The sequence below is a fragment of the Anguilla anguilla genome, chromosome 8 (assembly GCF_013347855.1).
Source record: "Anguilla anguilla isolate fAngAng1 chromosome 8, fAngAng1.pri, whole genome shotgun sequence".
NCBI lineage: Eukaryota > Metazoa > Chordata > Actinopteri > Anguilliformes > Anguillidae > Anguilla > Anguilla anguilla.
This window is the reverse complement of record NC_049208.1, coordinates 13,086,394-13,213,571: the sequence shown is the minus strand read 5'-3', so window position 1 is coordinate 13,213,571 and position 127,178 is coordinate 13,086,394. Positions and strand designations below refer to the sequence as shown.

Below are 127,178 nucleotides of genomic sequence, written 5' to 3'. Positions count from 1 at the left end.
TTGGGTTAGGGTTACAGCTAGGGTTAGGGTTACGGCTGGGGTTAGTGTTCGGGTTACCGCTAGGATTGGAGTTAGGTGAGGCCTAGGGTTAGATTTTTGGTTTCAGCTAGGGTTAGGGTTAGGGTTAACGCTAGGGTTAGGGTTATGCTTGCCGCTAGGTTTAGGGTTAGGGTTACCACTATGGTTAGTGTTACGGCTAGGGTTTGGGTTAGGGTTTGGGTTTCGGCTTGGGTTAGGCTTAGGGTTACGGCTAGGGTTAAGATTGCCAATAGTGTTAGGGTTAGCGTTACTCCTGGGATTGTGGTTACTGTTACTCCTAGGTTTAGGGTTAGGGTTACCGCTAGGGTTAGGGTTAGGATTTTCCGCTTCGGTTAAGGTTATGGTTACCGCTTGGGTATAGGGTTAGGGTTACCGCTACCTTTAGGTTTAGGTTTAGGGTTAGGGTTATGGTTTTTACTAGGGTTAGGGTTACGTTTAGGGTTACTGCTTGGATTAGGGTTAGGGTTACCTCTAGGATTTGGGTTACTGTTACTGCTAGTTTTAGGGTTAGGGTTACCACTAGGGTTAGGATTAGGGTTCCAGCTAGGTTTTGGGTTAGGGTTATTGTTATGGTTAGGGTTACCGCTTGGGTTAGGGTTACGGTTACCGCTATGGTTTGGGTTAGGGTTATGGCTAAGTTTAGTTTTAGGGTTACCGCTAGGGTTAGGGTTTATGGTGAAGGCCAGGGTTAGGGTTAGACTTAACACTAGGCTTAGGGTTAGGGTTACGGCTACGGTTAGGTTTAGGGTTACCGCTAGGGTTAGGGTTAGGGTTTCCGCTTGGATTTGGGTTACTGTTACTGCTAGGTTTAGGGTTAGGGTTACCACTTGGGTTAGGGTTGGGGTTACCTCTAGGGTTTGGGTTTCCGCTAGGATTAGTGTTAAGGTTGCCACTAGGGTTAGGGTTTCCACTACTTTTGGAGTTAGGGTTACCGTTAGGGTTAGCGTTAGCGTTACCGCTAGGGTTAGGGTTTCCTCTAGGCTTAGGGTTACCATTTGGGTTTGCGTTACGGTTACCGCTAGGTTTAGGGTTAAGGTTACCGCTAGGGTTATGGTTAGGGTTACCTCTAGGCTTTGGGTTACCATTTGGGTTTGGTTTAGTGTTACTGTTAGGGTTAGGGTTTGGGTTACCGCTAGGGTTAGGGTTAGGGTTACTGCTAGTGTTAGGGTTTGAATTACAGCTACAGTTAGGGTTACCATTAGGGTTAGGCTTAGGGTTACCGCTAGGGTTAGAGTTAGGCTAGAGGACAATAAGCCCAACACTGAAGTGTCAAGCAGGCACAGGTACTGGTAAAACAATCTCTATTTTTGTTTGACAACACCACAGGAACGATCATGTATATGAGGGAGTGGGTGGCGGGAGCACTTAGGCACGTCCCGCGTGTGGATCGAACCACCAACCCTTCATCTTCCAGACAACTGCTCTGGCAGGGGGGAGAGAAAAAAAATTTTTTCGGAGGGATAGTAAGTACTTAGTATAGGGGGGCGGGGAGTCCATAGGTTAAGTGTAGGCTGAATCTAGTAGTTGTGTTAAGGTTAGAACAAGAGACTGGGTGGAATTGCTCCTTGTTAAACTCTATTATTTTATTCAGGTACTCTACCAGGCCTGATGATGATATTCCTCTTACAAGAATAATTATCTCTTATAAGTATCAATATTAATATCATATCACAAAACCATGTGAGTGTTCGTATTATTCAACAGGCATGCAAGTAATTATAGAAATACAAAACATAAAAATCTAATATGTACACTGTCCTTTAACTCTTGTAGTTATACCCTTAATTATTTTATTCAATGCATAAACCATGACCAGGATATTGCCTGCAGTACCATTTGGACACTAGGTCAAGACTCTAACTGGTGAGAATTATGACTCTATTATTTTCTTCAGGTACTCTACTAGGCCAGATGGGGATGTACCTCTTTATCCTGGGAAGAAGGGAAAGCTTACAAGAATACTTATTATCTAATAAATATCCATATTAATGCAATATCACAAAACCAGGTGAGTACTCACACTATTAATCAGGCATGCAAGTAATTATAAAATACAACACACCTAGTATATTCACTGTCTTATAATTCTTGTAGTTATACCCTTAATTCTTTTATTCAATTCATAAACCATGACCAGAATATTGCCTGTAGTACCCCTTGGAAGCTAGGTCGGTTGGTTTAGGGCTTTGCCTTTGTTCTGCAGCTTTTGTCAGCGATCTCCAAAAACTGTTGGTGAGTGGAAAATCAAGGCTACAATCGTGTAGTGTGAACTCTGCATAAGTTGCCCATGGAAGAAAGAAAATGTGTCTGAGCCGTATTTGGCCTTTGGTTGTGACCTGCTTTGGCAGATACAGTTGTTGGTGATAAGCTTCTCCCTCTGACTCCATTTGCTTCTCTCTTCTTGTTCTCTTCACTCCTCTCCAACTGTCCTGTAACTTATTTTCAAGACTCACCATTCCAGTGTGATAAACCTGAAGAGTGAATATTTATAACAGGATGTATACCACCAGTGACTTGTTCGGATGTAGAAGGACACTTTCATTAAGGGGCAAGATGAAATCTGGAGGGCGGTATGAAGTCAGGCAAAATCTGTACTCTGGAAAAGGAGTATAATGAGCTGGCTCTACAGTGTGAAAGGGGTAGAATGAGCCAGCCTGGTTCCAGCTCTAAGGTGGAAAAGGGTTATGAAAGTGCAGTGACAAATATTCTTGGCTTTTGTCTTCACTGTTCAAAGCCTGGCATCCTGGGAAATTGAAATCCCATGACCTTATTTCCTCTTCCTTCCTCTAATAGCTCAACAGGCTGTTTGTTCTCACAAAACTGGATTAAAGTGCATGTTTACAATCTAATCAACACCTTGCCCACCTGCCACGCTGGTGACAACAAATTGAAAGCAATAAGATCTAAACCTGGAGTAGTACCAAGAGACAGCTTTGTTCTGCTTGGCTTGTGATGTTCCTGAAAGCCTGATGCCTTCGCAATCAGACAGAACAATCAAAAATACCTGCAGGGTAAAAATCAATAAAATCAAGGAAGTCATTGCCAGAGCTTTGTTTTTTTTTTTCTTTTTTTTTTTTGAAGTGCAGGGGCAGCTGCTTCCAGTGTCCTGCATTAGCTGGAGAGAGCCCTGACAAGCATGCATTCTTTTAGACAACAGTAAATCTGTTGAGCTGCATAGTCATTAGGTCAGAAGAATACACTTCATGCGCTGCAGCGGTAGGGAGAATGCAGGCATCTGATTGGCCAGAAGAGGTCGTATTATCATGAAGAGATGCCAATCACCACCCATGGGCTACCAGTCAGTTAAAACTGGCGCATTAATGTCACTATTACAGCATCATATTTAAAACTTAATTTATACTGTAGTTTACAATGTAATCATTTGATAGGTTCTTTGAGCCAAAGCAACTTCCAAAAGTGCAGTTATACAAATAAAAATGAAATGAGCATGGTTATCAAATATCAGCAGAATGAAAAATGTGGAAAAATACAAATAGTGGGGAAAAAAGCAAAAATCCTAAATTCATTTTTAAATTCAAATGCATGGGCACTAATGCTTATTTAACAACCAATGTGAAACTACTGCATAAAAATGTGTTTGAAGATATTTATTTAGAAGTCTAAATTTAGTCTACACTAACAGCAAAAAAAAAAAAAAAAAACTATAGCCTTATGTCCAAAAAGTTAAATGCATTACTTCTAAATACAATTTTTTTTATTTAGATAAATATGAAATCATGTTAATTAAACTACCATGGTGAAATAAAAACGTTTTTGAATCCATATATTTGGTTATGATGAAAAATATGTTGCCATGAGGAACTATCAGAATATGAAAGTCTACAGTCTTCCTGAAAGTGAAAAAAACTGTCATCTTTTCATTCAGGTGTTGAGAAAACATATTTATTCAGCAACCACAATAAAAAAAAAAGGCAAACCTGTTTTTACATCTATGGTTACACATCTGTTTCAGTGAAAAAATGTCATAATTCATAGTGCAAAATGTTAAAAAAAGCAAACATTCTAAATATTTCATTTTCTTCATTCAGTGGATGAAAAATTGTATTATTCATTAACTACAGCGTAATAAATAAATGGAAATGTGTTTAAAGACATTTAAAGAATCAGGAAACTGAAATCTAGTAGTAATGTAGTAATTAACAATAGTCCAAGCCCTTGACAATAAACAACACAGTGCTGCTCTTTTTGTTGACCTTTCAAAGGCCTTTGATGCATTTGACCATGGTTGCATCAAAGGCCTTCATCTTAATTGATAGATTAAGGGACATTGGTTTTGGGTCTGCTGCAGTGGATTGGTTTTCAAATTATATTTCCAATAGAACCCAAACGTTATCTGTTGAGGGCCTAAAGTCCTCTTTTCTGTGAGCAACCAAGGAGTTATTCAAGGCTCCATCCTGGGTCCTGTGTTATTTTCTATGTATATTAATAATCTTTTTCATGTTTTAGTCAACTCACAATGTAATATCCACTTATATGCTGATGACACACTTCATGCCCCCACCCTTGCCCAAGCCTCAAATAAGTCAAACCGTTTTTAATTATATTCAGTCTGCACCTTTCGATCTGGAGCTGGTCCTTAATGCAGGCAAAACTAAATGTCTTGTGCTTTCGAAGTCTCATTCTCAGTCCTTAGATGCATTGAAAATCACCACTCAAGATAGCAAGTGCACCTTGCTAAAAATACCATGGGATCTGGTTTGATGATAGGTTTAGTTTTAAATTGCATATAGATAAACTAATTAAGACACTGAGAATAATGTGGAGCTTCTATTTCAGGAATAAATCTGGTTTTAGTTATAAAATCAAGAGTGAACTCATTTTAGATATACTTTATATGCATGCTTTCTCCTCTACTTTGCATGACCTTGGATACGGTTTACCATAGTGCTTTGCACTTCATTTCTGCGCCAAAATCCTTAACCCATCATTGTCCCAACTAAGCTAGCAAACTGAAGTTAACAAATACAACAGCTATTAACAATTAACAACAGTTTAAGAATTACATATTCAAGTTATGCAATTGAAATTAAGTTTCTGTGGGCACTAATTCTGCCAGTAAATTAGACTATTCCCTTTCTTTTTCAAATAGTAGTGGCTAAATTGGAGGCAGTTTTGCTGCAGTCCACATCAAAAAGTCACAACCACACACTGAGAGAAATCTCTTGAAATGTACGTCTTGAAAATGTTTTGAAAAAATACTGAGGACACAACCTCACTGTCCTAAATGGTGGTTAAGGCCATGATAGCGTATTAAAAAAAGAGGGATTTGAATCACGTTCGTTGTCTTGTGAATTTTTAAGTGAAACCGTCACCACACGCAGCTTATTCTGAAAAGCCCATGATCGGCAAAATGCCATAAATCATTACGATAAAAAACGGACCTGTAATCGTAAAGCAAAAGCGGCCCATTTGAAGCTCTACACTGACGCTGTGTGGCGAGGAATGGGAATAGCACATCCACTGAAATAACTGGAATACCAGCAGGTGGTAAATGACGAACTGCGATAACGTCAGTTGCTGTGGAACAAAGACCTCCACCGCCACCCTTATTTCTGAGATGTCTCCTTAAAAATGTATTTTACATTGTCAAAAAAAAAAACTTCATGAAAGAGCTCCATTTTCCCTAGATCAGAATATTACTTTGATCAAGCATAAAATCGTATATATCCCCAAGATAGCCTAAATAAATAAAATAAATTGCTGAAGATATATTCTATATTCCTTAGCTCAAGTCTCTGAATCTAATCTTCAAAGTCAGATATTCAAATGCGCGAAAATAGGTTAATTTCCCACTGAAGTATTTTACCAGTCCTTTTGTATCACCCAAGGGTGTCAAATTAAGGGGTCGTCCACATGGCTATAGCTGTTGAGCATGCAATGGATTTGCAAGGCTCTCTGGATTCCAAGCAATGGACACAGTTTCACAAACTTCTAGACAACACACACACCATCAGCTGATGAGGTGTAAGGTCTTCTGAGGGAGGTGTTTGGAACAGAGCCACATGCACACTCACATACACACAAACACACAATGTCTGCCCACAGTAATGATTTTATTTTTTTAACGTTTTTGTTTATTTTAAACTATTTACTCTGTTATTTATCCAACCTTATTTGTCTGCTGTGTTTGTTGTTGCACCACTTTCTCTACTACTGCCGTTTACCCAAATTTTTATCTTGATTTTAGTTTTGTCCTTAGGTCTTGAATGTTTTTTTTTTAATCCTTCAATCACCCTGTTTTTTCTGTCTTTTTATGTACAGCACATTGAGTTGCACCTGCTGTCAGCAATGTGCTTTATAAACAAAGTTTGATTGATTGATTGATTGATTAATTGATACACACAGACACACACTCAGCAGGCACACCAATTACCTGTTGTGAGAAATTCCCTTCTTGGAGAGCTGGTGTGTATGCAAAGCATTTTTTTCACAAGTACCCTGGCTCCAAGAACTTATTAGCTCTATATATAAACAATGTTTTACTTATAGATTTGGCCACAGTTAATCCTTTCATATAGGGACACAGAAACTGTTTTCAGTCATTATTAATGCACTTGCCAATAAATCTGGCTCAAATGTCAGATCAGGCAAAATACTGTTTAAAGTTAATAAAATAAAATAGGGGTAGAAATTGAAATGAAATCCAGAAACAGATGACCCTGCTAGCTGACCAGATATGCTGTACTACTAATTACAGTTTAGAATGAGAATTAATTTTGTGCTTGAAATGAGTAGTGCGAGTTTTATGGTTTGTCAATCTACTGTGTACTGAGTCATATTACATATATGCTATTACATGTATAATATAGTTTCTGAGTCACCTTGCACCTGAGTATTACATACAATCAACTTCTGGTTTCCCACTCACTCATCAGGCTTGTTTGTAGATTTAAATTCTATCCCTTCAAAACGCCATGCATAAAACTACAACCACCATCATGCTGCTCTTCACTGCTGACACTTTACCCTGAGGATGCACCCAATCAGTGTCAGGGTCTCCCTCGGCAAAAAGACAGGACTCCCCCTGGTAAAGTGCCAACTAAATTTAATAAATTAATTTACATTTTCTTCCATTTTAAAGATATACAATTCACATTCTTTTAATCAAAGTTTTTTTTGTTTGTTTTTTTTAAGTGTAATTTCAGTTTCGCATATTTACACATGTACACCTGTGGGGGGCATTGTTTAAAGCAGGGTGAAGGGAGGGCCACAGAGAGGAAGGGGCAGCGAGTTTGGGTGTGGGATGGGGCCAGCCAGGGAGTGATCCCCGGAGGAGAAGCGGGCACTTCGCTCAAGGGGAGCTGGGCGGGGGTGCGGGGCTGGATTTGCCCGTCTTGCGCTCGTAGTTCACAAGTCTCTGCCCGACCAGGTACCTGGAACGAGAGAGGGAGAAAGTGAGGACGGAGAAAGTGAGAGGGGAAGAGGAAATAGAAAGAAATTAAAGATGAAGGGAGGGAGGGAGGAAGGGACAGAGGTAGTGAGGTAGGAAGGGGAAGAGAGAGAGAGGGAGAGAGAGAGGGGGAGGACTGACTTGTCGTTCTTGATGTGCTCGTAGAGGCGCTTGAACTGTCGGAGCTGGAAGGAGAGGATTCCCATGAGCACCACCACCATCAGGAGGAAGGGGTAGATCCGCCGCTGCACCAGGTTCTGCATCTCCATGGTAACGCCTGCAGAACGACAGCGCTGCGATGAGACTTCATTTCATCCCCTCTATCTGCACATGCGTGTGCACACACGCAGGCACACACGGGCATGCACACACAAACACACACACGCAGACAGACTCGCATACACAGACAGACAGACAGACAGACAGACACACAGACACGCACAGGCACACACAGACACGCACAGCATGCATGAAAGCACATGGAGACACACACATGCACAGGGACATGGAGCTGACGGGGGGGGTAGAGACGCACCCATGAGGGGCACGATGCCTGCGGCGATGACATAGGGCACGCAGAGGGACAGCAGCAGCACGGCCATCACCGGGGCCGCCAGCTTGCGGATTATGAAATGCAGGTCGATGTTGCGGATCCCGTTGGCGTACACCTGAAAGACAGGGCGGGGGGGGGGGGGGGGGGGAGGTGCACGTGTTCAGGAGCGAGAAAAATATCCAAATATTTAACAAGCAGGAAACTATTCAGAATAATCAAAGAGCCACAATTCACAGTCAAAGTGATGGCAGCTGCCATGACATTCTCCACACAGACAGAGTCAGGAGAAAGAGGCGGGAGGGTCTTTGTATTGTAAAAGGTATGTGTGACCATATTCCACAGAAACACAGCTAAAGAGCAGATCCTTTAGGAAGGGAGGGGTCACACCTGCTCAATGACGGTCTTCAGCCACCACTGAGGGCCCATGAGGGTGATGGCAGCGATTATTTTGGCGTGGAGAACTCCCAGAGCCCAGTCCTGTGTGGCAGAGACATGAGAAAACTCTTCAGTTTGTGAGGATGTGTGCACAACAGACTGTTCCTAGATCAGCCAGATTACTAAGCATGTAGGAGGTGTGCACACAACAGACTGTTCCTAGATCCGCTAGTTCACTAAGCACATGGGATGTGTGCGCACAACAGTTTTTAAATCAGCTGTTTTGCTTCTTGAATGATCTTGCATTCCATTGCATCAGATCAGAGGAGTGTGCATGGAGACACTAATTTCAGGTGAAAACTGCATTCCTATCGTGGCTTGAATGCGAGTCCCATGAGTAAGTTTGAGCGTTGATGGCACGTACACACCTGCCAGGGGTAAAAGAGGGGTGTCTGGTCCAGGGGGACCCGCAGAGGAGCCACTATGACCAGGTCAAAGAGCAGGCCCAGAAGGAGCGGGATCAGACCGGCCAGCATCACCGCCACGATCAGCGTCTTCACGATCTAAAAACATCAGCGCAACGCACGGCGATCAGCCTAAAGATCTGAAAACTCCCTCATGCGCTCTAATGCCTCCACAGTCAACTTTCAGCCCTGCAGTGTAGACTAATGGCCATTTAACAGCACAACATCATTATCAGGGTTAAAGATATCAGCAGCAATGGGACCTGCATGTTGGGAAATGCATACAGAAACCTGAAGTCGGTGTTAACTCGTGGAGGTTGCTTGCACAGAGGCTAAGGCCACAGTGCAGAAGGTAAATGCAGGACACGCACACAGGCCTACATGCCAAACGTTTGCAGGACTGAAGATTACTGAAAATGAGCTTTACAACAGAAGAATAGTTTACAGAATAAATATGTAAAAGACCTTTTTATTTTTTGTTTCCTGTCAGAGGATTATGGCCAAATGAACGGCTTCTTTCAGCGGAGAGTTGGGCAGCTCAGGTTAGCACACCGTGACATGAGTTAGGATTCTACATAATCTGGATTTACAGCAGATTACACCCACCCACAATAACAGGAAATTCCCCGGAACAGGGACAGGAACCTGCAAAACACATGCTAATGATATTACAACTAACACTGCTGCTACTACAAGTAGTAGTAATAGCAGTAGTAGTAGTAACAGTTGTAATGTCAACTGCGACTACAGCAACTACAATTATCATTATTTTCATTTTGTTGTTATACTTCATTTGCTTCTCAAGTTTATCATCTTGAATGCACCTGTTCTAATGCCATATTGTGACTGCATGTCATGTGACCACATGCTTTGTTCTAATGCCATATTGTGACTGCTGGTCATGTGACCACATGCTTTGTTCTAATGCCATATTGTGAGTACTGGTCATGTGACCACATGCTTTGTTCTAATGCCATATATGGACTGCTGGTCATGTGACCACATGCTTTGTTCTGCCATATAGTGACTGCAGGTCATGTGGCAACGTGCTTTGTTCTAATGCCCTATAGTGACTGCAGGTCACGTGACCAGGTGCTTTACCATGAGCGTCCACTCCTGGACCTTGAGCAGGATGACCCGGCGGCCCTGCGGCATCCAGGCCAGCAGCACGGTGATGGCGCGGATGGACAGCCAGCACATGTACAGCCCACACGCCGCTGTGTACAGCTCGTGGATCTTAGCGCTGCCCGTCCAGAAGGACATCAGCCAGCGGCCAGAGAACACTGCGGGGGTGGAGGAGGAGGGGAGAGGAGTCAGCGCAGGCCGGCGTCGAACACGGGCGCGATGCGGGGCATGGTCTCACGGCACTTACCCGGCAAGGTCAGGCACACCAGGCTGGCCACCAGCAGGGTCACGCACATGAACACTATCAGCAGCATGATCTAGCAGAAAAACAGAAGAAGAAAATACGTCTGAGCAACTCACTCAACATGAATGAGAGGGGCAGGTGATTTATGGGGAGGGTAATCCCTTAAAATCATCAAGATGTATCCACAACATCTAAAACAGAGAAACGCCCAACCCTGGGTATCTACCGTCTTGTACGTCTTCACTCCAACCCTAACAAAGCACACCTCATTCAACAGCGAGAAGTCTCAAGCTGCTAATTAATACAATCAGGTGAGTCAAATTAAGGTCTAAATGAAAAGCTACAGCAGATCTCCAGGAACAGGGCTGAGCAGCCCTGATCTAAAGCAATCTGAATCGATTTCATTAAATGTAGCCAGCTACGGTGAGCCAGCGAGGACAGGCGAGGACACGCACCCGTGTGCCACTCACCCGAAAAGGGAACCTCATTGGCCGGTGGTAGGGCTGGAAGCCCACTGGCCCGCCTTGCTGCAGGATGGCCTGATGGGCAGCGTGAAGCCCCTCCCCCGCCACAGGGAGGGCGTTGTTGTTGTTGCGGGCCTGGGCGTTGTTATTGGCTGCCTGATTGCCATTGTTGTCCCCCTCCTCCTGGTCTCCCAGAAGGTAGGAGTGCAGATCTCTGGGGGGGTAAACAGATCTCGTCAGGGTGCTGGTGAGTGAGGATCACTGCAAAAGGACTCAAAGCAGCCTCAGAACCCAAATAATTCATAACCCAATAATTACTTTTTTTAATCAGTAGTATTATTAATGATGCTCTTACACATAACGACTAGCAGAACTGCTCACATTTAGGATTGTATGCCTTTATCATATAACCCAGAAGCAGCAATCGGTCTTAGGAATCACCTCCCAAAAAACGATTAATACTGTCTACAGGGACTTATAATACGTGCAGTGGAGACAGAGGCGAATCCGCCATTTTTGGCAGCTACTCACAGCAGGTAGCCAGCAGACACGGTCCAGGCCCGCACCAGGCCCTTCAGCCACTGGCGTGTGTGCCCCTGCTCCAGGAGGGCCGGCAGCACCACCTGCAGCAGCAGCAGCTCCAGGGACAGCTCGCTCACTGGAGCGTCGCTAGGAGGGACCCAGAACACAGCAGCAGCCAATGAGCACGGAGCTCCAACTGTGCACAGCCAATCACCAGCCTACAGCTGGTCCCACCCCCCCCCTTTTCTTTAACCACTCTCAGATGAACAGCACACAGCTAAAAGAAGGCAGAAGTGCTTTCACACAAGAACAACCAATTACCACCCACCAGGTCATTACAACCTTAGAGGGGAAAGAAAGAAAAAAACAAAAACCTTCACCCATTTAGATATGGCTGCCTTATAAAAGCAGCCGTGTGTGAGTCATCTCTCATTACATGACACGCACAATGCTCTGCACTCTCCTGTCTGTAGACTAGCTGAACAAAGTGAAAGGGAAGAGGAGCGCACCTGTACAGCATGACGTTGTAAGGAAGGAAGCTGGGCAAAATCAGCTTGATTATTCTAATGGGAAGCCACAGCATCAGAAGCACAATAGACCCAAAAACCACCTGCAACACAAAAGAATAAGAGTCACCAGCTTGTGGTCCTCAGCAGTAGTAGTTCCATGGCATTAAGACAAGCAGCAGGAGAGGAGAGGAAGACATACCACTGACAAAATGAATCGTCTCAAGTGTCTGTATATTGGCAGGTGGATCATTTCCTGGACTGGATTAAAATCGGGATCGTTCAGGTTTCTTAGAAACCACAGCACTCCGGGTCTGAGGACCTATGGAAGCAATAAAACAGGTCCAGGTCACTGTCATTCAGATCCTCAATCGAGACGTGTTCTGAAATGACAATAATCCTTCTTCCTTTTTCCGTGATGAAAGAAACAGCCCCTGTTCAATCTGGTCCCTGTTCAATCTGACCACAGATGGATTTAAAATGATTATATGTCGTTTCTTACACAGCTTTTTACCTTCAATTTCAATCGCCTAAATCACTGAGTCGGGTACGATCAGTCGCTTAAAGTTTCAGAAAGATTTGATGTATTAACGCAGCCTAGGTAGGATGAACCAGGTGAGGTATTTTAGGGGAAGCTGAATGCAGGAACAGTGACCTACCTCCCGAAGCAGGAGTATAAAGGAAGCGAAGTAGAAGACATAGACCATTCCCACGAGCCAGTGCAGGAACATGGTAGTGCCCGGCGCCGACTGGAAGCTAAGCTCTCTGTCTTTCAGAGAGGCGTCGAACATCTCCTACACGCAGAAACACAGAACCACGCATGTCAGGGTAAAGAGCATTGGGGCTTTTTTATAGGAGAGTGGACAGTCTGCCTTCCATATGCATTTCTCACCATATTCAGCAGATGGGGGGGAAGCCAAAAGAGTTACAGGGTTACAGACAAGAGATACAGAAACTGCTAATGTAGGGAAATTCAACCCCCACCCACAGTATCTCCAAGGCTAATTTCTGGTTTTCATCAAAGCTTGTTGAAATCTCTATGTATGCTAATGTTAGGTCTTCATCAAATCTGTGCTCAATTAACTTTGTCTGAAATGGATATAGATAGAATTTAACGCTGGTCTGGACTGGTCTAGGCATCCGATGTAAATTCTCCATAAAGACGAGAGTAGTTGGTATGAGCTTGACCAATCACAGCTCAGTTTACTCACCAGGGAGCATATGTCAAGCCACCAGCCACAGATGAGGGGGAAGACTCCTATCTCTACGACAACCAGTAAGGAAACCTGACCAACAAAACAGAAAACAGAATTTTTTATACTGTGCAAAACTGCGTAGCATAAACACATTACTGCAATCTACAGTGGTGAAAAATCAAACTGCAGATTATCACTTATTTAGCACAAAAAAAATCCTAAACAGATCATGACTGAGAAGTAATAATAGTAATAACACAAAGCTTCTGTACTGGATACACATTAGACTACTGGTGAAATGCCATACCCGCACAAATTAGATATAGTCCCTGGTAAAACTAGAAATACCGCCTCGTGGTTGTATGCCTCCGCCAACCGGTAGCCAGTTTGCATATAAAATGTCATCACTTCATCATTTTATCCTATTAGACATTTGTGTGAAACTTTGTCTTAATTAGGGTATGAATTCTTGAGTTATGGTCAAAAACGTGTTGTGAGGTCACAGTGACCTTTGACCACCAAAATCTAGTCAGTTCATCCTTGAGTCCAAGTGGACGTTTGTGCCAAATTTGAAGAAATTCCCTCAAGGCGTCTCTGAGATATCGCGTTCACAAGAATCGGGACGGATGGACGGACAACCCGAAAACATAATGCCTCCAGCCAGGGCTGTGCCATCTCGGAGGCAAAAAAAAATATATATATATAAATATATATATTTATAAGGCCTGGTAAAGGATGGACCTCAATTGTTAAATGAAAAGCATTACCTTCACAACAATGTAGCAGACTCCTAATAACCGGCGGGACCTCTGGAACCTCAGCAATGCGGCCAAGCCCTGAGTATCTTCATTAAGGAACAGAGTGTTAAATAGCCACAGCATTGCAGGCTGTAGCGGATGTAGTGGCAATGGGTCATCAACAGTTCACCAGTTCTCAAGGGGGTGGGAGTGCGTAATGATATCGGTTATTTAAATCAACAACCGATGGGTTCTGAAAGCCGCCACAGGTGCCCTTCACTGTTCACAGATGCACATTTGCTTACATTACAGCGCTGAAGGCCTTAATGGTGACCTACAGAGAAAATAACACCTCTTCTTTCCACCGCTCATGTTTAAATTAAATGCTTAAACCAGATGGAAGCGGTCATCCATTACAGTGAATGAACTGATAATGGCACATAGCACAGCCGTCCAGGCAATGAAGTCAGACACACTGCATTTATACCGCTGAATGAGATGTGCTGAAATCCCATTAGCATATTTGTGCCTGTTCTGATGTGCCATTCGACTACATCACTGTCATCTGTGAACCATTCTGTCCTGGCAACAGCTTCTCAAGGCTTTTAAGGTATGCAGAGACTCCGAAAAACCTCTTATTTAATAACAACTCTTCTAACACAGTATGCAACCAGCTCTGGAATATCACATTTTAGTGGTACGCTCACTTTAGAGGTGAACTGCACAGGCCTGGAACATGTCTCAACATAAGAACTAGGCCACCGAGATAATGCAGCGCGGAAGGATACGTGACACAAGATGAGTGTGAGGGCTAAGAGGATGTAGCCCACAATGGTCGTGATCAGGCCCTCAAAATGTGAGGCTAGGACCTAGACAGAACAAAATGATTAGTTGCCATTGTTATAATTATTAGTTAATTAAATTCATTGCATTCGATTTCACACGGACATAATAGTATGTATATCAAAAATAATGTGTGGTCAATACTTACATATTCTTCAAAGCCAAGGCCCACTACAGAGAAGTGTCCAATATGATAGGGACAGAAAGCTGTTCAAAAACAAAGTATATTCCAATTGACATTTTTAAATAAAGCAAGTACGTATATTTATAAGGCACTAATTCTATTCTTTCATAAAATCATTCAGTTTCACTTCACAAATATAACTTCTTATATAAATATATTAAGTTAACTATGGTACAAAGAACAGGCAAGGACAATGGTGTGGCCAACCAATGACTTTCTTCTGGTTTAATCTTGTCATAGAATCGTGCTGTTTGATGAGAAATATAACCAATGCGTACCGAACACCAGAATAAAGAGTGTATTCAGCGAGACCACCCAGAACACGTGCTCCTGCAACAGAAGAGGAACAGGTCACTTCTGTATTACACGGAAATTTAACTTCTTTATTTGCACAGATCTGCAGCTGGTTTGCTTGTTTTTACTTTAACTATCACCAAGCAAGGTCCACAAAACTTAAATCTGACTGTGAAGAGAACCTAGTGAAAGATTTACACACCAGGAACACCAAGGAGCCATCGAGTCCAAGCATCTGTGAAAAACAAAAAGAAAGATTTCTTTTCACCATGGATTTAAAAAAAATGCATGGACCTTGTAAATGAACAAACTCTATTCCTTGTGCACATGATCATCAGTAAGACTCACTGATATCCTACATCCATTAAGAGCCAGAGTGAACAGGCCTGTAGGTGCTTGTTATACGACATTATCAAGGTTTTATGAAACACCCTGAATTCTAAACAGAAGAGAGGTAGAAGAAGAAAAAGAAGTAGAATAATGACCCTCTCCCAGGTGAGCTCCTCTGCAGCGCGATCCCATTCCAGTGCATTCCAGTTCATGTCATCTGCAGAGACACACACACACACCAGCTCACTCCTGCTCCTGCTGACTGGCCTAATCCACTGGCCATACATAAAACACTATCAGTGTTCAACTGGTACCGACCCCATTAGATCCACCTACTGATCAGACAGGACAAAGTCAGCCATCCTTGTGATCAAAGGTTCTGAAGCCTTTTTCAACAAGACTCCTGAGCAAGCATGTATGTATGCATACATGCATGTGTGCTTGCACGTCTGTGCATGTATTGCATCTGTGCGTGCGTGTGTGTTTGTGCGGCACATCACACGCAGCTCTCTCTCCAGGCTGCCGCTACCTTGACCACCATTGTTCTCCTCCGCAGCGTCTTCGGCGGCGGCATCTTCCTCTTCCTCGTTGTCCGCCTCCACGTCGTCGGCGGGGTCCGGTGGGAGGTCGGGGGCCTCGGCCGCCGCGTTCTCCGCCGGGGGGTCGGCGGGAGGCGGGGCCGGCTGCTGCTCCCCGTCCCCGACCCCAGCACCGGGGACCTGCCGCAGAGGCAAAGTCACGGTCACTGCCTTACTTCTGGAACCTTCTCTCTGCATCTCTTTACTGCACATCTGCGCACAGAAGCGCCTAAACCTGAATTTGTTCAGTTTTAACTACCTCGTTGGGCTGGCCAGCGGCGTTGGCGGGCTGCTGCGGGTTCTGCTCCAGCCACAGGGGGGCGCCGCCGTGGACGATCTGCTCCCGCAGCCACACCAGGCTGATGAAAGCGCACAGGGTGCAGGTGACCACGAAACAGCCCTGCAGGCAGTCCGCCAGCAGGTTCTCTCTGGAACAAAGGAATGGACGACCCCCTGTCAGACCACTAGTGCCCTTCACACCCATTTACACCATCCTGTCACACTTAGGCCAAAAACATCCCATTACACCATGTGAGGGTGTGATCCAAACTGTCAGGTGTGTGTTAACTGTGCTGACTAAAGAAGCCCATTACATTCAGCAGAAATATAAATGTGCTGTGTTAAGGACAAAAGCAGACAGTGCTACAGAAAAGCAGTCTCTCATGAGGCGACATAGCTCAGGAGGTAAGACCGATTGTCTGGCAGTCGGAGGGTTGCCGGTTCAAACCCCGCCCTGGGCATGTCGAAGTGTCCTTGAGCAAGACCCCTAACCCCTAACTGCTCTGGCGAATGAGAGGCATCAATTGTAATGCGCTTTGGATAAAAGCGCTATATAAATGCAGTCCATTTACCATTTACCATTTCATCCTTAGAGATGTGGACAGGTCTAGAATAACAGATTAGTCCGCAGAAGGAGCACATGCTTCGGTATTTTTAATATCTGCAGTGGATGAATTGATTTGTCATTCAATCAATACTTTATCTCTGATCTTTGCAGCCATGCCATGAAGCGGTAATCCAGCTAACAAATTTAGAATACTTTGCATTAAAATGTTTATGTAATTTAGCACGCTAACATAAATTTGATTTATGATTTAATGACATTTTCACGGGCTTTTCTCGTTTCTTTCCACTTATTAACGAGTTGTGTGATGAAATGCAGACAGCCATTACGTTAGATTATCAAACGGAGGAAAATTTACAGCAATGCTGTCATTTCAGCCTTTCATTACACCCATTTCCTCTCATCTTGTCGTGAAAAACTATTATTTCTGTTTTAACCCTTCCGTGTTTATTACCATGCCATTATGTTTTTACTACTTTCTGAAGCCTGAAATGCATACCAGTCAGGATTTTACCAGAAAATTCTGTATTTTATTCCACGGACTACTGATGCTTCCTGTGTATCAACGCAAGGCATCAGCAATCGATTTAAATGTGTACCATTAACCTGCCAGAGTACCACGTGACCTATTAACCCTATATGAATAATTAAAGCACATCTGAGAACTAATGTTACTTAACATCCCTGTTCCAGAGGGATCGTGTAGAGCACTGGCCTTGTAATGACTTGGATCTAAAGTGCTGGGAGTATCAGGGAGTGGGAGTGAGTGGGTGGGTGTGTGTGTGTGTGTGTGTGTGTGTGTGTGTGAGTCAGGAACACTTACGTAGACAGCATGTCCAGTGGCAGAGTTAGGAGAGAGCTCACGGAGCCAGTAAACAGACACTTATAGATGCGACCTGTCAGATACAAACAGTGAATACATTAACAAATCAAAATCTACAAAATGGGTGGAGCCATCACGTAATATCAATAACCTACAGATCTGAAGCAACAACTACAATAAACTGTCAATCACTTTCTTCTTGCGATCAATCAAAATGTTATTTACACAAAAAACCCCACTGAATAGCCTGGAACAGTCCGATAGCATATGATGCCACCGCCCCAAATTTGGCACTGTTAAACCTCACGGTCTGGTAGCTATGGCCTGTGCGAGTGTACCGAGCTGGGCTGTACTCACAGGCAGTGAGAGGAACCACTCCCAGCCAGGCGAAGGCCACCAGCGTGTAGTGAAACCAGTATCGGATGGCCGTGCCGATGCTGGTCACCAGCCCTGCGAAAATGTCCTGGACCGGGAGCCGCGAAGGCATGTCTGGAGAGTAGACTGGCGGGGAAAGGAAATGAAAACACAGGAAGTGACTTCATATGAAAGGGCAGACAACTTCCACACACCAGCGCAAGCTGGCATCTTCAGAAACAAAGCCAAGAAACAGCCATGAGCAGCTAACTGTCCCATTACATTTGCTCCCCTTAAAAAAAAATGTGGGGACTATGCATACAAAGAGCTGCAATTCCTACACGGGTCACTCGATATGGATGTAAATGCCCTGAAGTTAAAGCTGACAATCTGCACTTTAACCTTGTTTAATTTCAAATTCAATGTGCTGGAGTAAAGGGCCAAAACAACAGAGTTGTGTCACTGTCCCAATATTTTTGCATCTAACTGTATGAAATCTTCAGAAATGTCCGTCTCATGTTCTTTATCCCTGCATGTCCATTAAAAAAAACTAGTTCCAATGCAAGACTGCTACAAGGCTTTGGGATTATGTAACAAACCATTTAAATGTCACAAAGATCCATTAATCTGCCACTGCAGAGAGACTGACACACGTGAGGGTACGACTCCTACACTACTGATCACATGGTAAATACAGGCACCTTTCTTATTTAAAAGAAAGGTAACTATTTGTGATTGTCAATTACTTGTGGAAAGAGCTGAGACAACTGTCTAAAAACAGTCAAGCCTACAGCTGTACATTTACATTGTATCGCCTTTTCACCTTGACAATCAATCGGAGTATAACAAGCTGAACTGCACAGTGCCTATAGTACTGCATGTTCTTGTTCCTCCTGTGAATCACAATGAGATAATGGACCTATCCATGAGATGCCCTGGAGAGCATTTCAGGTACTGTTGGATACATTAGCACTAAAAATGTGACTGTTGCAATTACGCACTCTCGCTCAACTGTCCTGAAAACCAATTTCAGATAACGTTACTTCACCATTACACAGCATTACAGTGCATTATCCCACAATAGTTTTAGCCTATATCTATAACTTTGTGACAACAGAAATCCAGCTATAGCCAGCTATTACCAACTAGATATCATCAATACATAAGCTGTCCAGCCAGCTAACTTACATGGGAATCCTTTAATATTAAAAACAAAAGCAATCTCCGATCTCTTCCCTGACAAGACAGCAGCCGTGGCATGTTTCACTGACTAATGGTAATACCTGCCAGAGGAACAATTCCCTGACTAAGAAACAATGCTTGCAAAAGTATAAAAGCCCTGATGTGGTTCCATTCAAGCCTGTAATAACCATGTCTCAAACACAGATGTAGAACAAGCATGTCCAGAATGCCTTCTAGAACGCTCTTTAAGGACTCTGGGGCTAATCCATAAAGTGCCCAAAGAAATTTACCATGAGGAAACAAACATAGAAGTAATGTAACTGGACATCGCATAGGGGCTTTATACAGCAGGTTTTTGAAGGGGGGGGGGGGGGGTGGAATCCATAAACAATGCAGCCAGTGTATGAATTCAAACATTCACGTGGGCCATACTGCAGAGGCATAGTGACAAAATGCATGCAGCTTACAGAGCATCAACGCATAATGACCTGGAGTTACTTACTTGGCGTGAACGCAAACCTGTGCTTGCATAATTCACAGTATTCTTTCCTACTGTGCTTCAGCCACTGAACCAAGCTGTAAAAACACAAAGAAGTAGAAAGTTCAGTGTATTTTGACACGCAGAGATGGACAAAAAAATTAATGAATTAAAGATCCTGTTTCACTGCCACACAGTGCACTTACACTCACAGTTATCATGCAAGGAGATGTGAACATGTAGAAATATAAACAAGTAGTCATTTTAAAGACCTGCTCTTTAAAGTGGCTAATTTTTTATATTTCTATAAACAATAGAAATTTTTCCTCTCCCCGACTTATTATGAGCACTAAAAGGCTGCCGTTTTAACACCTGTTCAGTGTTACCACCTGGGTTTATTGTGGGAAAAAGTACACCCCGGCATGACACATGTACAGAGGCCAATCAGAATCCTCCTGTGGGGAACATGAGCTTATCCAACTGTCCTGTTCCCCTGCTCTTTTAGTCTCAATGCGCACACTCCATTTCTCTCTACCCATTTGCCTTTCATTAATTTTTTAAAAGGCACAATAAATCAAGTGAAAAATTTACAGGACGGAGACAAAAAAACATGACAGAAGATCACTTTACATCATCCACCCCCACTGCTATGCCACCTAACAAGACAACACACATTATCTAAACTATTCCAAACACCCAATCATTGAGACTCTTTAAGGAATGACCCAATCACATGTGGCCAATCAGAAGATGGGAACATATGATAGCACGGCCTGTCCTGTTTCTGGTGGATATGGTACTTGCAGAAATGGAGTGATATACACTGGCAGGTATCATGCTACGCGCATGGGAACGTACCATTCTTGGTGGATGAATTTTATACTGCCAGTGCAGACACAGGGGTGATAGAGGGGCTTATCCGGAGTTCCCTCTGAACGACACACTCTGCATATGTCCGCTAGAAGAGATAAGGACGTGAATTAGCCACCAACAGCACAAAACAAAAAGAACACCAGCAAGAACAAGCTGGACATCTCATAGCTGTCTTCACCACAATTAACATGCGTGTTTGTGTGTGTGTTGAGGGGGGAAGGGGTCGAATGTATTCTGACTGGTCAATGAATGTTCACCTGGTAGGCATTCTCTTTTCCATGTGCAATAGTCCCCCCACTCACCCACTCAAAAAATCGTATGCTATGTTTTAGTTCGAACGTGTGATAAGCAACAGACACTGGGTAAGCAAACAAAATAACTGCCTTTTGCAATACAACAGTAGGGCTGCAAGTTACACATACGGATATCTGGTTAACTTCACCTAGAACTATTGCGATAGACCCAACTAACATAACAACCAGTCTTTGACTACATTAACTTGTAGCCAAGTTAGCCTATCTAACCTAACGTTCGACACCAACTGCGGAGACTGCTAGAATCGGTCCTCGTCCTCCTCCACAACATATTTACAACATCCTTAGCGGGCACCGTAGTAGACAAATTAGCTAGCGCAAGCTAACGTTACAGAGTTGGCGTTATATAGCGATCAACGGTAGCATGATCTTACATTAAGTTACGTTAGTTAACGTTAGTTAGTTACAGACAACTATGAGACAGACAACATTGAGGAACGTGAACGCAAATTAACCAGCGTTAGCTACATAGTTGAATATGCAACAACAAGGTGATTTATGTCAACAACAGACAGACATGGGTTGGCAACTAGCTACCAAACTAAGCGATTGCACTGCAAACTTGAATGCATCCTAAATTGCAATCACATCCAGCTAGTAGCAAGCTGCCGTTAGCTCTGCGAACTCCTCCCCGTGCATGAGCTAGCTAGGAAGCTACATGTGTACCGTGCGTAATTTAAGATCCGTGCCTGGGCCCTTTTTCTGTTGACCAAACATTAGTTAGCTAGCGAACGACCAATACTTCCTTCTGAACAAAATGCAGATTTTGTTACTGTACCTTCCTCTGCGGTGTCCATCTTGAATGGTGACGCACTGTCGTAGCTAGTTAGCTACAATAAACATCAATGCACCGTCTCTGGAAAGAGGCTTAGCTACTGTTAGCTAGCTCACTAGGCGTAAAGAAACATTAGCTAAATCGTGCTAACCCGTTAAATACCCTATTGTTTAGCATGCACTGGCTGTCGCGTCAACGTTTGGACTACTTTCTAGGCGATTACCCCGAGGTGTGAGTATATTATCTAGCTAATTAGCTACTCAAGTTGAAACATATTTCCTTAGTTAACCAACCAGCCACCAAACCCCGACCATATCGGCTTGCTATAAAACTGGACGATAGCTGCAGAGGTGAGGTGGTGTGCCACTGTGCCAGCCCAATAGGAATCAAACTTCCGGTGACGTTTCCAAAACGAGTTTCAAAATAAAAGTTCCATATGCTCGTAAATATGCCGGTCTTTTTCTTGAGCGTTTGTTTTAACCACAGATTAAGTACCAAGCTATTTTGATTTACATGTACTTGTACATTAATTAAAAGATTTTGGTTGCCTTTCGGTGAATTAACTGTAATACTTTCGGTTTTGGATAAACATGCCATTCTCACCCAAAATGCAAGGCTTACGCTGCATAGATAAAATATATTTTTGTAAATCCTAGAACCATTTCTGGGTGTAGATTCTTACTCAGTTGGTTATTCATTTATAGTCAGAGTGGAATTTATGTTCATAAAGCTTAAAAAACCAAAAAAAAAAAAAATTCATACGAAGGCACAGTGCGTATTCAAGACTAAAAGATTCGCTTGTTTCACAACGGCGCCGTGGCTTAGTTGGTTAAAGCGCCTGTCTAGTAAACAGGAGATCCTGGGTTCGAATCCCAGCGGTGCCTTTTATCTACTGTGTGGTGCTTTTATCGCTATGCTTTTACCACTGAAGTCACAGCACTAACGGCAATGCTGAAACTTGACAAGCCTTCTACAACACGGACACTGAAGATCTAAAATAATGCATTTAACACACGTTAATAGGATGCAATAATATGGCTTTGCGTGTAATTTAAGTGGAATGCCGAAAAACCATGAAATTCAATTTATCGTGAAATGAACCATTTTTGGAACTTATTGTTAAGATGGAGTGTCTACGCCCTCAGATGCTACAATGAAAACCCTCCATTTGTACAAGTTCAGGAAATACAGCACATATGGCAAACCAAAATGTTTCTGATTTCTGTGACTGACAAATTCATAGCACATTCAGACCGTTCATCGTACATTAATTGGATAATATTTGTACTAAATAGATGTTTTATTTCGATAGGCTTTGTTAACATCTGAATCATTCAAGTTTGCTGTTCCTTTAACAAAGTTGCTTTCTACCCTACACAATTATGTGGTGTGTGAAATAGTGTCCAGTTGTCTTTTTGGTAAATGTTTTATTGGTTGTATTTTGTCAACATTACTATGGCTAGGAAGAACGAGAAGTAAAACGAAACAAACACAGGTAGCTTGACAGACTAACAGTTTATTAATGAACTCAAACAATTACAGCTCCAGGGGTGCATTTGTGGTAACAAAAAAAAGAATAAATAGCTGCATTTAAGTCTGGACACAAGATGTTCAGGGCACTGAAACTGCTCCCTCGGTCAGACCGCAGATTTTGCCACATCAGTCCTCAGACTCCCCTGGGGTTCTGATGTCATCGATCTTAAGGATCATCTTCACCACCTGGGTGGCGAGGACAATCTGCTGCTTCTTCCCAATCAGCGTCTCGATCACGTGCTGCTGTTTCATATCTGGATTAAACGCATAGGAATGGAGCAGCGGTTAGAGGACTGTACTTCATAAAACCACATGGTCTTCATGACCGTTCTTCCCTTCAGTCGTACAGATACTACCAAAATCCAAAACCACCTGTAGTTATTCATCATCAGTTTTGAAAAAAATATTTTTAGCAATATTTAAAACTATTTTAATTGTGCCTTGCAAACTTTAAAAGCTCCAAGAAAAATGTTTCTAAAGCATAATGGAGAAAAAAAATCACATGAAAATTTCTAGAAAGAAATTAAAAACAAAAGGTGAGGGCTCAATAGATGATTACAGATTTAAAGGGCCAACCAGATTGAAGAGAACCAAACAATGTACACATCTTCACTAATGCATTACGAATGCAACGTAAACAGTGGAGAGCACCTACCGTTTGTGGCCAGATGCAGGCAATCGATCCCCAGAGCAGAGTTGCTCTCGTTCACCTGCTTGGCCCTGACCTCAGTCATGGTCTGAATGGGGTTGAGGCCGCTGTTCTCAGCCAGGGCCATGGGAATGACTTCCAGGGCATCAGCAAAAGCCCGCATGGCATACTGCTCCAGAGAGGGGCACTGCAGAGCAAACAGCCTCCATATCACACCATTCACTGCATAGCTAGTACTGTGGGCAGATGCCTGTAGTGCCAGTGATCCCACTTATTTATGCCACCAATTCAATCAGTTCAATTCTTCATAAAGGTACCACTCCATAGAATCCATAAACCTTTACAGGATTACACAATATTAAAACTGCACAATACACATTTGTTCTGTTTGAGTCTGTAACCTCACTGACCATAAACAGGGCAGTGTAAAATAATGGTCTCAACACCCCCAAAACTCAAAACCTTTCAAGATAAACTCCAAGACATCTGTTTTATTTCAAGGCTTTCAAGAATTATCATGAAGATGTTACAAAAACTGTAAGACTATTAGTTCTCTAACTGCGGCAGACCACAGAAGGAAGACAAACAAAAGATGACAATATGTTTATGAGATTTTTTCGATTATTTTTCTTTCAGTACTGAAAATAAATAATTTTTGGATAACTGAAGTTTTTCTAGGTCAATTTTCCTCATGTAACAGACACAATAGAAGCCAACAAGCACATCACAGGGGCACAGATACCATTGTTAACGGTCAGCGCATGCTGGGAGGACGCCGCCTCCAGTCATTACCTTGTCCGCAGCCTCGTTGACTGCCAGGGCACAGGAGATCTCAGAGGCTCCGCCCCCGTACACAATGCGGTTATCACGGACCAGGTTGCGGATGACGCACACGGCGTCGTGAAGGGCACGCTTTGCCTCCTCGATGATCTGGCAAAGGAAGCAAAGCACTCCCACTTCAAAAGCCTGACTATGTGCTTTAAGGACACACTGAGACTCTTAAACTACTGTATTAGCGACGGGACAACGATACTTCATGAAGCCTACAATGGAGGGAGCTACTACGCACAGACAAGCAAAGAACCGTAACTAGCTGAAGGAAGCAAGCTATTTATACCAGATATTGTAATTTGTGAAGTTGCTACAACAGTGCATTCTGTAAGTGTATGTGCGCATATTCACATTGTAAATGGGGACATCCTTCCCTAACACTTGCATGAGCAGACAAATAAGAGGCCAGGGTTCATACACTTTTTCATCAATGATTTTCAATGACTTTTCCATGACTTCTCCACAACCTTTAACTGAATTTCCATGAACAAAACAAATGACTTTATCTCAGCGGGACGATTAAAAATTATTTATTGTAACACTAAGTAAAATTAGGTCTGCATCTGAAACATATGGTGCCTCTCTAAAACAAATAAACACCAGATAGACACACTTAGATACATTCTCTCATATTTAAATTCGAATAGTTTAACATTTTTGTCAATGTCTCAAACAAGGCTCGAAATTGCTCCCGAAATTTAATCTGTGCGACCTTGAAATATAATTGGGAGCATTTGTGCGAGTGCAAACAATTGTTCTGGTGCGACCTTTTTTTTTCTTTTTCTTTTTCCAGTCGAACATCTCTTTCTCTGTACATTCACTAGTTAGTACACTCAGTATGTGCCTTGTGAGCTGACGGTGACCCTTCTAACCAATCGTGAGCTTGACATTCTTACCTTTAATGGTTAATATTAGCCTTCAATCACTCCCTTTCGCTGCACTCCACTGTCACGCGACACAGAGAGCTAACGCGTTAACTAATGTTACCTGAAGACAAAAGTTTATGTTCAATTTATTAGCGTTATCGAAAGCTGAAAAGTTGAAGCAGACGTTTTGTGTAGCGACCCGGTTGAAACAGCTAATTTCTCCTATGCAGTTTACTGGCGGTTGATTTAATTAGCGGTATTAATGTGACGAGAAGCGCTTTGTCGTTTGAATGCATAACATGCAATTTCTTGAAGAGTCGACACATTTTAGGCGTGACAGTTTAAGTTTAACTTGTAAACCGTACTGTTATATTGTCGTTTTTTATCAATAAAAAATCTATTGCATATATTGTTGGTGCTCCTTACATTTCGGTGGGTGCTCCTAAGTTTTTGAAGTTGGGAGCACCAGTGCTACCAAGTAAAAAAGTTAATTTCGAGCCCTGATATATTATTGAAGCTGCACTCCCCTTGCATATTGTCGGCACAGTAGGGCCTACGTTTACTAACTGCTACATCAGCAGAGGCGTGCCTGTAAACAGACTGAGCAGGACCAAATTAACTTCTCACACCACCAGAATACCGCGAAGGTTACGAGCCAATTTACGTTTTATTGGCCTACTATACATACTATTTTTATGATTGGATTAATTAGTAATTATATTCGATGCAACTTTAGCTATATTTCCATTACTTTTCCAAAACTTTTCAAAAAATATTATTTTACATAACTTTTCCAGGGCCTGGAATTTGCATTTTAAATTTCAATGACTTTTCCAGGTTTTTCATGACCGTACGAACCCTGAGAGGCTCATAAAGCCTCAAAACATCAGAATGTGTATCCCTTTGGCCCCCAAGTGAATGTCCCTACATTTCAAAGTTCTTTTGAAACCGTTACCATTTTGTTCCCTCCTCTGATGAAGATGGTCACGGCCCTGGTGTTCTTGCACTCCTCGATCACCAGCATCCTGTCTTTGGTGGTGCCGAAGCAGATTTCCTTCACCAGGCCAGCATATCCCAGCTTCTCTGCAGTCAGTTCAGAGAACCTGGGGACGATGCGTCCGCCGGTCGCTATGGCAATCAGCTGGAAAGGACAATGATATTATTACCATTGCAAACAATCTGCAAGATTCCCACTCATTTCAACAAGTACTTTTTCAGGCTAACTTTGTGTGACATTGCCATTAATGACCTTTTACATTCAGACTATACCTAGCCATGAATTACACAATTATTTAAAAATGAAAGCAGTTGGATGGTATTAAAAGTATGAATTTCATGAAATCTATAACCTGCAACATGATCCAAGAACTACGGTAAACAAATACAGTTAGCACTTGACTTTACATAATGGGCGCCTCATTCTCATTGGACAACATTCTCAGAATGCATTTTCCACACCTCAATCTCAGGCCCTCCAACCCAACGAACAGCAGGCAGCTCGTTCTGTAGCAGCAAATGGTTTGCCTCATCGTCAAATCCCCACTGACAAATGGCCAGGTTGGCACCAGTGTCCTTGATCTGAGAAAAGTAAAGAATCAAATATTTTTAAAAATTAAAATTACCACCATCTCATACTTAAGAACATGTTCGCTACTGTGTATTACAAAGTTACAACAATTCAATGCATTTTGCAGTTTTAACTGTGGCAAGCAACGCTCCAGATCAGTAGGCATTCGAAGCCAAAACTGGTTTCATCCTTAGTAGGGTAAATTGTTTTTTTTTTTTTTTTCAATCAGATGGGTTTCCTGGGATTACTGCTACATTAACTGCTCCCCATCAGCATGCAACATACCCACAGCTGTCAATGAGAGATGTACCATTCCTCCAGTCAGTGATGCCTTGCTTTGGTAGTGCCACATAGACGGTAAGCAGTTAAATATTCTGACTCAGAGACAGAACGCACATGCTTGAGATGCAGTGCAGAGACACTGGCGTGGCAATAATGAGAAATAATTGCCTATTTTGGATTGAGGATATTAATAAAAAGGGGACCGCTTATTTGCAGATGCACAGCGCCCATAGTACAAACCTGACGGATCATCTCCTGGAACTTGTCCTTCTCGTACTTCTGCAGGGCTTTGTAATCCTCCACTGAGGTCACGTCCAGCTTGTGCTTGGTTTTTGGCTTGGGGGGCTCAAACGGGCAGGTGAGAATGGCCATCTTTGTGTCCTTCAACACCTGTGAGAGAAAGGCGTGGTTAAGCCAACAAACACACCGCACACAACCACCTAGAACTGCTGACCAAAAAGACTATGCATGAAAATATCACCTTAATGCGTTTCTTTTTCAAAGCAGCTTGATAATAACAATGCACTTCCTAGAAAAAGCTGAAACCCTCATGGAAAATTGTTTAGTTGGAAAGATCACAGATATATCAACAGCTCTTTAAACAAGACCAGGTTAAAGCCTAGTATATGGCTGGACCTAAAACACGTGATCCGGCCGACCAATGGTGTAACTTCATCACTCAGTCAGTCAGTCAGTCACTCACAGACATTCGCATTTGTAGGGCTGGCCCTGCTGTTGCAGTCCAGCCAAAAAAGACTGATTTACAAAAGCCAATCAACTGCTTTCTCAGGGTTGGTTTCCTCATAGTTAGATGACAATGACAGCCCAGTCTCACCTTGGGCATCTGGGGGTGGCTGAACTCTTTGTCAACAATCACACCTTTGATGAGCTGGGTGTCCTCCAGCTTCCCACCAACTTTACCCTCCATCTTGATGAGCTCAAAGTCAACGTCTTTCCTCTCCATGTCTGCCACAGTCAAGATGGCATTGACCGCAATCTCCGCCATCTGCCTATGGCAGCGATTGATCCTGGGGAAGAAGAAAAAATAACATTACATTATAAGCATTACAAGTGTCATCTTATCACAAGAAATTCATGAAAATGGGGGAGAACTGATCCTCCTATGCTCAGAAATTTCCAGGAGGAAGGTGAAGAAAGGTTGAGACCTGACAAATAAACCACTCTTTAAATAAACCACCTGTCTCTCATGTTGCTGGCACGATTAGTGGAAAATATAGGCGGACGTGGAAAAGCATGACCCGTGGTGGGAACGCCGGGCAATATGTGCCAGTGTCTCTAAACCACTGGTTTGACTGGGGGAGAGAGAGGGGAAAAGGTGGTAACCAACACAGTAGGCGGTTTCCTAAAGGGGATTAGATCCCAAGAGACTGACTCAAACTTTTTTTCTCACTTCAGCAAGACTCTTAAAGACCAGATTGGCTGACACTGAAATCCAAGAGAAATACAGCATTCAAAAATTAGACCCAAGTTGGGTAGAGTGCAATACAGCTACGACTGGACGAAGCCTTCCATTGGTGCTTTGTCCAATGAACCCTTACACTTTAGATCCCAGCGTTGTCATAGCAGTCTGGATAAGGGGCTCTGTGTTTTGGGGATCCACAGGGAAACTGTCACTGATTCTGTCAAGCTGTTCAACGGCGATCCGGGCAGCCTGATCGTAGCCATCAGCAATGCGGATCGGGTGGATTCCCCGGTCCAGAAGTTGCTCAGCTTGTTCCAAAAGAGCACCAGCAAGGACTGGGAACAAATAAGCCAAGACCAGAAAACATATAAAATCATGACATGGAACTGATATATTGTGGATGGAGAACTTAAAATACGATACCGATTTCTTGTGTGTTTATGTCAACAAGATCTCTCATCTTTGTTAGCTACATTTAATGATATTAGTTAGCTCTCTTACCTACAACCCCAGTAGTTCCATCGCCAATTTCATCATCTTGAGACTTGGAGAGCTCCACCATGAGTTTGGCAATCTGGTGGTCAACATCCATCATGCTAAGTATAGTAGCGCCGTCATTGGTGACTGTGACTTCGCCATCCCTGTCCACCATCATTTTATCAAGCCCTGGACACATCGCAAAAGAATGGAGGTTATACATATTCCAGAAACCACAGCAAACGAGAAGTCAATTCATAAGCTAGATGCTCACCATTTGGGCCCAAAGACGTCCTGAGGGTGTTGGCCACGGCTTTGGCCGCCATAATATGAGACTTAAACAAAGAAAGAAATAAAAATTCAAGTCAAAATCACATGGATTTTTCACGTGGCTAAACCTTACAGCTGGAAGCACAGAATCTTGTCAATACCACTGTAATTCGGTCGTTAAACTAGTTTCCATTTATCAAAGAGGTAACTGAAATTCAAGAACAAATACCTGCAATGTTAGTTAATAACGGGTATCTGGAATAATCAGTGATCACAGGTAGTAAGCAATCTGGTTAACCAATTCTCACATTACATATATCATGATCTCACTCGCTTGTAAATGATCTAACAATCCTCAAAATTAAACTGCGATTACAGCGCGCATGTTAACGTTAGCTAGCTCAAAAACAAGACACCCGTATTTATTTTGAAGCACATGGCATGCAACCGCTGTTACAAGTGAGCCAAATTCAGCTAGCCACGTCAAAAATCGGTTACTTGGCTATCTACGTAGATATCGGTAGGGACATGACTCGGAAAAATAGCTAACTTGCATCAGATTTGTTGAAATCAGTAGTCCGCACCCTAATATATTCAGTTGCGTACCTCTCAATATGAACCATTTGACTGAATTATCTATAATCTGTATTTTCTCTTGTGATTAGACAATCGGTAGATTTAAGGGGTGGGGTTGCACCCGCTATTTTGTCATAAAAAATGCTAATCCTTTGCAAACAAATGAGCAGCCTGTTTTGATTATGTATGATAATACTATGGAAATCACCAATATCTCATTTTGTTAATGCATATTGTGCCAGATAACATTAGCGAGGTATACACGGCCTACACTACAATGTGAGCTAGCATTAGCTAGCCGGCATTAAATTCAAAGGATTTTATACCTTCAGGGCGTCAAGGCCCGACAACCGGGTCTTCGTATCCTGGTCCTTGATAATGATGAATGGTCTCCCATATTCATCGAAGGCGAGGGTCCCCAAAGAGGACATCTTCAATATGAAATCAGGCGTAGAACTGACTGAAAATAACGTTACTCAGCTTTATTTACCAGAAAGCGCTGGGATCCAAGTGCAACCGCTAAGCTAACCTCGTGGATCAGGGCTCCGTGCGTTCTGGAACAGTCTCTAGGACGGCGGGCGACACTAACTACTGCAGAGGGATTGCAGAGCACATTATTCAAACATGATTTAAGAAATAATACTCTTTAAGTATTCTAAACATTTTTAGTTATTCATAATTACTATCACTTCAGACTAGACAGATGTACCATTTACGTAAATTATCCTGCACTAAATCGTACCCTAAAGTATTATTTTAATTTACCGACGAATGGTCCCTTCCACTATCGCGTTGACACCGCGAAATCTCGTAATAAATTGCCGGTATAGGCAATCTTTTATTTATTGAGAGTATTCTGTGCTTTAGGAAGGATGAGCAATAAAACTGAGTTACGATAATTATATGGTATTCTATTAAAACAACAGTGATCTTTCAAGCTACGCTTTCTACGATTTCTGATTATTTAATTTGGCTTGGAGTTGTGCTACAATAGAGATGTGAGTAATTAAGTGGAAATAACACAATTTCACAAAGAAGATGGTCTTTTTTAATGACAAATCTTACAACAATAAAGTGTCCAAATATGAATAAAAATAATAATAATAATAATAATAAATAATAATAAAGACGAAGGGAAACAGAAGATATAAGACAAGAAGACTGCAGAGAGTTTTTGAATAGTGTAAGAAATCTTAAACTGGTTTCTTTCATAATGCTGAAATGCGAATTTTGGCCATTCCGGAAGTTTGACTTCCTGAATTATGCATTTGTGATAGCAGGTCCAGCCTGACTGGAATAACCGTGACATAATGTATAATTCTTCCCACTTGTTACGACATAAGCTATAGTCGTGACAAAAAGGGAGACAACACAACAAGGTACACTTTTAAACAAAGGAATTATTTATTAAGACGAAAACAATGATACATGTATGAGTGAAATGTAGGGTATTTGTATTAAATGTGTGTGGATGCGCGTGTGCAAATATGGGATGTGAATGTACCACGCAAAACCTGTGAAGAAAAGAGGGTGAAGGGGAAAAACCCGCGGGCCGTCCAACCGCCAGACCTGGTGCAGGATTACCTGGAACAGAGTGAGAAAGAAAGAGAAAAGCGGCCCAGAAAGCACTGGGGCTTCCTTATTATAGGGTTTACCCCCAGGTGCTCTCAATTAGAAAGGGGTGCACCGCACACACTGGCCGACTCCTGTAACTACAATTAGAATAAAATAATATTAGAGACAGTCGTCACACCCCCACCGTTAGAAGGGGCGCTACCATGCGACCCAAAAAAAAATATTTCAAACCATTACCAATACTTTTCACTGTTAAACAATTGAGTATCTAAGAAGGGGCTCGGGAGAGGGCGTCCGCGAGAACATTTTCCCGCCCTTTAACATGTAGAATCTGCAGGGAGTGGCCCTGCAAGAAAAGACACCAGCGCATGAGCCGTTGGTTTGAATTCTGCATGTTAAAGGGCGGGAAAATGTTCTCGAGACAGTCGTCACACACTTCGGCAAAATACATGTCTGCCAGGGTTACTTAGTTTAATTTATCCAGGAATAATATTTGGGAGAATGTCTACACATACCACGAGATAAAGTGTGTCTTCATTAAGGGAAATATTTCAGGACATGGCAAACCCAGTCCAACGTAATTATCACACTTCTAAGCCAATCGGTCCACACATTATCTTGGACTATGTGCAGATGCAGAATTTCCTTGTGTTTTTCACTATTGTGCAGACACTTATTATTATTATTATTATTATTATTATTATTATTATTATTATTATTATTAATAATCTGCTCAACATCGCCACGTGCCCGTTTCTCTATGACAGTTACTGAGGAAACGGCTTGAGCTATCATTGTGGTATTACTGTTTCCAATAGAGGGCAGTAGAAACCTTTGGAATTTAAATTACTCTATATTATTTAACTAATTTTGAGTTATAATGAGCGCAAACACAGCTTAAGAAAACGGAATGTAGGCCCGTTAAATTTAAATGGCTTTTTGGTTTTCAATATTGCCATGTTAAATTATGTTTATTGCCATGTCAAGGAAATGGGAATATGGATTTAAAAATGATAAATTACTTGCTCGAAAGGTTACAAAATAATAATAATAACGTCTGCATAAATATTGAAGTCTCAAAAGTGTATTAAATTAAACTTGGAGTTACACTCAAATACACAGAAATGAGGTGGTGTTGAAAAGTAAACCTAGTTTATGCCTAGCTGGCAACAATATTTATAGACTGAATATTTGCATACCAAAACAACTAAATGTCTTGCAGACACATTTGAATCCTTGCCAGTTTGCTTTAGCTCATTCTTGGAGTAAATGATGCAAGAAATTGCTTGAAATGAATCATACTTGAATAGCATTTGATGTCTGAAACACAAGTGAACTAGAACTCTCAGGCAGGTATATGCTTTGCGTCCAGATTTGGCTTTTAATCTTTCACCAAATAGCTGAAAACACCTTTACATTGCACGATTCATTTCACTTTGATAATGCTGTCATTTATTTCACTCAGAACTTGTCTCTCCTGTGCTGTCTTCCCACAGTTTACATTCACGAGCTTAATGAACTCATCAGTGGTTTACAGAAAACTGTTTTGAAACGGTTCATATTTTCCACGGTGTCTTCCAGATTGTACATGGTTTTGTTTGAACTTCTTATTTCTAACAATCTAAAATATAGTATAAAATGCCATTCATAATGTAAAAGTTAAAGGCATATGTGGTTTTACACTGGAGAACAACCAATATTTTTCTTTTCATTGAGTACTGTGTGATACATGGGTGCCCAGCACAGTAGGTAGTATTCTTTTCTAATAAATGGTTCTGACATTTACTACAATAGCTGCCACTGAACCATGCCTCTTCCCCTCTTTATTTTTGTATATGATAAACCACAAGTTTTCCTGGATCTATTTATTGATTTTTCTTTTTTTTTTTACACAGTGCATCCAGACCAAAGAGTGTTTTATATCATTCAATATCAGTGGTGATATAAACCTGGGAATTCACAGGGACTGTAAACATGTTTGACGTTGGCCTCATATCCATCTTCTATATCTTCCATTAATCCTTTTTTATAAATTTCATCAGGGGTTTTGCAATTAACATTAAGTTTTTTAAACAGTGTATCTCTCACATTGATACTCTAAAGGTCCATCTTTTTATGCTAAACCAGTTTTACCTTATGATAACCTTATCCGCTATCCAAACTGAATAAAAGTTACTGAATAATATCAGATGCGTCTTTTAAATTTGAATCATGTAGATGTATTTTTTAAAGTATTGTTAAATTAATTAAAGCGGTTTTGTGCTCAAATGACTTGAAATGAATCAAAGAACTACAATTTCAGTAAAGACATAATATATTTAAAAAACAAACCTTTTTTTGAGGTTTATGAACTTGAGGTGTACATTTGATGTTACACATCCTGTTATTAACTTGTAGCTCACGGTAACAGTATATCCTGTTCAAACAAATCCTGTATTGTATCAAGATAATAAAGTTAGCTGAGCTTTTCTATGGCTTTACTATTATTCATTGACATGTCTGCAAGAGTGCTGACAGTGGGGGCCCTACATTTTGTTCTAGACCCTGTGCTTATAGCTGTTATTCTCAGGGCTCAAATTGCTGCCTGTAAGTGGCTGGATCTGTCAGTGTCAGAAGAACAGAAATGGATTCAGCCTGACTCACTCAACACTAGGCATGGAAAAAATGGCTATGGCCCATCAAGACATAATAACTTCATTGCAGCTTGGAAATTACTAAGCTGAAACACCACCCCTTACAGAAATGGAACATACTACACTATATTATAAATACGCGGAAAATATAATGATACATAGCCTATATTCAACAGCGGTAGTAAGTATTATATAGGAAGGTGTCTCTTTGCACTGGTGAGAAATCATTACTTTCTAATGACTCAATGATCACAACCACCATTATTAATGTGTGTCACCAACTGTATCTTGCAAACCTATTTCTAGTTTGTATACATCCAGGAGAACATCAACAATGACACCAGAAAAGCGATGGTCTAAAATGACCACTAAAATCTCTAGTGAATTGTCATTTACCTGGAACAGTGTGCCATTTTATGTGGTGGAAATGAAGGCCGGATTGAGAGGGACTCTTCTGCACAATTGAGTTATAACACCAGAGTTTCATTGCAGTTCTGCACAAGTACAACTTTCCTGGTGATATTAATAGCATAAAACCATGGCCAAAAAGAACAGACACCCTCACACTTCAGAGGAAACATCTCAAGTCCTTTGACAGAAGTCTTTTATTACTCTGACTCAACAGAAAATAACAGGTCAATGAGAAGGGCCGACACTATTGATTTTTTTTGTTGAGAAAATTGTATGAGACTGTCAATATGTCATAATACAAATCAGAGGCTGTAACTGGTAGTGATGTAGAAACATGGTATTGACCTAAACCCCCTAAGATCAGGAGACTTTAAACCCCACTGCATTGCAGAGATCTCAGTCCCAGACCCATAATTTTATCAGAGCAAACATTCAGCACTTTCACAATTGCAGTACGTTTTTAATCGCTGGAAATCTGTGTGCATTAACACATTAAAAATGAGATCTTTTTTCCTAATTAATTACTGTTGTACTTGTAAATTCAGCCTGAAATTCAGTGGGAGAAAAGGGAAAAAAAACTGCAAAAATAGCCAAGATTAAAAAAAGGAAAGGTGTTAAACTAAGTGGCATAGCTGAAGCTAAAGATACAGATATGGAACTGGAGCCATAGAAATGTTGTGGCTGCAGCATAATAAAAAAGAACATAAAGATCATTGAAATGGTCAATTAGTATTTGTCACATGTCAAATGATTACATGTCAAATTATTATTTTCTTCTTAATTCTCCACTTTAGGTATTAAATAATCTTTTGGATTTCAATCACCAATGATTTTAAGATAGATCAAACTTTGAACTCTAAAAACAGGTTCACACTCCCCAAATCTTTAAATAGGAAATATCTACTTCAACATGACAAAACAGCTGGATTTTTTAAATCCATTTATAGGACTCCTCTACATACAACTGAAAGCACTTGAAATATTGTTTAACCATTGCATTGGGAAGTCAGTATAACTGACTACTTAATGTCAGTCATTACCAGAAAATACAAGGCACTCAGAGATAAGAGGAATTAAAATCAGTCTCTTTTGGATACTGACATAAATGTGGCATGAAAAAAGTCGAAATTTACTATGGCTTCCCATTTGGATGTTTTATTGTCCCTTCTGAAAATCTGGTTGGGTGTATAATAGCAATAAGCCATGATGATACACTGTGGTAATAGGTTTGGTTCAGCCAAATCAGTTAGTTTAATGTTGCAGCGGAAATATAATCAATGATAAATTGGGAAAGGGAGACCTGCACTAACGAGGGTCTGCAATCATGCAGTGCGCCTTCATTTAGGCTACATGTGGTATAAACACACCTGACAAAGGCACAAAGTGCTCACGCATAGCATTCTCAGAGGGAATGATGACACAGAACTGTGATCAAATACAGTTAGTCATCTTATGACCTCGTCTCTCTGAAACAAGACAAAGTGGAGAAACCTGCCTGCATCCAAACTTGAATGTTCTATTGGTCCATACCAACTATAAGAAAATCTGAAATTCTGTCAGCTCTCAGAAACCCTATATAGCCATTTTCTCTGAAATTTCTCAGCTTCCTTCTCTGAAACAGGCTAACTGGCCGAGACAATGCACAACAAACACAAGAGCTGCAGGAACTGATCTTTTGTCGCATCCATATTCCCTGTTTTTTCTCATGACCTTGTACCCTGCACCATAGACTGTCACTGCATTAGGGCTAAATGTATAATCTTAGCATTCAACAGCACACAAGTGGGCATCTTGTTAAACAGTGCTATTTGTCATCACCAGACATTATTGACAAAAGCTTACCACAATAGCAAGAGCAATGACAGAAACAACTAAACAATAGTTTATCAGTAAGCCCGCTGTCTTTCTCTCGCCCGGCGATCCGCACAACCAGATTATTAAAGCCTTGTTCCCATGAAGCTCTAAAACCTTTAACTTCATATTTCTAAACAGCATGGCAGTCTCCATAATTTCACTGTGATAAGTGATAAGAAACCCCAATTTTTTTTAGCAGGATGCTGTTTGCCAGACACAAAGAAAGATGCACAATGAAATATTCAGTGTTAAATCTACTCTCATAGAGTGCATTTGATCCCTCTTAGACTCACATGAAGAGTTAAATGAGCACTGAGAAGGACCAGCTGACAGACCCTCATATTTCAGTTTGATTATTTTATTTATAACAGTCCAGAGGCTGCTCCCTGCTAATTCATTTCCAGGAAGCATAGCCCTAGCACAATATTACTTGTACAGAAATGTAACAGATCTTTAATTATATCAGTGAAAATCTAAAATAAACTAAAATTCAATATAAATGTGAATGAGTGCATAGTAGATTGCAGCAACCATTTCTATTTTAGTACATGAGCTTTGCAGTAGGCCTACTTTGCTGACATGCTTGAGGTCAAATAGCATGTGAACCTTGCATACATTCGACGCTGCACAATACAGGGAGGAATTTGCATTCATGAAGAAACTGAGAGCGCCTTATGTTATAAAGTGGATTTCAGATTTGCTCATTAGAACAAACTCTATTTGGGTAACATTGAACCCTATTTAAAAAATAAAGGGAAATATCTTGGAGGAAAGTTAGGATTATTTGCCTGGTTCCAGCTCTACAATAGGAAAGGGGTATAATGCGCCAGCCTGGTTCCAGCTCTACAGTGGGAAAGGGGTATAATGAGCCAGCCTGGTTCCAGCTCTATAGTGGGAAAGTGGTATAATGAACCAGGCTGGTTCCAGCTCTACAGTGAGAAAGGGCTATATTGCACCAGCCTGGTTCCAGCTCTACTGTTGGAAAGAGGTATAATGAGCCAACCTGGTTCCAGCTGTACAGTAAGGAAAGGGGTATAATCAGCTAGCCTGTTTCCAGCTGTACAGTGAGGAAAGGGGTATAATGAGCTAGCCCGGTTCTAGCGGTAGAGTGGTAAAGGGGTATAATGAGCTAGCCTGGTTCTAGCGGTAGAGTGGGAAAGGGGTATAATGAGCTAGCCTGGTTCTAGCGGTAGAGTGGTAAAGGGGTATAATGAGCTAGCCTGTTTCTAGAGGTAGAGTGGGAAAGGGGTATAATGAGCTAGCCTGGTTCTAGCGATAGAGTGGGAAAGGGGTATAATGAGCTAGCCTGGTTCTAGTGGTAGAGTGGTAAAGGGGTATAATGAGCTAGCCTGTTTCTAGAGGTAGAGTGGGAAAGGGGTATAATGAGCTAGCCTGTTTCTAGCGGTAGAGTGGGAAAGGGGTATAATGAGCTAGCCTGGTTCTAGCAGTAGACTGGGAAAGGGATATGTTTACCCTGACTGGTTCTAGCTCTACAGTGTAAACATGTGGCCAGACACTCAAGGGAAACACTGCTCTCTAATCCCACACGCCATAACTTCACCAGACAATGCTTGAAATCCAAGGAAGAAAATATTAAGGGCCTCCAAGCCCTGTACCTTACTTTCCCATAAATTAAATCCTGTAGCATGTATATTTTTTGACCAACTGTAGAGTGAATGCATTTTACAATTTACACTGATGTCTTGTAAGCCTGCTGGCTGTGCAACACATGATTCCTATCCTCATAGAGCCTACTTAGAATACTTCTTTTGGTAGTTGAACAGAAAAAAAAATCTTCCTTTTCAAAACTACTTTCAAAACTTCAAAACATTTCAAAGCATTTTGTGTATTAAGGTCTTCTGGGCCAAGGCTAACAACCAGATTCTTTAGAGAGAAACGCACACATCTCTCAGAGATGCAAACTTTGGGTATTTGGATGAGATTTTGCCAGGTTCAGTGCAGAAACGTATATAGTACAGCTTCGGTCACTGTTGGGCTGGTGGTTATTACTTCTCTAGTCCCCAGAATGAATGGAAAGATCCCTGCAAATCAATCACAGCAAGGGCTGAAGACTGGACATGCCTTTGTCTTAGTATTTTATTATTATTATAATAATAATTATTATTATTATTGTTGTTGTTGTTTTTTTGTTAATGCCAAAGCTCCTGATTTACATTCACCAGAAGATACAGCAGCGACTTTACTTCCTGCTAGAGGCAATTGAAATTGTTGCCATGGGGATAAGGCTTCTTCTCTTCAGAGGAGCTGTGGTGAAGATACAAGGCAATAAGAGAAAATTGAAAAAAGAAAAGGAAAGAAAACCATACTTGCACAGAGGATATCATTTAGGCACACAAAGGAATCCTTCGGGATGAGACGTTAGAATTGTGCACATTATTTAGAATCCATTAAGTCTAATCAAGTGTTTGACCAAGAGGTACACAGTGTCATGACCTGCACCACATTAGAAAATGTTAATCAATACGTGGATATGGGATGTTTTAACAGGGATTGAGTAAATTCAAGGGGAAAAAGGACAAGCTACAGTAAATATAATTTTCCAAAAGTTTGACAGCAAACACCACACAACTACAGAAATGAACATAATCTAGGATCAGCTCCTGGCATGGAATTTACGGTATTTACAGTAAGTCAACATTGAATCCTGCCATTAACTCAAAAGAGCACTCTTGGGACATTTAAAAGTTATTTTTGAAAACCTATTTCTAAACTGTTTTGTGGCGATTATTAGACAGTTTATCTCCCATTTACCTCTTCCTCACTAACTGCTCACTATATACCTTTTGAAAAGAACCCATGCTTAGTTTGATAGGCAGCAAGGAGTTTACGAACTGGTGGTGTGTATAGGCCCTTAAAATGAAGGGAGATGTAGAAAGGCCTCAGTGAGAGTAACGGGTGAGCTCAGAGAAAGAGGGCTCTGTGTTTCAGGCGGGATAGAGGCTGCAGTGTACCTGCGCCAGCAAAGCAGGGGTGATGCTCTGCCAGCAGGACCCACGCCACCATAGATAGTTTGCTCGAGGACATCTGCCTCTGCAGGTGCATCAGCGGGTACAGGCTCCAGATGCTTCCCCCCTCCCCCCACCCCCCGCCCTTCGCCCCAGCTTCCTCTTTCCTCTCTCTCCTCTTCCTCCTGAGCCTGCCAAGTTCCCTAGCACAAGCCTGTGGCTGCTGAATCTGGAGGCATGGTCCAGGCACACCTCTGGGATCTGTGGCTTTTTATAAATAAAGAGGAAGAACGTTCCAGACAAAGTGATTAACAAAATAAGGTTGTGCTTCCTTTCCTCTTTCAGCTGTTAATGTCAATGAATCATTTCTGGCCCAACAATTAAATTAAATGCATAAATATTGTGTATGTGATAAAGCCTATTTGATGCCCGTGGGGCTCTACTTTAGTCCAACTTCTTACCACCTCTCATGTACATATAGGCTCTCACAAACAAATATTACTTTAACATTACCACAAAAGTGAACATAAGGGATTATAATACAATATCACTGCATGGCAGTGTGAAATCTTATTAAATCATTGGTGAGTATGTTTGGTTCCAGGGTTGGACTGAATTCTGGTGACATCATATGCTATATCCAATTTGAGAACATAATTCTTTGTAACATATTAAGTAAACCTTTGAAATGTGGTTTTAGAGCTTTTCTTATTTGGAATAAAATTCATTGAAATACTTTATTTGTGGCTAATTTTGACTTTGAACAATAAATTGACTTTATAAGGATTTCATCATGTTGCCTTTAAATGAATTGTCTATAACATTTTGCTCAGTGCTGGGTTTTAAAGAGTGAGAACAATTCATCTGAGACAGATTAGAGAGGCATTGACACATTTGTGGTTTCTTGTCCTCTTTGTAATATTCTGTAATTAATGTGACATTTTGGAGAAGGGAAGCTGACAATCCTTACTTTGATGGACATCCTCTTTTGCCCTTACTGTCCTTGTGAAGCCAGCCATCTTTTCAAAGTGACAAAAATATCTCCTGCTTGAGCAGTACTATAGCAAAGCAATACTATCCATCTTGGATTGGATGTAATTTGCTATCTAAAATGCAATCAATCTCCATTGAGTGTCAACAAAACTAAAAACTATTGACAATTCTGTCCTGGAAAAAACAAGGAGGAAGCAGAAGAAAATGGAGTGAGACTTGTCACTGGAACAGTTAGTGTGCTCCTATTGGTAGTTTGGGTTACAGTAGTTCTATCGGACAGCCAGCAATTGGATATTTTGGAAATGAACTGAAACCCAGAGTAAGGGAAAGCTGATATGGTGAATGGAAACTACATTATAGTTTGCTTGATGGCAGAAAGTCTGGTATTTGGAAATGGGCTCTTGTGTGGAGTCTGTAAACACCAGTGTTTGTGCAATGTATGCTACCTGTCCAGGGCCTAACATGATCCCATAAGTGTTGTGTGGTTGCCTGGGGAGGCATCAGGGAGACAGCGGCAAATTGTTTGGGGACAAGGGACCAGCTGCTACAGAAACTCATTTTTTGGCAATCTTCTGAACTTTAGGGTTTCCGATCTCATTGCAGGCCATTTACCTTCTGTCTAATTTCGTGAGGTTATGTGCTGACAGACTGCGCAGGATCATTTAATATCTCACATCTTTAAATGTCAATGGATTTTAAAGGGTAGGTGGTAGGCAGGATCTGGGCCTGTGGGATGAGCCTGAAAATAGGAAGTGAAGACAGCTGCTATAATGTGCTGCAACTCTTCAAGCAGCAATACAGAAACAGTTTACAAAATTCTTCAGTACAAAACGTTTCTATAAGATTAACCAGTAATAGCTGATGAAGGTAATAACACTGTAATGCAGACTGTTTACCAAATAATGAACAAAACCTTTTTTTTTTTTTAATTTTTCCCTAATTAATTTAATTCTTCAAGTTCATTTAAAATGTTAATTTTTTAAAATATGATAATACATTTAACAGACTGATAACTGTTTCATTTTTCCACGGTATGTTCCGTTTCAGAACTACAAGCATTTGGCCTCATTTTAAAATGCAGGACTGAAATGAGGCAAAATGCATTTCCTGGGTGAGTGAAAGGTGTGCTTCTGGTAGACCGTAATGGCCTCATCTCCAGCTTTTTCACATTTGTCCACCTCAACCCAAATAAATCCTGGCACAGGCTAGAGATTGATGAGACAGGCAAAGTAAAGTCAGTAGTAAAAACTAATATTAGATACACGCTCCACACTAAGTGTGCTAATGCAGTTTATTATGTGTTGTTTGTAATAGATGTAATCTGCATATATTCAGGATTTGTATTCTGATTCTTGATTAGCATATTTAACTTCTATCAGGGCTTTAGTGGTATTACATAAATATATCCCTGCTGCTTTGGGAATGTTGTTTTACATTGTTGCTCCAGATAAGAGCATCTGCTAATTTATTGCAATGTAGTGTGTTCAGAAACATTCTGAGAAACAGAACATTGGCAACAGTAGATGACATGACCCCCTGGGGCCAGAATGAACGTGCGATTTGTTGGGGGTCTTTAGCTTAACAAGCAATGGGTATTTCTTGCTGCGTGGGTCTGACAGCAAGAACTCTAGTTAATAACCGTGAAGCAGAATCAATCCTCATCACATGTAATGTTGCATAGGGTCCATTTAATCCTTCAAACCCAAATCATAGCTTTCAGAAAAATAAGCATGCCACCATCAAGGGAAATGTACACAGCAAAGTTATCCTTTTATGGGGCGTGTGGCAATGCAGTTGGTATTTAAACAGCGCACGAGTCAAAGGGATCAGGTAACACGCGTGTGTTCAGTGCACTCGGGGAAGACCTGAGAGACCGACGTTGAGTCTATAATCCAGACTGACCTTCGCCTTCCTTCAGCGACGAATCAAGAAAAATGAACTCCAACTTCAGGGTTGGCATTACATTTACAATCTACAGGTGTTGGCGCTGGAGGCTGGGCAGATTTAATTAGTATGGGGATAAGCTCCCAACGCTGGAACAATTACAGAAAAATGTAGCTTAGCAGAAACGAATCGCATACGAAAACACAGATGAAGTGGAGAGAGTCCCTGGAGCACAATCGCATCCATTCGACATACACGGAAGCTGGAATGCTGTCATGAAAGTTTATGAGATGTTGCATCAGGACCTTGCCTCTGTATATCCATACATTGCACTCTTTATTGTGATTTAGGGTGAATTAGAAGACAATCATTTTACATTTAACAATATTTTAGTGGTCTCAGTCAAGATTGGCAGATGCACCCTCTATTGTGGGATGCCCACTGGACGTTGACAGGAGAACTAGAATGAAAAACCCAAATTTGGCCTTAACCCTGACTCTCAAATATATGGAAAGGTTCACACACGTGAGATCACCAAAAATTAATTGGAAAAGCTTGCATTGAAAAATTAAAACTTGCATTTAACAGTGAAATTAATGACAGAAGTTGGTTGAATCAAAGTTTAACTTCTCAGTACAAGGTTTGAGTTCTATCTAAAGAATAGGCAATTAATAAGGTAAAAACTGGACACCATAATAGAAGCGTAATTCCTGAAGGAACCATGTTGAGTTCATTAATGTGTCATTTATAAATCAATGTCCATCTATATTTGTACAATTTATCATAAAATAAAATGCTCAATTCCTGCTTGACATTATGCACAAAAGAAGCATTATATTTTTTAAAACAAAATTATCTGCCAATGGAATCATTCCATGCCAAAATAAATTGAGAAATTAGGTTCTAGCAGGATTAGAGATTGCAATTTGATCAACATACCAAAAAAGATACAAATACAAACAACGAAAAGCAATTATACTATATTCCTCACCGTTTTTATTAGTAAAATATATTGAGAGTTAAGAAATGAAGCAATTTCAGTCTCACCTGGCTCTCACCCGAGGGAAACAGACAGCATTTGCATTATGCAATACGATCAATAGCATTTAGCAATGCCAGCAATGAACGTGAACACCGATGTTACGGTATTAATGACTAGTCTAAAGTGCATTGTCTCCTGTCCCTTCTTCTGAAGAAAAGATTTATCAGGCTCTGTTCATCCAATTACTATTCAAACCCAACTAAAAGCAAAATCAATACATGTCCCCGTGCAGAGACCCTGGCTGAAAAGTGCAGACAAGCTTTCTGGATTGTTCTTTCCCCTTCTCCCTTGGGCTGCTGAAAGTGTCTGAGATATACCCCAAACTACTTACCACCCCTCTACAGCCACTTATTTCACCTTGCCTGTATCTGACAGGGGCGCATTTAATTCACTCCTTGCTTCTCAGTGCAGAACAGGGTAGCAATGTTATGGATGTTGCGCTGTGTTCTTTCCGAGTGCAGCCAAACGCGTGGAAAAGAAATTGAGCGCTTTGTTCTTTGCTTTGAGTAATACATTTATCCAAGTGCTAACGTGCACAAACAGAAGGACACACACACACACTCATATCTGCAGGACTTAAAAATAATGCAAACACAAGAGCACACACAAAGACACTCACCCACATATTCAAAAGCATACAATCACAAGATCACACACATATTCAAAAGAATGCAAATGTCTGAGCACACACAGACATGCACACACGCATCCAAAATAATGCAAACACTACTGCACATGCAAACACACACACACACACACGCACACACACACACACACAAATCACAAATGTCAATTAAGAGTTACAGCTTCCCTAGGTATTATTTAAAAGAGTAAATGTTCTGTAAAAAATCCACTAATGAGTTCTGGGAACTTTTCTGGTCTGCTATGAGGTATTGATCCCCAGAATTCAATGACAGTTTCCTAAATTAAATACACTACTATGCATGAAATACAATATAAAAACCCTATGAAAATCTAGGCTGGAATACACTAACAGCGGGGATAACATCTTAAAGAGTTATGCTTAAAAGACATGAATCCCAAGGTCACTGCCTAAGGACACAGGAAACTTCACTGCTTGCAGCTTTAACATTCTCATCAAAATTACAATGTGCAGCGATAACCCTCCTGGAACTTAATCTACTTCGACAAATGAGTTCAATTGGTCTCCATTTGGAAAGATAAGAAGCAAATGAGGGAAAAAAAATTAAACATTCCCCAAAATGATGAGCCTTCCAAATTATTATCAGGACATACTCTGAATAGGACTTTAAATTATTGTTTTAGGATTTACAATAGCTTGCTCATTTTATTTTCTCTGGAAAAAAGATGCCTGAATACATGGGTCCTGAACAAAATGGGCCATTTAGTTATAGCCAAAGCTGGGTGTTTGACTAGGAAAATATTAGCTCAAGTCACAAAGTAGTCGTGGCAAAGTTGAAAGTCACAGAAAAAAGAAAAGAGGCAGAAATCACCGTGTTTTAAAAGCATTCGTTTATTTTAAATTAACCAATAAATCTCATGCTCAACAGTGGGAAATGATAGAAATAACATGCACAAATGTAGCAAAAGCAGTGCTTGACGTTTAACAAAATCAGCAGGCAGCTGCCACTAGTAACAAATACAAGTAAAATGCTTTGATAGGTCGATGCATTTAATCACAACCAGCCCACTATGGAATGAAAAGGCATGCTTTTTTTTCCAACAGAACCGTAAATAGGGGCCATAAAATATCTGATTGCAACAACTGATTGTAGGCTACGTTTAAGTTCATAGTTATCATCCAAAACTGCCAAGAAATCACAGAAAAGCACGCAAGTGTCATGGAATCCATGACGCTTGCGACTTTGTGGCAAACACACAATATCTGCTGTTAATTCAACTCAAACGAGCCCAATAGGGACCATATACACTCGATATGAGACGATTTAACATCAATATTTGAATATGCACCCATAGAAAATTATAGTTGAGCTTGTAATTCACTTGCCAGTAAGCAGCCTAATACACAACAAATTGTTCAGTGCAAATCAACGCACATTTTACTGCATACACATACACAATGCAAAGCATCTGTAGATAGGACTATGTGAAAAGATATGCTTTAAACCAGAAGTGTTAAGTCTATACTGTGTGTGACGCCATACTCAAATGAGTGGCTTAAAAAAAAGTAATATATTCAGTGGTGACCACTGTAGGACACCACAGGTTGTTTTCATTATTTAAGGAATATTGCTACTTTGACACTACAATTCCACTTCTTATTCAAGAAAAAATTATTGAGAACAAGGAGCGCTTATTAGGGTGGCATTCCCACCATGGTCACCGGACCTGAACCCAATCGAACATCTGTGGGAGCACTTGAAGAGGGAAAAGGCCAAACATCAAGTAACATCAACAGAACATCAATGAGAAGTGTTGGGAAAGTGCTAGAGTGAAATGGAAGATGAGGTGCTGCATAAGCCAGTGGAATCAATGCAAAACTGAGTCAAAGTAGTAATCAAGGCAAAAGGTGGTCACAGCAAGTACTAACAATTTTTTACTTGCAATAAATACCTACATTTTCAAACTTATATTAATAAAAACAATTAACTCTTGAATAAGAGGTATAAACATAGTATCACATTTATATTACCCTTGATAAATAATGAAAACAAACTATCCTTAATAGTGTCCTCAGACTTTTGGTCCACACTGTATCTCAGTGTATTTTTAACAAATAATCTAGCAATATATAAACTTGGCATTGATTTGCACAGGACAGAGACACACCTATACGTGTTGCATTTATCTTGATAAAACATGTTATTTCAATATATTGTTTATTCCAAGCGTCTCAATGGTTGGTAGAGACACTACTGTGTGATGCAGCGGGGAGTACCATATTGACCAAGACTCTTCTTTCTCCTCCATCCAGACATTTCCAATCCACCCAATGGGGTGCTTGACCACCCACAGCGGTCCACATGGTCAGTACTGCAGACCGTGGGCAAGGTAGCGTCATCGAGATCAGGAGCTTTTACTGAACGCACTACCCATCAGCTTCTGAGCTCTGCTTTTGGTAATAATAAATAAATAATACAAATCTCTATGACAGACAATGAAGGGGCCTCCATTAAGAAACCGAATCAGGCTTTCAGCACTCTAATATACCCTTGGATTAAAAGGTCAGGCAGAGCTATTACAATAAGATGACAATCACGCTTTACATTAAGGGCAACTTCACAAGGCCTGACAGCTATTCTGACACTCTGTATAATACCACACTGGATAATAAATGGATGGGGAAAGTGCAGCTGTTCATCACCAAAACAAGCTTTCACAGTAAGTCAGGCGTCTTTCGAAATAAGATTTGAGGGCACTTACCAAAGAAAGGGTCGCAGGCAAATCAATCAGAACTCAGGATTTTGAGGGACAAGAACAAAGGGTAAACAAGGGTAGGTAAAGGTAAACCCGGACATATTTCTCATACTTCCAAATCAGAGTCACTAGAGATTAATTGAAAAACCAATTAGGAGAGCATCTGAAGTATCTCAGCACATTCATGGCCAAATTCCAACAATATTTTTTCTTTAACCCTGAGAAATTAATTTAATCAAATCCTAGGTGATTTTTTTTCCAATTCTCACGTAATAATAGAGGTTTGATAGATGTGCAAGAGTTTTTTTTTCTTTCCCCACAATGTAACACTCACTCAAATTACTAATAGTTTAGAACAAAGCGGACTGTGGTTGGACTAATTCTGGGCATCAGTGTACAAAACAATAACCTTCTGCATTGTAAGAGAACTGTAATCGTAAAAAAAAAAACGTTTCAAGAGCATTCATGATCTCATAGCAGACTGCCCAAGACCAAAGAGCTTTAATTTACTATTGCAAGTGAATGACAGTTTAATATATGTGAGGTCTTTGAGAATGGCATTGTGATAAGACAGAAGTCATGAATAATTTCCTGTTGCAGAGAATCATGGTTGCACTGCAACCCTGCCAACAGTGTCAAAGAAAAGTTCTCAAACAGAAATCTTTAAAATAGCAGCAACCTGGCTTCAAACACTTGAGGATATTTAATGTTTGAAGCACCTGGCCATTTCAGTAAACTATAATAAACATATACATGATATCTGCATAATTCACAATTAATGATAAACCATAACATTTTCAGTGCTAATTTAACTTAACATTTAAACAAGTCCCAGGGTGATCAAACGTACTGTTACCAGAATGGATTTCACACTAAATGTTTCACCAAGAAGGTTGTGGGTTTGAATCTCGGCTTGGGGCCTTTCTGTGTGGAGTTTGCATGTTCTCCCCGTGTCTGTGAAGGTTTCCTCTGGGCACTCCGGTTTCCTTCCACAGAACAAAAACATGCAGGTAGGCCAATTGGAGATTCTAAATTGCCCACAGGTATGAATGTGTGAGTGAATGGTGTGTGTGCCCTCCGATAGATTGGCAGCCTGTCCAGGGTGTTTTCCTGCCTCCCGCCCAATGCACGCTGGGATAGGCTCCAGCCCCACCTGAAACCCTGCTCAGGATAAGCGGGTATAGATAATGGATGGATGGATGTTTCACCATATACAATATTACTATCAACAGGCACCAAAAAACGTCATAATTCCCAGAATGCAATTTTTGGCAGAAACAGTGAATGAGGTTCACACTTAATGGCGGTATAGCTAATGCAAATGATTCTTTATTAGTGTGCTACTTTATTATTGTTAAATTTATCCACTATTCACACCCTTTTCACGCAATCTTTGAAATACTCAGTGTACGGATCAAAAGGCAATCTCAGAATTTAGGCACAGATGTTGCATTTCTAATAGCCTATCCTGTTAAAGATTGCTGCAATCATTAAGTCACCATTTAAAACAGTGCAGTGCACAATGAAAATGACCAAGAACACCTTTCTCTCAAATAACTGGCTCCACTTAGAGACTTTCCAATGCAATAATTCAAATGAAAGTATCCATGTGAACATTTGAGCACCTTTTGTGGGCAGAATGATTAACCGTGACATGCGGTTAACTGAAAGGTCACTTCCATAATAAGGCTGTGCGATTGGTGCATCACCATTACAATTAATTTTGAAGACTTATTACATTTCCACCCACAACCACCATCACCTCCACCCACCTAAATTCCACAAACACCTCATGTCAAATTCTGCTTCCTTTCATTCAATTTCAGGCATCCATTATTCAACATAGATGGTTATTATTTTATAAATGCATATCATGACTTTCACTGACAGGTTCCCGGTAACCAATTAAACTTAGAATAGAATTATGCCATTAAAGTTTGTCGGTGGCACATGCCGAATCTTATCATTGCAATAAACTGCTAATGTTCATAGTGCCATCTGAAAGTACGCATTTACAGATTTTAAATCTGTTTCAATCATGGTATGCTTTTCTTCAATTAGAAAAACTTTCAAGAGGGAGCATGAGATTGAGGTATGAATGTGTACATAGTAGCTAGTTCCACATTGGGCACAAAGTTGGGCAGCATTACATTCTTGTCAACTAAGGATCCAAAACTTCTTCTCTTTTCTTCCAGAAAGCAAAGATTTCTCACCAAAATCATGTTTTTCATACTTACAATTTAATATTTATTTTCTAAGAAACAAACACTTTGTTTAAATACACAATCAAACTACATTATTACAAAATATGTTAAAAGCAATTAAGGTTTATATATAATCAATGTCATTTATAAATGCTTCTCATTAATTTGTTGGATGAGCCAAAACAAAAGGTTAATTAGTTATAATGTAAACTAAATCACTTCCAAAGTGTGTTAAGAAAAAAGTCACTTAAACTTTTGTCAAGCATCTCCACAGAAAGGAGTATTGACAGTGATCTGCATGTTATCTCATCAAATCTGACAACAACATGTTTGTTCCCCCCCCAAAGTATTAAAAAAAACACGTGCTGCTTATCAATTATTTTTTCTTAGCACTAAGGTATGGTTGATCTTTGCACATCGAGACAGAAGTCCACTGTTACCAGCCAACATAGAACATGCATTTGTTCTGAGGTTGAAACACTGCCAAAGATCTAGGCCCAGATTCAATCAACTGTGACCTCAAATCATTGTGTCCTCATCTTTACTTGCAACTAAGGTGTTATTTTTAAATGTCCATATTTATATTGTTAAACTACCGAACTCACAGCAGCTGTAATAGTAAAAAATAAAACATTTTATTTCAAATTACAAACAAACATTCAAGTTTATTATTCCAATTTAAAGACAAAAAGCGCATGGAGGGTTAGACTGAATTTGGGCCTTTTGCTGCACTGTGCTAACCCAAACAATAATAAACTACAAAGGCATATGGTTGACCATGGATTCGCTGCACACTTTCACAATGATATTTTGACAATTTCCAACAAAGGCATTTAGAAAACATGAATACATATTTCCAGAGGCCCATCCACACCTCAGCTGTCTAACTCCGGATGGGCAGCCCTGGACAGCAGGCACGCATATCAGTCCACACTCTGCTGGTCAGAAGAATGGTGGCAGACAGACAGACAGATCTGCCAGAAGAAATGGCAGTCTCGTCAAAATGCTTCCTTTCAGCAGATGTGATCTTCGTAGCCATTCCCCTACTGCCATAACAAGCCCTAATCATACCTCCAGCCCTACCGAACTCAATGGAGTCCAAGCTGCGTGTAGGGTTCCGGTAACTCTGATAACTCTCACCCTGCATGATGTTTAATTGGGATGTCACATCCTTGAACAGGGTTACTCATGCCTTCATTATGCTTGCTGGGACCAATTAGAAGGACAACACATTCTTGCACAGGTTAGGCATATCCCTTGTTTTTTGAAGGACAATTTATTTTCATTCAGATCTTTTCTCTCTCTGTTTACCCTCAGAACCCAGCAAAGGCCCAATGCCTTTGGGATGAAGTGACCATGCAGACATGAGGCAACAGGCAGCATATTCAGTGAAGTCATGCAGTCATCCAGTACCCTCTCTCTCCACAGGGTTTCTGACTGATAGAGTGTTTACTTGCTCTTTATTTTCAACAAAAACATATTTTTCAAAAAGTCACCCCTCCTACCCCCAACAGGCCTTCACTGCAGCATTTTCAGAGCTGAGAAGAGTCACTGAAATTGTGTTTTCTCCCAGACACCTGAAAAACCACTGATGTCCTTTGGCTGGCTTGGAGCTTTTCTGTTTGAGGGCTAGTAGTGAAGTAACCACAATGAGGTCCATAGAAAAAGGCGAAAATGTCAATGCAAATCACTGAGTGAAAAAGCTCCTTGACTCAGCACAGAGGGTGACGTCATCAGGATGGACAGCCTACCACCGGAAGCCCAACGCTAATCATCATAGGTGTTCAGGTCTGTGAAGTAGGCGTTAGCGTAAGTCTTCGTGGCCAGGCGGGGACTGAAGTACTTATTCCGCTCCTCTAAAATCAAGTTGTTTTTATTGAAAATCTGTAAATAAAATGGAAACACCTAATCAGTGTCACTGGTCCTGCAGAAAGGGGGGTTTACTGCCAGGATAATGGCTTGCATGACACGTGTCAGTCCAGTCGGGCAGTCAGAGATCATGCATTTTGAAATAAATTTTTAAAATTTGTATAATTTTCTTTTTTGTTTGGAAGAATGCTCGCTGCCTAAAGGTCTCCAAAATTGATTTTTTTGAACAGAGAAAACCATTTTTGCTGCTAAATGTAAATGTAATGTAACTAATAAAACACAGGTGGAATATTAGTGACATTTTCATTTATGCAATACAGTGATAATGGGAATGAGCACAGTTCAGTTATTTTGCCCGATTAGTTGATGGTTATAGGACCCAGAAATGCATCAGTTTGATAAAGCAAATCAAGAAAAAGAAAGAGGACATCGTACAGAAAATCAGGTTGGCGACAACCAAAAATGAAGAAAGAAATGTATGATCACACAGTGAGTCAGGGCTGATCCAATGACATGAAATGGGATGCATTCTGCAAATAGAACTCTAAGCAGACCTGCAGCCAATCAGAAGCTCTCGGGGAGGGGGGGACGGAATACGGAAGAGGTCAGACAGGGGTCAGTAGTTAGTAGTAGAAAATCTCCCGGCCACTGGACGTCCCAATTTTAGAGGCCAAAGGAGGGCGCATGCTGTGGTCATCCGGGGGCAACAGAACGGACACATCAGGCTGTGAAGAGGAAGAGGAATGGAGGAGAATGACCCACTGAGTGAGTTTGCTGCTTTTATTTTACAGTGTCTGCAGTGTGTCTACTGTGTCCACAAGTTTGTGTACAGAGTAGGCGTAGTTGTGAGCGGATGTACGAGAGAAGGGAGAAAACCAGAGAGATACGTTTGAGCGTGTGTGTGTGCACGCATGTGTGTGTGAGTGTATGTGAGCATGTGAGTGCATGTAGGAGCTGTCCATGTCAGGACTAATTAGGGAATCATATGTAGGCCAGGATCAGTATTTTCACCTTCATGAAATAGTATAGCAGGGCTGCTGGATGAAATTTCAGGTGGTTCACTACTGCTATACCCTGGAACCACTAGTACCAGACATGAATTTTCTCAGTGTAATTTATATAGGCAGTTACATAAAATGAAGGCTATTTAGTTTAAGTGCCCTGGTAAAGGTAGTATACCACGTAAACAAACATGATAATGTGATAGTGGATCCATTTGTTAATTTGGACAGAGGAAGAGAACTTTGAGAAGCCCCAAAAACCAGGTTCCTAACCCAGTCAGAGAACAGGGAACTGCCCACAAAACAATACATCCAACCGAAAGGAGTCTTGCCACTGTTGCTAGCTGCTGGTATAAATGAGCTTTAACAGTGAATTGCATTGCATGCTGGCATAAACACAACTGGTATTAATTTTAGCCAAATAATGAATTAAAAAACAAAAACAAATGTAGTTGCAAACTGTACCCACGTAATGAATGGGCACAGTTTAAATTAATTTAGCACTGAAATGAATAAAGTTGTTAAATGCGACTTATAAAAATCAAGATTGAATACCTCTCAGCTGTGGATTGTACACACCATTTTTTATCCATTTAGCCACCATTTATCATACAGTGCAATAATTCCTCATGCAAGCAACTGCCTAAAGACTAAGACCTCAAATCATTCAATGCAACAGTTTGTCACCCAACATATCATAATAATTCATAACTGAGTAATGTTGGACGTAATATAGTTAAAAGTTGTATTCTGTATCAGAGCATTCTTTGACTGCAGTTTTTGTTTAAACGGCATATAAATTATATAAAAATGTAGTCTGCAAAAGTAAGACACGTACTGCATTATAATTTCTGCATCATCAGAAATATTTTTTACAGGGCAAGTGAGTTGATTGGTGTGATCTCGACAGGCCAGGTCTCGACAAGACATTTGTTCACTTTATAACTGAAACTTTAAAGTTTCACCACAATATTAATCAGATTTAGAACATATACACGATACCTTTTTGGCAAGGGGGTGTTCCCAAATTTCTCATCACTTCATCTTCACTTTCATATTAATCTCTACAAGTTTTTTGGCTACTCATCCATTCAACTGGTGGTATATTAAAAAAATATACTTTCTTCACTTAGCAATCAAATAAATTGCCTGGAATTTCATTACGAAAAGTCTAAATAATGGGTGGGGGTAGAAAAAATGAAAAATGTATCTGCTAAGCTGAGGATGAGTATCCCCACAGGCACTGTCATATCTGTACAGAAATGTTTCTCATCCACAATGTGATGAGCCACAAAGATAGCGAGCAAAGTTGGTCAGAAGCACTTACTTTATGTATTTGACTAGAGCAGCAGTGTAGGACACTGCTTACATCAACACAATGACATAATGTAAGAGAGTGGGTCGACACAAAACCCCATAGTCATCTCCCATCGGTCTCTAGCGCAGACATTCATCAGGAACGCCGCTAAATCCTGACAACAACTGACCTTTCGTGTGATTGATTTTTTTTTAAAAATTTTAAGAGCACCCCTTTCCCTCCTGAGGAACTGACCTTCATGGCCTCCACAGAGTCATACTTATCCAGCTTGTTGATGTGGTTGGTGACACTGGTGTTGAGCGGGGTGGCAGTCACGGGGTGGATGACCGTTGCATCGTGGGATTGCTGCTGATAGCGCTGGCAGTAGGTGTAGACCAGCAGGGTGGACAGACAGCCCAGGATGCTGCTACTCAGACCCACGGCCAGCATGTGGAACCAGTTAAAATCAGCTGCACAGGGCACACAAATACAACACATTTTAATTCAGCTAAAACAGTTTACATTCAGAGAGTCCAGAGAGGATGAAATGGGATCCATTTCTCCATCAGAGTTGATTTAACACTGACCATTTTGCATTCAAACTCCTTAAGACCTTCTGTAGATAAACAACTCAGGGCCCGTGAATGTATGCAGATATATGCAGTATATTGCTTTCTGTTTCTGGTCAAGAGGCATAAGGTTGGCTTTGAATGGCTTCATAAAGTGGTAATACCACATATATAAAGGTGTTGTGTATAGTTCATATGGGTCTTATTAAGTTAGGTTTAGCAGGATTCCATTTGTTTTTGTTCTAATTTTGCATTCAATGAACATGCATTCAGAAGCTAGATTAATTTCATATGATAATGCATAATCCCATAGGACACCATACATATTCATTTAATTAGCATTTCCACATTACATTAATAAAAGAAAAGTTGAACCAAACTATAATTTATCTAAATTGCATTGCGTCAATACATCAAATTGAAAACCACGTCTCATGTGGTAAGTTTAAAAATAAAATACATTTTTAAAAAAACTGACAAGGAACTTCCAAGTGAGGCTTTGAAAAATGAGTTTCTTAGCTCTCATAATGCTCGTCAATTGTAAGGCCACACGCACTGCACCAGAAGTGACAGTTAAATGGAATGAGAACCAGGAAAGATTCCAGTGCAGAATGTTTATGTGTTTATGTTAATGTGAAACAGAGCTGTGAAATGTTTCACTGCGAGCTTGTTACAAATGAAATTGAGCCAAATAAAACTTGCTTTGTTTTTTCACTTTTATTTTTTAATGTTCACTGATGGACATCTTTCTCACAGCTCCTAGTCAGTTAGAATTTTGCAAAAACTTTTGCAGACCTTTCCATCAACAAACAGTATCACGCCAATCCAAAATATAAAGTTGGACCTAAGGGTTTTTGTGAATGTACATGCGTCAAATTTATTGACATCTCTGAGCCAATGTATCCATCAAAAGGCAGCAAGTATCGTGGTATAAAAAATAAAGAAAACCTGGGGAGATTTGTTCAGCCAAATCAAGCATTTCAAGCTAGCATTGCCACTGGCATCTAATTACATGGAGTTTGCTTGATAAATAATCAGAAAACTCCTACCCTGGGTGTCATGTTGTTGGTTGTTAATATTATTACCTGGACAATTTCATATTAACTTCAAGTTCCTAATCGATGAATAGTTTAAATGACTGAATGGTTAATAACCATTCAGATAATTTTTCAGTTCTCTTGTGTGTCCTCTGCAGAAAAGAAGTAAATAATAACAAAATACATATTTTCCCATTTTCCTGTAAATGATACAGCTGATGGGGGCTCAAACACAGCTGAATAGAACAGGGAGACAAGAGGAATTTTACCTTCACATCGTCTCTTTTCCAGACTGGACTGTGCAATGGATTCTGGGAAGGGAGAAAAAAACAGAAAAAGACCTGGTCATTATCATTACTATGATAAGTCAAAACATAAAGTCAATTAAACAGATTAACAACCACTGAACTTCAGTGCATTGCTGTGCACCATAGCCCATTAACAAGCAAGAAGTGACATCTTTTTCATGAAGGTACAATTACAGACAGAATGGTGCTAGTAGTGCTGAGCATGGCTATTTACGTGGCCTAGAGATGATAAGCAGATTAATCTCAATTAAAATCTCAATTCGTTCCATTACAATTATGAATCAATTCTTGCCCACACTGTCCAGTGCTAATGGTAGCTTTCCAGATTATCTGCCTGATATTATCATATTCACACTGCACAGAACGAGAGTTCCACATGGTGGCTAGAGTGGTAGTGAATGCTAATCAGCATTAAAATGCACCTGATACATACACACATACACACACACACAGTCTGTGCAGTCGTGGTGACTGACCTGGGATCAGGTTGGAGTCGTAGGTGCAGGCCCGGGTCTCTGTGCTGTTCCCTGTGCACTGGCTGCCAGTGGGGAAGAGGATGTTGCAGTGGCGAACACGGACCTGCACGCCAGTGGGCTCACACTGGGACCAGCGTGACCATGGCGACCAGCTCTCTGCCAAGGAAACGCAGGGACGCAGCCTCAGCCAAACACGTGTGTACACAGACATGTGTGTGTTATGTGCATGTGTGCATGTGCACATGCGTGTGTGGATTTATGTGCATGGATGCAAGTGCATATGTGTGTGTGTGTGTGTTTCTGCGTGTGTATATGTTTGTGTGTATACTGTGTGTCGGTGTGTATCTGTGAGTGTATGTTTCTGTGTGAATGCAGTGTGTCTGTGTGAGTACGTTTGTGTGTATGCAGTGTGTCTTTGTGTGTGTACGTTTGTGTGTATGCAGTGTGAATGTGTGTGTGTGTACCTGGACAGGGCTGGGTGTTGCACAGGGCTTCCTCAGTGTGCAGACCCAGGCAGATGTCTCCACCGTAGGCAGCAGGGGGGCTGCTGCAGGTCCGTGTGCGCGTGTAGTGTCCCCCTCCACACGGCAGGGAGCACCTAGACCAGGGAGACCAGCACGACCAGCCACCATCCACTACGAGAGCGAGGGGGAGAGAGAGAGAGAGAGAGAGAGACAGTGAGAGAGAGAGAGAGAGAGAGAGAGAGAGAGAGAGTGAGAGAGAGGCACCTAGTTAATGGCAGTGAGTATCTATCTATATGTGAGGGTCTACATATTTATGAGAGATGTTATTGAGGTCACGGTCGAGAATGGTTTTAGCTGGTGGAAATGAATCTCAGATTCCAATTATGAACTGAGCTCAACAAGAGTCCTTGATGCGTGTGCAATTTTCTGAAATGACGACACTCGAGCTTCATCAACAGCACTCCACAACAAAATCCAGGAAGTGCCATGCAATCAACCGCAGACCCACATCGCATCACCGCTGTGTGATGTCACAATGGTGCACAGAGTTTGTGGAGGGGACGTCTCACCTGGGCAGGGATTGATGTTGCACTCCTGGTACTCCAGAGCCGGCCCCAGGCAGGGAATACCCCCGTATCTGGCCTCGGGGCTGCTGCAGACGCGTTTTCGGTTCCGAATGCCACGCCCGCAGTCCCGGCTGCACTGGGCCCAGGAGCCCCAGGGTGACCACCCGCCGTTGACCATGGGGGACGTGATCCGGCTGGACCGCAGGAGGTCTCCTGCAGGCAGAGGCATGGATGGGGTCAGAGAATCAGGCACAGGAGGAGGAGTCTGCTTCTCCAGCACATACAGCATTCTGCAGCTGCTCTTACTAAGAGGTTATTCTGTGCTAAGTGCCCATGCACCAGATGGCAGTAAGAAAGAAAACACAAAGCAGAAGTTTAGAAAATGAATCTGAATGATGTGCAGCACCATCCACTATGTCTGGAGTGCCGCTTCTACACGCCATTTTAAAAAACTCAGTGTACTTTGAGGGGAAATAAGAAAAAAAAAATATTCCAAAGAAAGATATAATATATGTATTCTAAATGAAAGGGCAGTCCTTTGCATTGTAATTGTATCCACAGCTCCTGGAGATGCGCTGGTCTTACACAGCAAGGCATATTACACGCCGAGTTAGCGGATGGCAGCCCACAGCAGGTACGTATTGATTTAACACGCTTCTGCACCTTTCTCCGGCCCGACTCCTCAGCGGGGATGCAGCCCACCTTGTGAGAGAGCCCTGTGCGAAGGACGCTGGGAGCACCGCTGAATTATTCATTACAGGTCAGGCGGTGACATCATCGCCTTCACCGGCGAGCGCCCCGCCCTCCCCAGTGCGCTCATTGCCCGGGAGACAGCAGGGCGACTTCTCAATCTGCTCACACCTGGACGAGCCGCGCGGGTCACCTGGGGTGAGGGCTGCCGTCAAGGCCTACAATAAATCTGAATCCCCCCGACCGCCCCTGGAGGGACCAGAGCGAGCATGAGCACGCAACTCAAGCAGGCCGCTGATGCTTTCACTCTGCGATAAAAACAGACTACTGAAACTTTTACTCTGAGCCGAAACCCACTGCTATAACTCATGAGCTAAAAAGGACTGCCAACATCTTCATTCCCAGTTAAAATGGACTACTGACACTTTCAATCAGAACAAAACTAACTATTGATGTCCTCGCTCTGTCAATAGTCTGCTTTAGCTCAGTATCAGGACATCAGTTGTTAGTTTTACATCAGACTGAAAGTGTCAATAGTTTGTTTTAGTTCATTTTAAAAACTACTGATGCCTTCGCAGACTAATGACACTCATTTCAGAGCTAAACAAACCACAGATGCAGAGATAAAGTAGATGAATGCAGATGTCTTACTCTCAGCTATAAAAAAGGCTACTGACATCTTCAGGGTGGACATGAGAGGATGGATAAAACATACTGCTGATATACTGACTTAATATCTATGTGAGAATGGTATGTCTTTATCCACTGTGATCTATATTACTTGCAAGGCATCACACCTACATGTTCTATATGTATGAAGATGTCATTTAAACTCAGAACATGAGTGGGCAGGTGAAACAGAGCATGCAGCCGATCTGTTAAGAGAGGCCAATATTAAAAGGCAAATAAAAAATAAACATGTTTTCCATATGAAAATCTCATTTCACAGCTTGGACAAATAATGATCACCACCACAGCATGTCCTGTCTCAGTTGTTCCAAAACCCAGATCAGTAACGGGGAGCTAAGCCAAAGGACCTTGTGCACAAAACCGTAAAATGAATTAATGGCACTTGTAGATCAGGCAGCATGATTTACAGTCTCCAGTACGATTCCCAGAGCAGTCAAATATCCTGCCTGAAAGCCCCAAGGAAGCCATTTCAATTGATTAGCCAAATGTCAATTAAAACTCTGTAATGCTCCCTCACTGGTGGCTCTGAGGATTTGAGGTCTGTTGTTTAGTGCCTAGCCAATACCAAGCCAAAATGAAAGGGGTATAATTGCGAAGACAGGGTGTGTGTGTGTGTGTGTGCACCCAAGGTTGGTCAAGAAAATGATGAGTAATGTTGTGCCTGTGATCCTGGGTTTGACAGCTTTTACTGAAGAACAGAGAGCAGAAGTACATTAGTCTGGTTTTCTCCCAGCCCGGGAAAGAACCAACAGCGCTTGCGGGTCTGGGCCCAACAATTTCACAATTTTAATAACTACAACTTCCATTTTTTCATCCAAAATTCAACCCTAATTAAGAAAAGGTTTATCACATTGCTGCCTCACAGGTTTGGACAATGGCCCCATTTCCATTGAGGACGAGACCAGAAACAAACAAAAGAGAAGGGCCTACTGGCTGGATACAGTGCTGTGAAACAGTGTTTTCCCTTTCCTGATTTCCTCTATTACTGCATATTTGTCACACCGAATGGTTTCAGATCTTTAGACAAATTGTAATATGAGACAAAGGGAAACCAAGTAAACAAGACATTTAAACAATAATTTCATTTATTTAATTATAATTTTAAAAAAAAATTAAAGTAATGAAAACACCTGTATCACCCATTTAAAAATGAATTGCCCATTTAGTAACTCAAACAAACAAACTTAATCTATCATTAAATTCAGCTGATTGAGCATGATCAGGCTTTATTGCAGCCAGCCCAACAGAATCTAAATCTCACTCACATTGAACCTTACCATCAGTTTGCATTTCCCTTTGCCCCATATTATATTTAGTCTAAAAACCTGAAACCATTCAGTGTGACAAATATGCAATAATAGAGGAAATGAGGAAGAGGGCATATACTTTTTCACAGCACTGTATATCAGTCAGGGTGCTGTGGAGAAACTGCAGTCTACCATCAGTGTGAGGGAAAGAAACTAATAGAGGTTTCAGGACTGTCTTTCTCTAGAGTGCTTTGAGAACCCTTCCTCTGAAGAGAAAAAGGTAATCATGTTCAGCCCAGGAAGAAAAGAGGACTAAAATTACAAGCACCATCATCAGTAATGTCCTTTCAGTCCTTTTTTTGCTGAAGTCGCTCCAGCACACAAACCTAAAGGACAGTGCATGAGCCGTCTGAGCCTTGCGGTAATGACTGCGATGATTTCTGCTCCACACCTTCATAACAGAAGCGCCATTACTGCATTACTGCTGGAAATTTTCACAGTGCAGTGGAAACAGAGGGTAATGGGAAGCCTTGGGAATGGACATGTGCATGCCAGAAAAATGAGGCCATGTCAGCCGAATCATGGGGATGGCACTGTGATCACAGGACCAGGATGACAACATTTCCACAAAAAGTATGCAGGAAGAAAGAAGGCATACATGGCGGTTACTCATAGCAATGGGAATGAGAAAAAGGAATATATGTACAGGCACGTACACACACACACACACACGCACGGACGCATGTACGCACACGAGAAAATGCTCACACAAACGTATACACAAGAACATACACAAATACACACACCTATGGGTTATTCAAAATCAACTATGTCTGCTTGCTACAAGAAATAAAATACAACCTGTGAAGATCAAATTAACTACCTTTATCTCTGATTGGCTGAATTTCCTGAATCAAATTGGATATCCTCCCAAAAATCAACTACCTGTTTGCAATGACTCCTGTCACCCCACCCTCAGGCTGCACTCAAGGCTAACATCCACACAATAAACCATTCAACAAGCAATCACAAGGTGCAGATTCCTGTCTCACCATCCCCGTTTAGTCTTGTCTGTCCTAATATACAAATATGTATATAATGTACAGCAAATGATGTATTGCTTGGAATCTTCTGAATGTTTGCAATGTTGCACTACATTGTATTGCATATTGCTGCATTGTCTTGTAATAAAAATTCGATTTACTATGGCAATTTTGCTTTTGCTTTGTTGTTGCACTGTGAAAAGGCTGTTTAAAGGCAACCATGTCCTTCACCAACAGGAGAATTTGATAAACATATAGGCTCTGGCAAATGGCAGAACAACAATCAAAATACCCCTCAGGGGGAAAAAGAATAATTGCAAGGGTATGGTGACAAATAAGACTGAAATGTAATTTAGGTGCACTGTACAGCAGGCAAGAAAAGGAGACTATTGTACAGAAAAAAGGCACATTCTCTTCACATGCTATGACAAAGTAAGAAGACATACAATCATTTACAGTCTTCAGCAGTGTGCTGTACATTTAAATTTCTACTCCTGCTTTCCAGTTTCCAGCTGACAGACTCCAAATCGATCGAGAGGGCCTTCTGCAAGTCATGCATTTAGGCATTAGTTTTCTCTCACAACGCAGAGCTAATTACTGGAAGATGCCCTTTCTATTGACAGAGAGAATGTCGACAGATGGACAGGCAGATAGACAGAGAGGGATCTCTCTGTCAGGAGAGAGAGAGAGAGAGAGAGAGAGAGAGAGAGAGAGAGAGACTGATTACAAAGCACTCGCTATATCAATTTGTTGTACTGTTTTAAAATTCATATTTTATTAATATTATTCACCCCTTTTGACACTTGAGTTCAGCTCTAATTGTTGTGATTTCTCACCTTTGTAAATATGAATGAATTATATATGTGTGTGTGTGTGTGTGTGTGTGTGCGTGTATTAATGTCTTGCTACAGAGGCACTTAAAAATTTCCTTTGAGAAACTGAGACAGACAGACAATGTGATTGAGAGAATGAAAGCGATGAAAGAAAAAATCACATGGACAGGGAGAGCAGAGGGACAGAGAGAGAAAGAGTATAGAGTTATAGACAGTACAAATAGATTAAGTAGATTGACCGAGAGGCAGATGGATAGTGAGAGAGAATGACATGAAAAGGGAAAGAGAGAGAAACAGATTTTGACAGAAAGAGAGGGAGCACACCATCAGTAGATCACCACATAGTGATAGACAGACATAGAGTGAGAGATTGACAGACAGACAGACAGACAGACAGAGGCACTCACCATCAGTAGAGCATCCTGTGGACCCGTCGTTGGAACAGTAGCGCATCTCAATCCTCTGGCGGCCCACCTCCAGCAGGGAAGGGTCCGGCACACTGGCCTTGCAGGTGTAGCGGAAACGCTGCTCGTAATGGCCGCCGTGGTCAGAGATGTTCACTGGAGCCCAGGGAGTCCAGGGCGTGGTCTTCTTCAGGTCCGGGCAGGGGAAACTGTTACAGGACTGGAACTCCTGTCCAATCAGAAAGCAGGAACAGACATGCTGGCGGTTCTGAGCGAAAACCACGGGTGCCAGAAATGTCATCAGAGTGGCCAAGTCCCCAACCCATTTTAACTCTAAATAAATGAAACCCTGCATGTGCTACTTCTTTTACTTGTATTACCTGGGTCATTGCTATAGTGCTGGTAGCAACTTAGAATCCGACAAAGTTTGTGCTATAAAAGCCACATCTGAATGACTGATTAATGCAATGATGTCAGCTTATCACTGCCTTAGTCTTCAAGGTACATTAGCATGCTGGTACCACTTTCAAAGGGACACTAGTGTAGTCTCATCTGCAGATGGTTTGCTAATTTTCAGAAGGTGAGTTTGAGGTCAAAGGCACATGTGATGCTCTGACTGCAGCCTACTATACTTTACCGAGTTAATGAAATGTGACGATCAAATCTAAAGAGTCAAAAGGAAGCCAAAACCATTGGCTACAATGGGGCGACATAGCTCAGGAGGTAAGACCGATTGTCTGGCAGTCGGAGGGTTGCCGGTTCAAACCCCGCCCTGGGCGTGTCGTAGTGTCCTTGAGCAAGACACCTTACCCCTAACCCCTAACTGCTCTGGCGAATGAGAGGCATCAATTGTAAAGCGCTTTTGATAAAAGCGCTATATAAATGCAGTCCATTTACCATTTACAATTTCAAGACTGACGATTGAAAACCCATCTAATGTTCAGCTATGTCTCTGTCTTTAAGCATGTGTTTAATAGAAACTTCATCGCAGTTTGAGTGTGAAATGTCATAATGGCTTTGGAAACAAAAACCCTTCTCTGTGCAGGAATTTCTAAGCAAAGCAAATCAAAACTGTAAAACATCCTGCAAACTTTGAATAACCCTTCAATCTAGCGGCTTAAAATGATATATTTTCACACACTGATTAATGAAAAAGCAGCAATGTACCATCTGCTTTAGACAGAAGAGCAGGTGGCATTTTTACCACTGAATCTTTGTTTAATGAATCACCTTAACGACATACGGCAATTATGAGTGAGGCAGTTCCCAAGGTCACACAGGTAGTCATGGCAACACTAAAAAAGGCAATGCTAACTAATTTCATGCATTCATACTAATGCGTGAATTGAAAATCACTCAATTGGTGATGCACAGAAAAACAAATTGGATGATGGCTTCTTTTGGGGTCACTAAAATCATTAAAAAATGATGTGTGAGCGGGGGAAAAAAATGTGAAGCTTGCTAAAGTACGTCACTCATTCGTCAAATAGATAGGGACAGAGCACTTTGTGAACCCTTACATTAATCAGAGGCTTGTGGGGCATAGCATAAAGCAAATCACAGTAGAGCATCACCTTCAGAGAAGTTGTGTCATTTTGCAGACTCGTAAAATTTTGTACCATTAAAGGCTTTTGTGAACCCGGGGAACAGCAGAACACAAACCTGGCAGAAAAGGTCACTTATCAAGATTAATACACAGCAAGGACATCAAAAAATGCTACGGCTCTCTACTCCCTCTGTACTTCTGTGTTCCGTTTCTTTGCTCATAAGGAACCAACCTTTCATTATGAATACCAGATGTGGCCTTGGTGAACAAAGAAACCGCACACAATCTAACAAGTATGGTACCAATACGCATATGAGGAGCATATTGGTGAGTATTTAGCTTTAACTAGACCCAGCCTGACAGGCTTGTTCTTACGTGGAAAGATACAACTTCAATCCATGGCGCACAGATAATTGGGGGGGGAGGGGGCACCTCTCCCATTTGACATAGGAAAATAGAAATTGTCATTTTGCTTCGGGTGGTGCTATCAATGTCCCCAGCAAAAAAATCCTGGAGAAAATTGCTGTTTGTTCCACCCCCAAAGCCAAGGTGATTCAGTTCTGCTCACGCAAGAGCCAGGGTAAATACAGGACCGAAAATTTTAAAACTGTCAATTCTCCCCCTCCACCCCCTCCCTGCCCCCCCCAAACCAACATCCTAGCACAATCTCAGTGCAATTAGTCCAACTCTATATCTCTGATCTCAAGTCAATACACAGCAGATGCTGGAAAAACACAGCCTCTTCCCGTGGAAGAAAGAAGCACATTGGGGAGAAACGTTGTCCCAGTGAAAAGAGCTTTCCTTTTTGTTAAATAAACCCTGATTTTATTTACTTCATTTCATCCCAGATTTTATTTAGAATGGCTGCATTCTGACATGTAAGAAACACAAGTATTCTGAGGTCCACACCGAATTCTGCAGTCTCTGTAGCAGATCACACAGTGCATTTTTTAGGATGTCGCTACAGAAAGGTCACAAGAACACGTAACATTTTGCTCTCTGCAAAAATCCAAAACTCAATCCCAGCCCCCAGCCTCCACCCATACAAGCCCCCAACTCAGTTCAATCTTCCATGTGTCCTCTTCCATGTAGCTAAACTCCAGTCGGCCTCTGTGGCCCATCTCAGATAGGTAATGCCACACCCTTCCCCCACCCTCCATGTGCGTTTTGGCACGGAGTTGAGCCCTTACCAGGCCACAGCCGGGACACTCGTTCCCATTCTCACAGGCCCGACGCCGCGACTGCACCCCTCCTCCACAGGGCACCGAACAGCGTTCCCATGGCGACCAGCCTGACCAGTAAACGTGCGGAGGGCAGGGAAGGTGCTCGTTGCAGTACCTGAGAGCAGGACGAAGCAGACAGAAACGTTTCGCCAAGAACAGTGACACAACTTTCTGCTAAATACATGCAGTGTCTAAATGCAATATGGTGACTCACAAAACGATGCAAGTAAATTAATTTAACAGGTCTAAAATTGTATCATCAGCTGTGGCAGGATAATTAATGCTATTTTCAGTGTTAAATCAACTATCCAACAGGGTCCATATTTATTCTTAAGAACACAGTAAAACGACCAGTGTGAATTAATCTAACAGTCTAACAGAGTTAGAGAGTCTGTGTTCAACAGGGACCACATGTACTCTGTAAGATTTAACTCAGCTGAGACTACCACAATATATTTACATTTATAAATGGACGAATGAGTAAAAGGACACAACTGAGATCCAACAATAACAATAACAATTATTATTATAATTATTATAATGCCATTGCTATCACATTCTGCTGTACTTCAATGCACTTTGACTCGATGATGACGGTAAAAAAAGAAATTCTACCAGTACAACTCTGCTGAAAATTCCAGCAACCTTCTAAAATGCCTTTAGAGAGCCTTCAAGGGAGGAGGAACATTGTAAAATGATAACTATGCAGGCACATCATTTGTATCCCTGGAGGGACATCAATCAGCTCTTGCCCTGGGTAGTGTGGAGTACCAAGGAGTTCACACAAATTGTAATGTGAAAAAATTCAGAGACTTGCAAATAATGCATACAATTTGCTCTCAAGCATACCCAGAACTATTTACCAGGACAAATCCATTTTAAAAATGCTGGACCACAGCTTGCAGGAAGATTTGCAACTTTGCCAAAAGGTCAGAGCTTTGGGGAAAAGCAGGAAGGAAAATGCCAGACATTTTAAAAAAGCACAACATCTTCCCCATGTTTGTCAGACCCTGTAGTCACACATTCAGTCCAAGACCAGGTATATGACCTGTAAGAACATTTTTTTTGGCAAAACGTATAAATGATTGGTATTTTAACATATGCAAATGAGTAAAAAAATCACTGCAGAATGCTTGATAATCGATAACATTTTATATTCTCTGCTAGTGGCAAACCATGAAATGAAGGCTAATACTAAGGTATGTATTATCACATATTTAAAGTACATATTTAAAATAATCTCATCTTTCAATGAATACATTATACACTTACCACCTATTCGTTTTTTGAATGTCATGTGAGTCCTGCTGTGAAAGATTTCTGAGAGAAAACAGTCTGCTGAATTTTAACATGGAATAAAGAAATGAATAAGATTCGGGGAGCAGGTCTTTTCGTCCTGGTGCTGAACGAGTCCTGGACCTGCGAAGAGCACCAGCCACCTTTTCACAGGTATTTCACACTGCAGGGAAAGCTGTGTCTTATTAAAGAGCAAAGGGGTGTGAAAGCACCAGGCACCTCTTCTAATTGGGTGGTCAAGACAGAGAGAGAGAGACAAAGATTACCCTCCATCTGACCACACTCATCTCCCTGAGAAAGTTTCCACTGCACACAGCAGGGCTGCCCAGGCCTGTTCCTAGAGATCTACCATCCTGTTGGTTTTCATTTCAGCCATAATTTGGCAACCCTGATCCAACTAATTAGCAGCTGAACAAGATCTGTAGCTGTTGAATCAGGTGTTCTTTCTTAGGGTTGGGGTGAAAGCCCACAGGTAGATCTCCAGGAACAGGGTTGAGCAGCCCTGGCATACAGTGTCATAATTCATTACCTTCCTTACTAAAAGTTATTGGTAGTATCATATCTGTAGTATTTCTATTATGGCTACTATGACTACTACTCCTACTATAAGATGCTCTTTTACAGAGCAATTTACTACTACTGCTGCTATTACAACAACAATTACTACTACAGCTACATGGACAGCAATGGCTACAACTAAAACTTCTGTTGCTTCTGATATTACTACTGTTACCACCATTTCTACCACTGTTGCTACTGATACTACTCAGACCACATTACATCAGACAATGGATGCTGCCTATGTGGTACCTATGAGTCATTGGCTTCATTGTAATCTTGCTCAAAACTGAACCCTCCCATACCCTGGGTGATGCAATCGCCAATTGCGTGTCTCTCCCTATGGAGCTACCATCCTCAGTTAGCACTAGCATGGTCTGGATACGACATGACACCGTGGGGCTCATCCTTGCGCTGAATTAGCCACCCAGCAGCGCGGTACGATATATGTTAAAAGACGACAAAGTCAATTAAATAAATTCCCAGTGCCTTCTCACAGAGCTGACGAAAAGTGTCCCTTAAAGCAACGCTCTTAACCGATCGTCCTTTCTGCATATTGTCTGGCCTTCAGCAGAACTCAAACAGAGCCAAGGGCCCTTCCAATGTACGGCCTCACAAAGCATATCAGCAAGCCTCAAGCAGCTGCATTAATTACACCACAAAACACCCAAATCTTACAAAAAATAAATAAAAACAAAAAAGAAAAATCATTATGAACATAATGTGCTTCACAGAACTGAAAATGTATTATCAGGATATTACAGGTCGCTCCCCATTGTCAGTTTTGTGGGTTAAAATGAGGATTAAATATGGGACTGACATTGCAAAAACAGTTGCGTGCAATCAAGTGACCATATTAATATGCACTATGACTCCCTGGAGGCTCTGGGAACATTCCTCTTAAGTTATAGAGCTAACACACTGGTGTTAAGCGCATTGAACTTTGAGTAAGCTTGTCCAAACATTTATTACCCTTTGGCTGTACAACCAGTGATGATTTCTCCCCTCTTTTTGTTTTTAAACAAAGGTACATTTGTTGGAATTTTACAAATTCAAAGGTATCTTAGAAACCAGCAGGACCATGTGGGTTGCTAGGACACATTCATCATTAAAGCTGCTATTTTTATTTTTTATTTTCTTTTTGCGCTTCCCAGCTAAACTCTTAATTGGGCATCCGACACTTTATGTGAGGGAAAGAGGCGATTTCCACAGGCATTTTCACCCCGCCGAACGCTCATTAGCAGGAGGCAGGGAGACGTCTGAAAGGAGGGCTTGTGTTGGGACCCCGGCGGCACCGCACCTCTCCTCGCGGCTCTGGCCCACGCACACTCGTCCCCCGTGGAGAGGGGCGGGGCTGCTGCAGGCGCGCTGGCGGACCTGGAAGCCGATGCCGCAGCTCGTGCTGCAGGGCGCCCAGGGCGACCACAGAGTCCAGGCGCCATTTCTGCGGGGAACACAGAGAGCAGCAGTCGCCACAAACGCGGTGTGATCGCCCGGGCCAGCCAGGGACACAGGATTGAGGTCAGCTAAAATGGTGTCTGTGACCAGCTGTTGTACCCACAACATGCACATTTTACTTTACGAGACAGTGTATACAGTGATAGACGTCAGAAAAGATACAAAAATGTACCAAAACACAATCAAAACTAAACATAATTGTGTGATGCAATGCTGAAAATTGTCAAATGAATAAAAGTAAAGGGCAAAGTAAAGAGGTAAAGAAGTGAAGAAGATCAGCGAACCTCAGATTAGTGCTGAGATAGAGAGTTTCCCGCAGGAAGTGATGCGAGTCAGAGTTAGGTGATGCGTTTCCTGCTGACTTGGCAGGAAGTGATGTGGGTGTGGGTGCACTTCCTCTGGGGAATAATCATGGCAGCATGCAGTACCTGGAGCAGTTGGTGACTTCGACGCTCAAACCCGTGCAGGTCCGACCGCCGCACTGCGGACTGGGGCTGTCGCAGGACCGGGTTCTGCACAGGCAGGACCCAGCCACGCCCTCGTCGCTATGACTACAGGACCGCCACCCAGACCACAGCCCGAACCTTCCATCCACGGTCACATTCTTCCTCTGAGATAAAAGGGGGAAATGGGGTACACCGTCAGGAAAACATGGAAGGGCACTGGCCACATGACACAAAATACAGCTTGCATATTAACATAGTATAATACATGTGAAGGAGCCAATTGTAGACCGATAATATTATGTGACATTAGTCAAGAGGCCCCTAACAGTAGACAAATTACACTGAGGCCTCTAACCCAAGCAGAGGTGCCCTAACAATGAAGTTCACAAATGACTAATAACAGAACTATCTATTCACCCATTAACTCGGTTAAAGGTCGTGGGGGGGTGCTGGAGCCTATCCCTATTGGGTGAGGGGGAGGAATACACCCTGGACAGGGCACACACACCATTCACATCCAAATAACAGGGAAAGGTTGACATACAAAATATGAGAGAGCGAAAGAGAGACAGCTTCCCATCCAGTAAATAAATACAATGGTATCAGAAAGTTGACAGACTTCTCCTACTGTAGAATTCAAATTCAGTTTAAAAGCCAAAAATGTGTACGGTAAATTCAGTTAATCCCCATTATGGCTCCCTCACAACGCCAGGTAAAGGTGAGGAAGAAACTTTCTGAAAGCGCATTCAGACTGTCACTAAGATTAGGCCACAGTTGTGAGAACATCTGAAGCCTGCTTAGGAACAGAAATGGTTTCTTAACTTCTTAACAGCTTCTTTCCTTTCCTAAATTCTAAACCCAATGTTCAAAACATTCTCCATGAAAATATTTCCGAAATAACATTTACCTTCGCAAACCCCCGGGCTGGAGACAGGCCACATGGTCTGTTTCTGTTGCCAGCATTCATCTATTCAATTTAATTTTATTTGTATAGTGCATTTTACTGAGACACTGTCACAAAGACGCTTTACAGTGAGAATACAAAAGAAAATTGCACAAAAAACCAAGAAAAAAAAAAAAAAAAAAAAAAACTGCCCAGCGGGAAGAAAAACACTGAAATGGTGGCCAGAATAAAACAGCCATGGGAAGAAATCCTGAGAGGAGCCTGACTATAGAGGGGGAGCCTGGTTGTAGGGAAGCGGTCTGAACCTGAGACAATGTCATCAAAAAGACAAATCCTCTCAGTCGTTCTGCAGAGTTCTTATACTCCCATGAAATTTGAGGGCTTTTGAGAATAAGCTTTTCCTATTATGTGTAGATTTGCCTGCAATCACATAAGCAGTCTATAAATATCCAACACAATCCATCACAAGATACCCCATCCACCAAAGGCTCCTGGAGACCCACACAGCCTCATACACTTATGACACCCCATCTGTTTACAGATGGATTGAAAATTGGATTTTGAAATTTTTTTTGGTAAAAAAAAAAAAAAAGAGCTTAATGTCATTATACCACCATTGCCCTCAGCACTCATAATAATGGCATCATAAGAATCAAGACATCTTTAGTCATACTCATGAGAATTCCACGAGACAACTTGCAGCACAGGTGCTCCTGAGGACAGCACAGCCTCCTAGTTTAATTAAAGCAATCAAAGGAAGCTCACTGGCTCATGGGTAAGTGCAGCAGAGCAGTGTAAATGCTTCCGGTGGAGACCTGGGGTGCAGTAGGCAAACCTGAGACACGGGTGCAGCTGGCACATCAGTGGCTCGAGAAGCACAGCTGGCGATTCCAGAAAGAAAACCGGTAAAATGTTGGCACCCTGACCATTTAATTTATTCAAATTATTTGTCTAGAATACACGGAACCCTTTGGGAAAACACAAGGTCATCAATTAAGATGAAGATCGAGTGCCAGCCCATGCCAATCTCGTACCAGGCACACAAGTGACAAAGCAACACCCCAGATCGTAAGGGGGGGGGGGGGGGGTTATCTTAAAACTTGAATTCAGCCATACGGTTCAGCTCACAGGGAATATAAATCACACAGCTAGTGGCCCGGTTAGCCAGGCAGCTGCCAGGACAGAGGAGACAGATGTAAGGTGGTTTTCCTGGGCAGGTGAACTGCTTAAGCACTGAGCAGCACAAAACCCCCAGGAATATGTCAGATCAGCAGGGTGCCCCCCCCCATCTTACACTACTATTCCCCCATGGCACCATCTCATTATCACTGAGGAACTGATTCAAGCAACTGTTACATGCTTTCACCATATACGTATCCATGGAAAATATTGCTGAAGAATGAAAAACTAAAAAATGAATAAATAAAAATTGCACTTATAATAAAAAAAATTCTGTGTGTTGTTATTTACGGTAAAGTCGAAAAGGCATGCACACACTGCTTCTTGTGACTCATCAAACTTTTCATCTGATCTTTTAAAGGCAACCTGTGAACATAATTTTTTACCCTGAGTTAAAAACATTTTTTTCATAATTATCACATTTTTTACGTGCGCAAAATTTTGTGCACAGGAAAATGGCCTTTTCAGCAGCGTAGCTGCATTTTAAGAATGTGATATAAATGGACTGTGACACAGCTACAAATACAAAATGTCATTTCTAGTAGAAAAGGTAGTGAGTCATCACGCTGTGCCGAAACTAATCACTGCTACACGGTGACATTTCAAAGATGTGGTCTGACCGAATACCCAAATGATCTTTTTTAAATGCTCACCCTCGCTACAATAAAAGGGCACGGTCTACCCGACCTCATTCTCCAGAATAAGAGTTTGTTTTTTTTCTCCCTTCGGTGAGGCTAGAGTCATTTTGGGTAAAGTGAGTTCACTGCACCTAACCAGAGGACTCAGTTGCACTCAGTCATGTTTTATCCATGATTTTGGGGAATTTGTGATGACCCCAGAGCCTTTTAGTCAATATTAAATCCACATAATGCTTGAACAACTTCAAATGCTTTGTTTTCAACTGCTGAACATAACCGGCGTCATTCAGGTAAAAGCACATTTGTATAATTATTCTACTTTTGGCTTTAGTTTCTTTGCTGTGCGCACACAGTCCTGATAATAAATACCGCCCAATGCTGCTATTCTGTGGCACTGCTACAAGATGTGGAAAAGATTTAAGATTAGCTTCGGTTCAGAGTTATTAAAACAAATGGTAATATCCTCAATATGGAAACCTACAAAGGCGTAGGAAAAAGCATATTTGATTTTACATTTGTAATGAAGCATTAAATTAAACACCAAGTTATTGTTTAAAAGGAATCCAAAATAATTACAATTCAATTAAAATATAAAATTATATAAATTTCAATATGTATCAAGGATTTGTTTTTAGCTTGGAGCTCTTCATATTCATTCAAGACACTTTGCCCTTGGAACAGTTGATTTACAGATAGTGGATACTTAAAATTGTGACTGTTTGGAAACGGTTTGTGACTATTGACATTATCATCCCATTAATTAATCATGGACAAAACACTATCAATACATATTAATGTTATTAACCTTGCCTAACTGTGGTACAGAATTACTGATGGAATCTCCCCTACTGGAGGTGACAAAGGAGATGGTGACATCACAATAGCCAATCCCTGACAAGATGGGAGGCTGAGGTGCATGCCGGGTAACTTACAGGACACTCCGTGATGCTCTGCTCCCATTGGCTAATGCTATGATTCTCATCCAAGGTGGTGCACCTCTTCTGTCCCAGATCCCAACCGCAATAGGGATCTCTGGCCTCCACACATGCCCTGTATGGGGAGAAAGGAGGGGTATTAGGAGGGGATAATCACAAATGTCTCTGGGTAATACTTCAGATCACACCCTGGAAGAGGAAGCAGCTAATGAAGAGATCACACGTATGCTTTATTGTGCCCCTTTGAGTTTCAGTAAAATCTGTTATTTAACAAAACAGAAATCCACTTTATTTTACACTCTTGAAAATAGCTGTGCCATTGCCAATTACTGCAAAAAAGACAACATATAGTGTATGCCATTTACTGTGACTAAAAGAATCTGGACACCACTTGGTCTGGGGCTGTTTTTCATGGATTGGGCTAGGCCCATTAGTTACAGTGAAGGCAAGTCTCAATGCTACTGCATATAATCACATTCTATACGATTCTGTGCTTCCCCAATAGTATGGGGAAGGCCCTTTCCTGCGAGGTTCATATAGAAATGGTTTTGTGGAGATTGGTGTGGATGAACTTGATTGGCCTGCACAAAGCCCTGACCCCAACCCCATCCAACACTTTTGGGATCAATTGGAAAGCCAACAGCGAGCCAGGCCTAACCACCCCATCCAGTGCCCGACCTCACTAATGCTCCTCTGGCTGAATGGAAGCAAATCCCTGCAGCAATGCTCCAACATCTAGTATAAAACCCTCCCAGAAGAGTGGAGGTTGTTACAAAAGGGTGGAACCAACTCATATTAGTGCCTATAATTTTGGATGAGATGTTAGATGTCAGGTGTCCACATATTTTTGGCCATGTAGTGTAGCTGACAACTATAGTGTAGTTTCAGAACTCATTACTTCACACTATCATTGGGAATACAGTCACATAGTATACAGACTAACAAGATGGGGAGCTACTGCAATCATTCCGTCCTCTCCACTACCTAATGCTCTACTTGGTAACAGCAGATTCAGGAGGGTGTCATTGTATTTATACAATGTGTGAAGTTAAAATGTTTCAGATTAAGCAGTAGGAAAACAATTCTAATTTTAAAAATACAGAGCTAAGTGTCTGGTGGATCGGAAATGTTGGTACTATAGCAACTACAGCAACACAGCGAATTCAGCATATTAATTAAAAATGCACAAATTATATATGTGCTCTGTAAATATGCTAAGGCTGCAACTGAGTTAGTGTGGTAGAGGATTATAACCAGACTCTTCCACTATTAAAAAATATGGCTGGGATCCAACAACCTTCCAGTTGTGGAAGGGCTGAAATGGAGTCCTCTTCACATGCTGCCACTTGTTCATTGGCAACAAATATGTGTTGAAAGGGGACCTGGGGCATATTTGTGGCAAATAAAGCACAGGAAAAGCCTCGGATTTGAGGAAACAAGCATTTATAAATCTGCCTTATGAGCCCCCATTGCCTTGGTATGCGCTTGATATCATCAAACAGAACACATTCTCTGGGGTACATTTTCATATAGTTACCGCCTTTTCCCAGAAAACTTGCCTCAGCTCTAATGATATAGATGGCGCACAGCGAGTCGTGATCACTGCAGACTATGCTGTACCGACTGCTTTCAAAAAAGTGTCCTATGTGGCCTCTGAGTTTGCCTTTGTCACCCACGTCCTTTTAATTCCAGATATCTAACAGCACGGAGTTTAGATGGTTATTTCCCAACTGCATCCTTTTGCATTTCAATGCCAGCCAAGAGCTTTTTTTTTTCTTTTCCTCCACAGAGAAGCTAAAGCAGCAGCCTGATTGCCTTTTTATTCAGGGCTTGCAGGAGACTGTTAATAAACTTTGCATTGTTTAAACAGAGAGGCTTTCGCAGTGTGTGAGCAAAGCCATGGGATCAGAGGGGGAAAAAAAAACAAACAAATCTGATGACAAAAAAGCCATTTCGTTCTGAGAGGCAAAGTGTGCAAGTGCCATTCCTCATTTCCTTTCCATCTGCAATTAATTTCGCTCCTGCTTTAGCACTTTATTTCGGGGGTGGAAAAAAAAGAAGTGACTCTTACCAGCAAATAGGTGCTAGATAGGTGGATCACTTTCATTCATCAGTCAGTAATAAGATATCCCACAAATGACTGTTTAACCCCATGCCACAGTGGGAGAGAGAACAGCACATGGTCTCTGATGAATATGTTTGTCATGGCAACAAAGCTTCCCAGTTAGAAATGCAATGTCATCTGCTTGCATAAGGCCGGGATGTGCGAGAGTGCAGGTCCACTAAGAGTGCATAAGTGTATGGGAAAAGCTGTCTTTCATGAATAGCTAGTATAGTGCATATCATGAGCACATGGTCTGGTTTCTGCTGATCATGCACTCAACAGCATGTAGGAGTGGGCACGATAGAATCCAGAGGGGTTTCGGTTCTCATCGCTTGAACAAGAGCCTTAAAACTATCCAGTTGTGTTGCAAAAATGTTGGATTGAAGCTACAGTATGCAGGGGTAGGTTGCCATGGACACTGCAGTTAGGCTGTGCACTCACTCTCTCGTCTTGTGGAAGCCGCAGCGCTTCAGCTGGACCCTGATCACCTGATCCTGGACCCCCACAAACAGAACGCTGCGTTTGGGCTGGATCAGGAGGCTTCTGATTGGCTGAGACTTCCTCGGGGGGAAGAGCTCGATCTCGTCCAGCACACAGCTGCTAAGAGACCGGTTCAGCGGAGCCAGGACCTTCCTAATGGTTCCGTGATCTGTGAGGAAGAAGGGGGGCATAGAGGAGAGGAGACGCTTATGCACGCTTAACAATGCTCCTCTGTTGACCTCTCTCTAAACCGACCCTTTCTCTAATTTCCTCCCTGCTGTAACAAAATGGGTGGGATGAGGGGGGCATTAACCCAGCACAAGATACATCTGTAGAACGTGGCGTAAAGTAATTTGTCGTTTTGATCTGCCTGCCGTACCTGTTGCCAGGTAGATGACGTGGAAGACCTTGTCTCTACCCTGCACCACGTCCACCACCATGTGAGAGAAGCGCACGCTGTCCTCCAGGTAGCGCGGCGTGGGCGTGGCCGGCTGCACCACCTCGTGCATCAGGAGGAACTTCTGGGCATCCTGCAGGTTCCTCTCAGTCAGATTGATGTAGGAGCCGTAATCTATGGTGCCACACTAGAGGAGATCGGATTTATAAATGAGCTGTAATCTATGGTACCACGCTAGAGAAGAGCAGATTTATAAACGAGCTGTAATCTATGGTACCACGCTAGAGGAGAACAGATTTATACAGGAGCAGTAATCTAGGGTGCCATGCTAGTGGAGGATAGATTTCTAAATGAGCTGTAATCTATGGTGCCACATCAGAGGAGAACGGATTTATACAGGAGCTGTAATCTATGGTGCCACATTAGAGAAGAGCAGATTCATACATGAGCTGTTATCTATGGTGCCACAGTAGAGGAGAACGTATTCATACAGGAGCTGTAATCTATGGTGCCACACCAGAGGAGAACGGATTTATACAGGAGCTGTAATCTATGGTGCCACATTAGAGAAGAGCAGATTCATACATGAGCTGTTATCTATGGTGCCACAGTAGAGGAGAACAAATTCATACAGGAGCTGTAATCTATGGTGCCACACCAGAGGAGAACGGATTTATATAGGAGCTGTAATCTATGGTGCCACATTAGAGAAGAGCAGATTTATACATGAGCTGTATTCTATGGTGCCTTGCTTAAGAAGAAAATTTACATTACATATTGGTCGTAATCTATGGTGGCAAACTGGACAATAAGAAATGCAGGTGTAGTGTCACACTAGAGGACAGTAGACTAACATATGAGCCATGGTCTAAGGCGTGTCACAGGAGGACTGTAGATATACATAAGAGCTTTGCTCTATGGTGTCACACTGGATGAGACCAGTGACAGCAAGGATTCCCACATCACCATGCCACCAACTGAAGGACTTTTCAACTTCGTCCAAGGTCCCATTTGCAGAAATTCTCACAGAAACTGCACAGTAAACTGTATCACAAACATTTCTTGATCACTGTTATGTTAGATCTCTTGTATAACTTCACGCTCATTCTGGTAATGCTCACGATACAGAGAGCACCTCTTTCAGAGGCACTGTATTAAAATAAAACTAAATTACACAACTAATTAAATAAAGAGCAGAACTGCTATTCCATAATAAAAAATAATTAATTCATAAATGGTTAAGATATTAAATGTAAATCCATTCTCCTGAATCCCCAGCCTTACTGTGCGCCAGTGGCCTACTGTACTGGGGCTGACTGCTTACCTGGAAGTCGGGGTTGGGGTTGGGGTAGGGCAGCCAGGCCGAACGGGAGTTCTCCTGGTACCTGAAGGGCCCCCGGAACACCTGGTTGATGGCGCTCAGGTTGAACACACAGACAGCTGAAGCCGCAACACTGTTCCTGAAGGAGAAGGACCAGGAGAGACAACAGTAGGAGGACATACAGTGATTCCCTGTGACATCAATGGCTCGCTTATAATCGTGCACTACATGTAAAATCACATCTGACTCCATAGAGGAGTGTGCAAAACAGATGTGGTTTCACCATCCATTGTTAAGTGGTCCTGCACCCCCTAAATGGTCTTCAAATATATGCTGAATGCTGACATTGAGTTTTACACCTTAGGAAGAGGTTTCAAGGTTCTCCCCCCCTCTCAATGCTCCCTAAAATGACGAGTCTGTGACTAAGGAATTTGACAGTGCAATTTAACATCGTAAAAAGTTAAGGCGGGCAACAGATGTGCCGAATCTAAAGTTTACAGCCAAGGATAATTTATAGCCCCTGTTCCCGCTTAGGCTGTACCCATGGCTCCAGTTACTGTCCTTCACAGAAGCTCTAGAGCACTGATCTTCATTCCTAGCCCTGGCTGGCCCATTCAGACCAAAGAAACCAGGTAAGGTGAGTTCACTGTCATCAACTGCTTTAACTGATCAATTAAGTGCTGAGTCACAACAAAAACCAGCAGACCCTGTAACCCCCCAGGACCAGGATTGAAGATCACTGCTCTAGAGAGTAGCTTCTTGCTTGGGGCAGGAACCACACAGCCAGCAGCCTCCCTCAGTCAAGCAGTGACAGGCCTAGTCCCTGCAATGGCACACAGGAGGCACAGGGGGGCGCTCTCACACATTGGTGGTGAAGATGGTGTAGAGCAGCTCCTGCCGGGGCAGGAGGAAGGTGCCCTGCAGCTCGCTGTAGTAGAAGGGAACGTCGCCCGGGCGGGAGCAGTTGAGCCGCGCCTTCATGAAGGTGGTCCAGGTGTCCTCCAGCAGGAAGCGGCCCCCGACGTCGTTCTTGCACACGCGGGCCACGCGCGAGAACACCGTCCGCCCGCAGTCCTGCTCCACCGCGTTCTCCCGGAACAGGAAGTAGGTGAAGTTGCCGATGTCGTAGGAGGACACGAAGTTCGGCTCTGCCGGGGAACGAGAACAAGAGAGCGGGACGGCAAACTGCTTTTAAGGATTATTTAATTCGTTAGAGCGATGCATTCTTGAAAATTTTATTTCAAGACCTATAAAATAGATCTATTTGTCTATTCTTCAGAACATAAATACAATCAATAAAAGAACCTGAACATATGTAACTGAACATATGTATGTCACAATGAAGCAATGCAGTGAAATTTAACAAGCAATGTAACACTAGAATTCCCATTTCCAGTATTTAGAATGATGTAAGTTCTAGAAAAAATAGATGTTCATAAAAAACAAAAACTATTTGATGGAAAATGAAGGCTTTGTTTTTTCTGATGACGAAGTGACCTTTAAAGTAGGCTGTGTCTCTTCAGTGCCACAGTATGAATTAAAGAATAACTTGTGTCAAAACTGTGGCAGAACCAATTCAGGAAGATTGCAAGGAACACTTTGGTGGAGTGACGTTTTTTATTCCAGTAGTATAGATGGAAATATAAATATATGAATATAAATATACATGATGCCAATCACCCAGGATAAGAGCATCTACTAAGAATGTAAAATTAAGCAATAAAGATTTGCACATATATGTTACCTTCCAAAGACTCCTAAGACTACACGCTTATATGGAGGGGTATTTTACTTAAATAATTAATGTACCGTTATAAAGGGCACCAGCACTAGCCTTTCCAGAATTTTATCCTTCAACCTTCTGGTCACCAGCCTTGACCATGATCCACTGCCCTGTCTGCTGCCCAACTCAAAATCTGCAGTGCAGTCTGGTATGGGATAAGAGAGTAATGGTCTGGCTAACGCTAGGCTAGCTTTTGTCCTTGAGCCAGAAGGGATCAAAGGACTTTTTTTTTCTCTGTTGAACAAAAGTTTTGAAAGACGTAGTTTTGAAATAAAAAACCATGGCTTAAGAGCGAACATTGAATCTTTTCACACAGCGCCTTTCAAAAGCTGCCCCCTTCCAGCTATAACGACACCTGCATGGTTTAAGAGGCTCAGCTTTCAGTGGCCTGACTGTCATACCCCGACCAAAAAGCCTGGTATCTCAAAGGCCTACTGAGACAGATCTGTGCCAAAATAAAACCCCAGGGTAAGGGTGAGGTTGGACATCACAATCAATCCAATTCCCTCAAATGCATTCAAGTACACTTGGGTGTGCCTAATGAAGAACTCTAACTGTGTAAATAAAAGAAATATCAATTAAAAATCCTTATGGTGTTTTAACTAAAAAATCCAAATTAGTCTCAAGTGGACATTGATTTCAAACTATAACTAACATATTGTATATCCTCAAGCCTAATCTGAATGGTACAGCTTTTCTGCACATTTTTTTAAATGAAGTGCCCTAGGTCCCCTTGCGTTGTCATGCCAGGAAGGTCATTTATACATAGCAACAACATAAATATTAGCTGAGACATGAACTAATGTCAAAATGTGATGCCAATAATAGCCTTAGATGCAGAAATACACCTCAGATTTAGGCAGCCATTTCCCACCAGTACTAACATTACCATATTAATAACCCTCTCTTTGTAGCTCACTATAGAAAAATGTACCCACTGTAATGAAGGCATGCTATTTACTCCCCCCCAATGTGACTCTATCACTCCTGCACTCGCCTCCCCTTGTGGCTGTGTTTGTCCTCAAGACCTCGGTTGAACTTTATTTATTTATTTATTTTCCAAATACACAATTTCTCATTGTGTAAAAAAGTAGCTCCAGTTTTCCAGTGAATGGTTCCAATTAAAACTCACTGTGTGTGTACATATATTTCTTTCTTGGTCCAATAGGCTAAACTAACAACCAGCTGAAAGACTTTGCAGCTATGGCAGCTATGGCAGTGCACACTGGCCTACTACTCCAGGGTCAAAGGTCCTTCTAGGGTCAAAGGTTCCTCTATCGTTTAGGGTGACATAATCACGTGATTTTGGATAATTGGACCATTTTTTTAACAATATGTTCTCTACTCACTTTCTAACCCCAGACCCGATCACCTCTGCTAGCAGTGGTGATCGGGTCTCACACCATCCCACCCCCCACCCAACACCCCACCTCACCATTCAGCCACTTGGAGTTATACTGGGCGGTGCGCAGGGGGGGCAGGCCCCCCAGGCTGCGGTAGATGGCGGGGTCGCGGCCGGAGAAGTCCATGGCGGTGGCGGCGTACAGCTCGCCGCTGGCGGTCAGGAGCACGGTGGAGTTGTGGCGGGGGCTGTAGGGACAGCGGGCCATGCCGCTGATCTGCTCGTGGACCTGCGTCAGGTTGGTCAGCTGGCATAGGAGGTAGAGAAACACACACACGCACACGCACGCATGCACACACGCACAAACACACAGCATTTCATGAGCAACATCCGCCATTTAAGTCTCCTGAAACTTTAAAGCTTCACCTGGTTTGCAGGCAATAAAGTTTGGTTTTGTCTCAGTAGATTCCATTACTTATTTGTTATTGACTGAAAAATGATACAAAAAGTGAGCATATTTAAGTGCAAACTGAATTTGTAATCATTTGGCTGAAGTGAGACATTTTTTTAAGAGGAGGGGGTTGACAGACAGACTTTTGCTTTATTACCCTTTTCCTGGTGTTTTGTGTGCCAACACAGCTTTCAGGCATTTCAGTTGTTTTTTGTTTCTTTTCTAAAGAGACACCACTGGCTTTTAGACAGCATCCCTCTAGACCTGCAAATGGTGTGCTCTCTCTCATTCAGAGCCCATGTGACACAGAGGAGCCTGCAACCCGCCGAGCTCCTTCCTCACATCAATGCTGATTACGAGAACTCGGAGACCTGGGACCAGGGCTCATTCTGCATATCAAACAGGGCTGAAAGCAGGCCTTCTTTATGGGAGAGCTGCAGCTGCGCGTGTGTGACACAGTGGGCGACTTTAATGCTGCGACACCCGGCTCTTTCAGGATCCTCCGCCATTACCCATAATGCCCAAGCACACAGAGCTACATTATTCACTCTGGTTTTTTTTTATTGAGATATTCCCCCCTTCCTGGTTCCTGTCATCAATGGTATGATACTTAGGCTGCCAAAACATTGCCATCATGAGCACAACACACACACACACACACACACACACACACACAGTCACACATACAGACAGACACATACACAGACACACACATACATCTCCCAACCAAGATGCATAACAGTGTAAAATATTTAAGTTCCAATAAATTAAATGCGTGACATCCATGGGAAGTCATGTTCTTGTAGTATCCTCTCTATGTGAATATGTGACCATTGCTTCTGAAAAGACACTAGCCTATAAATGTAAATGCTGAATGAAATGTAATATTTTCAACACAACACTCAATAACTCTGCCAGTCATTCAACCTCATATAAGTCTGTCACCTGTAAGGAAATGTCATATGAGCACTCTTACATCATTAGAAAGGTAGCTAGGGTCATCCCCTCTGATTTGCCTCAACCCCCAGAATTCCCCCTCTTAAATACCACAGCAGTGAGCATGCCCTCTTTAATGGCCAATCTCTGATGTTATTCACAAGTCATTCTGACTGGAAAAATCAGGAGAGAGAAATCACTTTCTCCTGGCATAAACGCAAACTGACTGACACAGCAAAGGGTTCTGTTTTGCATTTTGTTTCAGTAGATGCTGGTGATGGATATCTTTGTGTCGCTAGCCTGCCACAGTGGCCTAAAGTGTCCTCAAATTGTGATTGAAGGGTTTATATTGAAATGTAGGCTGTATATATTTTCGCAACTCCAATTTTGCATTCCTAAGCCTGTCACATGGTTACATCATCCTCCGTCTACACAGAACACTCCTCTGAATCTCAAGCTCAGCTGAATCCAGTGCTGTCAGCTGCCATTTTGTCCAGTTCACCACCAAAGTAACAGCGTTAGGGTGACACCCTTCATGCACAGCCAATGCAGGCAGACGGCACATGCCTGACCAATCAGTGGAGGTTACTGGTAAACCAGGAGGTTGCTGGGATGGCCCCTAATGAGACGAGAGCAGTCCCACAGAACAAAACCCACAATCAACTGCGCACCACCCTCTGTGGGCCTGTTGGTCACAGCCAGTAATGCTGGATCTATATTCAGCGTTCAAATGACTAGAACAGCAAGAACTTTAATACTGCTGGTGAAACTTGAGTACATTCATTTTACTGCTGGTGAAGTAAATTCAGTCCCATTACCGTGCGATTTGTGCAAATAGGAGTGAATGCGTTAGTTCCACAGGTGAACAACCTGTCGCCTTTAACAAGAAGGACACGGATGTAGTTCTGGCACTCCTCCTGCAGAGAGAGAGAGAGAGAGAGGTGTGTGTGTGTGTGAGAGAGAGATTGAGAAATGTGTGTGTGTGTGAAAGAGAAAGAGCACTTTTTTAAGTTCAGCAAAAGTGTTAAGTCTTAAATTATCTGAAATAAAGTAGGAATATAAATTAGCTAAGGCATGACAAATTTAATCAAAATCTTGATTCTGAAGTAACTTTACAGTTGCTTATTACCAGAACAGAAAGTATCTGTGTTTCTGACCTTCATTTTTAACTGAGGGATTTTATACAATAGCAAGATCCTATCCTCTGTCAGCAACACAATGAGGACCATTGTTAAAGTCTATCGGGAAAGGGGGTCAATAATGTCACCCTTTTTTTGAGTTTGTCCTTTGACTGACACATTTAATCAAGACATCACCAGTTACAGACAAATGAAAATAGTGTGTGAAACATGTGAACTAGAGGTCAGCATGGATCACCACAAACCTAAAGTCTGTACTACCAACAGTTTCTTTTTATTTGTAGACCAAAACTGCAACACACTTGTCAGCTGGATGCAATCAAATGCTTATTGGCTTACCTCAGACTTGCCACGACTGAAACAGGCAGCTTTAGTAAACTCATCACTCTGCCAATGCTCCCCCTGGTGGGAGAGAAAAGAATCGCAGTCTCATTTACAGGATTTAATGCGCAATAGGTGAACGCAACCAGTGAAAGGGAGACAGGAACAGGCCCCAGTAGGCAATGTTATTTAGGTATTGCAGCACCTGTCACTTAGAAGCAGAAAACAAGCAGGCCTTTCAGTGCTGAAATGTGCGAGCCTGCAGGAAACTGGAGACATCAGGTCCAGTGCTAATGTCAATGTGATTCAAAATCATTCTAGAAAGAGAGGGAGCATAAGAGAGCCAAAGAGGAAGAGAGACAAGGACAGAGATGCTTCCACATTTCAGTAGATCCTGGCCAGAAAGTAAGAAGGCCAGGGTATTTCACCCTTCTGTAGGACTTCGAGTCAGATCAGGGGAATGAGAAGAGCACAGCGGTTGTGTGGTCAGCTGAAAAAACAGGAATACCTGGCCTATTAAAGTAGTGTAAAACTGGAATACCTGGCCTGTTAAAATAGTGTAAAACCAGATTACCTGGCCTGTTAAAGTAGTGTAAATCAGGAATACCTGGCCTATTAAAGTAGTGTAAAACCAGATTACCTGGCCTGTTAAAGTAGTGTAAAACAGGAATACCTGGCCTATTAAAGTAGTGTAAAACTGGAATACCTGGCCTGTTAAAATAGTGTAAAACCAGAATACCTTCGCCAGTTAAAATAGTGTTAAAACAGGAACACCTGGCCTGTTAAAATAGTGGAAACAGGAGTACCTTGCCTTTTATAATAGGTTAAAACAGGAATACCTTCACCAGTTAAAACAGTGCAAAACAGAAATACCTGGCCTTTTAAAACAGTGTTGGAACAGGAATACCTGGCCTGTTAAAAGTGTAAAACAGGAATACCTAGAGGCTATCAGATTTGTCAGTGGGTTTTTCAGTGGCTGTCTTGATCCAGTCATTCTATTTTTTTTTTAAATTTGTACATCTCCTGGCATTTTTCACGGAACTGAGGATTCAGCAGAATGCCACTCAGCTTAATCTGTAAACTTCCTCACTGCTCATAAAAAAGAAAAAAAGGGCCTCGGTAACAGTTTGCTATTGGCAAGAAAATGGAGTCTCACTTCCTGCCTTTTCAGTCTATTCTGACATTTTTTTCTCCATGGCCGAAAAGCAAATGTGCCCATTTGATAACTTGTCATCTAGCAGATGAAATTCAAAGCCATTTCCCAAAGGGGGGAAAAAAGAAAATGCAGTACGTAGGCTCAGACACTCAGACAGCCATTGGCAGAACCCTCTATTCCTTTGGCGTTACAAAAAAAAGTATTTTTTTATAAGAATGTGAGGTAGAATGCAATCGTAATATCAATCTTCCCTGAAAATGGCTGAATCAGTGGCCTTCTCCTGTCTCCAGGTAATGTGCTCACTGCTCAGTACAGAGTCAACTGCCTCTGAAAACCGTTGTTATGCGTTTGCTAAGCGCTTGCTACAATTAATAGTGATGCCCCATGCAACCACAATGAAATTGTACACTAGTAATTAAAATGCATGCGGTTTTATCATCACGGTCATAGGGCATCAGTTACAAGTCAGTTAGCGAGGACACAGTGGTCCACTAGCAGCCCACCATTAAGAGAATGTATAATCGTTGGTGAATGGCCATAGTGCTGCTATACAAAATGCAGGTGGACCAATAGCAGGTGTCAGTTGGGACATAGAGTAGGTGCTTGTAATTGCTCCTGTGTGGAAATATAAGTACAGTCCATTCCTGATAGGCGAGAATTTTTTTTTTTTTACGAGATGTGCAGTACACTTCGTGTCTGGTTTCAACTGGTTGATGGGAAGGATTAATGCCAACAAATGGGGAAAAAAAGGCATTTCAATGATATAATTTTATAGCACCTGTTTCTTGGAGGAGCTGTAGAAGAAAAAAAATATAAAAACACACATTGGGTTGAAAAGGAAGAGGATACTGAGCAGAATCAAATAGAAGCACGCATTTTGGTCTTCTCCGAGACCAAAATCTGAAAGCACATGAAACACGCACACAAAATATCCAGAAAGTTTAGCTAAAACTTCAGCCTAAGTAGTTACCAGAGATAAGCAAGAAAGCAGAAAAGTCAGAAAGAAAGAAGACGCGCAAAGCATGTTAATAATAACAGTAATAATCAGAGCCACATCGCAACAAAACCCCAAGTGGCGTCTCAGCTCCTGTTCCATCAATTAACCTTCAGCAACCCTAATTAATTGTGCCTTTACCTGGGACAAACCCCGCTGCACACCGTTTACCTCCAAGACAAGGGTGAGGAGACACTGCTGTAGAGAGTAACCTGGACATGAGCTGAAGGGCTGGGGGTGTGGGGGTGCGAGGCCACCATGAAGGAGCACAAACAGTAGTCTGCATCTGCTTTACTGTCAGCTCCAATTCCAGACCACACACACCTACTCCTGGCCCAACAAGCCTTAGAATAGCACCTGCCAATAAGCCAGACAGCTTTGGAAGCTCACAACCTTGGCATGCGAGGGTGTGAATGTACTGCTTTTCCCGAGTTCACCTGCCATCCCCTTTCCTCCACCCCCTCAAAAACTGCACAAAAAAAGTAAACAGGCATTAAAAAAAAAAAAAAAAAAAACTTTTCTTTTAAAGCCACCAGTCAGCCGGGGTTCATCTTTCTCCTTTCCACGACAAAAGAAGCTTTTCAGTTTTTGCTTTTGTTACACAAATGCCACTGAACTGACAAAACAAAAGTGTTTTGCAGGATATCATTTATTTTTGCGCCTGCCTGGAATCAATAACCTTTAACTTAATGAAATTCTAAGGCTGCGCCCTTTTGTTTTTTGTTTTTCTGATTATTGATCCTCTTTTGAGCACCTCTCATTTTGAATCCATCGCCTGATGCATATCCAGCACTTTTCTGATGGATGACCTTTACCAATTTTTGTTTGTAGCTTGCCCGTTATCTCCGCTTTCAACGTGACACAGCAAAACAGTGGCAGTCCAAGGACATCTATTTTTCCTAAATTCTCTTGTTTTTTTTTTTTGTTTTTTTTTGGTATTTGACAAACTGTACAGAGGTGGAGATGAAAGAAAGTAAACAAAAACCTCTGAGGACAAAAAGAGGAAAAAAGCAAATAAAGTGAATATCTGTCATATTGCTGTGGAGTCAAGTGCATTACTTTGGTTATCATTGTGCTGGATGTAATGAATTAGAATGAGGTTAAGAAACGGCTGCCAAATATCATAACTTGATGCTGGATAGTTTTGTGTTCTAAAGTATCATGTCTACATAATTACAAGATTTAACCAGAGAAAGATACTTCACACCTGGGGCTGTCTACATCTTTGTCCTTTAGTTTTACATGTGTACTGTATCTATTCCTCAAAAAAGAAATCAATGAATACAGAAAACTGTATAAAATAAATTTTTGGAAGGGGGGGCGGGGGGGGGATAGGAATTAATCTCAAAAAAAGATAAAAGCCACACTGTCCAAGGACACACCACGGACCGCGGAGGTATTCTACACCGCGCTGGAGCCGCGCAGAGCCCGCTCAGTTTCGCCTGCTCGTTCACCGGGACGGCACCGCGAGGCGAGTCGGCTGGCCCGGCACAGAGCGGAGATTCAGCGCCGTGGTTAGCCGCTGCTGCGGTGAGCAGCAGGCGCCGGTACGCCACGCGCCAGGGGGCCTTCAGAGGAGGGAGTCAAGGCAGGAACCGGCATTCTGAAGCGCAGTGTCCCCATTCACCACCCTATAGACTCACACACACACACACACACATTTAGGCTAATCCTTGGGAATATCATTATGATGCAATGTATGTCGGGTGTTTAAGCCGCACATGTTATTTATTTATATTTTCCATTAACTGGCTGACGGTTGTCTGTATCATAAATTGAATGCTGAATCGATATGAACTGGGTGATACACAAAAATGTTTCAGGTGAGGTGACAAGCCCAAAAAAGCACAGTCTACTTGAGAAGAAGGGAAGGTAGTGCTCCCAAAGATCAATAAACAGCAAACTCATCTCACAAATTATCATCAAATTTGTTTTTAAAAGCCAAGATGAAATAAAATTAATATAAAATTTCATACCAAAAACAATTTCTACTTAAAACACAGATTAAAGCGTATTTTCATTATATACAGGTTCTAAACAAAAGCACCAAATGTATTCTACCTAAAACACAGCTTGAACCCTATTTACATTGAAACTATTTTCATACATATGCAAAACATAGGCAAGAGGACTTTCTTGATTACTTGCTGCGGGAAACCCTATAAATGGCTGTTCTGAGGTTGAATCTCAGATATAGACCTTGTGCAAAGTAAGATGAGATCATAAATCATCAGATTAGAAGAGAGCATAAACATGAATGTTTCCCGGCATTTCTTTCAGTGTTAGAGAATTTTTGAAGGACACCGAGAGTAGACACAAACTAGGTCCAGGCAATCAGAATGACTCGATTAGTCAAACATCCATACATCTGGCTGACACCAACCATTGAACTAGATGGATTCTTACTAAAACCCTGACATTATGTCTGACAAACCAAAAGAGTTTACCATTTCCAGAATGTTGACTTTATTTCACGCTCCATTTACATACCATTTGAAATAATAACTCTTGGTAGGGAAAAAAAAGATTGAATCATTCATTTGGATATCTAGGCCCTCGCTGCCCTTCAAATAGCTTGAGTGATTCTTCTAGACCTTTCGTTTGACAGGAGGGTGTGGTAATCCTGGCAACAAATGGGGCCTTAAATGTTCGGTTATACATTTTTTATCAGTGTCACTGGACTTCATCACAGCCCTAAATCCCGGTGTCAGGGGGTCTTAGAGGGGGAGAGGGGAGCAGATGGGATGGGGCACGCGGGTGTGGTGAGTTTCACAGGGGCGAGACAGGCAATCTCACGGCCAGCTGGATCCAAACGACTTGGTCAAGGACCCCTGCCCTTTCTGAGAGAAGCCTTCTCTTTATGATGGCAGACTGATCGTTCAGAGTGTAAACAAAGCATGTGCGTTCTCTGCTACACACACACAGACACAGACACACGCATGCACACACACAACACACATGCATGCACACACACACACACACACACATGGTTTTTAGTCCATTTTACATAAAGGGTTTTGCATTTTTACATTCTTCATAATATGTCAATTGAGTTCATTAATCAAAATTAGAAAGAAAAGTTTTCTCTATCACACTTCACAAAATTGGACAACATAGATTACAAAGCATGTGTGATGAAAAGTTGGTTACTGTACATATTGTACATTGTTAACATCAGCCTGGCCAGGGACAACAGATGGAAATTAGCGATCTTGCTAAATCTGGCACATTTACATCACAGAATAGTGATGTTGATCAATGTGTATTGTCCCTGTAAAATAAATAAATAAATAAATAAAATAAATATGAATATAGTCTAGAAAAGCATTATGCCAAGAAATATATAATATTAAGTCCATTTCTGTCTTCATGGCAATTTACATGTTAATGCGAATTTGCTTATTTTTACAAAGTTACTGCAGTTAGTGTTATTTTCCAAGAAGGAGAACACATCTAGGTCTATATTTATACCTTCATTAAAATGTTCATAAAAAATCTCTCTGTCTCTATGGACTTAGAAACCCCAATTAGATACATTAGACAGATCGACAGAATAATGGCAGGTATGTACAGAAGTTTTTTAAAACAGGCAGACAGTAATCAAAAAGACCGGCAAGAGATGATCAATAAAACAATGGGCACAGCGTTTCTAGTCTAACATCGGGCCAAACCATCCTCCTCTAATGAGTTGGAATCGACTCTTTTCAAAGTTTCAAAGGCTCACGGCAGACATTCGTCCTGCAGCGACTGGAACTAAAAGCGAAAAAGGAAGGGCACGCCTTTTTGTTTCACTTCTTAAAAAGGGAGGGCGAATCAGAAGGGAACCTCACACGGTTCCAAACAGAAACTCAGTTCGAGTGTTAAAGTCCGAGGCTGAGGCGCTAGCGCCGCAGACGCTTTAAGGTTCGCCCTCTAATCTGCGCTCGCAGACACACGGAGGGCGAGCGGCCCCTTTGCCACCCAGCCACGTCTGAAACATTCACCTAATTGGCAGCCAGAGAGTTCACCGACAGCATCTGCTGGCGCTCTGTTGACAGACAATACCCTATAAGAGAGAACAGAGAGATTGGGAGGGAGGGGACAGAACAGAGGAGGAGAAAGGAAGAAAGGAATGCAGTCAAACAGGAAGGGACTCTGAGAAAGAGGAGAGAGAGAAAAAGGGAGAGAGAGAAATGGTTGGCAAGAACGGAGACAGAGACAAAGACAAAAGAAAGGGATTGAGAAAGCAGGGGGGAGAGGGGGAGAGAAGCAGAGCGGTAGACAGAGGGAGAGAGAGGGAGAGAAAGCGAATTCCCACCTGAATCAGTGACAGGTCCTCCAGATATAGCCTGAAGAGGTGATTTCTGAAATGGAAAAGATAAAAGCATGATCACCCTTATCAGTCTAACGGAGAAAAGGCAGGAGAAATTCACACCAGCGTAATATACTGTAGACAGCCTGCAGTGTAAACGCCATTTCTTCTTACTCTTATGGAGGGGAAAAAAATGACACTTCATTACCCGAAGGTTTTATCTTTCACACACGGAACAGTGGAAATGAAAAGGGTTTAAATCCAGAGATGGTTGAAACATGCACCTCCACCCCCGCCCCCAACCCCAAAGTTCATAAGATAAGCCAGGGAATGGGAAGCACTAACCTGCTCTCATAAAACATTTATAGCCCTCCTGCACATTTCTTGTGAATCGTGAAAATGAAGGACTGTTCTATGTGGTTTGGTTTTTGATCAATTCTCAATGAATGCTGAACAGAACAAAATCTCTACCAGGGATGAGAGGCAAGATGCCTGCGGATTCTGGGGATCCTATTCTACAGTGCACTGACATTGAGAAGCAGGCAGACTGTCGGTCAATCAATAAAAGAAACGGACCAATCAGCATCTCAAAGATGAATCAACCAACACAAAAATGTATGTTAAAAAAAAAAAAAACCTATCACACCAAATCACTAAAGACCAGAACCTCTCAAAAAGGCCTGAATAGCACAACAACAAAACTTTTCCTTCCCTTCCTAACACCCAGAATGGTCACTGAACTACATTTCCCATGATGCATCCTCATTCCAGTAAAGTAACCTGCTTCAGGCTTTTCCTGCTTTTTAAAGATGAACTTGGAATCTCCATTCCTCAGCCTTCAGGGAAACCCAAACAAGCTTTAAAGCCCGATGACGCAAATGCCCCGTCCTACCTGGCTGCAATCTACCAAATTCTCAACTTAACAGAACGAATTTAAAATTTTTAAGATTTCCTGAGGAGCATCACACGTTCACTATTGCCTTAAATGAAGAATGTGCATGCATTGCCTCCAGCTTGCTCTCTGAAAATATTCTAAGCACAACAGACAAGAACCGACTGCCCTTTTAATTAAACTTCTTTTTTTTTTTGCAGCTAATTTAGTCTCAGCATGTCCTCAACCCCAGTTGGCCTGTCTCTTCCCTTTGACATAAAATACATTAGCCAGGTCCCACAGCACCACTACCTTTGTGCTCGTTTCATTTCCCCGGGCTCCATGTATTCCATGCCATCTCACACACACACTGCAACAGAATCCGTACTGACAACCAAGGCTATTAGCGGCAAGCGAGCGAATCGGCAGGACTCTTAACGAACGTCGAGGCTGTCCCCTTTCATGAAGATTGCATTACATTACAGGCATTTAGCAGACGCTCTTATCCAGGGCAACTTAAAACACATTTAGCATTTTCACACCGCATTAATTTACACAGCTGAATATATACTGAAGCAATTCAAGTTAAGCACCTTGCTCCAGGATACAATGGCAGGGGTTGCACCTGGGAATCAAACCTACAACTTTTAGGTTACAAGGCCAGTTCCAATCCCTAACCATTACACTACACTGCCATTCAAGCAAACATATCAAAACCCTTCTGAGCAGACCATGTTGGCAAAGGAGGAGCCTGATAAAGGTGTCGACTGACTTACAGACGTTGCTCAACCTTCTTTGCGGCAGAGCCCACACAATGAACGTCAGAGGGAGGGAAACTGTGCGAGCCACACAGAACAGAAGCACCTTATCGGACCTGTGTTTTGCAGCTGTTCCAGTGACCTTCGGTATGCACTTATCGTACGTCACTGTGGATAAAAGCATCTGCCAAATAAATGTAATGCAAAACCGGCGAGGGGGAGCGCCCCAGAAAACAACCAAGGTGATTCACCTTCCCCCATAAAGTTTTTACAATGAATTTCATTTACTTTAATCACTTGATAATGCACCAAAGCTAAGAAGTGCTGGAGATATTGCACATAACCAATTGCTCACCTGCATTTGAGATAGGACTTTTATTTTACCAACAACTTAAAAAGAGGACTGAATATCTGCACAAATCAGAGGTGATATCATGAACAGATGTACTTTCGAAGCAGCGAAAGGCATAGTTTCCTGGCATTTTGCCTTTCAATAATAACACCGATAGACTGCTTTTATATTATGACTTTCTTTAGTGTAGTATCTTGCATAAATATCAGGGACAGGGGAGCAATCTCCTCCAACATCACCAACTTGCAGCCCCTTACTGTACCTCTGTGACACACGACAGCAGTTTTGTGCCAAAACGCACAGCACAGATCAGCAGAGGAGAAGAGAGAGGGATTTATTTAATCAATTAAAATGGGGGAAGATTAGATAACCTCTCTATGTGAAAACCACCATGGGATTTTCAATGGCTGCATTGAACCTGGAGCTCAATCTTAAACCTTAGCAGAAAAATGGCACCTCGTACCCGTCACTGCACTGTCCCAGAGGGAAGCTAGCCCAATGCATACCATCAGAGCGCTGATTAGACCCATCCATGAAGAGGGAAAAGGCAACAGGGTGGTAAAGTTTAATGTACAATATATTTAATGCTATTCTATTTAACATATAACTTCGCCATAATATATTTGATCTTTGAGGTTAAATATTGACAGGGCAGCTAAGATTCTGTAAGCCAAGAGAAATAACTTGAGATCTTTGCATAAACTCCAGTATATCTTAACTTATATATTAGAAATACAGATCTTGTAAGCACTAGCGATGGGAAAGCCAACTTCATGAACTCCTGATTGGATGGAGCTGTACATGTAATCTGTGACAGAGTATATAAATCAATCGTACTGTTTTGCCTTGAAGAGAAAAGTATTTTGATGGGTTTGAAAGTCAGTACCTGACAGGACAGAATGGCTTCACCCTACGCAAACAACTTAATTTATACCAATCCCTGTTTTCCAACAAATGCAAATATTTGCAAGAAATAACACTTTCTATTAAATACAGAGAGCACTGGTGTGTGAATAATTTAAGTAATTGAGTAATGTAAATTAGAAATGTTATTTAAACACTTTAAGCCTTGACTCCAAATTCAAGTCTATTGTTAAACATACACCCGTCCATAAAATTTTATAGAACTGTATAGTTAAATACTGAATACATTTTGCCACTATCCCTTTTAAACAATGGAACAATTACATTATGATTGGATACTTAATATCAAACATAATTTGACTCCTAGTGATTACTATTTTTGCTGACACAAATACTAAATTAGTAACAATGGGATTTTACATAAAATATGAATTAATTCAAGAAAATATTGAAAGCCTAACTTTTATGTTTAATATCATTATAATTAATATCTACTCATTCTTCAGGCAATAAGAAACTATGCTGTCTTTCATTAGGAAGTATAATGCAGTGATCAATAGTGCCTAAAGTACAAATAACTGGATCATATTTTAACATGCTACCCTGTTTTTATTACTAAATGTTGTCCTTAGGAAGTTTATATATGAAAGACATATATTCAGTGTATCATCAGGGGACATATTTCACCATGCACTTCACTAAACTTTCCAAACACTTTTTTATTTTTATTTTTTATCTGCCTTTTCCGTCAACTAAAGCTTGATATAGGTATAGCAACGCTTGAAGCTTAATGGTGCCGAGGAAAAAAGAGCAGGACATGGCAGTCAAAAAAGTTTTTGGAAAAGTCTGCCAGTCTTGTAAAAAACAAAAGGAAATGCCAAGAGATTAAATAAAGAACCATTCCATCCTTATTTCTCAGGGAAAAAGGGGTTCAAACAGTTCTGACAGATAACAATGATGAAATTTTGAGTTTCCAAAAGTGCACTTCTGATGGGCATAAGTGACAGAGCAGGAGATGGGCAAGGACTCAAACTGCCCAGAAATTCACACAAACCGGAACCATTTAACCCCTATTATTTATTGCAACAGAGGAATGGTGGTGAATGAACAACTCAACACCAAAATAAATAAATAAATAATAAAATGAGTCTAAGGTGGCTTTATTTCAGAGTAAGGACACAGTAAAACGGGGCAGAAAATACACTGAAATAAATGCATCAGTTGAGGGCAGAGGGAAAACATAGCTTAGCTCTGAGCCAAAATCTATCTGTTAAAAGCTTAGCTAACTGCCTTTTTAGACAGGGCTGATGAAGAAAGCAGGAAGCAACCAGCCTGATCCGAGGAGTGCCTGTCTGTGGGTGAGACCGACACTGTCCGTGGTCCTGAAATCATCCCAGGTCTCGAGAAACACCGGGATTCTCCACCAGCAGACAGAGAGGAAGAGCCACCCTCCCAGCTTCCCGTTCCCTCCCGGCATCACAGTCGCAGTCAAACGCAAGTCAAAGACGATACAGATGTCACACTTTCCTCACATTGCATCTGCAGCGCTTAATAACCCGTCTACCCTGAGGCATCATCTCAGAGTCTGCGGTGAGAATACACGCAAACCCATCTGCCGCCGTTTGCGTCTGCGATCACAACCCCGTGTCTTGGTTCTGCAAAAGTAGCGTTTTCAGAGAAGTTGTCTGAGTTCCTGCCTTTTAAAAACTCTGTACTCGGAGAGATGCGTGCAAATATTTTCAATTATTTCATCTCAAAAATGTGAGACCAAGTGTTCCGGTAACAGAAAAATAAAATAAATTTCAACAATAAAAATATTGCTGTAAAGGATATCCCCAAATCTATCAGATAAAGTACATTCAAAATTTATTGGAATTCAAAACACGTTTGAAATTTCAAAACATTTGACATTCGAGGATTGACAGATTTCAGAATGCTCAGCGAATGAATATCATATTTATATTTAAAAGGAGTGGGAGGGGACACTCACCTAGCTCCCACAATCAGCTCCTTCTGGCCAGGGTCAAAGGTCAGCTGTGAGTAATCAGTCGTGCCCTCGGCTCTGAACCTATGGATCCACGGCTCAATTTCTGCAACAGCGGACGGGGAAGTGGGGGGATGTGGAAGCAAGAAGTCAAAACAGACAGCGGGAGAAAAGGGTTGAGAAGTTAATGGAGCGAAACAAGCAGGGAATGTGCGAGGACAGTGAGTGCTGATTAAATCCTATCTGACACAGAGCATGCGGAGCCGGGTACGAGCTGTCATCCCCTCATCCCCCCCCCACCCCCCACCCCCTGGGGGGAGCTCATGTGCCATGTGTACCCAGCTCCCTGACAGACACCTTGACACAGTCACCTTGGCGCTCGCCCATGTTGCCCTGAGGGGCACGCCATCAAAGTCTCACAGGGGTCCGCGAGAGAGAATGCCTAACTATCGCCCCCTCGCAATGGAGATCTCTAACGGCAATGCTGGTGTTCGAGCTCTCACCCCCCTAGCTGGATCCTTGCTCCTCAAAACCTCATTATAGCTCAAAACACACGTTTAATGAGTCAGATGATGATGTAGGACCCAACGTTGATTCTGTTACACACACTGAGGCGCACTTATTGAGCAGCGGGAACTGAGCCCAGTAGGTTGCAGGGCTGAATCCAGCATGATGCACTGCCACACCGCCTTGCTTGGATTGCTTTGGTAAACTGCCCACTGGTGCAAACGTGTACTATAATATGCAGAATGCAAAGTACTGGGGTTTCATGGGATAAAAAACAACACCCTGCATGGTTCAAACTAATTAAATTGCCTATCTGTTTAATCCTTGATAATTTACTCATTTACACTTTTTTAATGTTCTGTATTTTATAAGAGATGTATGCAAGCTATCTAACTCTGGGACAACCAAGGTGATGTATAGGAATAGAGGGCTGCTATCTTCTGTATGATACATTGCATGCCATGAAAGTGTTTAAGCCCTGAAAAATAAATAAACATAAAAAAACAAAGTAAACAGATATGCTTAAATTTATCCACACTCACACACTCCTCACTCATCAGTGCCATGGACTCAGCAGGGATTTACTTGATTAAACCTGCACAGGTTTTCAATCAAAAGTCAAAGCAGAAAACCAATACACAGGTGCACAATCCAGTTGAGTGATATTAGACAATTAGTAATGATTCACTGATACTGCCACACCAAACCAAAAATATTAATTAATTGTTCTCAAATAATATATACTTGATAATTCTCAATTCTTATGAACTGATTGGATGAGGGCTTTTAAGGTATACTTATTTCAGAAACAATTTATACAATGTGGACGAGGTAAGCAGGAAGCAGGTTTCCAGATAAATGGCGAAAAACAGATTGCATGAAGTGAGGTATCACACACAAACACTGATTACTCCGCTTCATTGGCTTGACCCTCAAGTACCTCAGAGAAAACAAACGTGAGATTAGTTTTTCCAATGTGGGAGATGAGGTCATTTTTCATCGAGAGAAAAATTAAAGTAGGCGCCTCTAACTCCCCCCCACTGCCATATCTCACACCGTCCCTCTGTAAATCTCAAACATCACTCTGGGATGCCTCTCACTTCAGCTCTCCTGCAGTGGAAAGTTTACACAAAGACAACAGTTACGGTGTGGTTTCACTCTTCTCCATGAATGATCGTTAATGCTAAATGCATGCTAAACAATGCCACGACTAACAGAAGCTAACCTTCATGAAAAGTTTGTGCTAGCATGAAATAGCTTACCAGTGAAAAAAGCCTTAAGCCCCAATACTTTTTTATTGCTCGATAATTCCCCCCCCCCCCCCCCCCCCCCCCAAAGTTGGAATATCAGCCTGTATCTGTAAAACCCATCCTGAATTAATTTAAACTTTTCTGGACTTTTCTGGAGATAAAAAGTCAGAGTATCTGAAAATGCACCCTGAGGAAAGGAGTTTTTTTTAGAAGTAGCAAACAAAGCCTGAGTCAATGGCCCTCAAATGCCTTATTTAAAACTGCACTGTCCATCCCACAGAACTTTTTCCTTATATCCCCTCGAACAATGCCAAGTGTCTCAACCATGAATTATCACTCAAACAGACCGTATCCAACAATTCTATTGTTCTTAAAGCACCAAACAAGCCCACACACTGTTGTTATTCAGAGGGTTTTGGATTCATGCAGATGGTTCTTATGTGATTATAGGAAGTAGTTTACCCTGATAGAACAGCATAACATAAGTGTGTGCTACAGGTCTCTGCGGAGGACTTGACAAGACGCGAGCATCACACCTACCGATTATCTACATTTGCCTCATAATTCAGGAACACATTTACAGAATATCCTGAGAGATAAAAAGTCAGTAATCACCGCTTTTCTAAACAGTAGGACTTGTGACAAAACTTCTCATCAAAAGGATGCTCAGATCTTTCCGAAACATATTACCCCGGTTGACGTGAGCACCAAGTTCTCATAAAATCGCCGGGGACCATCAGGATGAAGCAGAAACCTGCTCCCCCCACGTCGTTTGAACGGTAAGCCATCCGTCATTTTTTACCCTGCGCTACATGACAAAAGGAAACATGAAATTCACCCAGGCCTCGCGCAACACTGTGAATGGAGCTGCCCTGACTGTCGCTTAAGGACGCACAGCGGCTTCCTTATCACAAGCAGAACACCTTGATAGCCAATTAATTTCACCGACTGAAGTCTAATTCCCGTCCTCATTTACAAGTCGCAGGGGGACTGACAGGGCCCCCGCTGAGATTGCGGTTCACCTGTCTAATCCACACAAACATCTGAACTGACGGATAACAACTGCTTATCATTACAGCCCCGCGGCTTCAGACGGAGGGAAATTTATATCTCAGGCAAAACGGCTGGAATAAATTAAAGCAGGAAGGAAGCCCATTAAAATGGTTCCAGAAATATTGTCAACTGTATTCCAAACCTCCACATCTGGAGGTACTGAAAGCACAATACATTTTATGATAATACTAGGGATTTCTCCTTGATAGCTAAAACATTGTGGCATTCATTGTCTTCTTTCCCCAGCTCAATAAAATTGAGAAACTACTCAGAGAAAGGAACACATCAGGAATCAAGGACATTCAGAACTTCGCAGTGTTACAAACTTTGAATGGTATGTAAAAATATACAAATTTTAGGAATTCATAAACTTCATTCATCAACGTTGCTATTTACTTCACTTATTTATTGCACAAATAGGCTTATCTTGTTATGCATGAATAAAACTTATTGTCAAGAGGTGAAGTCAGTGGTAATCAGGATATCACAGCAACACAGACTCATCTGGCTCTGCACTGCAGCCGGGCCCCTGGCTCACCTGTGTGGGAGAAGACTGGATGCTCGACCCGGTGACATGGCGACGGTGACGGCTGGGCGGGGTAGCTGCTGCTGGCCACGCCCCCGGCCAGCAGGAGCAGGGCGCCCAGGAGGCGGAGCTGGTGGAGCAGTCGAGGGGCGGGCCGGAGCGATGCTGCTGGAGCCATAGGCGGAGCTGTGCTCTCTTCTGCACAGGCCTGGAGCCGGGACTCTATTCATCTGCAGGGGACAGCTGTGTGCGTGTGTGTGTGTGTGTGTATGTGCGTGTGTGTGTGTGTGCATGTGCACATAAGTGTGTGTGTGCATGCATGTGTGTTTACGTGTGGGTGTATATGTGTGTATGAATGAGAGCGAGAGAGAAAGAGCCTACTAATTATTATCTGTGTGGATATTTATATCCATCACTGTACAATGTACACACAAATGTATTTCCAGCCAATTATTCAGGAATAAAAATATTTAAATATTTATCATATTTAAAAAAATGAGACCTGAAGGAGAAAAGGTGACAAAGATAAGAAGATAGGGATGGAGAGAGGGGAGGAGGATGAGAGATAATGGAAAGAAAAAGCATGAGAAAGAAATACTGAGACGTGAGTTTTCTTTTCAGCCAATAGAATGCAGTGTGTGAGCACAGCCAGAAAGATTTTTTAAAAATTTACATATTTACAAAGTACAAACTCAGTGAGCAGTCTGGTCATAGACAGCAAAGGCAGACCCAGTTGCTCAAAGAGCTCCTCTTTGGTAACAAAAAGATTGAGACAGAGCTGAGGTTTCTTCAGAAGGAACTGCACAAAAAGAAAAAGGAAATCTGCTTCCAGCAAGTTAATTGGAGTTGAAACACGAAAGGATGCTTGAATTGTTACTAGCGTCTTGAATCCAGCAGCAATACACTTTTGTATTCCGTCGGTGTAAACTTTGTCAGCGAGCAGAGACAGATACTGTAACAGGGGAAAGAGGGTTACGGCCGAGGTTAATTATGTTGATGTGATCAGAAAGAGATACTGAGGTCCACATAGGTTTCCTCACAGAGCAGTCCCTGTGTTTTAGGTGCCCATGGTAACAGCCCCAAGCCTCCCCTGCAGCCAAATTCTGTTTAACATCACTCTAGAGGAAACCAATGACAAACCATTGGGGTTTCAGAATACAGATCCACACATTCTGCTGGGCAGCAGCAAATAGGAATGCACCAATACAGAGCTTGGGCCAAACAGTTCTCTGACCTACCAGAGATCAGTGGGATGGTCTGAAGGAGAAGACCACTGAAGGTCTTACAAGCCCACTCATCATGAGTCAAGTTCTTACGGCGATTCATTTAACAATTCACTTGTTCCACATCAATTCAAGGTTTTAATCATGGTAGATGGACCAGAATATAAGAACATGATAATGTATGATGACAAGGATAGACAATTAAGCCCACCATAGGCTAGTAATTTTAAAGGCCCCGTCGCCAAAAACATACACTGTCAACTCTTAATTTAAATGAAAAAGAGGGTTTTAAAAACCAAGAGCGGAGCCAACTGTCAATTAGCAGAACTGCTAATGAAAATGAAAAACCCCCCAAGGCCAGCTGAGGCGCAAGGTAGGATCAGATATCAGAGTGCAGATAAGCCTTTATCAATGAGATATGAGTCTACTTCTAACAAGCACTTGTAGGGGGGCTGCTGGTCCTCCCATGCTCATCCTCCCATGACAGCAGGTTTCAGGGTGTGGAAATGCCCCACAGTCTGGTTACTGAATCCTGACTGTGGCGGTGTGGACTGTAGAAGGCAATTCGGCAGGCTGACATGTAACTGGCTGTAGAGTCAACCATGGAGTGAGTGTGTCCTCCTCTCATGGTAGGTCAGTGACTCTGCTGGTTGATCTGACACCTACAGTCTACCTGCACCAACTGAAGATTCTCACTCCTCTAAAGCAATGACTGTACAGCTCAGCTGACGGGTGTGAAAAGACATAGTGGCTGGCCGCTCGTGCAAGTGACAGTCTATGAACACCTGCGCCCTCCTAAAATTATACGGGATGATAAACATCACCGGATGTCGCAAATTAGGAAAAATCTGTGAAGAAAAGTCTTTTAAAAAATGTGTGACGACACAAGTGTGTCTGTTGCACACCACTGTCTGGTTTCACCTTACAGACTGAAGCAAATAAAGAAAAGAAAAAAATGAGACTAAAGCCTGATTTATACTTTGTGGTAAATCCCTTTCGACAAGTGTCGTGCAACAAAAATGAAAGTGTCTCACAATGTTTGCATTTATCCTTCGATAAAGGACTGTGAAGGGGGTTCTGTCGTCCATGGTAACAAGACGCCAAACTGCTGATGTTTAATCTGTGAAAACTTTACGACGCCCAGTGAAATTACTGAGAAACAGCGGAGGAACACATTTAATATCTACTTTTGTTTTTTAAAAATGCAAACAGGAAAAAAAGGTGATCTGTCACTCAGATGAACCAAAAATAATGACAAATCCATGACAATAAACTTTGGTGTTCCATTTGGCTGTCCAATCATCACTGTGCTACAAAGTACGAAGTTATGCGACATAACACAATTCTAGAGGTGCGCGACACTGGAAAAAAAGTGTCGTGTGACACCTTTTTCCATGGAAATACATCATTTTTGTCATGCGACGCTTGACAAAATCAGGCTTAAGTGTGGCAGAGTGCTGTAATGTGAAACGGCAGCAGGGTGACGTGACAGCGTAGAGCAGGCTACGACGCCTCTCCATTGTGACATCACCCCTCATGGGGGAGGGACCAGGGTGCAGCAGGTTAACTGTCTCTCGGTGTCGAGAAACTGATATTGCGTGACAGCAACAACAAAGATACATGGATGACGGACAACTCACTGCCCTGCGGGCTGAAACCAGGAGTGGAGTAGATGTCAGATGAACAGATTACTTTCACACCAAAACAAAGGAAAAAGGTTCTATTTTTTTTTCCGTTTTTAAAATACGTTCGATGAACCGTTCTAATGAAATACTAGTAGCATGCATACCACAAGGTAACAATTGTTGGGGATTATAAAATTTAATCAGAACATTAGTTGTCGGGTTGAGACTCTCAACTTCAAGTGAGTGGGTAATGCACTCAGCTGAGTGGGAAAAATTCTGAGAGAAAGAGATAGTTGCTGAGAGAGAGATTGAGCACTAACTCAGACAACAGCATAAGCTGCCTGACCCCCTCTAAAGTGCACACAGTACGCAACGTACTACAGTGAAACATCAGCCTGGAGGGAGAGAAATAACCTTCTCAATGTCCCTCCCAGAGCAGAGACCTCACAAAAGGCCCGGGATGCACAGCTCTGACACACAATCTGTGCCTTCGTGTGTAATAATGGAAAGTGATAGTGGGAATAAGGGGTGGGTGGTGCCGGGGCAAGCAAAGTTCTGCATTTCCCAGCATAGGCTTTTCTTTCCCAGACTCAGACATGAATAAACATCATCTCCATCCAGAAAAATCAATCCTAGATAATGTATATTTCAGTGGAATATATTACATATACATATATATATATATATATATATATATATATATATATATATATATATATATATATACATACACACACACACACACACACACACACAAGTTTAAGTATTCGGACAATGACAATTATTGTTGTTCTGGCTGTGTACTGCAGCACATTGGATTTGAAATGAAACAATGAGTATTAAAGTGCAAACATCTTTAATTTGAATAATTTTAGTATTTTAATCCATATTGGGTGATCCTAGTCAGAATTACGGCCCTTTTTATACATATATATATATAAACACACACACACACACACACACACATATATATATATATATAAATTAATTATGGGGAGTAGGATACATAATCACAGACACTTCCAAGACGGGGTTAACAGTGCAAATGGCTGTTTAGGAACTAGCCGCAACGGCTAATTAGCACTTAAACTAGAACAAATGAAAGGAGGTTTTAATAGCATTTGAGAGCCAGTCGGCTAATCAACAATTCATGAACTGCTTTTTAAATGAGAACACCTTAATGAATAAAACTCTTAAATCCATCCAGCCTTGGAAGTATATGAGATCTTTAAAAGTACAAATAAAATAACAGAAATAAAGATTACTAAATTTCTTAAATCACAATGAACAAACAAATACAAAAAGCAGTTGTGCAGTGCATCTTGGGTAAAACTGTAGTTCTCTGCACCTTTTCCAATCAGATCACCCCAACCTCAGGTGCTGCACAGGTGAGCCAAACCCAGCTCTCAGGGTCTATCTCACCCGGGGTCAATGTGACTGACAGGACTGCTGCCCCAAAGATGTGACCATTTTAAAGAAAGATGGCCAGGAATGACAGTCACGTCTTGAGACAGAATGTTCTTCTTTAAGACCAAATCCAATAAAGCACCTCCAGTACCTGTCCTGCAAATTAACACAAAGGGCAGCACTGCTGGTCGACTCCTTCCTGTTATATTATGCATTGTGCTTCAAAAAGAGAGAAAATAAGACCCAATAAAACACAAGCTAATGAACACAGCAGTCCTGAAAAAAAACTGCAGTTTTTACGCCATTTTAAAAAAAAGAAGGTGGTGGCGCATTTGAAATTCCTCCCGCATGCTAAATGACTTTGAGCCGCATGCATTCAAGTATAAAAACACATGCCCTGCAGTTCACACATCCCCCAGACCTTGATGAATGGCATAAGGCACACCACAGGACACATATTCTTGTGCTTAAGCATAGCATTTCACTCACAAATTACCATTTTACATCACATTAATTATTTGCCGATTAGAAGATGCACTTATAGAGAAAGACTTGAACAGCTTATTTTTGACACATTATCCATTTATGCAGCTAGATATTTTCATGAAGCAATCAAGATAAAACACTCAAGTACTTAAGTACTCAAGTGTGCGCCCCAAAATAACATTTTGCTCACAGTCTGTCACTGTATTAAGTGAACACGGCATTCTCAGCTTCACAGATATGCACATTAGAGAGCACTGAGCACTTAAAACTTATTAAACCAGAATCAGGGATGTGAATCAGGTTCATCTAACTTGCGGTTGTTGTTTTTTTTTCTTCTTTTAATGTTTTTATTTTATTTTATTTTAAATCTGTCCAATTCAATGTCTATAAATGCACCCAATACATATTGTACAGGCACCAAAATGTAATTCCTTGTAAATATTACGAATAAATATCAATCAAGCAAGCAAATGAACAAGCAAGAAAGTTGCTTCGCATGAATTCATTTCTCTTGCGGGGTTTAGAATGTTATAGTACAACACCATTTTCGGTTGTGGTGTCAGACCAATGAGATTCTGAAGACTTTGTGTAGGCCAACACAAGTTCCCTGCTCGCTGCATCTCCTCATTAAATAAGCCCTCAGTAAACACTTCAAATAATGCTGGAGGGAATGAGCAGTCTTAGGGAATCCAGTTTACTTCAGGACCACACATGCAATAGCGGTGCACTGATCCGGCACAATGGCTTCTATCAAGATAAGTTAACTCTGGTTCATAAATAAATGTTTAATAAACACGTTCCTTTATTTCAAACTCAACACTTTTCCCATGAATTTTGGGGGCAGCTGAAGTCTCAGCCTGTTTTTGAAGGGAATAAAACATATTTAACTGTAAGTGAAAGCTAATGGATAAGTTTTAGCAGAATCCAGATACTTGTTCAGGAGTTCAGGAGTGAGGGCCTGCAGCAGGCTAAACAAATAGATACCACAATGGGTACGTCCCAATACTCGAAAAATGCATCCTCCTTTCCTCCACTAGTACCTCGTCTTCTCTGAGCCCCAGAAACCGATCTTTATTTCCCCCTATCTCCAATGTCCCAAATATTGGGGGAGATGAGCAAAGCTTCAAACTCAGCTCCTCATCTCCACCCGGAGATACATTGACATACGCTACCGCGAAAACGTTTTAGACATTTCCAGGTGATATTATAGTGCTCATGCCCACAGAAACTGAAAGGCCATCCCACAGACTCTGACATTATCCAAACTTTAGAGAGCGATGATGGTAGAGAACCTGAATTTATCCAATTATGAAATGACACATTATTTTCAGCATTAAGTTGTCAAAGCTGACTGTGACATCCAAAGTTATGTCGCTTATATAAATATATTCAAAGCTGTTGAATGTCAATCAAGTTCAATTACTGTTTTACGCAGAAAGTTGATACCAGATGTTCTTGAAACCTGTTGATTAAATGTTCTGGCTATATTTGAAATGAAAAAAAAAAGGTCTTTTTTGCAGTAGAAATGTTTCCCTCGATATTAACTTTCATGCACCATTAAGATATTAGTTGAATGTGATCTATAAACATAGCATGCTGTGCCATATTTCACTGCGTCATTAGTGTGACTCCAAACCCTTTAAACAAACCAGTACAACACATGTGGCAGCTTTTACTCAATTGGTCTGATGGCTGAAGTACAGGCTCAAGCATCTTAAAAGGTGATACAACCACATGGGTTTACAATTGGATTGTTTACAAAAGCACAAAATTCTTCACAGATCTAGCCTCTGGATTTTCCTCTCAAAGTCCACCAGATTGATGCATTTAACGCTTATAATGTACACAATTTTGCTCCGGAGGGGCATGCCCCCAGACCCCATAGGGCTGGTGGAAAGAGTAAGCAGGCTTGAAAAAAAGCTGGGACAGCTTATCGCCATTTAGTTTTATTTAATGAGCTCTCTCTCTCAGTCTCTGCCACTCTCTCTTTTTCGACCAGCAGTCAAATATTGGCAGAAGCCAGATTGCTGTGTCTCAGTACTCAGTCACCTGGTGAACGACAAAACAAAATCCTGCCCTGGAAGGACATTCAAGAGCCTGAAGCCTCCTAATAAAAAAACTGAAACAATCAGCCCCCTCGGTCACCAAGAAAGATGATGGATGATAACCACGACTACAATGTCCCATGCAGGTGAAGCAAACGTGGTTTACCCAAAAAAAGGTTGAAAAATTAAGAATAAAAGTACAACCCTGCTGCAATACTTCCGACCTAAAATTTATGTTGCCAATAGGTTTTGGTCAAACAAAACGTGGATGCTGCATCACGTGGCAATGCAGTCTCATTACTACCTCGTTGCAGTGATTTGAAACTGATAAATTTAATGAAAGTCATTAATTACTCAAATTAGTTCTACATTCCAGGTATTGTTTTCTACCAAATGAATAATGAACTACACTGTCTGCGCTCATATTTTTAATGTTCAAATACAGGAATTACCACAAGTGCTGTTACCTAGATGTTTTCAAAGTAAAATAATTCAGTTACATTCCAATGCAGTAGAGGAGAGGGTAAAGCAGACAACTGGATAACTACGTTCGCTCCTTAAATTCCTTTCATGCAGAAATATTAAAACGTAGGACAGCAGTATTCAGTGATCTTGAACCCTGTTGCAATGTTTTTCACTTGCAATAGCCCTAGAAATTTCCATCAGTTCACCTTGCCTTTTTAGCCTAGTCGGTGTGGTCTTTTGCCTTGGATGCTCATACAAAATGTTATGATATACCCATATGATGTAACCTTGCTCTGTAAAAATTTTTTTTAAATCTACCTGAATAAGATTGAGCCATCTGCCTAATAATAAATAGGTAATACAATTTTAATGTAAGGGGTGGCACAGTGGTACAGTGAGTACAGTAGCACAATGGTTTCACAGCAAAAAGGCACCGAGTTTGGGCGGTAGTGTAGTATAATGGGTAAGGAACTGGGCTTGTAACCTAAAGGTTGCAGGCTAGATTCCCGGACACTGCCGTTGTACCCTTGATGAAGGTACTCAACCTGCATTGCTTCAGTGTCTATCCAGTTGTATAAATGGATGCAATGTAAATGCTATGTAAAAAAAGTTGTGTAAGAGTGCCTGCTAAATGCCTGTAATATAATGCAATGTAACGTGTTTGCATGTTTTCTCAGTATTCGTGTGGGTTTCCTTCCAGTACTGCGGTTTCCTCTCGCAGTTCAAAGACATGCAGGTCAGTATGCAATGGAATGGTGACCAGTCCAGGGTGTATTCCTGCCTTTCACCAATGTCTGCTGGGATAGGCCCCAGTACCCTAATGCAGTTTAGAAATTGGACACATGGATGGATGGATGTTGCTTTGTTGCCATTTACCATGCACTTGTTACGTGTAATGTGAGCAGAACATACAATTATTAAGACCAGACTACTGTTACAGGTCGATATGACAGGTCCATTCACAAAACGATCCTGTGTTGTATCATGGCTTAACCTCAGCTTGAATCATCAATTATTCATTAATCCTTCAAACTTCCTCATGATACAAAATAAGGCCAAATAACCACACCTGTACACTTTAAATCACAATTATAAAGTGTGCAAGCACAGAGAAGTGTGGAGTGGAGTTACTGCAAAATTTGCATACTACACTTTTAGAAACCATTCTGCAATCAACGTTGCATATGCACATCCAAATCGTAAGGGGATATGCACAGAATGGCAAAGGCAAGGAACCCCACACACTAATTAAGCTCCCAATGTTTGAAAATGAATGTGCAGACAAACCGTGACCCAGAATGGGTTTTCATCAAGATGACGGATGAATTCCACCAGCTCTACTGTATCTTAATGCAGTTTAAAGAATTTCAACCCACCCTCTCTGCAGGGGTATCTACAAACATTCTCAAAATATTATGCATGTGCTGTAGCCACAGTGATTGGTTTGGGTTTATTTCACAAACACTTCCTAACTAACTCCATAGAGCATTATGGGACAGTTTTTTTTGTTTTTTTTTTTGGGGGGGGGGGGGGGGGGGTAATAACAATATCTCCATATTTCAAAGGGCCACTAACAAACTACATTTATATCAAAACCGTTTTAGCTACATGAACAATAAATAATTAAATAAACACAACAGTAACAACAGACATGCACACACACACACACAGTTCATACAGAGGTGGTGGCTTTCACCTCAAAGCTAGCACCTCAGTAAAGAGCACAGACTATCACTTTACACTCAGCTTTGTTTGACCTGAAGAAATGTGCATCACAAAACTGTATTTCCATACTCAGCTGAAGCACTTGTTCACACTGTAGTAACACACCAAGCAGTCCAGACGGAACAGTCCATGCCAGTGCAGACAGGATGGTGTGTATCTAGCCATTACCTAGAGGGCAGGGTAAAGTACTGTCTGTCTTTGTTCAGTAGCACCTCTTCTGGTCAACTGGGTGCCTGAAACATGCAGCTGTACTGTATATATGGATACAATATATACAATATATAGCTGTGGTATGCTCGGTATGTGGGAGAGGAGGAAGGACCATGCCCACTGGTTAAGTGGGCTCACGCACCCGGAGTACATTACCAATTAGACCAGGTATTTAAAGCGTGCTCTTTCCCCAGTAGGTGGCTATCTCCCTGTGTCCAACTCTTCTGTCAACAAAAGGGGCGTGTCACGGTGCGTGACAACGGCCTTGAAAGCTGGCCATGCTGCTGTGCTGCTCTACAGAGTAAGTGAATAGCATAAGTATCATACTGTAGTGTTGACAAGCGTTTCTTTTTAGTTTTGTTTTTAAAGGTTTCTTGTTAAGAAAGCCGAGAGCCGCACACCGGTGTCCCACACCGTCGAGCACTGGAGCTGCCCCACCACTCTGTTTCAAGGTACACAAGATGGGAAAACTTTTGGGAAGCATTAAAAAGTCAGGGGGTGTATTTAATATGAAACTCAATGCACAAAAACATGTCACTTGTCCAAATATGCAACCGGGCAATTAAGTAAAATAACTTCAAACATACAATAGCATATCTTAAATATTTAATTTTGTTATAAACAGTGATGCTATAATTAGGGCTACCATAGTACAGACGCCTAGCTTATAGGAGCATTCATAACAACCCTCCCTATGCTCAGTGTTAGCGTCATGCTGACAAATGCTATTGGATTAGGTTTAAAAAAGCTACCATGGGCCAAATCAATTATCTTAAATATCACTTCCCTGTTTATAAAAGTTCAACAAGTTGTGATTTCCATGTTTTTCTACAAGGCAAATGTGAAGTTTGCTAAATAATAAATATTTCAGGGAGAAATAAGTTTCATTTTTAATGACTTCCAGCAAAGCAATATGTGCAATTTACAAATAAAAAAGAAAACAGATTGCGCTTCATATTCCCCAGGTGTTTCTTTGCTGACTCCGTTCTGCAATATGGAGCTTTGACTTTGCCTAGAGGTATCCCTCAGTGTCGTTTCTCAGTTTGGCTCATTCTCTTCATCAGCACTTCTTCCTCCATGGAGAGCTCTGATCTTGCATTTCTGGGGAAAGAACTCCAAAAGCCCCGGTCCCTGACACAGCTCTGTGAGCAAAGTTCACCCCCTGACGATTTGTTTCGGATTACCAGGGGATTCGACGTAACATGCATCCGTATTCAACATGTTTTTCGGTGGGTCTTAACGGTGGTCTGGCCCCTGATGGCAACACTGAAGCGTATAAATCACATACTAGAAAATGCAGCCATGCTGAGTGATTGCATCACAGTATGAGAGAGAATCACCTGGTAACAGAGACAGAGACAGCAGAGACAGAGAGGGAGAGAGAGACAGAGACTTGGATGGGGAATGGATGGGAAGATATAAAGAATATGCAACCAAGTGCCACCGGGGTAACCAGCTGACTCACACATACACACAGACACACACACACCCACCCCATTTTCACTTGTTTTAGGTGGTAGACTGACACACAGCCAGAAGATTGAATCCTGTGATTTATTAGCCTGCAAAGGAAACTAATGATTAACTGTTTAAAGATTATTCCCATTGCTGTATTTAAATTGGTATTGAGGGTTATACTGAGAAGTATCTACGATACACTCAAGTGGCAATGCAAAAGCCAACACCAAAATAAAACTACCCAGTGAGAGAACATTCATAAATAGTAGGGGTGTATCTAAACCTGAATACAGTATTTGGATTTGCATTGATGCATACTGGTTTTTTTCTTCTGTAAATTTACCAATGATATCTGAAAGATATTTAGAAAATGGGATTAGCAGATAAAGGAAGCGTTATACAGAATATGCTGAAACAGTAATTATTTTGCCCATGTTTAAAGCATCTCTCAACACACTGACAGATGCATTTTGTAAATAACAGCGCAGATCAGATACTCTGATCATTCTGAAGCAGGACTTTCATGGGATATGAACTGGGTGGTGTGGGAGGGATTTACCCATCCACTTACACTATAAATGATAAGATGTCCAGATTCTGGAAATGTTACAGAACACCGGAGGGTGCAGCTGAACACCACTGCACGTGAAGGAAGAAAAAAAGACAAAAATAAAACACAAGTCTGAAAGATGGTGGTTTTGTATTCAGCCACCTAGGTCAGGCCTTGACTGAAGGCATATTTGGAAGCTGTGCTTCGCTTTCTTCCTGAATTGGAACCCAGCTTTGCACACTGGTTTTCAGGTTATTTCACCCATTCTAATGAGAAGTAGAATCGTTAAATTTTAAATGGACTGTACATGTTTTGCTAGGCAATTTTTCTGTGGAACTGAAGTCTGGACTTTGACCACTGAAGGACATGTACCTTCTTCCTCTTTAAAGAATTCCCACTGCATCTTTGCCTATTGCTTTTAGGTCACTCGCCTGCTGAAATTACTTCAGTTTTTCCACAGAGGATTGTCTGGCACATCACACCATTCATTTAGCCCTCTATTATGACTTTTTTCCCTAGTGCTCACTTATTAGAAGGCAGACCCATAACACGAAGCTGCTACCACCGTGTTCAACAGCTATGATGTTTTGGGCTGGGACCTGCACTGCAACCATCTTCTGTGAGAATTCAGGCCAAGAATTCTGATCTCTCTTAGAAATGGCTTCTTCCCTGCCACTTGTCCACAGAGGACAGGTCCATGCAGGGCCGCTCTTATTGCTGAAGTACAAACCCCGTCACCCAACTTATATACAGTACAAAATTTCAGCTCGTTTATTTTCCAATTAGTGTAAGTTTTACCCCGCCTACTCATATTAGAAGGTGCATCCTGACCAGGGAGTGGCTGGATGGTATGACATACGTCACAATTCTGAATGATGGGCTTCATATTCAAACAGTTTGAAATTTCCTCAAGGTTCTCATGCTCTACGAACACTTCTCTGCTACATCTCTGCTGCATTACCTCTGACATGCGTCAAAAGCTTCACCGCCTTCATGGTCAGCTTTGAGTATCACTCATGGAGAAAGTTGTGACTTCACATTAAACATGCAATGCAGGTGCCTTACAGAGCCACATGCATGCATTCTGGAGTCAACCTAAAGAACTATGATTAAACATATGAGGCCATGATGTTCATTTTGTCCATCCATCCATTAAATAAACCACTTATTCCAACAGACCTTTGTACTATGGGAGGAAACTGGAGTACCGGACGGAAACTCACACAAATATGGGGGAGGACATACGAACCCCACACAGAAACACCCAGGCCAGGATTCGAACCCAGGACCTTCTTGCTGTGAGGCTTTGTGAAACTTCAAATTATACCTGGACTTCTATTCTGAGACTCTTTAGAATAGGAGTACTCAGCTCGGATCAGGTTTCCCCGGTCAATATCATAACCTTAAAGGCAAAACTCACCACAGGTAAGCACTCTAATGCAAGATGCTTTAAAAATATGGGCCCTGAATTCATGCCAAGTTGCCACAGCAATGTTTCCATACCCATGTATGTAGTTAATCTCATTAATATACATAATATCATCACTACTTAGCTTTATATGTACAAAGCTTTTTTAGATGTTAACTCAGCTGGGAATTAAAATTATTGTTTACTCCCACACTGGCTATGTGTCTTAGGGTGCTGTAATGGAATAAGTGCTTTAGTACAGGATATGAGAAGCAACACCCCACAGAATATAGCTTAGCACAACATATTTTCAGACCGCACACTGCAAACAGAAGCAATATGAGGCAAAATAATTAAAACCATAGATCCATGATATGAGAAGAAAACACATTACCTAACTTCACCTCAATTATACAACATTATTCATGATAACATTTATATTTTTAGCATTTAGCAGACAATCTTATCCAGACCAACTCACACAGCATCCATTGTTTACATACAATCAATTCATACAACCGTATATTTTTAAACCGAAGCTATTTCTATTAAGTACCTCACTGAAGGGTACAACAGCAGCACCGCAACCATGCTAGTAAATTCTGCCTACTACCACATTGTGCAGTGTTTCAGGAACAGGACTTGTATCTCACAGAGGATGTGGGCTCAAATATCAGGTGGGGCACTGTCATTGTACCCTCAAGCAAGATTCTTAACCTGGATTGCCTCGAAAAACATCCAGTTCTATATACATAACATGCATGTGTTTATTTAAAAAAAAAAAACATTGTGGTCTGGGTAAGGCCGTCTACTAAGTAAATGCATAATGTATAATAATAATAATAATAATAATAATAATAATAGACAACCAATGCAGGTGGTGTGTAAATTCATCCAAACTATCATGGAATGCAATCATGCTTCTATAAAAGCGACTCATTAAACACAATTGAATGTGCTTGGAAATAATGTATGCGCTTCAGCTCCGCAAAAGGGAAAACTTAAGTCATTTTGTACGCAATGGTTCCCAGTACATCTGGAAAGCGTACGCACGCTAGCCATTTAGGATTGCTGTATGTGACCCTGGCTCTCTTCTACATTTCACATTTAATATGAAGCCACAACTTACTCCATGAGTGACAATCAAAGAATTCACCACGAAATTATAGCATCTTTAAGTCTTCTATCCCGATGCTGCACGCAAATGTGGATTTATATTCAATCCTGCGCAGCTGCATTCAGCTAATGATGTGACCGTTTGTTTCGTTCGTCTGTCGCGCAAATGACCTAGCTCGAATAGTCTTAATATTATTAATTCTATTCTTAATAATATAATTAATTGTGGTTACAGTTCAGATCTTACAAGTTGTCCAAGTTTGTAATCTCTGGTGTCGGCCAGTTTCTGGTTTCAGTTGGAATGGATTCACTTTTGTAGTTTTGTGCTCCTGTTAATTCGCCAACAACAAGTTTGCCGAGGGATAATATAATAAACAATAATTATACTAAATAAATTCGTTTCAGTGTGTTCATTAATGAAAGTGTTAGAACGTTGTATACAGATGAACGAGAAAGTAGCCTGTTCTCTCTCAACAAGCCATAAAGGCAAATTGCTTGTTCAAAGCGTGAGCGATGACGTTCCGACGGGGAAACCTTTGTATAACATCTTTGGTCTGAATTATTACTTGGCGATATACATTGTTCAGCATGTGGATAATTCAATAATGCATGTTTTCTACGTGCCAATCAAATAGTTTTACTCAGATCTATTGTTAGTCACGGGATATTTACTTTATGTCTACAAATACATATATCATAATGTAAATCTACACCGGAATATTAAAATAATGATAATAGTGCAATTAAACACTGGCAGCCAGGCGTGAGAACTGACGTGGTAACAGCATGCAACAAAAGCATTTTGCCTTTCATACTGTCCGCTCATTTCTACGACATGGGAGAGACTTCACGTTCTTGTTATACGCACTGAGTAGCCTACACACATACACATACAAAAAAAAATATCAGGAGACTCACCAAGTTAAGTAACCAACTGTTCCAGATCATCTGGTAGGGTAGATGCAGTGAAACGACCGATTAAAATGACTGTTCAAACGTCCCCGTAGCGCAAAGTGGGGAAAACTGCAGTAATCCAAGTTTGTGCTCACAACCTAAAGCACGCGCAACATTCGAACGACATCGCTTGCGTCTCCACCAGTGTGGGTTCCTTTCCACTGAGTATCTTAGGTCGTTTGGAACAGGATACCGTACGCGCACTTTCATACATAGAAAGGATTCAGCCAGTACATTTTGGGGGAGGGGGGGTAAACCTCGATTAAGTCAGCGAACTTTGAACTTATCTTCGGTCTTGGATTTGGCCCGTCTGTGCAAGTGCGTTACTGTGCGCGTTGTGCTCGTTATGCTATGTAATCACTATCGTTATTTAATAGTGCTGGGAGTCAGTAATCGTTCCTCTTTTTGTAACCACTGCTCCCGAACCAAATGGTTCATCCCAGCATGACCAGTGAACATGCAGCACAGAAGGCGTTCGTCCAAGGTGGAGGAAGTGCCAGAATGCACACCTGTACATTTTAGATATATCATCTCAGAGGCCGATTTCTTAAATTCTTTAGAATATTAATGTTGTAATGACTCTAATACAACGTGAAAACGAGAATGCGTTAAATTTCAACAACCAATTTAGTCTGAAGTTGCTCAAGTAATCGCATGTATTTATGAAAAATTTACTTGAGGCATTCGTTTGAGCTACTATCTTTTTTGTTCTGTCAGTCATAATTATTTAAGCGATGTATGGCCTACTTTAATTTTTCATTGCTGTAATGCACATATCCACTTTGGCAGACGATTTCCAAGGTGATCAGGTGTTAATAGTCCCAATTAGTGACTCCATTAAGCCCGCTTGCCTGCTTGTGTATTTTAACATGCAGGAACAGGGGTAACAGCTATCTAAACTTGTTCTCTTGCAATGACCTCACACGTCGAGCAGACCAGCTCTACCTTTACTTCAATGTAATGCCTGGCCTATTTACTTTCATTGAATTAAATGGAAATCTGAGAAAGGGACTGAGAATTTATGAATGTAAATGTAATATTAAGAGTAACTGGAGGTTATTGAGAAGAGTGTTTTTTTTAATTCATTTAATTCTTAAGAAGGCAATGGGTCTTAAGTAGGCCTACATCATAAATATGTTTATGTATCGCGGATAATTCCCCCATCCCCATTCTTTACTCTTGTACACTCATTGAGCTAAATTAACGCAGTCAAATAACTCATTCTAAAACTAGTATCAATAGTATCAGTAAAAGGAATATAAGCATGTGTAGTTTAAGAATATGAAAAATATGTATTTTTTTTGTTGTCTGCTGTGTTCCTCTCTGCTTGATTTATGACTGCTATATATTTTTTTTTTTCTTCAGCCTGCAGTGTGACTTCTGTTCTTTTAATGTATCTGCACAGTGCCAAGTTCTATAGATTCTGGCAAGGTACGAAAAATCACTCCCATCCAATTCATCTTTAAAGCGTATTTCAATACTGCACCTCAGAGGGATACTAGCGCATTGACCCGCTTCACTCTTTAAACTAGCGTGTTATTGAAGCAGGACTCCTTTTCACATCTTTGTTCATTTCTTTGATGTGCACTGTTACCTGGGGTGACATGCAGAGCGGTATTACGCCAAGCGCAATTACAAGGCATGGGGTCCAAAGAGGCTACATTCAATTGATGCCAAGGGTAGGTAGGCAGTGATTCAGACTGTTAAGAATAGGTGAGCTACAAAACAGACAACTGCTATTACATGTTAGACATGTTAGATTTACAAGCGAGGTGTTACTGGACAGGGGCTACAGTGTGGCCTATTCTGCTGAGATGCTGGACTTGGTGTAGCGTAGCGGTGTAGCCCATGGTCTGATATCGAATGCCGACGGGGCTGTGGTTTTGACAGTGGCCAGCAGCCCCACAGGGTGCTGCACGATTGACTGTGGTGTCACCCTGGGAGCGAGCTGGCAGGACTGCCCCCTCATCATGCAAGAGCAGTTTTCTTTTCCATCAGGTGCCTGCCTTCCGTCTGAACCAACTCTGAGTCAAGAGTGCTCCTTCTGTGTGTGAAATGCATGGGCTCAGCCAGTGGAAACGTAAAGATGTACACACAATAAATTCCAAAATGAAAAGAATGTGTAATATAACTTTTGACAGTGTAGTTTGTGACCCCTTTTTGGTCCAGATGTCTCTGGTTCCAGGCTGTTCCATATTGCTTATGGAAAAATGACATACATCATATCACGCAAAATTGTTATGTTATTGGCTGGCCTCAACATTGACTTTCATGTTAGACAAAATCAGATGAATCAGTATTTCCTCAAGTGGTGACAAAACAGAATACAAAAACAAAAACAGATACAGTTTGCATATATGTGTTATTCTTTGGGGAAAAAAAAACTTTTTTAAAGTATGAAATACAATATGGTGCCTTTGTTTTTCATCCTGGAAAATGTGATTGCAAAATGCCAAGTTCTGAAAAAATATATAACATTAAAAAAACCTAAGACCACAAGGAGACAGGCTGCTGCTTCACAAAGAGTTTTGAAAACCCCAGGAGAAAAAAAAATAGATAAAAGTTAATGGTGTTTAATAGAGAAATAAATTCCCTTTCAGCTGGTACCTGCAGTACCTCTTCAAGCAACATATATTTTCTCTGTATTTCAAAAACAGATTCATGACTCAGAGATGTTACTTTTTATCAGTGCCCTTCTTCTTCCGTTTCTACTTCCATTTGTGCTACTAGCTGCCTACTGTTGCTGCTGCTCCTGCTGATACTAGCAGTATTAATACCGTTATTTCTAGCACAACGGCCACTAATGCGTTTATTTGTACAACTACTACCCCTGCTGATGGTATTGCAACACTACTACATAAATAATATGGCTGCTAACTCTAGGCCTCATATATCTCTGGCCCTCTTGGGGAAAAACAGAGCAGCTAGCTAAAGATACTCATTAAGAGGCAGCCGCTGTTTTGAGGTGGATAATTTATCCGGATTCGGAGGTCTGCTGCAGATCCCAGCGGTGCTCCATTTTAAATGACTGTTCAGGTTTGTCACAAGAGGGGGCACTTTAGTTGACAGGCAAGTACACACTCGATTAATTGGCCATGGTGACACAGCAGACATGTTCCCTCATTTTCATTTTCATTGCACAACCGCCATGGGAAAGACTAGCGCACAAACTGCTAATGGCCCATTGGACATACAGTTAAAGGCAAGAGTATTGCGGTAGTGAGGCAGTTTTTTGTAGTTTTGGCTCTGTACTGCAACACATTGAATTTGAAACGAAGCAATGAATGTAAGGTTAAAGGGCAATTTGGCAGCTTTTTAGGGGACCAAATGTAATTGACTCTATTTAGAAAACTTCACCCTGGCCATTCTGTTCTTGAGGCTCACCAATGGTTTGCATCTGGTGGTGAAACCCCTGAGGTTACGCTACCGTAGTCTTCTCTTTGTGTAGTTTTTGACACATCTATGCCTACGTCCTGGAGAGTGTTCTTGATCAGTTTGGCAGTTTAAAAGCGATTTTTCTCACAATTGAAAGTATTCTCTAGTCCTCGTCTACGGTGGTCTGTGTTCTACCAGGTCGTTTGCTACTGCTGAGCTCACTAGTGCATTCCTGCTTCCTAACAATGTATGAAACATACCCAATGTTTTGAATATCTTTCTCATTAATTTGTTCTGATTTATCAGCCCCCATGATTGCCTGCTATACTGCCACTGATTTATTTGGTCCTCATGTTGACAACAGCAACAGATTCAAAATGTAACTTCCACACCTAGAATCAACTAGACCTTTTGTTAGCTATCTTGTGCATGAACTAGTGATGCAAAGACACACAGCTGGCAAAGCGACATCTGAGCAACCAATTTTCCAATTATTTTTGTTCCCCAAAAATTGGGGGACTATGCATAAAACTATGAGTTAAGTATAATTTTATTTAAAAAAGTAACAGGTTGGAAGCAGAAGACTCATACAGTGACCTGAATAAAATTGCTATTATGGTTTATTAGGGGAACATAAAATGTGATTGCACCTTAAGAGTCCACAGAGGGGTAAGGTTCATTTATACATTTCTATAGTCCAGGACCTCCCTAGGTAAAGTGTCCTTTTACTTTACCAGGCAAACAGTTAATTAAACTTATTTAGTAAAGAGAATTGGCTTTATAATTGGCTTTAAGATAATTGCAGAAATCAATGAGGTCATTTTCATTTTTTTTTACTCTGAAGGTCAACTGAAAGTATAACTCCTGCAATACAAAAAGCAATCTCACTCCTAATACACTGTGGCAGAGCACTGAAACTAGTATAAGAATTGAAATAGGTATTCTTTTTTTTTTTTTTTTTTAGTGTTTTCATTTCACACACCATAGTTGAAATGGCATTACAGCACAATTACTGTGTATCAAAATGCTTTGGTGCATTTCTATATAAATTGCATGTTCACTCTATCTAGAAATATATAAAATATCACATTAAAACTAAATAATTATACTAGAGTTTTAATATGAGTTTCTATATTTCCTTTATAGTTCATTTTTTGTCTTATTAGTTATTGTTTCCTTTTGAGTGCAGTTTAAATATTAAACTCAATCTAAATCCTACTGCCTCAGGCACAGTATTTCATTCATGCTAAATGTGAAACATAATCACCATGAGATATTTCTGAGCTTTAATATTAACAATTAAGCTTTTGTCACAAGTTGTCTTACTTGGAGAGAAAATGGTGACATCTGCACTATCTTGACGAACCATTATGAGCTTTTTCTACCTTGTATTCATACCTCTGTCTGAAACATCCATGAAATAAAACCTTTTGAATGAACATATAAATCTTGATCCTGTCATCTTCAACAGGCGTCATGTTAAATATGATTATTTCCCCCCGTAATGCAGTGTGTATTTAAAAAAATGATAATAAATAAAAAGATTTTTTAAAACAAGAAGAAAACCTAGCTGGCTAGTATTTTTTGCTTTTATGTTTTTTGCAATCAGTTAATGAGGTGAAATGATACAGCACAAATAAATAATCCATAACTGGGTTTTATTTTTGCTTCCAAGAAAGGGCAATTTTTAAAAGTACATTCCCGAAAATAAAATAAATACCCCCCCCCCCCCCCACCCCCCCTTCAAAAAAAAAACAAAAAAACACCCTTCCTTGCCAGAACCACAGGTGAGCAGATGTTGTCCACGGTCTTAATCATCACATCGTAGACTCGGTAGCAGACATAAACTGTCCGTTCTGTAAGGATCCCCTTTTTGTGCATTGCCGCAACCCCCGAACAGGGATTTGTGGGTGGTGTTGTGACTTTAATCCAGAGCTGATGGAAAGTACTTGGGTCCCGTCAGACAGCTGCATGCTTCTCAGTTCTTTGGCACAAACATGACTCCCCACAATGGGCTTGGCAAGGGACGGGAAGAAGATGAGAGAAAGTTCCCAGTTTGAAATGGCAAAACGGATGGCAGTAATAATCCCCAAAGGCCTTCTACACATTGCATCCTGGATTAAAAATCCAAGGAATGAAACCAATGCAGGTGAACTTTTTTGTTGCACAACTGTCATAAGATTGCATCTTTTGAATTAACCTTTTTCGGTTTCTTATGATATTTTCATATTTAGATATACAGTTAAAAAAATAAAAATAAAAAATAAAAAACATTAAGACAATAACAGATCTTTGCTTAGATTAATTAGCACTCCACTCTCCTACAACACACCGTTGCAGCAAATTAACAATCATGCTGATATATACAGTTATATATAACTGAACCTAATTAATTAAAAGCAGCTGGAACAATACCTTGCTTAAACAGTGCCCCAAGACCCAGGGTTTGGAAACAGTGACTTAATTTATCAATCGAAGTCACTTAATTTATCAATTAAGTAATTTCATTTATCAAATTGAGCCAACAACAAAAACAACCATTTTTTTCTGGGCCCAGCGTACAATAAGACTGGCCAACTGTTGTGCTAAACCTATTGATGTTTGAATGTAATGCCAAGCAAGTCCTCTGCACATCTCATCCCCATAACATTGCAATCACTTCAATGAAGCAGCTTATTAAGTAGAAAGAAAAAATATTTGGATAACAAGTTAGTTGTTCATTCAGAGGTAACTGCAAGATCTGCAAGAAAATGTAGCTTCCAGGTCTGGAACAGCTTCTAGTTTGTCGTGGTAGTGGCCAAACGCTGCAGTGTTTCAATTTTCAACGTCAAAAGGTAAAGGCAGCCACTTAGACAATTAATGGATCAATACCGCCACCTCGCGGCAGAAAAAGACAAATCAACAACAAACACTAAGCGACAACTGCTCACTTATACTGTAGAATAAATATGTAAGCTACCGACAGTAAATAGCATTTACACCGGAAACCACTTAAGATGACCGAACACAAAATAGTCTGTAAGCCCACTTCTTTAAATCAATAAACACATTCTGAAACAAAAAAGTTGGGCAGTTCTTTCCACGTACGACCTGGCACCCATCTCTGAGTCAACGTCGTTTGGAATCCACATCCTTTACACAGCAGGCCTACTGCAATTTCGTTGGAGGTTCCAAATCTGAACCTGTCGTCTGGCATTCAGAACAGGACTATACCCATTTCTTCTGGCCCAGAACTCTCCAGTTCAGAAAATGAACTCTGACTGGACTTGACACAGGATTAAAACCTGTTAAGTCGATGCCGCAATCCTTCCACATTTTGTTTCTCCTAACCTTTATTTGTTCGGTTTTTTAGTCTTGTTTTTCTTCTTGGAGTCCGTGTCGACTTTACTGTCTTGGGCCGCTTGTCCGTTGAGAAAGACAGTGCCAAGAAGACTGTACATTATGTTGTAACAGTCCCCAAAGTTCCGCAGCTCCAGTGCACACTCCACAATGGTGTCTTCCTCTGTAAAGGCAGAAAACACAAGCATTTTAGCGGATGCGAATGAAGCAGGACAAAAATGGGACTGATTTGTTGAAAATTGATCATTTTCATATAGTCTATGCTGTTTCTCGTAGCACTTACTTTTAGACATTTTATTTAAATTTATTTTATAGTAGATAACTTTTCTTGCAAGCTTTTAAAAAAAGCCTGATCTTCGTCTCAGGTGGTTGGTCTCTGCCGTCGAGAAGATATTTCAGTTACAAGAAACGACTCTGTTAAGTCGATGCCGCAATCCTTCCACATTTTGTTTCTCCTAACCTTTATTTGTTCGGTTTTTTAGTCTTGTTTTTCTTCGTGGAGTCCGTGTCGACTTTACTGTCTTGGGCCGCTTGTCCGTTGAGAAAGACAGTTCCAAGAAGACTGTACATTATGTTGTAACAGTCCCCAAAGTTCCGCAGCTCCAGTGCACACTCCACAACGGTGTCTTCCTCTGTAAAGGCAGAAAACACAAGCATTTTAGCGGATGCGAATGAAGCAGGACAAAAATGGGACTGATTTGTTGAAAATTGATCATTTTCATATAGTCTATGCTGTTTCTCGTAGCACTTACTTTTAGACATTTTATTTAAATTTATTTTATAGTAGATAACTTTTCTTGCAAGCTTTTAAAAAAGCCTGATCTTCGTCTCAGGTGGTTGGTCTCTGCCGTCGAGAAGATATTTCAGTTACAAGAAACGACTCTTTCCCGTTTGATGTATGGATAAGTTTAGTTTCCCTTTCCATGTTATCACGTGCGATGACACAGTGCAGTATATCTCACACGTCAATGACGGGAGTTCACCAGGAAGAAGAAACCTACCTGTCGCGCCTGTCGGGATTCCCCCCTCCACCGTAGACCATACGTAGGGTAGGGTGTAGCCTATATCATGCGACAGAAAAGGCGTATCCACGAATAATGCTGTGGTTACTTTTGTAAATATTCCATGCAACCGCAACGCGCGTGTGTAGCCTATTTTGTTTTCTTTTTAGATTGTTTTCTTTATTACAGTAGGACTATCTGAGCTATGCAGGCTGTCGCCAGCATAGACCTACAGAAAGGTAACCCAAAACAACCTAGAAAAAACACGAATAGTTCAAAATAGATGGTGGTGTAACCGAAACAAACATATATTCCTACTTTAGAGAGACTTGTTGCTGCCACCTTTCTGCCAGTGTTGGACTATGGTTATCTTTTGCATGCCTCTGCTCAATCTCTTCACATGCTTGACACAGTTTACCATGCTTCCCTGAGATTTATTACAGATTGCAAAGCCTTGACTCACCATTGTGAGCTATACTCTCGGGTAGGATGGCCTGCTTTGGCAACCCGTCGACTTTTACATTGGATTACTTTTATATACAATTGTTATACTTATATATACAATTTATATGCAATTGTTAGTCTGCTCCCATCATACCTCCGTATATTTATATCGCAGAAAGATACTGGACAGTATGCCTTGCGATCTCAGGACTTTTTTTATGCTTTCTGACCCAAGTGTCCGTACAGAGACTGGAAAAAGGGAATTTATGTATTCTGCACCTTCGGACTGCAATAAATTGCAAAATGACTTAAAGCTTAATGTTTTAATTTTGTTGAATGCTTTTAAATCCACGATGAAAGAACTGGAGGCGGAATCGATAGGATGTGTTTAAATTGAATTTTTGATGTGTTGCTTTTATTGCACATTGTCTTTGATTGTCTCATATTGTAGTGCTAATTGCTTGTTGTACTGTTTTGTCTTATTTGCAACATTTTTGTGCTGCTGCCTGTCTTGACCAGGGCTCCCTTGAAAAAGATATTTTTAATCTCAATGGGACCTTCCCTGGTTAAATAAAGGTTTAATAAAAATATAAATAAATAAATTAAATATATTTTTTAATTATTCAAAACAGACAGACAGCCCATTTTTCCAAATAACTGATAAAAGTTACATCGAAAATAAAAGTGCCATAATACTCCCAGCGTTCTATTATCCACAACACAGAACACTTATGTCCATTAGGGGAAAAGGGTCTTTGTAAATGTAGTGGCCTATTTCAGTTGGGTTTCCGGAGCACGGCTGAACTTCAGTTATTATTTTTTGTGAGGGGGGGCAATGTTACATAGGATATGTCCTGTAGTCATTTGGGACCCATTTTGGTCTTATGCATTAATAATCTATAAATGAATCAAAGTAGATATTTATCAAATGGGCCCAGGCTTTGGAAATAATTTGAAAATGATTTACTAACCCATATTTGTAGCCGAAGGCTACTACTCACACAAGTACCCTGGTGGAAATTCCTGCTTGATTCCAGCCTGGTTTTAAACTGGTCCAGCTGGTTTGGAGATGGCCAAGCTGACAACAAGACGGTTGAGATAGCAACCATGCTGGCAAGAACATGTCGAGTTGGTGGCCCGACTGGTACAGACAACAGACCATCACCAAATTCTCCAGTTGGTGCAGAACCTGGTTCTAGCAAGATTCCATCTTAGGCAGGCATCTGGCATTTCCACCAGGGTATGAAATGCAACTTCAATCTGTTCATATCCATTCAGCTATTAAGAGAAGCATGCAATTTAGAATAGGCTATATGAGTTCACAGTGGGCTGTGCTGGACGATTGAAGATGAAGTGAACAGTTGACTTTAAGTGCTGGTTTTACTAGCTGTCGACACTAGATGGCAATACGCCGTTTGCTTCATTTACCTGCGCTTACTTTGAGAATCACAAAAAATTTAAAGTAGTTCAGCAAACTACTTAACCCTTTAAGGTGTAGCACAAATAATTTATTAGAATGTTCTTAACTGAATTTTGTACATATTTTAGTTGATATTAATGAATAGCAGCATAACTAGACATTCTAATGCTGATGTATCAGTCATTACTGGTAATTGAAAGCAATGGATTTCTAGAACACTGACTGCACGCATATTTTAAGTTGGTATTCATAAAGAACAACTTGCACTCAGCCACTTCTACGAACTAGACATGAACTTGAAGGGGCTTCTGATATTAAGTAAGATTTAAGGTCTGAGTACCCTGCTTTGCAAATCACTTTCACTTTCTATTCTACGTGACTGCATCAGAACAGCAGGAAACTGGAAACGTGATTCAGGAAACATGTTCATGTCGTAACCCAGATTGAGAAACGATTCCATTTGCTTTTTCACTGGACAACAAATAAGTTAACTTCAAAAAAATTTTAATCCCGTGGTTTTAGTATAGAATGTAAAAATAAATGAATAAAATAAAAATCCAGTATGTTATCTCTGTAAAGTTATGGTCTGAGAACACACACAGACCGAACAATTTTCAGAGACATTTTCAACGGAAAGAATCTGATGCGGCACTGTGGCCTAACTGGGCATTCATACATCATGCAACATCATACACTCACAGCGAATCAAGCAGGAACGACAAATGGAACATACATTACATAACCATAGCCGCTGTGGACTTAATCACCCAGGTGGGTCCCACGCATTTTACGGTGACGACGACTGTTCAATGACTCACTCACCTGCAGGCTTCAAACCAATTTAAATCCCAGACCCATAAGCCAGGGCAGACACTGTTAATGAGATTGTACACGGGGACAGTAACCAATTACACTTTTATTTTTAAAAATTCTAATGGGAAATATAACTTTGCTAGCACTTTCCGGACTCACTCCAAAAATTTCACTGGCTTAACTTTATCAGATAATTTTGTACAACTACATGACTCCAAACTTAACTTCTAGAGTATATTTTGACCAAAAAAGGGCAACAATCATAAATAAGGTGTAAACTGCAATGAAATGACACAGGCCTGTCACAGCATTTTGTTCCAGACACGTTGAAAGAGACAGTCTTTCCTTTAGGTTAACCAGCAAGTGGCAACCTTTATGTCTAAACTGCACGCTCAGGAACACTAGTAGCAACTTTCCGTAGTGAAACTACACCCATGATGTTTATCGGTTGTGTTCTTCCGGCTTCATTCACAAAACTTTTCTGAAATTATTCTTACTTTTGTTCTTAAAAATGTTCTTATGAAAAACCAATATGGGTTTCATGACACATGTGCAGACCTGTTTTTGTGCATATCCCCAGTGTATGAGATGATGAATGCTGACTGTAAATTTTTTGCGCAATTCTGATCATATGATTAGCATAAGGAAACAGCCATGAACATAGATAAGAAAAAATGATGAATGGCAAAATGTTTGTGGAAACGTTCTTACACACCGCTTACGATCAAATACGATCAAACGCATGTTTCCTGAATGAGTAAGTGAATAACTGTACACATTTAACAAGAGCACACATGTGTATGTCAGACAATTAAATAAACCTGAGTATAACTACAGGCATTATTTTGAAGTAGCCGATAGAATAAGCACTGTATTGTTCTGGCTGTGGCCAGTGATTCTTTCAGGATAGGGATAGGTGAATAAGGCAATCAGTCTTCTTTGAACCAATCAAAAAATTTGCTGCCAAGCGTGGTAGCCTACTGACAACCGCCTTCTTCCTTGTATGCTACCCTATGTGGCAGCTAGCCACAGTAAACACTGGCAAGTCAGTATTTGAGAACAGACCACTGGGCAGCCTTGTTTTTTACATTTTAAATCGGCTTTTATTCTGACCATTTCAATATTTTGCATCTAACTGATACAAAAACAGCACAATGCCATTATTGGTTCATTGTTATGTTTTGGCTATTTCCCATCAGTACAAAACAGCAGGCAAGGAGTTTGGTCCTTAGTAAGTGGTTGCCACTTATCTGGTCACCCTTTGAGATTCATCACTTACAGAAATAACATTGGCTAGAACCTGAAAAGACAAGGCATGTTTTACAAAACTTAATTAAGAGTCCATGACAGGGGGAACAACAAAAAAAATTCAAAGAAAAATATTTCTGCTCAACTCAACTGAATACAGCTCAGGCCAGCCTGTTTTGCACAACATTACTTCCTGTGCGGCCTGACAAGCCTGTAGAGAAACCCAACCCTTGCTGCCACCTAATATGAAGCATCCATATTTCCCTCTTTTCCCTTGGGCATGAGTGTTGGAGGAGGTTGTGCTTCCCTCCATCCTCAAAAAAAAAAAAATGCAATAACTGGAGCTTGACTGCCATTGACTGTACAAAGTGCTCACAAATTTTAGGTTTGCTTAACAGTCATCGCTGTGTCCTTCTACAGTCTTAGCGAGCCACGCTCTACAGCCCTGCTCTGGGCAAACCTTCCCCAGCTTGTGGGTGCTGAGGCAGCCCTGCTGCCATGTGTGGGTGTGCCTGGTAGGGAGGGGGTGCGTCAGTGACCCGTTGGGGGTCATGGGTCGTGGTGGCGGAATTGATCCAGGGATCTCCAGAGGCTCCGCCGTGTACACAGTCACTGTAAGGGGGGGGCTTCAGCTCATCCACTGCTGCAGGAGGAAAGAGAACCAAACGTTAAGGTTTCTCCACCTATCCACATCTCTAAACTTCACACAGGAGACAAAACCAGTGATGACTCAGGCACACAAACCGCACACAGGAAGTTTAAAATCTGTTAAAATGGCTCACAGCAATTTCCTGTCTGTAGGGTAAACAGGGATAACATGTATGTTACATTTATAGACATATTGTAGAAGCTTGTATCTAGGATAAAAGTGTATGCATAAAAATTTAGGCAAAGGACAGAAATGATGGCAAATCAGTGTCACAATGGATAGTAACAGTCAATCAAAAACCTACTGCATAATGTTGCAACAGTAAAGTGCAACAGTAGGGAGTTTTGCAGTGGGGAGGATGTGTGTGTGTGTGTGTGTGTGTGTGTGTGAGAGTGAGTGAGTGAGAGACAGAGAGAGAGATATTTTGTGTGCAAGAAAATGGACAAAAAACAAACACATAAAACTTGTAACATCAGCTCTTTAAACACTCCAGGTGAGAAGAAAGCCCGCTTCTTCTCAGTCTCGGCTCCAGATTCTCCATCTTAAAAAGAGTGATGGGGACAGAGCCACACGAGGAGAACACGATTCACCCTTTCTGCAGTGTGTCATTTGAATTTCAAATGTGCACCGTGCAAGCCAGACCACAGTCTTCCGTCTAATACACAGAATTGTGCTGCACTGCAGATCGTATCGCTCTGTTGATCACCACTGACTAAAACTGGGGCATGTTCAAAGAACCACACTGCTTACACAAGGTATGACTGTGCCACATTGAGCACCATGTCTGAGCACACCATGTGCTGTAAAGGCATATATCGAAGAAAAAAGGTACAAAACCAGCTGTTAATTGCATCCCTTAATTATTTGCCAGAGTGACCGATATGCTGCCAATTCAATTACTTTCAAAATCCCATTGCCCCTAATTCAAGGACCCTTGAGAACTCTGCAGGAGCACATGCCACGAGTTGGTGATCATTGAAACATAATGAAAATGGTCTCAATATCCCTGAAAATGAATGCTGTCCCAGGATCAGTTCTTTTAATCGCAATCCAAACAGCAACTGTTGAGTAGACTATGAACTCTGACTCAACAGGTGTTTCGCTTCATTAAAAAACCTGGACAGTGAATTTAAGGAACCAAAATCTCTGTACATAACAATTCAAGCACTTTAGTACACTTCAGTCAGGATCTTGTCATTTACAAGATTATTCAAAGTTTTAATGCACTTTTAAATAAATATGAGGACTCCCAAGGGTTTTAAGGGAGCATGGTTACAGTACACAGTGGACTTTTTTTAGACACACGCAAACACATACAGACACACACTCTTACTCTCAAAACAACAGAGCAAATATTATACCACCTCACCAAGAGGGAGCAGCGTACAAACACCGACAGTATTATTTTAATATAAAAACCCACAAACATAACTGAAAGGCATGAGGAGCTTTCAGGCCACACAACTGCTTATCTTGACTGCTTAAGTAAGTAAGTAAACTTTATTTATATAGCACTTTTCAAGGACACGGGCCACAGTGCTTCACAAGGTGCAAATAAAAGCAGCAAATGTATACACACACACACACACACACACACATCTGTAAAACAACAACATAAAACAATTTGAGCATCAATTAAAAGCCTGTCTGAACAAATGAGTCTTTAGACACTGCTTAAAAGTGCCCACAGCGTTCGCATATTTAATATCAATGGGAAGGCTGTTCCATAACCTAGGCGCCACAGTGGCAAAAGCACGATCACCCTCCGTCTTCCGTCTAGACCGAGGGATAGCCAGCAGTCCTTGGTCCGAAGACCTAAGAGACCTACCGCTGGAATATGGAGACAGCAGTTCACTAATGTATGCAGGAGCCTGACCATGCAATGCCTTGTAAGTTGTCAACATGATTTTAAAATCGATCCTCATTAACCAGTAACGGAGATTTACCATAGCTGGAATATGTAGACAGGCATCAAAATTTTGATTTATCGCAAAATATATTGTGAAAATGCCTTGTGTGGCTATTCGCTCTGATGAGGTTTGACATTTTCTTCTGAATGTGAAGGAAGTATCTGAATAAAACCTTTGATCTCAGCTATGATGATTGTTCTGACCAGGAAGAAAATGTAGGCTGAGTGATTTGTAAAAAAACAAACAAAAAAAAAGAAATACATAAAACATGTAGACAGGCATGGGTCGTATGTCCAGTGTGCTTCAGTGGACATTCTTAATGTGTAAGTACATGAATGTGTTCATATGTATTGTGGGATGTCCAATGACCAGGGAATCAGAGCCTCAGTGGAACACTTCATCAAACAAACAAACAAACAAACAAACAAAAATTCCTAATGCTCAGCTTCCCGTCACTTGACTTAGGTAATGGGACGATTGCCTCTATTGGTCCAACAATATCACTTCCTGTTTCCCCGTTTCCTGTTTTTCCAATGCTCTGCATCCAGTCATCAGCCCACACAAAGCAGGATATTATCTGAAAGGAAACTGGCTCAGAACAGCATAAAAGCTGTAGGCCAGTGATTTTCAACAAATGACAGGGAGGGTAACTCACTACTGGAGACAGCCTGATATGGAGGGGGGGCGTCCAGCTGAGAATAGGGGGCAGTGGGAGGCAAGGGTCTAGAGGTCTCTTCAGCGGAGCCTTCACCCGTACCACCTCTCCAAATGGGCGGCACTGACATCTGTGAGGTAAAACAGCAGTAAAGTAACACTGGAGACCAACACCTGAGGCAACATTTTCAAAACCCCAAAAAACACCCTATAATATCAAGCAATGCTAGCTCTAGGACTCTGAAATAGGACAAGCTTCTTTATGTGCTGCAATTCCACTCTTTTTATAGATTATAATTTTTAACTCGTCAATCACATGACTAGTCCGACAGCTTCATAATTTTGTCTGCTAGTAAAACAGCTTCTAAATTTACCTCTGTTTAATCAAACACAATGACATTATTTGTGTAATAACATTATTTGAATAATAACATAAATTTCCAACTCAATTTTACAGGGCACGCTCTGAAATTGACATAAAATACATGATATTAACATAAGTGATTGAACAAAACTATAAGTTTTCACAATTCACAACTCAGTGTTACATGAGAGATGAAGCACACAGTGTCTTGAGCACCATTCAAAACCTGTTGTAAATGTTGTATCTAGTCCTGATTCCAGGCTGTTTCCTCTAAAGGACATAGCAATGGTCACATCCCCCTTTTATAATCTTTGACATACCCAAAAGTGTGGAAACACAGTCTGTGTGAAACAGATGTTCTTCAAAATAATGAGAGTACATTTCTAAAGCTATTTTTGCAATGTTGGCAGCAATCGCTCATAAGCCATCTGTACATCATTATGAATTAGAAAACCACCAAGGTGAGAAAGAATCCCTTTCTTAATTTCAGTACAGATGGAGATGGATTTAGACGAAGCTGATCTGTCTATGTCATCGAAAAAGGCTCAGACGAACTCAGGGCACCAGAGGGCAAAGTCATCACATATTAATAATATTAAACTGTGCTACAAATGCGGTGTACATCATAAACATGCGCTACCTTTCCCCATAAAAAACATAACTTAATTTGTATGGAAGAATCACCCATATATCAACTGGACCAGGGGTGTCAACTTGAATCCCAAGGGGGCCGTAGTGTCTGCCAGTTAAGGCCTTGAGAACTAGGGGTGTGGATTCCTTAGCCAATCAATGACTTAAATGAAACACCTGTGCCGAGAACACCCCAAA

General features: G+C 41.4%; 3 protein-coding genes, 1 long non-coding RNA gene, 1 other non-coding gene and 1 pseudogene across 9 annotated transcripts; 2 read left to right on the top strand and 4 right to left on the bottom strand.

The window, feature by feature from the left end:
- Nucleotides 1-7,002: 7,002 nt before the first annotated feature.
- Nucleotides 7,003-21,897, bottom strand: LOC118234425 (E3 ubiquitin-protein ligase MARCHF6-like). 2 transcript variants are annotated; one of them, XM_035430945.1, is made up of 27 exons: nucleotides 21,512-21,897; nucleotides 20,405-20,504; nucleotides 19,571-19,644; nucleotides 17,890-18,033; nucleotides 17,533-17,605; nucleotides 16,125-16,293; nucleotides 15,817-16,006; nucleotides 15,443-15,504; nucleotides 15,160-15,192; nucleotides 14,942-14,993; nucleotides 14,628-14,686; nucleotides 14,425-14,505; nucleotides 13,667-13,735; nucleotides 12,915-12,989; nucleotides 12,363-12,497; nucleotides 11,906-12,025; nucleotides 11,707-11,807; nucleotides 11,207-11,344; nucleotides 10,682-10,889; nucleotides 10,215-10,284; nucleotides 9,944-10,125; nucleotides 9,449-9,487; nucleotides 8,807-8,941; nucleotides 8,391-8,480; nucleotides 7,986-8,118; nucleotides 7,592-7,727; nucleotides 7,003-7,433 (listed from the first exon to the last, which is right to left on the bottom strand). In XM_035430945.1, the coding sequence occupies exons 1-27, from the start codon at nucleotides 21,528-21,530 to the stop codon at nucleotides 7,352-7,354; spliced, it is 2,769 nt and encodes a 922-aa protein (XP_035286836.1). In that variant the 5' UTR covers nucleotides 21,531-21,897; the 3' UTR covers nucleotides 7,003-7,351. The 2 variants fall into 2 exon arrangements, with proteins under 2 accessions (XP_035286836.1, XP_035286837.1); XM_035430946.1 differs by lacking the exon at nucleotides 9,449-9,487 and having other exon boundaries at nucleotides 21,512-21,896.
- A 421-nt stretch (nucleotides 21,898-22,318) lies between these two features.
- trnat-agu lies at nucleotides 22,319-22,392 on the top strand. The gene has a single exon. It is a non-coding gene; the product is annotated as a tRNA-Thr (tRNA).
- A 612-nt stretch (nucleotides 22,393-23,004) lies between these two features.
- On the bottom strand, nucleotides 23,005-30,559 carry cct5 (chaperonin containing TCP1, subunit 5 (epsilon)). Its single transcript, XM_035431338.1, has 11 exons — nucleotides 30,309-30,559; nucleotides 29,411-29,471; nucleotides 29,161-29,325; nucleotides 28,796-28,994; nucleotides 28,072-28,264; nucleotides 27,477-27,626; nucleotides 26,846-26,965; nucleotides 26,343-26,528; nucleotides 24,483-24,620; nucleotides 23,697-23,877; nucleotides 23,005-23,295 (listed from the first exon to the last, which is right to left on the bottom strand). Exons 1-11 carry the CDS (start codon nucleotides 30,411-30,413, stop codon nucleotides 23,168-23,170), a joined length of 1,626 nt encoding a protein of 541 aa, XP_035287229.1. The 5' UTR covers nucleotides 30,414-30,559; the 3' UTR covers nucleotides 23,005-23,167.
- An 18,359-nt stretch (nucleotides 30,560-48,918) lies between these two features.
- Nucleotides 48,919-111,568, bottom strand: LOC118234393 (semaphorin-5A-like). 2 transcript variants are annotated; one of them, XM_035430890.1, is made up of 23 exons: nucleotides 111,098-111,568; nucleotides 96,474-96,704; nucleotides 93,132-93,231; nucleotides 88,303-88,348; nucleotides 81,874-81,936; nucleotides 81,214-81,312; nucleotides 79,102-79,315; nucleotides 76,746-77,031; nucleotides 75,887-76,022; nucleotides 74,545-74,749; nucleotides 74,127-74,334; nucleotides 71,579-71,696; nucleotides 67,908-68,089; nucleotides 67,322-67,465; nucleotides 64,135-64,282; nucleotides 61,402-61,627; nucleotides 56,495-56,704; nucleotides 55,926-56,096; nucleotides 55,462-55,617; nucleotides 54,947-54,988; nucleotides 53,327-53,541; nucleotides 51,328-51,498; nucleotides 50,653-50,788 (listed from the first exon to the last, which is right to left on the bottom strand). In XM_035430890.1, exons 2-22 carry the CDS (start codon nucleotides 96,637-96,639, stop codon nucleotides 51,397-51,399), a joined length of 3,237 nt encoding a protein of 1,078 aa, XP_035286781.1. In that variant the 5' UTR covers nucleotides 96,640-96,704; nucleotides 111,098-111,568; the 3' UTR covers nucleotides 50,653-50,788; nucleotides 51,328-51,396. The 2 variants fall into 2 exon arrangements, with proteins under 2 accessions (XP_035286780.1, XP_035286781.1); XM_035430889.1 differs by lacking the exon at nucleotides 51,328-51,498 and having other exon boundaries at nucleotides 48,919-50,788; nucleotides 111,098-111,566.
- A 5,206-nt stretch (nucleotides 111,569-116,774) lies between these two features.
- LOC118233161 lies at nucleotides 116,775-119,658 on the bottom strand. 3 transcript variants are annotated; one of them, XR_004766466.1, is made up of 3 exons: nucleotides 118,849-119,658; nucleotides 118,131-118,479; nucleotides 116,775-118,010 (listed from the first exon to the last, which is right to left on the bottom strand). It is a non-coding gene; the product is annotated as an uncharacterized LOC118233161 (long non-coding RNA). The 3 variants fall into 3 exon arrangements; XR_004766465.1 differs by lacking the exon at nucleotides 118,849-119,658 and adding an exon at nucleotides 118,600-118,827; XR_004766467.1 differs by lacking the exon at nucleotides 118,849-119,658 and adding an exon at nucleotides 118,600-118,826 and having other exon boundaries at nucleotides 118,308-118,479.
- Nucleotides 119,659-125,401: 5,743 nt separating this feature from the next.
- LOC118234781 lies at nucleotides 125,402-125,561 on the top strand (annotated as a pseudogene).
- The last annotated feature ends 1,617 nt before the right edge of the window (nucleotides 125,562-127,178 follow it).

Bases quoted from the DNA above. Each gene is read 5' to 3' on its own strand.
- LOC118234393 (XM_035430889.1), bottom strand. From the start codon at position 96,639: ATGGCTCCAGCAGCATCGCTCCGGCCCGCCCCTCGACTGCTCCACCAG. The intron at 67,466-67,907 runs GTACTGCATGCT...TGTTCCCCGCAG, and splicing joins GAAGTCACCAACTGCTCCAG to AAATGGCGCCTGGACTCTGT. The intron at 56,097-56,494 runs GTGAGACGTCCC...TCGCTCTCGTAG, and splicing joins CAACATCAATCCCTGCCCAG to TGGATGGTGGCTGGTCGTGC.
- cct5 (XM_035431338.1), bottom strand. From the start codon at position 30,413: ATGTCCTCTTTGGGGACCCTCGCCTTCGATGAATATGGGAGACCATTC. The intron at 29,326-29,410 runs GTGAGCATCTAG...CGATGTGTCCAG, and splicing joins GACGTCTTTGGGCCCAAATG to GGCTTGATAAAATGATGGTG. The intron at 28,995-29,160 runs GTAAGAGAGCTA...ATTTGTTCCCAG, and splicing joins TGGAACTACTGGGGTTGTAG to TCCTTGCTGGTGCTCTTTTG.
- LOC118234425 (XM_035430945.1), bottom strand. The intron at 14,687-14,941 runs GTACGCATTGGT...GTTTTTGAACAG, and splicing joins ACTCTTTATTCTGGTGTTCG to CTTTCTGTCCCTATCATATT. The intron at 11,808-11,905 runs GTATGTCTTCCT...TTTGTGTTGCAG, and splicing joins GACGATTCATTTTGTCAGTG to GTGGTTTTTGGGTCTATTGT.